The sequence below is a fragment of the Rutidosis leptorrhynchoides genome, chromosome 6 (genome assembly GCF_046630445.1).
Source record: "Rutidosis leptorrhynchoides isolate AG116_Rl617_1_P2 chromosome 6, CSIRO_AGI_Rlap_v1, whole genome shotgun sequence".
Taxonomy (NCBI): domain Eukaryota; kingdom Viridiplantae; phylum Streptophyta; class Magnoliopsida; order Asterales; family Asteraceae; genus Rutidosis; species Rutidosis leptorrhynchoides.
This window is the reverse complement of record NC_092338.1, coordinates 380,621,171-380,765,349: the sequence shown is the minus strand read 5'-3', so window position 1 is coordinate 380,765,349 and position 144,179 is coordinate 380,621,171.

The window sequence follows — 144,179 nt, the reverse complement described above, 5'->3', positions numbered from 1 at the left end:
AACTCAAACGATGTCTACTTGAGGGGGAGTCAACTAAATGCTGCACTCTTTTTCCCTTAGCTAAAGTTTTTTTTCCCACTAGGTTTTCTTTAGTAAGGTTTTTAACGAGGCAGTACTAGTTACTCTCTAATAAAATGTCATCCAAGAGGGAGTGTTATGATATCAAAGTGAATAATGGATGACGAATATTTCAATATTATTACTATTTGTACAGTATATTATTATAGTATAAATATGGAACGATGTAAACTAGTAAACTTGCACTTCTGATATATATATATTTCATATACTCTCTCTCTCTCTCTCTCTCTCTTTATATCTTCTAATAATTATAACACGTCACTAAAGGTAGTTATAAGCCTACTGAATTATAACACGTCACTAAAGGTAGTTATAAGCCTACTGAATTATAACACGTCATTAAGGGTAGTTATAAGCCTACTGAATTATAACATATGTTATTTATTATAACTTAGAATATGAGTTGTTATTACCCCTTTAATACTTCATATACTAAAACAAGTGGACATGAGTGTCGTTCCAATAAAAAAATTTGTCGTTTCAATCCTTGCATTCACACCACATAATTACACCAAGCCCCCTCAAAGAATTCAACATATACAACTTTTCCTAGGGTATAAAATGTAAATTCATTTTTTTATTTAATTCAAAAACCAAAACCCACCATACAACTTTAACGGGCTTATCTTCCTACTCGACGCGAGTTAATTTTCACTGCCACCACCATAAAACTTGAAATAATTTTTCGAACAAAACGAGACTAACTACGTTTGAAACGGACAATTTTTCAAAAACGGTACGCGCAACTATATCTAAAACGAGTCTTATCTTCCTACTCGACGCGAGTTAATTTTCACTGCCACCACCATTAAACTTGAAATAATTTTTCGAATAAAACGAGACTAACTACGTTCGAAACGAACAATTTTCATAAAATGGTACGCGCACCTACATCTAAAATGAGTCTGAACACATTGGTTATTTCCCCTTCTGTACATACACAACCCTACGTTAAATATGAATATGAAGGCCGAAGCCCCTGCCGCATCGCGCGGGCTGAACCGGGCTAGTTAAACCCTTTTACATACTAAATGTCGTGCCGATTTACGTCGTTTTAATCCCTTCACCCCTTATTCCTCCTCCAAAATGACATTTAACTATCCTTTATAAAGTTAGCTCCTACCTCATTTGTCTGGTACCTTCTGGCTTCTTCAACGACTTCTCCCAAAACAAAACCCTAAACCACCCGCCATCTGCACCACTTCCGTTTGGGAAAGACGATTGAAGGCTACAAGTCGTTGCACCTTCATCTAAAACATCATCGTCGTATTCTGACCGAAGGGTACATCTGGGTCGGATTCGGAATTCTGACAGAAGGGTATACATGTTACCACCGCCATCTACAGATGTAGCAATTTCGGTTTTGGAGTGATTGTATCTCTTTACGTCGACGATTGGTACTGATGGTTTTATTGGTCAACGATTATTGGTCTCTGAAGCAATTGAGGTTCATCTACAGATGTAGCTGTCGATTAACGTTTATCTGTTCGTATCTACGATTTAAATTTAAGTTTTGGAGTGACTGTATCTCTTTGTGTCGATGATTGGTAGTTGGTACTGATGGTTTTATTGGTCAACGATTGTTGGTCTCTGAAGCAATTTACAAGAATGCCCGATCTATGTTTCCACATGCTCCACCTATGTTGCCATGCGCTCCTGATGTTCGCTTATAATTCAAAGGTATGGATTTGTAGATGAGCTATTTGCCTTCTAAATTTTTATTTACACGCTTCTCTATTTGAAGTCTGTATTGTAGCCTCCCTCTATATAGTAATCAGCGAGAGGCTGAAACTGATTTACAACCTGCTGCTATTTTGGTTTAATTATTTTTCTTTCAATTTTGTTGGCTGTTCGATGTTATTGATCACTTCATGTTGTTAATTGTTTTCAGATTCATGTGCAATGATATTACCGTCAAGCTGTTATATCTATTCTTATTTTGAGGGCATTGTTGTTATATCAATGGTATTAGGATATGCTAAACAAAGGCTATGATGATTGTATTATTTGGGTAGATGTCTAACGGATATTGGATATCGAATTCGTATGTTAGCGCGGCAACACCTGGAAGGCATATAGTTTATGCAACTGTGTGTTTGCAACCATGGTGGATTTCATACCTTTTTCTGTTCTGAAACCCAATATTAAATCTGAGCCTACTAAATTTATAGTCAATATGTACTGGTTGCTATGAATTCCGTTGCTTCAAATTCAGGTATGCAGTTACTTTTTCTCTGATGTTTGTTGCGATTGGAGTTTTATTTTCAGGTCACTTTCATTGTTGATGGACAATAATCGGCGAGACATATAGTATATAAAGGTTAATTTATGTTAAACAAAGTCTGCGATGACGGTTTTATCGTCAGACTACATGTCTAACGGATATTAGATAATTTGATATATGTGTTGGCCAGGAAACACCCGGACGTGTAAAACAAAATAACACATACTTGACAACGTTGTTTGCAGCTCCCAACTTTTAAAAAATAAAGTCCGTGATGATTAATTCGCGTGAGCTTAGCTGAGCAAGAATGCGGTCGCATCTTGGCAGGGCAACCTAGAGGTTGCAACCATGATGATTCGTGTCCTCTTGCCTGGCTTTATACATATCTGAGCCTCACTTCACTTCTGTTTTTTAACAGACTTTTATTGTAGCATGGTACAAAGAGGTACGTTAACGTTCTCTACAATGGTTTAATAGTTCGGTAATTACAATAGATTGCATATTGAAATATGTTAAAAGTATGTAACTAGAGCAGGTGGACGGATTTTGGCTTCATTATTTGCTACTCCGTATTATATAATTATTTTCCTAATATATGTATCAAGTGGTTATGATTATTTTGATGGACTGTCTGTAGGATGAAAGTGCATGAAAGTTTCACCCCTCTAAATATAACAGGTTTATTCGCACCATGGTAAGTTATAATATTTCTGTCAGACACGATTAAATAACCTTTGCTATTCATGTTTATTGTTAATGATGGTCTTACAATTTGATTACGATGTTGTTTACGCTTCTTCAGGTATATTCGGGTAACCGATTCATCCACCATGTGGACCATTTAGATATTTCATAGTCCTAATAGACGCATCTAGTAGATGGTCTCATGTTTGTCTATTATCAAGTCGAAATGTGCCATTTGCAAAATTTCTTGCTCTAATTATTAAATTGAGAGCACATTTCCTTGATTATACTATTAAAAGGGTGAGATTGGATAATGCTGGTGAGTTTATATCTCAAGCATTTAATGATTTTTGCATGTCTGTTGGGATTGTTGTTGAACATCCTGTTGCCCATGTGCATACACAAAATGGTTTAACCGAATCACTAATCAAACGATTGCAATTAATAGCTAGACCATTGATAATGAGAACAAAACTCCCAGTATTTGTATGGGGTCATGCAACTTTACATGCTGCATCATTAATTCGTATTAGACCAAGTGCAAGTCAAAATAAGTGACTTTCTAAACATAGAAAGTTATAAGCATGTGGGAGAGTGCTTAGATATAAGCAAATCCCCAAAATACATAAGTCTTTATTTTACAGGTTGACATCACAGTCAAATTATTTATTACACAACGTAGTTTTGTTTCGAATGCAATAAACTTTATACAAAGCATGAGAGACTCCATGCAGGCAACAAGCACATCACAGCGGAAGCAGTCTAAGGACCTGAGAATAAAACATGCTAAAAAGTCAACACGAATGTTGGTGAGTTATAGGTTTAATTGCTCGAGTCATAAATATATATAAAGATAGACCACAAGATTTCATCAAAAGTTTATCAATAGATTCTATGTAACAGAGCACCCTGGTAACTAAACTTAACGCTATAATGATAATTACCCTATTCGTTTTAATACACGTAAATCAATGTGTCATAAACTCAAATAACATACGTCCGTTAAAAGGCTAGCGCTCTAGCTCGGACGGGGATGTCAAGCCCTATGGATCCATATACAATTATTCGCGCCCACCAATCCATATCCTATGTACTGGTGGCTACTAGTTACCAAAGCTAAGGGATTTTCGGTTTAACTCAGTGTAAAATTTAGTATGTACTTGTGTCTTATTGCATTTAAAATAAATTGCATGTATTCTCAGCCCAAAAATATTTAAAGTATTTAAAAAGGGAGACTATAAACTCACGGTTCAATATTGAGATTCAATATTGTAGGCAAATTGCGTAGACGTAATGATGGTAGACGACTGTATGGTTGGCCTTGGATTCAAGAATAATACCCCGAACAATACCCAATATTTTCTTAGTTTAAAACGGTTTGAAACCCGAATTAAAAATACCCTCGTATATACTTTATTATTATTAAACTTAAATTATAATTAAAATTATAATTATAAATATAAATATTTATTATAGAGAAAATTTTTGTGTATACTTCGTCGAGCAAACTGGCGTATTTATAGTATTTTTCCATTTCCTGTGCCCCATGCGATCGCATGGGTTTTCAGTGCTTTTGCCATGCGATCGCATGGCCAGGCTGGACAGCTCAACATGTTTTTGGTTGCTAGTTCGTCGACATAATATTTTACTGTAGCAAATAGTGTTTTTGGTCCCCATGCGATCGCATGGGCTTTTGGTGTATCTGCCATGCGATCGCATGGCTAGTCTGGCCTTTTGTTTGCTAGTTTGTCAACATACTATTCACTGTAGCAAATAGTGTTTTACTGTAGCAAATAGTGTTTTACTGTAGCAAAGTCGTTTTCACTGTAGCAAATAGTGTTTTACTGCAGCAAAGTCGTTTTTACTTTAGCAAATAGTGTTTTACTTGTACATCTTTGATTTATTTGCGTTTCTTCTTATAAATTTTAAAAAAAACTTACATTATAAAAATAACGTTTTAAGATTCAACATAATAGGTTCATTTATCGTGTCGGAAACATTTTATCCTGTAATTAATTTATTAATATGAAATTTTCTGGGTCTTACAGTACCTCCCTGTTAAAGAAAATTTCGTCCCGAAATTTTGAGTAGTACCTGTTTTATAAGCGATATCAGTGAACAAATGTGGATACTTTTGCTTCATTTGATCTTCACGTTCCCAAGTAAACTCGGGTCCTCGTCTAGCGTTCCAACGAACCCTAACTATCAGTATTTTGCTTTGTTTTAATTGTTTGACTTCACGGTCCATGATTTCAACAGGTTCTTCGATAAAATGGAGTTTATCATTGATTCGTATTTCGTCAAGAGGAATTACGACATCCTCTTCAGCTAAAGATTTCTTTAAATTTGACACGTGAAATGTGTCATGAACACTACTAAGTTCTTGCGGTAGCTTTAATCGATAAGCAACTGCTCCAATTCTTTCGGTGATTTCAAAGGGTCCTACGTACCTAGGACTTAACTTTCCTCGTTTACTGAATCGTACAACGCCTTTCCAGGGTGACACTTTCAACATGACTTTGGGGCCCACTTAAAATTCTAGCGGTTTTCTTCTTACATCAGCATAACTCTTTTGGCGACTCATGGCCGTTTTCAATCGCTGTTGTATTTGAATGATCTTTTCGGTGGTTTCGTGAATAATTTCTGGTCCGGTAAGTTGTCTTTCTAGTACTTCACTCCAACAAATAGGAGATCTGTACTTTCTATCATAAAGTGCTTCAAATGGCGCTGCGTTGATGCTCGTAAGATAGCTGTTATTGTATGAAAATTATGCCAATGGTAAGTGTCGATCCCAACTGGTTTCAAAGTCAATCACGCATGCCCGTAACATGTTTTCCAATGTTTGTATTGTTCTTTCACTTTGACCATCTGTCTGTGGGTGATAAGCGGTGCTCATATCTAATCGAGTTCCCAATACTTTTTTTAATGACTGCCAAAAACGTGATGTGAATCGGGTGTCGCGATCAGATATGATGGAGATAGGTACACCATGCCTGGAAACTACATTCTTCAAATATAGGCATGCTAATTTCTCCATATTGTCTGTCTCCTTTATTGGTAGAAAGTGAGCTGATTTAGTTAGACGATCAACTATCACTCAAATAGTATCATGACTACTTGCAGTCCTTGGCAATTTTGTAATGAAATCCATGGTTATTCTTTCCCATTTCCACTGCGAAATTTCTGGCTGTTGCAGTAATCCTGACGGCTTTTGGTGCTCATCTTTGACCTTTGCACATGTCAAATATTTGCTTACATAAGTAGCAATTTCTGTCTTCATATTAGGCCACCAATAGAACTTCTTGAGATCGTGGTACATTTTCCCTTTTCCTGGGTGAATTGAGTACCTCATTTTGTGTACTTCATCCAGTACTAGTTGCCTTAGGTTACCATGTTTGGGTACCCATATCCTACCAGCAAAATATAGGGTTCCATCGGCTTTTACTTCAAGCTGTTTTTCTAATCCTTTGCTCATTTCGCCTTTTTCATTTTCTTCTTTTAAACCTTCTAACTGTGCTGATTGAATTTACTTTGTGAGATCAGTACGAATTGTAATGTTCAAAGCTCGGACCCTAAGAGGTTTTACTATTTCTTTCCGACTTAGGGCATCAGCTACAACATTAGCCTTTCTGGGGTGGTAACGGATTTCACAATCGTAATCGTTTAACAACTCTACCCAGCGACGTTGCCTCATATTGAGTTGTTTTTGATCAAAAATATGCTGAAGACTCTTATGGTCGGTGTACACTGTACACTTGGTGCCATATAGATAGTGTCTCCATATTTTGAGTGCAAAAACTACTGCTTCAAATTCCAAATCATGCGTCGTATAGTTCTTTTCATGAATTTTTAGTTGTCGTGAGGCATATGCGATAACTTTTGTGCGTTGCATTAAAACGCATCCTAAACCTTGGCGTGAAGCATCACAATAGATCACGAAATCATCATTTCCTTCTGGTAATGACAAAATGAGTGCAGACGTTAACTTCTTCTTTAATAACTGGAATGAGGATTCCTGTTCCGTTGACCAATCATACTTCTTTCCCTTTTGAGTCAATGCAGTTAAGGGTTTGGCGATTCTAGAGAAATCTTGAATGAATCTTCGATAGTAACCAGCAAGACCTAAGAATTGGCGGATTTGTGTTGGAGTCTTCGGTGTTTCCCATTTACTAATGGCTTCGATCTTGGTGGGGTCAACTTTAATTCCATGTTTTCTGACAACATGGCCCAAAACCTGTACTTCTTGTAACCAGAAATCACACTTTGAAAATTTTGCATACAATTTTTCTTTCTTGAGTATCTCTAGTACCAGTCTTAAGTGTTGCTCATGTTCTTCCTTGTTCTTCGAGTAAATCAATATGTTGTCGATAAAACCAATGACAAATTTGTCTAAATACGGTCTACAGATGCGATTCATTAGATCCATGAATACTGCTGGAGCATTAGTCAATCCAAAAGGCAGGACAAAAACTCATAGTGACCGTAACGGGTTCTGAACGCGGTTTTAGGAGCATCTTCTTCCTTCACTCTCAGCTGATGATATCCGGAGCGTAGATCAATCTTAGAATAAACACTTGATCCTTGTAATTGATCAAACAAATCATCAATCCTCGGTAATGGGTACCGATTCTTGATCGTTAATTTGTTCAATTCTCGATAATCTATGCACATTCTCATAGATCCATCCTTCTTCTTGACGAACAGAATAGGAGCACCCCAAGGTGAAAATTTGGGACGAATAAATCAACGGTTCGATAATTCTTGCAACTGATTTTGTAATTCTTGCATTTCTGAAGGTGCAAGTCTATATGAGATCGGGCTACAGGTGCAGCTCCTGGTATGAGATCAATCTGGAATTCTACACATCTGTGTGGAGGTAGCCCTGGTAATTCTTCTGGAAATACTTCGGGATATTTTCTTACAACCGGCAGGTCATCAATGCTTCTTTCTTCGGTATTGATCTTCTTCACGTGTGCCAGAATAGCATAACAACCTTTTCTTATAAGTTTCCGAGCCTTCATACAGCTGATAAGGTTCAGCTTCGAGTTGCTCTTCTCCCCATAAATCATTAATGACGTTTCATCCTTTCGAGGGATTCGGATTGCTTTCTCAGCGCAAACAACTTCCGCTCTTATTTTGGACATCCAGTCCATGCCAACGATTACGTCAAAACTTCCTAATTCTACGGGTATCAAATCGATTTTGAAGGTTTCACCAGCGAGATTTATTTTGCAACCATGGCAGATTTTATCAGCTTTTATCAGTTTACCATTAGCTAATTCAATAGTATATTTATCGTCTAGAGGCAATGATGCACATTTTAGTTTAGAACTAAAGTCTTTACACATATAACTTCTATCAGCACCCGTATCAAACATAATAGAAGCTATTTGATTATTAATGGTAACGTACCCGTGACAAGATCAGGATCCTCACGTGCTTCACTAGCACTAACATTAAATGCCCTCCCACGTGCGGGTTCTTTGTTCTTCTCCTTATCAGGGCATTGATTTATAAAGTGACCAGGCTTCCCGCATCCAAAACATTTCTTGACATCGATCGGTTTTGTCTTTACTTCAGAAACGGTGGCATAACAATCTTTTGCCACATGTCCTTTCTTGTTGCACTTATCACAGACCACTTGGCAATAACCTGCATGAAGTGTGTAACATCTTTTGCAGAACGGATGGGGTCCCTTATAGTTTGGACTAGTAGTTGCCCCATCTTGTTTACCTTTAAAAGTTTCTCATTTCTTCAGGTGAGTACTTTTGCCCTTATAGTCTTCCCATTTCCTTTTTCCTTCAGTTGTCTTGACTTCGGTAATTGGTGCCTTAATCGAACTCTCCGTGATCTGGTCCATGAGTTGGTGTGCCATTGTCATGGCTTCCTGCATCGTATTCGGTTTGGACGATGTAACATTTCCTTTGATATTGATCGATAAACCGTCAATATACATTTCTATCTTTCGTTTCTCGTTTGGCACCAATTCGGGACACAACAAGGCTAGTTCCATGAAACGCTTTTCATAGTTATTGAGATTCGCACCGAAAACCTTCAGATTACGTAACTCAGATTCCATTTTTCTGATCTCGTTTTGAGGACATTACTCCTCGATTAGCATCTTTTTCAGTTCTTCCCAAGAGATATCATATGCCGTATCTACTCCATCTGCTTTAGCATAATTGTTCCACCAAGTAAGTGCACCATCTTGCAATGTGCACGAAGCATACTTTGATTTTTCTCCGTCCGCACAATTACTGATTTTGAAAATGGACTCCATCTTTTCGAACCATCGGGTTAGACCGACTGGTCCCTCAGTTCCACTAAACGTTTGTGGTTTTCAGCCTTGAAAATTTTTGTATGAGCATCCGTTTCGTGAGTTTGTGTTCACGGCTGCTGCTTCGGCTACTGCTTTAGCTGCTGCTTCAGTTGCTGCTTTTGCTGCCTCGGCTGCAGCAATTCTTTCATTCACACGTTTCTCGACTAGTTCCTCAAACTCAGCATCTGACATTTGAGACATGTTTCTTTAATAAACACAACAGGGATAAATTAATCATATATAATTTTATAGGTAAAATGAGTTGTCAATAGTTAATCGTAGCATATTAATAATATGAACCAATTATTATAAAAGCCTTTTCTTCTTATTAGCATTTTATAATTATTTCTAGGGTATTACCTACCCGTTAAAGTTCATACTTAATAGCTTAGTACCACAATTAACTACTACCATTCAAATGATATTCTATTATGAAAAACTAATACATTTTCATTTCACGCTTTATTCTTCAATGCGTTATGGTACAACGATACAATACCACTTATTCACATAAGTTTATTTTACATAAAACATACGTAGAATAAAGTAAAGCACACTAATTAATATTATACAATGTGTGAAGTGATGTCGTAGCGGAAATGGTATTAAAAAGCGAAGAGGCTTCTTGTTATCAGGTACTGGAATATCGCTTATTCGAGCGGTTGGTTTATATTTTTGTCAGGGTTCTGAGGTACTTGATACCTCAATAGAGTTGGTAAGAGAAGGGTGACTAGGGGTAGCAATATTAGGAGCAACAATTGCTTTATTAATTTTTAGATTTGGCAATTCTGGGTTGGTGGCTACAGGTTCCTTTCCTTTGTTAACTTCTTTTTCAGTAATCTCCTTTACTTCCTCCTCCTCCTCCTCCTCACTGATCTCACCTAATGAACTGTCTGAGTCTTGTGTAGGAGAATATGTTTTACCGGTGGTCATTAGCCGATATCTGAAAGGTGTAATCGGCACAACCCACCCGTCGGCGGTGTATCTGGCCCAATGTCCATGTTCGTTTAGAAATGGACGATCCTCGTTTATTCCAGGGATCACGGAACCATCGAAACGATACTGTGGCTCCGAAAAACCAAGGATGGGTGGAGTTGGGACCTCGTCTGGGTTTACCTGGAGTTGAGATTCCCCGGCTAACACAATTTCTTCTTTAATAGGTATTGGAACGTCCTTTTTAGTTGTGGAGAGAATAGATTCAGTGTCCGATTCCGAGTCATACAAAATGATAGGATTAGAATAAGTCATCTATCACATAATTGAAACAACAATTACATTAGCATATAAATATATCATATATAATGTTTTTGACAAAATGATAAGCAAAATCGGTAAAAACAAATATGGTCATAGTCCAGACTCACTAATGCATCCTAACAATTACCAGTTAAACACATTAATGCAAATTCTGGTTCCCTATAACCTCAAGCTCGGATACCAACTGTAACAGCTCGTCAAAATCGCTATTGACGCGTCACGTTAATCATTGATTCCACAGTGAGGTTTTGACCTCTATATGATACGATTTAATAAAATATTGCATTCATTAAAATAAGTGACTTTCTAAACATAGAAAGTTATAAGCATGTGGGCGAGTGCTTAGGTATAAGCAAATCCTCAAAATACATAAGTCTTTATTTTACAGGTTGACATCACAGTCAAATTATTTATTACACAACGTAGTTTTATTTCGAATGCAATAAACTTTATACAAAGCATGAGAGACTTCATGCAGGCAACAAGCACATCACAGCGGAAGCAGTCTAAGGACCTGAGAATAAAACATGCTAAAAAGTCAACACGAATGTTGGTGAGTTATAGGTTTAATTGCTCGAGTCATAAATATATATAAAGATAGACCACAAGATTTCATCAAAAGTTTATCAATAGATTCTACGTAACAGAGCACCCTGGTAACTAAACTTAACGCTATAATGATAATTACCCTATTCATTTTAATACACGCAAACCAACGTGTCATAAACTCAAATAACATACGTCCATTAAAAGGCTAGCGCTCTAGCTCGGACGTGGATGTCAAGCCCTATGGATCCATATACAATTATTCGCGCCCACCAGTCCATATCCTATGTACTGGCGGCTACTAGTTACCAAAGCTAAGAGATTTTCGGTTTAACTCAGTGTAGAATTTAGTATGTACTTGTGTCTTATTGTGTTTAAAATAAATTGCATGTACTCTCAGTCCAAAAATATTTAAAGTATTTAAAAGGGGAGACTATAAACTCACGGTTCAATATTGAGATTCAATATTGTAGGCAAATTGCGTAGACGTAATGATGGTAGATGACTGTATGGTTGGCCTTGGATTCAAGAATAATACCCCGAACAATACCCAATATTTCCTTAGTTTAAAACGGTTTGAAACCCGAATTAAAAATACCCTCGTATATACTTTATTATTATTAAACTTAAATTATAATTAAAATTATAATTGTAAATATAAATATTTATTACAGAGAATATATTTGTGTATACTTCGTCGAGCAAACTGGCGTATTTATAGTACTTTTCCATTTCCTGTACCCCATGCGATCGCATGGATTTTCAGTGCTTTTGCCATGCGATCGCATGGCCAGGCTGGACAGCTCAACATGTTTTTGTTTGCTAGTTCGTCGACATAATATTTTACTGTAGTAAATAGTGTTTTTGGTCCCCATGCGATCGTATGGGCTTTTGGTGTATCTGCCATGCGACCTTTTGTTTGCTAGTTTGTTGACATATTATTCACTGTAGTAAATAGTGTTTTACTGTAGCAAATAGTGTTCACTGTAGCAAATAGTGTTTTACTGTAGCAAAGGCGTCGTCACTATAGCAAATAGTGTTTTACTGTAGCAAGTCGTTTTCACTGTAGCAAATAGTGTTTTACTGTAGCAAAGTCGTTTTTACTTTAGCAAATAGTGTTTTACTTGTACATCTTTGATTTATTTACGTTTCTTCTTATAAATTTAAAAAAAAAAAAAACTTACATTATAAAAGTAACGTTTTAAGATTCAGCATAATAGTTTCACTTATCGTGTCGGAAACATTTTATCCTGTAATTAATTTATTAATATGAAATTTTCTGGGTCTTTACAATATGTACTGGTTGCTATGAATTCCGTTGCTTCAAATTCAGGTATGCAGTTACTTTTTCTCTGATGTTTGTTGCGATTGGAGTTTTATTTTCAGGTCACTTTCATTGTTGATGGACAATAATCGGCGAGACATATAGTATATAAAGGTTAATTTATGTTAAAGAAAGGCTGCGGTGACGGTTTTATCGTCAGACTACATGTCTAACGGATATTGGATAATTCGATATATGTGTTGGCCAGGAAACACCCGGACGTGTAAAACAAAATAACACATACTTGACAACGTTGTTTACAGCTCCCAACTATAAAAAAATAAAGGTCGTGATGATTAATTCGCGTGAGCTTAGCTGAGCAAGAATGCGGTCGCATCTTGGCAGGGCAACCTAGAGGTTGCAGCCATGATGATTCGTGTCCTCTTGCCTGGCTTTGTACATATCTGAGCCTCACTTCACTTCTGTTTTTTTTTTAACAGACTTTTATTGTAGCATGGTACAAAGAGGTACGTTAACGTTCTCTACAATGGTTTAATAGTTCGGTAATTACAATGGTTTAATAGTTTTGATTACTTGTGTCTATTTCATAAAACAGTTATAAAAATTTCGCATGTATTCTCAGCCCAAAAATATATATTGCAAAAGCATTTAAAAAGGGAGTAATGAAACTCACTATACGATATTTTGTAGTAAAAATATGCATACGACGGAACTGAACAATGCAGGATTGGCCTAGGATTCACGAACCTATATCGATTATATATGTTAAGACATATAATGAACATGTAATAGTAATCAAACTATTTTCTATATTATATATCATATTACTTATAATAATGTATTTATTATTTCAAATTTTATACATATATCTACATATATCTACGTTATATTAATTTTATACACATAAGTGTTTATTTCTTTTATATGATGTTACAAATAATATTTTTATATATTTATTTCTCATATGTATCTTAATTGATATTATATAATAATAAATAATAACATTTTACTTTTAAAAACAAATTAGTATGTAATATTTATATATAGTTGTTATATATGTATTAGATATATTTTTATATAGATAACTTTTGATTTGTTAAAATAATAATTTTAATCATACTAAAATAGTGTTCATAATAATAATAATGATGATATTAATTTTGATAATAATAATAGCCATTTATTTGTAGTAATAATAATAATAATATTTATAATAATAAATAATTTTACTTAATAATGATAATAATAATAATAATAATAATAATAATAATAATAATACTAATAATAATAATAATAATAATTACAATAATAATAATGAGACTACCTTAGAGAATAAGCTTCCAAAAAAAAAAAAAAAATTATGTCGCAGCCTGGGCTCGAACCCGCGACCTCTCGTCCCTCGACCACACGCCTAATCCTCTAATCCATTTCATGTTTCTGAAATTAACACTAGTTTAATTCCTTTTAACCTTTAAATCCCTATCATCTTTATGTTACTCCTTTTCAGGTCTCGGTTCAACAAACAACTCATCCTCTCGACCCAAAGTAAATCAATCACGGCCCAACTAGAAAGTAAAGTAAGCAGTCCAATAACTATCACACTGTGTCACGGCCCAATATAAAATCGCTTGATATTTTACGGCTCAAATTCAAACCAAGGTTTATTTTATGAATCGTGGAATTAAAAAAATATAGCACTCCGTAATTTGTGACATTATTTGAGTGTGGAGCCAGTATGGTGATCATGTGCGTAATCCATGATATAGTATAGAGATTTTTTTTTTTTTTTTTTTTTTTGCTGTATGAAATCAAATTGCCTTTTCTTTTTGGTTTTCTTTTCTTTTTCGGTTCAATCATACCAACGTCCACTAGCATAAAGGAGTTAATTTAATATAAACAAGTTCCATTCATTTCTATTTTGTCGGCCAACAAATTTAGGTAGTATTATTTGAGTATAAAGGTGGTTTATGGGATATGGGTTCTTGGATAGAACAAGTAAACGAATCACAAAAAAATAATAATGATGGTAGTGGTTGTGGTGATTTGTTATAGTTGTTTATATATCTCTATGCGTATACGTTATATATGTAGAGAGACTAATATGTTTTGATAACAGGTAGTTTGAAAGTAATAGTTGCAGCGAGCAGTGATGGGTGGCGTGTGGTTGCAGCAAACCAGAACTAATAAGGTGAATTGGTGGTTTGAAGAGTGATTAGAAATAGAATTTTAGCAGCTGCAGTAGCAGTTCACGAGTAGTGATGATTATGGTGGTTTGCGAGTTAAAACAGAAGTAGAAATGCAAGCATAGCAGCAGTAACAAGGCTGCATCTTGTTGTCGTTTGGTGGTGGTTGTGCAGCAGGATATCAATGGGTTTAGTTTGAACATTGTTTGTGGTTAGAACCGATGGTGGTGAAAGGTGGTGTAAGGAGAAGGTGGTGGCGTTGGAGGTTGATAATGATGATGGCTATCAACGAATGCAAGAATTTTTCTGTTTGAATGTATAAGTCTTTCATATGTATATCATGTATATAAGAGATTAGGTAGATTGATAGGAGAGATGAGATTAATTGATGCAATATAATTTGTTATCTTGTGATAATGGTCGACAGGATTTTTTCAACGGGTACGAAGTATCTAATAAAAAAAATTAAAATTCTATTGATTTTCAACAACTCTGTAGTTTGATTGGAATGGGTAACGAATTCTGAAGACTCAAACAAAAAAATCAGATGCAATGGTTGATATAGATGTGCAATTGAATCTGATTACCTTTTATGTATATATACGTATATTTATATTATTAATTTTTAATATAATAATAATACAGATTTATTATGTATATATATCAGTACTTATGTCTGTGTTTAGATATATCTGAATACACATATACATGTATCAATATTTATATCGTATGTATGTATAATATGTATCATTTAATATTAGTAATAATACTAATAATAATAATTAGTAATTATAATTATAATAATAATTAAAATTCTACTAACATTCATAATAGAATTAGTAATAATAATATTAATGTTTTCTAATAATACAAAAAAATAATATTATTAATATTATTAATGATAATAATAAATTGTATCATTTTCTAATAATTAAAATGATAATGATTGTAATAATTTATGATAATAATTATTATTAATAATAATGATATCCAATAATAATACTAATATTTATCATATTGACTAAAATTATAATTATTAGTTATACTAATAATGATATTAACAATGATAACTGTAGTGACCCGAACTTTTCCATGTTTATATATATTAATTGAGATTGATATTTACATGATTAAATGTTTCCAACATGTTAAGCAATCAAACTTGTTAAGACTTGATTAATTGAAATATGTTTCATATAGACAATTGACCACCCAAGTTGACCGGTGATTCACGAACGTTAAAACTTGTAAAAACTATATGATGACATATATATGGATATATATATAGTTAACATGATACTATGATAAGTAAACATATCATTAAGTATATTAACAATGAACTACATATGTAAAAACAAGACTACTAACTTAATGATTTTTAAACGAGACATATATGTAACGATTATCGTTGTAAAGACATTTAATGTATATATATAATATTAAGAGATATTCATACATGATAATATCATGATAATATAATAATTTAAAATCTCATTTGATATTATAAACATTGTGTTAACAACATTTAACAAGATCGTTAACCTAAAAGTTTCAAAACAACACTTACATGTAACGACTAACGATGACTTAACGACTCAGTTAAAATGTATATACATGTAGTGTTTTAATATGTATTTATACACTTTTGAAAGACTTCAATACACTTATCAAAATACTTCTACTTAACAAAAATGCTTACAATTACATCCTCGTTCAGTTTCATCAACAATTCTACTCGTATGCACCCGTATTCGTACTCGTACAATACACAGCTTTTAGATGTATGTACTATTGGTATATACACTCCAATGATCAGCTCTTAGCAGCCCATGTGAGTCACCTAACACATGTGGGAACCATCATTTGACAACTAGCATGAAATATCTCATAAAATTACAAAAATATGAGTAATCATTCATGACTTATTTACATGAAAACAAAATAACATATCCTTTATATCTAATCCATACACCAACGACCAAAAACACCTACAAACACTTTCATTCTTCAATTTTCTTCATATAATTGATCTCTCTCAAGTTCTATCTTCAAGTTCTAAGTGTTCTTCATAAATTCCAAAAGTTCTAGTTTCATAAAATCAAGAATACTTTCAAGTTTGCTAGCTCACTTCCAATCTTGTAAGGTGATCATCCAACCTCAAGAAATCTTTGTTTCTTACAGTAGGTTATCATTCTAATACAAGGTAATAATCATATTCAAACTTTGGTTCAATTTCTATAACTATAACAATCTTATTTTAAGTGATGATCTTACTTGAACTTGTTTTCGTGTCATGATTCTGCTTCAAGAACTTCGAGCCATCCAAGGATCCATTGAAGCTAGATCCATTTTTCTCTTTTCCAGTAGGTTTATCCAAGGAACTTAAGGTAGTAATGATGTTCATAACATCATTCGATTCATACATATAAAGCTATCTTATTCGAAGGTTTAAACTTGTAATCACTAGAACATAGTTTAGTTAATTCTAAACTTGTTCACAAACAAAAGTTAATCCTTCTAAATTGACTTTTAAAATAAACTAAACACATGTTCTATATCTATATGATATGCCAACTTAATGATTTAAAACCTGGAAACACGAAAAACACCGTAAAACCGGATTTACGCCGTCGTAGTAACACCGCGGGCTGTTTTGGGTTAGTTAATTAAAAACTATGATAAACTTTGATTTAAAAGTTGTTATTCTGAGAAAATGATTTTTATTATGAACATGAAACTATATCCAAAAATTATGGTTAAACTCAAAGTGGAAGTATGTTTTCTAAAATGGTCATCTAGACGTCGTTCTTTCGACTGAAATGACTACCTTTACAAAAACGACTTGTAACTTATTTTTCCGACTATAAACCTATACTTTTTCTGTTTAGATTCATAAAATAGAGTTCAATATGAAACCATAGCAATTTGATTCACTCAAAACGGATTTAAAATGAAGAAGTTATGGGTAAAACAAGATTGGATAATTTTTCTCATTTTAGCTACGTGAAAATTGGTAACAAATATATTCCAACCATAACTTAATCAACTTGTATTGTATATTATGTAATCTTGAGATACCATAGACACGTATACAATGTTTCGACCTATCATGTCGACACATCTATATATATTTCGGAACAACCATAGACACTCTATATGTGAATGTTGGAGTTAGCTATACAGGGTTGAGGTTGATTCCAAAATATGTATAGTTTGAGTTGTGATCAATACTGAGATACGTATACACTGGGTCGTGGATTGATTCAAGATAATATTTATCGATTTATTTCTGTATATCTAACTGTGGACAACTAGTTATAGGTTACTAACGAGGACAGCTGACTTAATAAACTTAAAACATCAAAATATATTAAAAGTGTTGTAAATATATTTTGAACATACTTTGATATATATGTATATATTGTTATAGGTTCGTGAATCAACCAGTGGCCAAGTCTTACTTCCCGACGAAGTAAAAATCTGTGAAAGTGAGTTATAGTCCCACTTTTAAAATCTAATATTTTTGGGATGAGAATACATGCAGGTTTTATAAATGATTTACAAAATAGACACAAGTACGTGAAACTACATTCTATGGTTGAATTATCGAAATCGAATATGCCCCTTTTTATTAAGTCTGGTAATCTAAGAATTAGGGAACAGACACCCTAATTGACGCGAATCCTAAAGATAGATCTATTGGGCCTAACAAACCCCATCCAAAGTACCGGATGCTTTAGTACTTCAAAATTTATATCATATCCGAAGGGTGTCCCGGAATGATGGGGATATTCTTATATATGCATCTTGTTAATGTCGGTTACCAGGTGTTCACCATATGAATGATTTTTATCTCTATGTATGGGATGTGTATTGAAATATGAAATCTTGTGGTCTATTGTTACGATTTGATATATATAGGTTAAACCTATAACTCACCAACATTTTTGTTGACGTTTTAAGCATGTTTATTCTCAGGTGATTATTAAGAGCTTCCGCTGTCGCATACTTAAATAAGGACAAGATTTGGAGTCCATGCTTGTATGATATTGTGTAAAAACTGCATTCAAGAAACTTATTTTGTTGTAACATATTTGTATTGTAAACCATTATGTAATGGTCGTGTGTAAACAGGATATTTTAGATTATCATTATTTGATAATCTACGTAAAGCTTTTTAAACCTTTATTGATGAAATAAAGGTTATGGTTTGTTTAAAAATGAATGCAGTCTTTGAAAAACGTCTCATATAGAGGTCAAAACCTCGCAACGAAATCAATTAATATGGAACGTTTTTAATCAATAAGAACGGGACATTTCAGTTGGTATCCGAGCGTTGGTCTTAGAGAACCAGAATTTTGCATTAGTGTGTCTTATCGAGTTTGTTAGGATGCATTAGTGAGTCTGGACTTCGACCGTGTTTACTTGAAAAATGATTGCTTAACAAATTTTGTTGGAAACTATATATTTTTAACATGTGAATATTATGTGATATATTAATCTCTTAACGCGTTTGATATTATGTGATAGATGTCTACCTCTAGAACAAGTCCCATTGACTCACCTAATAATAATGAAGAGTCAAATGTAAATTGGAATGATTCGTGGACTGATTCACAAGTTCCCGAAGAGGAACCGGAAGAAGAGTCGGAACCGGAAGAAGAATCGAAACCGGAAGAAGAATCGGAACCGGATGAAGAAATAGAACCGGTGGGGGAAATAATAAAACGGTTAAGTAAAAGAAAATCCTCAACCAACCGACCAAGGTTAATTATGGTCAATGGTGTTTCCGCCAAGGAAGCAAAATATTGGGAGGATTACCAATTCTCCGATGAATCGGATTCCGACGAGAATTCCGATGATGTTATAGAAATTACCCCAACTGAATTTAAAAAGGTAAAAGAAAATAATAAGGGAAAGGGCATAAAAATAGAGAAATCTAATTCCAACCCCGATGAACTTTATATGTATCGTCAACCCCCGAAGTCCTTAAGTTGTAACAATGACCCGGGAACCTCTAAACCACCAGGTTTTTCTAAACCAATGTGGATAACGACGGCTCGTATTAGGGGAAAATCATATATCCCTAGAAACTTGGCAAAACGAACCAAAACCGAAGAAGAAGAAACAAGCAAGTCAGAATAAGATAGTTGTATTCATGTGGTGTAATATATGTAATATAGTGTGCTTATGCTTTATGATATATGTAAAAATTGCTTGTATTAATAAGTATTTTTTTTATGAATCTAACTCTTGTCTATTTTACAGTATAAAAACACAAAATGGATAGACAACCCAATATTTTAAGAGACCTACCCGGAGACATGATTGATGAAATCTTGTCTAGAGTCGGTCAGAATTCCTCGGCACAACTATTTAAGGCGAGATCAGTTTGTAAGACATTCGAAGAACGTTCCAAGAATGTCTTGGTTTATAAGAGACTTTCGTTTGAAAGATGGGGGATATCACATTGGGAAACCCATAAGTTACGATGTGTTTACTTTGATGCATATATTGCGGGGAACTCAAATGCTATTTTACGCAACGGGTTAAGAAATTATTTTGACTCAATGTATCCGAATATAGGACTTCATGATTTAGAAAAAGCGGCTAACATGCAACATAAAGAAGCATGCTATGCTTATGGGTTAGTAATGTTCGCTTCTCACCAAAGTGAGAAAAAGAACATCGGGCTACAGCTATTAAACAAAACGTTCCCACAAGTGACGGAGTCGGTAATTGGGGTAAGAAATGAGGTTTTTAGATTGTTACGGGACTGTTGGACATTACGTAACCCTCGTCCCTTTGACGACGTTACAACACGCTGTCTTATCAACGGCCATAAAGGTTATGTTGCACAAGACCAAGGATGGGAAGTAGTCCTAGTAAAACCAGAATGCATGACTTGTTTCTGGACGTATGAATTACGTGTCTTTATTGCCTTTGCTGAACGACTTGTGTACTAGCTAGAATTATCTTCACAACTATCTTGTATCAAAGTTATTGTGTGCTATATTTCATGCTTTATGTAAAATAAGCGGTATTGTAAGTTTGTAAAATATTGTATAAAAGTTTGAACGCGAAATATTATTATAATCAGTTTTTCATATAGAATTGTAGTAGTTGAATTGTATATTAGCTACTAAGTATGAACTTAACGGGTAGGTACTACCCGAATTTAAACTTATAAAACGCTAATATGAAGAAAAAGCTTTTATAAATGAGTTCATATTATGCTACGAAATACTATTAACTACTCTTAATATTCTGTATGATTAACTTGTTCCATTTGACTATTTTGAAGGAAATGGCACCGACTACTCGACACACAGTGAATATGAATGAAGAGGAATTCCGTACTTTTCTAGCTTCAAACATAGCCGCAGTACAGGCTGCGCTACATACCAACAATAACCTTGGATCTAGCAGTACAGGAAATCGTGTAGGATGCACCTACAAAGAATTCACTGCCTGCAAACCTTTGGAATTTGATGGAACCGAAGGACCGATCGGATTGAAACGGTGGACCGAGAAGGTCGAATCGGTGTTTGCCATAAGTAAGTGTACTGAAGAGGACAAAGTGAAGTACGCTACGCATACCTTCACAGGTTCTGCGTTAACATGGTGGAATACCTATCTAGAGCAAGTGGGACAAGACGATGCGTACGCACTACCGTGGTCAGCATTCAAGCACTTGATGAACGAGAAGTACCGTCCCAGAACCGAGGTCAATAAGCTCAAGACAGAACTAAGAGGGTTACGAACCCAAGGATTTGATATTACCACGTATGAAAGACGATTCACAGAATTGTGCCTATTGTGTTCGGGAGCATTCGAAGATGAGGAAGAGAAGATCGACGCGTTTGTGAAAGGATTACCGGAAAGAATCCAAGAAGATATAAGTTCACACGAGCCCGCCTCCATACAACAGGCATGTAGAATGGCTCACAAACTAGTGAACCAGATTGAAGAAAGAATTAAAGAACAGACTGCTGAAGAGGCCAATGTGAAGCAAGTCAAAAGAAAGTGGGAGGAAAATGGTGATAAGAATCACCAATACAACAACAACAGCAATCGCAACAATTATCCCAACAATCGCAACATCAATCGCAACTACAACAAACGGCCCAACAACAACAACAACAACAACAACAGCAACTACAACAATCATCCCAACAATAATAATAACCGCAACAACAACAACAATCAGAAGCAGCTATGCCAAAGGTGTGAAAAGTATCACTCGGGGTTCTGCACCAAATTTTGCAACAAGTGTAAAAGAAATGGTCATAGCGCGGCGAAGTGTGAGGTCTACGGACCAGGGGTTAATAGAACGAAAGGAACAAATGGTGTCGGAACGAGTAATGGCGGAGCAAGTAGTGTCGGAGCAAGCTATGCCAATGTAGTTTGTTATAAATGTGGAAAACCGGGCCACATTATTAGAAATTGCCCGAACCAGGAGAACACGAATGGACAAGGCCGCGGAAGAGTTTTCAATATTAATGCGGCAGAGGCACAGGAAGACCCGGAGCTTGTTACGGGTACGTTTCTTATTGACAATAAATCTGCTTACGTTTTATTTGATTCGGGTGCGGATAGAAGCTATATGAGTAGAGATTTTTGTGCTAAATTAAGTTGCCCATTGACGCCTTTGGATAGTAAATTTTTACTCGAATTAGCAAATGGTAAATTAATTTCAGCAGATAATATATGTCGGAATCGAGAAATTAAACTGGTTAGCGAAACATTTAAGATTGATTTAATACCAGTAGAGTTAGGGAGTTTTGATGTGATAATCGGTATGGACTGGTTGAAAGAAGTGAAAGCAGAGATCGTTTGTTACAAAAATGCAATTCGCATTATACGAGAAAAAGGAAAACCCTTAATGGTGTACGGAGAAAAGGGCAACACGAAGCTACATCTTATTAGTAATTTGAAAGCACAAAAACTAATAAGAAAAGGTTGCTATGCTGTTCTAGCACACGTCGAGAAAGTAAAAACTGAAGAAAAGAGCATCAATGATGTTCCCATTGCAAAAGAATTTCCCGATGTATTTCCGAAAGAATTACCGGGATTACCCCCACATCGATCCGTTGAATTTCAAATAGATCTTGTACCAGGAGCTGCACCAATAGCTCGTGCTCCTTACAGACTCGCACCCAGCGAGATGAAAGAACTGCAAAGCCAATTACAAGAACTTTTAGAGCGTGGTTTCATTCGACCAAGCACATCACCGTGGAGAGCTCCTGTTTTGTTTGTCAAGAAGAAAGATGGTACATTCAGGTTGTGTATCGACTACCGAGAGTTGAACAAACTTACCATCAAGAACCGCTACCCACTACCGAGAATTGACGACTTATTTGATCAACTACAAGGCTCGTCTGTTTATTCAAAGATTGACTTACGTTCCGGGTATCATCAAATGCGGGTGAAAGAAGATGATATTCCAAAGACTGCTTTCAGAACACGTTATGGTCATTACGAGTTTATGGTCATGCCGTTTGGTTTAACTAATGCACCAGCTGTGTTCATGGACCTTATGAACCGAGTGTGTGGACCATACCTTGACAAGTTTGTCATTGTTTTCATTGATGACATACTTATTTACTCAAAGAATGACCAAGAACACGGTGAACATTTGAGAAAGGTGTTAGAAGTATTGAGAAAGGAAGAATTGTACGCTAAGTTTTCAAAGTGTGCATTTTGGTTGGAAGAAGTTCAATTCCTCGGTCACATAGTGAACAAAGAAGGTATTAAGGTGGATCCGGCAAAGATAGAAACTGTTGAAAAGTGGGAAACCCCGAAAACTCCGAAACACATACGCCAGTTTTTAGGACTAGCTGGTTACTACAGAAGGTTCATCCAAGACTATTCCAGAATAGCAAAACCCTTGACTGCATTAACGCATAAAGGGAAGAAATTTGAATGGAATGATGAACAAGAGAAAGCGTTTCAGTTATTGAAGAAAAAGCTAACTACGGCACCTATATTGTCATTGCCTGAAGGGAATGATGATTTTGTGATTTATTGTGATGCATCAAAGCAAGGTCTCGGTTGTGTATTAATGCAACGAACGAAGGTGATTGCTTATGCGTCTAGACAATTGAAGATTCACGAACAAAATTATACGATGCATGATTTGGAATTAGGCGCGGTTGTTTTTGCATTAAAGACTTGGAGGCACTACTTATATGGGGTCAAAAGTATTATATATACCGACCACAAAAGTCTTCAACACATATTTAATCAGAAACAACTAAATATGAGGCAGCGTAGGTGGATTGAATTATTGAATGATTACGACTTTGAGATTCGTTACCACCCGGGGAAGGCAAATGTGGTAGCCGATGCCTTGAGCAGGAAGGACAGAGAACCCTTTCGAGTAAAATCTATGAATATAATGATTCATAATAACCTTACTACTCAAATAAAGGAGGCGCAACAAGGAGTTTTAAAAGAAGGAAATTTAAAGGATGAAATACCCAAAGGATCGGAGAAGCATCTTAATATTCGGGAAGACGGAACCCGGTATAGGGCTGAAAGGATTTGGGTACCAAAATTTGGAGATATGAGAGAAATGGTACTTAGAGAAGCTCATAAAACCAGATACTCAATACATCCTGGAACGGGGAAGATATACAAGGATCTCAAGAAACATTTTTGGTGGCCGGGTATAAAAGCCGATGTTGCTAAATACGTAGGAGAATGTTTGACGTGTTCTAAGGTCAAAGCTGAGCATCAGAAACCATCAGGTCTACTTCAACAACCCAAAATCCCGGAATGGAAATGGGAAAACATTACCATGGATTTCATCACTAAATTGCCAAGGACTGCAAGTGGTTTTGATACTATTTGGGTAATAGTTGATCGTCTCACCAAATCCGCACACTTCCTACCAATAAGAGAAGATGACAAGATGGAGAAGTTAGCACGACTGTATTTGAAGGAAGTCATCTCCAGACATGGAATACCAATCTCTATTATCTCTGATAGGGATGGCAGATTTATTTCAAGATTCTGGCAGACATTACAGCAAGCATTAGGAACTCGTCTAGACATGAGTACTGCCTATCATCCACAAACTGATGGGCAGAGTGAAAGGACGATACAAACGCTTGAAGACATGCTACGAGCATGTGTTATTGATTTCGGAAACAGTTGGGATCGACATCTACCGTTAGCAGAATTTTCCTACAACAACAGCTACCATTCAAGCATTGAGATGGCGCCGTTTGAAGCACTTTATGGTAGAAAGTGCAGGTCTCCGATTTGTTGGAGTGAGGTGGGGGATAGACAGATTACGGGTCCGGAGATTATACAAGAAACTACCGAGAAGATCATCCAAATTCAACAACGGTTGAAAACTGCCCAAAGTCGACAAAAGAGCTACGCTGACATTAAAAGAAAAGATATAGAATTTGAAATTGGAGAGATGGTCATGCTTAAAGTTGCACCTTGGAAAGGCGTTGTTCGATTTGGTAAACGAGGGAAATTAAATCCAAGGTATATTGGACCATTCAAGATTATTGATCGTGTCGGACCAGTAGCTTACCGACTTGAGTTACCTCAACAACTCGCGGCTGTACATAACACTTTCCACGTCTCGAATTTGAAGAAATGTTTTGCTAAAGAAGATCTCACTATTCCGTTAGATGAAATCCAAATCAACGAAAAACTTCAATTCATCGAAGAACCCGTCGAAATAATGGATCGTGAGGTTAAAAGACTTAAGCAAAACAAGATACCAATTGTTAAGGTTCAATGGAATGCTCGTAGAGGACCCGAGTTCACCTGGGAGCGTGAAGATCAGATGAAGAAGAAATACCCGCATCTATTTCCAGAAGATTCATCAACACCTTCAACAGCTTAAAATTTCGGGACGAAATTTATTTAACGGGTAGGTACTGTAGTGACCCGAACTTTTCCATGTTTATATATATTAATTGAGATTGATATTTACATGATTAAATGTTTCCAACATGTTAAGCAATCAAACTTGTTAAGACTTGATTAATTGAAATATGTTTCATATAGACAATTGACCACCCAAGTTGACCGGTGATTCACGAACGTTAAAACTTGTAAAAACTATATGATGACATATATATGGATATATATATAGTTAACATGATACTATGATAAGTAAACATATCATTAAGTATATTAACAATGAACTACATATGTAAAAACAAGACTACTAACTTAATGATTTTTAAACGAGACATATATGTAACGATTATCGTTGTAAAGACATTTAATGTATATATATAATATTAAGAGATATTCATACATGATAATATCATGATAATATAATAATTTAAAATCTCATTTGATATTATAAACATTGGGTTAACAACATTTAACAAGATCGTTAACCTAAAAGTTTCAAAACAACACTTACATGTAACGACTAACGATGACTTAACGACTCAGTTAAAATGTATATACATGTAGTGTTTTAATATGTATTTATACACTTTTGAAAGACTTCAATACACTTATCAAAATACTTCTACTTAACAAAAATGCTTACAATTACATCCTCGTTCAGTTTCATCAACAATTCTACTCGTATGCACCCGTATTCGTACTCGTACAATACACAGCTTTTAGATGTATGTACTATTGGTATATACACTCCAATGATCAGCTCTTAGCAGCCCATGTGAGTCACCTAACACATGTGGGAACCATCATTTGGCAACTAGCATGAAATATCTCATAAAATTACAAAAATATGAGTAATCATTCATGACTTATTTACATGAAAACAAAATAACATATCCTTTATATCTAATCCATACACCAACGACCAAAAACACCTACAAATACTTTCATTCTTCAATTTTCTTCATCTAATTGATCTCTCTCAAGTTCTATCTTCAAGTTCTAAGTGTTCTTCATAAATTCCAAAAGTTCTAGTTTCATAAAATCAAGAATACTTTCAAGTTTGCTAGCTCACTTCCAATCTTGTAAGGTGATCATCCAACCTCAAGAAATCTTTGTTTCTTACAGTAGGTTATCATTCTAATACAAGGTAATAATCATATTCAAACTTTGGTTCAATTTCTATAACTATAACAATCTTATTTTAAGTGATGATCTTACTTGAACTTGTTTTCGTGTCATGATTCTGCTTCAAGAACTTCGAGCCATCCAAGGATCCATTGAAGCTAGATCCATTTTTATCTTTTCCAGTAGGTTTATCCAAGGAACTTAAGGTAGTAATGATGTTCATAACATCATTCGATTCATACATATAAAGCTATCTTATTCGAAGGTTTAAACTTGTAATCACTAGAACATAGTTTAGTTAATTCTAAACTTGTTCGCAAACAAAAGTTAATCCTTCTAACTTGACTTTTAAAATAAACTAAACACATGTTCTATATCTATATGATATGCTAACTTAATAATTTAAAACCTGGAAACACGAAAAACACCGTAAAACCGGATTTACGCCGTCGTAGTAACACCGCGGGCTGTTTTGGGTTAGTTAATTAAAAACTATGATAAACTTTGATTTAAAAGTTGTTATTCTGAGAAAATGATTTTTATTATGAACATGAAACTATATCCAAAAATTATGGTTAAACTCAAAGTGGAAGTATGTCTTCTAAAATGGTCATCTAGACGTCGTTCTTTCGACTGAAATGACTACCTTTACAAAAACGACTTGTAACTTATTTTTTCGACTATAAACCTATACTTTTTCTGTTTAGATTCATAAAATAGAGTTCAATATGAAACCATAGCAATTTGATTCACTTAAAACGGATTTAAAATGAAGAAGTTATGGGTAAAACAAGATTGGATAATTTTTCTCATTTTAGCTACGTGAAAATTGGTAACAAATATATTCCAACCATAACTTAATCAACTTGTATTGTATATTATGTAATCTTGAGATACCATAGACACGTATACAATGTTTCGACCTATCATGTCGACACATCTATATATATTTCGGAACAACCATAGACACTCTATATGTGAATGTTGGAGTTAGCTATACAGGGTTGAGGTTGATTCCAAAATATGTATAGTTTGAGTTGTGATCAATACTGAGATACGTATACACTGGGTCGTGGATTGATTCAAGATAATATTTATCGATTTATTTCTGTATATCTAACTGTGGACAACTAGTTATAGGTTACTAACGAGGACAGCTGACTTAATAAACTTAAAACATCAAAATATATTAAAAGTGTTGTAAATATATTTTGAACATACTTTGATATATATGTATATATTGTTATAGGTTCGTGAATCAACCAGTGGCCAAGTCTTACTTCCCGACGAAGTAAAAATCTGTGAAAGTGAGTTATAGTCCCACTTTTAAAATCTAATATTTTTGGGATGAGAATACATGCAGGTTTTATAAATGATTTACAAAATAGACACAAGTACGTGAAACTACATTCTATGGTTGAATTATCGAAATCGAATATGCCCCTTTTTATAAAGTCTGGTAATCTAAGAATTAGGGAACAGACACCCTAATTGACGCGAATCCTAAAGATAGATCTATTGGGCCTAACAAACCCCATCCAAAGTACCGGATGCTTTAGTACTTCGAAATTTATATCATATCCGAAGGGTGTCCCGGAATGATGGGGGATATTCTTATATATGCATCTTGTTAATGTCGGTTACCAGGTGTTCACCATATGAATGATTTTTATCTCTATGTATGGGATGTGTATTGAAATATGAAATCTTGTGGTCTATTGTTACGATTTGATATATATAGGTTAAACCTATAACTCACCAACATTTTTGTTGACGTTTTAAGCATGTTTATTCTCAGGTGATTATTAAGAGCTTCCGCTGTCGCATACTTAAATAAGGACAAGATTTGGAGTCCATGCTTGTATGATATTGTGTAAAAACTGCATTCAAGAAACTTATTTTGTTGTAACATATTTGTATTGTAAACCATTATGTAATGGTCGTGTGTAAACAGGATATTTTAGATTATCATTATTTGATAATCTACGTAAAGCTTTTTAAACCTTTATTGATGAAATAAAGGTTATGGTTTGTTTAAAAATGAATGCAGTCTTTGAAAAACGTCTCATATAGAGGTCAAAACCTCGCAACGAAATCAATTAATATGGAACGTTTTTAATCAATAAGAACGGGACATTTCAATAACCATCTTAAAACAAATAACATAACAATTCTTATGTATCAAATTTCATATAATAACTTTTAAGTATAAATATTGTAATAATAATATATCAACTAGACTAAACTTGTAATTACATTTAATACATTAATATTTCAAAATATACTTTCAATTATTATTTATATATATACACACATATCTATTTACAAATAGTTATTCGCGAATCGTCGAGAATAGTCGAATGTTAAATGAATATATGAAACAGTTCAATATTTTTGAGACTCAATATTACAGACTTTGCTTATCGTGTCAAAATATATAAAGATCAAAGTTTAAATTTGGTCGGAAATTTTCGGGTCGTCACAGTACCTACCCGTTAAAGAAATTTTGTCCCGAAATTTGATTGGTATGGTCATGGTTGACAATAAGAATGTTGTCATGACGTATATGAGTTGATAAAATAGAATTTTATCATCATTGAGTAATATGGATAAAAAATTCGATTATTCGAAGAGTACGAGTGAAGCTATCACTAATTAGTGAAATGAGAAAATAAAGATTCGCCTTAGCTTCTGACGTAGTCACGTTTGAATTTCCAGAATTCAAGGGATTTAAAAGAAAATCTTAGAAATCTATAAGATCTGATTCCTCGGGATTTATGGAAATTAAGATCTCTATAACTAAATGCGATGATCTGACTCGATTGCTCGGTCCGGTATTTCCACTATAAATGAACTTCTTTCGTTCCATTACTTCCTACCACTCCCATTTTCTATATTTTAATTCATACTTTTAAATCATCAGTCAATATGCTTCGTTCAGTTTTAATTCTGGATATATTCCTGACTTTCATATCAATCATTCTCCTTTTTCATCTACCATCGGAGGAATCTGTTTACTTCTACTTCGCTCTTGGGGTTATTGTGTTTATCATACTCCCGTGTCTTTATATTGCTTTTCGTATTAATGTACACGGTTTGTGATTTCAGTGTTGTTGTCGAGCTTTATATTTTCCCTTATATTTTGGAGCTCTTTGCCTTTTTATTCTCTTCTCGACCTCTAGTAAAGCGAGTAACGGTCCATAATTCGTAAGTATGAAGTTTCGAATGAACTTAATGTTCTAAACAAGAAAGAACGTAATAGCACGATTTGATTTGTCAAGTTACCAGAATCACTGAGAATAGAACTATCAAGAATATATTTTCTTGATATGTTCAGAGGTTAATTAGAATGAAAGAGTTATGTAACATGGCACATGATGATAGTATGATCTACTGTGAACCATCATCACGTTTCATTAGAAACTCAACATGACTTACTGTAATATAACCACGTTGGCCGGGTGTCATTATATTATACTAACCCATGCTTCAATTCCCAACACTTCTCCATAATTCATTCATAATTTATACTTAGATTTTACAGAAGTTTCCAATATAATGGAATACAGAATACACGAAGAGGTAGATAATTTCGGACAAGAATATTTATGAAAATATCCTCAGAAATATCGAAGATATTTATGATGATATTTTGGAATTTCTAAGTTCGAAGGTTGATGAAGAAAGATTTTTCCGCAAGATTTTAACATGACTTCGGAGCAAGGTATTCTCTAAAGTTTTCATTGGATCCAGAATTATATGGATTCTTTGATCCTTGTATTTGTCCTTGGTCTCCTTCATGGTTAGCTCAATCCGTTTTTCAGTACCAAATTTTCTATCGAGCGTTCCCAACACTACATTCTTTATCATCAAACTCTTGGCCATTTAGGCCATCTACAATTTTGCTGTTTCCTCTGCATTTAATGCTACTATATCTGAATCGTCGGTTATCAATCCGAGTCGGTTTCAAGTGAATTGTGTTTTTAAATGATTAAACGCTGATGGTAATATGGTGGAATATATAAGGTCCTCTGGTAACAAAAAGAGCACGCATATATATCAAGGTTATAATAAGGCTAATCCGAATGAAAGTCGAAGTTGACTTGCTGGAGCTGTGACAAAATTTGCTAATTTGGAAAGAGATTGCAAAGTTATTTTTGATAATAACAACGTTAAAGGAATTAGCACAGCTACGTGTTAAACATTTACTCAGTTTTCGAGAGTTTTTCAGGTGCATAACTATATGCATCAATCTTTTCTTCCGTAGGTAAAGTGCGGTTGGTTCATCCTTTCGATTGAGGTGTTTTCAAGAATCATGAACGGTTTGAACGCAGATTGTAATCGTCAAGATACAAATGAGGTTTAGGATGATATCAACTGGCAAACTTGAAGAATTGTTTAGTTTCATAGGTTATAATTAATATTTTTAATTCATTTTAATTGTCCAATGTTGATAGTCCTCAGTTGATAGTCCACAGTTAGCAATTCAATAATTCACATATAGTTTAATATATAATATTCGAATTAATACGTATCGTGACCCGTGTACACAAGGTTGAAAAAGACGCGAGACGGGGCCAAAACTGTAACGACCTCAAAACTTCGCAACGGAGAAAACGGGGCCGAGACGGGGTCGAAACGGATGTTGACTAATGTTGACTTTATATATATAAATATATATTTATACATATTTTAGAGCTAAAAAATCTTCGTTAACAAGTTTATATGTATAATTGCTATTAGCGTTAATATAATACAAAATGGATCAATAAACTAAGTCAATTTTGTTTGATTTGACCGACTTATGACCAATTTTAACAGAATTTCTGACTTTTGACCAGCGTTGACCCAATTTTTCCTGCATTTGACCTAACTTTTGACCGTTGACCGGCTTATAAGAAAACAGGACGGGGTCGAAACGGTTTAGTCACCAAAACGTCGCAACGGGCGTCGCAACGGACGCAACGGACGCCGTTTACAACAGTGCGTGTACATGTCCCAGACTCGATCACAACTCAAAGTATATATATTATTGTGGAATCAACCTCAACCCTGTATAGCTAACTCCATCATTACTGCATATAGAGTGTCTATGGTTATTCCAAATAATATATATAGATGTGTCGATATGATATGTCATAACCTTGTATACGTGTCCCGATATTTAAATTGCGTAAAATAAATAACAGAAATTAAATGACGATAAATAAAATTGCGAGAATATAAATTGCGATAATTAAATTTCGATAAATAAAATGTAATCAGTTAGCTATGAACAGTTAGCTAGGAACAGTTAGCGTGGATTCTTAATAGAATTTTTCATAGTTAATTTGTTTGTTTCTAACAAATTTTATTTTGTCCAATGTTTTCTTCATTATGTCACTTGTTGGATTCTGGTAAATCAAAATCTAAATATGAAATTGGATGAAAATGGTTATTCTGCGGTGAACGGATACGTATATTTGTGGTTGTAAGTAAGATAGTAAATGACTGTTGAATCAGCTTCGACGAATGTACATTGTAACTTATTAAGGTGAAATCTAAATATTCCTCAGGTATTACCTACCCGTTAAAATATTTTTACCATTAACAATTTGTACAAAAGAATTTTTAATTACAATCTTTATGAAAACATATATACATATATATTTTCTTCAGATGTAATCATGGATTTAATGAGTTAATATGATATTAAACTCATTTGGTTTACGGTTAGAACTAGAGTACATAATCTCTAAAACATTAGAGGTTACATAACCACCATGTCGAACGAAGATAAATGATGTAGAACGTCATGTAGAACGATGATTATTCTCGAGGTACAGAATGAGATGTTGAGGCATGTGATGTTGAAACTTGGGTTGTTGGTGGTACTGTTGGTGCCGGTGATGTTGCTGAAGCTGGTAAATTTTACACCATATTCTCCAAATTTATTCTCTAGCGTGAAGTTCGTTGACTTCTTCTATTATCCCGGGATGATTGTCGGTTGGAACAAGCGAATGAATAAGGTTTAGAATTTTAGATAGAATATAATCGTGACAAGATACTCTGGAAATGAAAGAGAAAATAGTATTACGAACAGATTCGCCGGTAAGTGCTTCAGGTTCATTGTCAAGAGGACAATGTGGTGGATGGAAATGATCGCCTTCCTCTTATCTCCAATGATTAAGAAGGCTACGAACCCATCAGATGAATGTGTTGATTCATTCTGGTGACACTGCTTTCGGAGCTTAGGTGAAACTCCATATCAGAATAGCTGTCGGAATCTGAGGAATTCAAACTGGTTGAGGGATTTATCTCGTACGATCAGATGAAGGATTTTCGATAAGAAATAGATTATAGGTTTTAGATTAGTACCCTGCAATACATAATTTACATATGCATATATAATACTAAAATCCCATATGTTACGGAGGAATCTACGGAAGCTGTCAGGCAAAGGTAACAATAACAGATACGCTAAGATATGAATTTATCTATACACTGTCTATGTAATAGAGGTAGTAAGACGTGTCTAGACTTTAAGGATGATAAGCAAATAATTTTCGACACTAAATGATAAGCAAAACTTTTGACATGCAGACACGGTCGAAGTCCAGACCCACTAATGCATCTAAACAACTATCAGTTAGACACACTAATGCAAGACCTGGTTCGCTAAGACCACCGCTCTGATACCAACTGAAATGACCCGTCCTAATCCATCTGGACGAATACATTACAATTGATTACATCGCGAGGTACTTGACCTCTATATGATACATTTACAAACATTGCATTCGTTTTTAAAAGACAAACTTTCTTTACGTTGAAGGTTGACGGCATGCATACCATTTCATAATATATCCAACTATAATTGACTTAATAATAATCTTGATGAACTCAATGACTCGAATGCAACGTCTTTTGAAATATGTCATGAATGACTCCAAGTAATATCTCTAAATTGAACAAATGCACAGCGGAAGATTTCTTTCATACCTGAGAATAAACATGCTTTAAAGTGTCAACCAAAAGGTTGGTGAGTTCATTAGTTTATCATAAATATTCATTTTCATCATTTTAATAGACCACAAGATTTTCATTTCTCATAAATATACGTCCCATGCATAGAGACAAAAATCATTCATATGGATTGAACACCTGGTAATCGACATTAACAAGATGCATATAAAAATATCCCCTATCATTCCGGAAAATCCTTCGGACATGATAAAAACAACATCGAAGTACTAAAGCATCCGGTACTTTGGATGAGGTTCGTTAGGCCCAATAGATCTATCTTTAGGATTCGCGTCAATTAGTAGACTGGTTTACTAATTCTTAGGTTACCAAGCAAAAAGGGGCATATTCGGCTTCGATCATTCAACCATATAATGTAGTTTTGATTACTTGTGTCTATTTCGTAAAACAGTTATAAAAATTGCGCATGTATTCTCAGCCCAAAAATATATATTGCAAAAGTATTTAAAAAGGGAGTAATAAAACTCACTATACGATATTTTGTAGTAAAAATATGCCTACGACGGAATTGAACAATGCAGGATTGGCCTCGGATTCACGAACCTATATCGATTATATATGTTAAGACATATAATGAGCATGTAATAGTAATCAAACTATTTTCTATATTATATATCATATTACTTATAATAATGTATTTATTATTTCAAATTTTATACATATATCTACATATATCTATGTTATATTAATTTTATACACATAAGTGTTTATTTCTTTTATATGATGTTACAAATAATATTTTTATATATTTATTTCTCATATGTAGCTTAATTGATATTATATAATAATAAATAATAACATTTTATTTTTAAAAACAAATTAGTATGTAATATTTATATATAGTTGTTATATATGTATTAGATATATTTTTATATAGATAACTTTTGATTTGTTAAAATAATAATTTTAATCATACTAAAATAGTGTCCATAATAATAATAATGATGATATTAATTTTGATAATAATAATAGCCATTTATTTGTAGTAATAATAATAATAATATTTATAATAATAAATAATTTTACTTAACAATGATAATAATAATATTAATAATAATAATAATAATAATTACAATAATAATAATGAGACTACCTTAGAGAATAAGCTTCCAAAAAAAAAATATGTCGCAACCCGGGCTCGAACCCACGACCTCTCGTCCCTCGACCACACGCCTAATCCTCTAATCCATTTCATGTTTCTGAAATTAACACTAGTTTAATTCCTTTTAACCTTTAAATCCCTATCATCTTTGTGTTACTCGTTTTCAGGTCTTGGCTCAACAAACAACTCATCCTCTCGGCCCAAAGTAAATCAATCACGGCCCAACTAGAAAGTAAAGTAAGCAGTCCAATAACTATCACACTGTGTCACGGCCCAATATAAAATCTCTTGATATTTTACCGCTCAAATTCAAACCAAGGTTTATTTTATGAATCGTGGAATTAAAAAAATATAGCACTCCGTAATTTGTGGCATTATTTGAGTGTGGAGCCGGTATGGTGATCATGTGCGTAATCCATGATATAGTATAGAGTTTTTTTTTTTTTTTTTTTGCTGTATGAAATCAAATTGCCTTTTCTTTTTGGTTTTCTTTTCTTTTTCGGTTCAATCATACCAATGTCCACTAGCATAAAGGAGTTAATTTAATATAAACAAGTTCCATTCATTTCCATTTTGTCGGCGAACAAATTTAGGTAGTATTATTTGAGTATAAAGGTGGTTTATGGGATATGGGTTCTTGGATAGAACAAGTAAACGAATCACAAAAAAATAAAAATGATGGTAGTGGTTGTGGTGGTTTGATATAGTTGTTTATATATATATCTATGCGTATACGTTATATATGTAGAGAGACTAATATTTTTTGATAACAGGTAGTTCGAAAGTAATAGTTGCAGCGAGCAGTGATGGGTGGCGTGTGGTTGCAGCAAACCAGAACTAATAAGGTGAATTGGTGGTTTGAAGAGTGATTAGAAATAGAATTTTAGCAGCTGCAGTAGCAGTTCACGAGTAGTGATGATTATGGTGGTTTGCGAGTTAAAACAGAAGTAGAAATGCAAGCATAGCAGCAGTAACAAGGCTGCATCTTGTTGCCGTTTGGTGGTGGTTGTGCAGCAGGATATCAATGTGTTTAGTTTGAACATTGTTTGTGGTTAGAACCGATGTTGGTGAAAGGTGGTGTAAGGAGAAGGTGGTGGCGTTGGAGGTTGATAATGATGATGGTTATCAACGAATGCAAGAATATTTCTGTTTGAATGTATAAGTCTTTCATATGTATATCAGGTATGGGTGGGCATAATATCCGAATCCGAATCCGCAATCCAAATTATCCAAAAATCCGATCCAAAAATATCCGAAATTTCGGATATCCGGATTTTCGGATATCCGAAATTTCGGATATCTGGATTTTCGGATATCCGAAAATTGGATATCCGGATTTTCGGATTCGGATATCGGATCAATTTTCCAAAATTTTCGGATATTCGGATAATCCGATATCCAAATAAAGTACACTTATTATTAATATATTTATTGTATTTATAGTTTAGAAGCCCAATGTTATCGCTTATGGACCTTATAGCTTTCAAGGTAACTAAACTTTTTAACTTTTAAGAGTAAAAAGAACAAAGATAACACATAGAAATAATCAATCGTTACAAAGAGTAAAGTTAGTATCCTTTGAACTTTTATTAATACTCTTTCTTGTTGAAACTAACTGGCATTCATATTTGGATACACTTTTTGTTTGGCTCATCCTTAAAAGATGGATGATGTTATGCGAGGTGTATATAAAATAGTTATTATTTTACTAGGAAAATACTATTAAATACGATACAATTTTACACAAGATATTTATTTATTTATAGAATGGATATACTTAAACCTTGCTACAACACTTATAGGCAGTGTACCTAATCGTACAGTAGTGTAGTTTTTAGTAAGTCCGGTTCGTTCCACAGGGAAATCTTTAAACAAAGCTCAACGCTATATTAGTTTACTTTTATAAAAATACAAATATATATATAAGTAATATTATTATTATAAAGGGGGGTTTTTACCGTTTAATGACCGGTTTGTCGATTTTAAGACTTTAGTCGCAGTTAAAACCTAATGTAAAATATTAAATAAATAAAAGACTTAATTTAAAGCGTAAAGTAAATAACGATAATGAAATTGCGAATAATAAAAGTGCGATAAAATAAATTAACAATAAATAAAAAGTACGATAAATAAAAGTACGATTAAATAACAATAAATAAAAGTGCGATAATTAGAAGTGCAATTAAATATAAAATAAAGGAAATTAAATATGAAATAAAAGAATTATGCTTATTTAAACTTCCGTAATCATGATGTTTGACGTGTTGATTTTAGTTTTATGCCCATGGGTTAATTGTCCTTTGTCCTGGATTATTCAATATGTCCGTCTGGTTTTTGTCCATAACAGTCCATCAGTCATAAATATAAAGTGCGAGTGTCCTCGTCAAATTATTATTATACCCGAAGTTAAATATTCCAACTAATTGGGGATTCGAATTGTAACAAGGTTTTAATACTTTGTTTAATGAATACACCAGGTTATCGACTGCGTGTAAACCAAGGTTTTACTACTTTGTTAACGATTACACCAATTACCCTTGAATGTAATTTCACCCCTGTTTTAATTATTCTAGTGGCTATTAATCCATTCCCGTGTCCGGTTAAATGAACGATTATTCGTACATATAAATACCCCGCCCATCGTGTCCGATCGAGTGTATATGGTAATTTATAGGGACGCCCAATTGTAAATCTTTATATTAACATTAACAAACTTTCATTTAGTTAAACAAATATAAAGCCCATTAATAGCCCATAGTCTAATTTTCCACAAGTGTCGTTCTTTTGTCCAAACCCCAATTATGGTACAAAGCCCAATTACCCAATTTTAGTAATTAGCCCAACATCATGATTACTTCGTTTTAAACAAGCATAATAATAACTTAGCTACGAGACATTAATATAAAAAGGTTGAACATAACTTACAATGATTAAAAATAGCGTAGCGTTACACGGACAGAATTTCGACTTACACCCTTACAACATTCGCTAACATACCCTTATTATTAGGATTTAAAATTAAAATTAAAATTAAAATATAAATTATATATATATATTTCGTATATATTGAGAGAGATATATTATGTGTTAAAAACTCGGCAGAAAACTGGCTTTATATAGGACCTGACCAACATTTTCACTCCATGCGACTCGCATGGATTTTGTGCTTCTGGCCATGCGAGTCGCATGGCCACCCTGGATCCAGCCAAATTGGTTTGTTTTCTTCTTGCCGACGTAATATAATAATAATATATAATATAATATATAATTATATATAATTATATATATATTATATTATATTCTTGTGCATAGTAGATTAGATATTTTTGGTCCGTTGCGTCGGGCGTTTCTTCTTGGCTTAGGTCCCGGTTCCGGATTTTCGGACGTCCTTGCGTACAATTTTATATTTTGTACTTTGCGTTTTGTAACTTGTACTCTTGTCATTTTTAGACGTTCCTCATCAATAATTTGAACCTTTTTGATTGTATCTTGTACTTTTGAGCTTTTTGGACCTTTGTGTCTTCAATTCGTCGTTTTCGCCTTTTGTCTTCGCACTTATTTAAAATAAACGAATATTACTTGAAAATGGAACAATTGCAACTAAAATCTTGTATTTCTTGGGGGATTTTGCTATGAAATATATGTTCCTTTTTAGCCTTATCAATATCCCCACACTTGAGCGTTGCTTGTCCTCAAGCAATATAGTCTTGAAATACTAGAATCACTTCTTTATTCTTCACACTTTGTACATCAGTGATTTTGATATGACGGTATAAACAATGGTAGTAACGATATGGTTTACAGTCCCACATGACTATAAAAATTTAGATCCATTAAGGAAATTGGATCTTTATGAAAACATTTGATCTTTTGAAAATTCATTCTAGCTTTTACCCTAGATAAGTTTTCTGATTTGATCCATCATCGGTGTTGCAAAATATATTTGTGGATCAATATTTTGGCTAAAACTTTTAGGTTCGTGTAATCCACTGCTATCCCGGTATCGGAAAGTACACATCCAGTTTACTTGTTCCGTATATTATCTTTCGGTAAACTACCGTCCGGTTGTAAAGGAAAGCGATGAACAAGAAACTGTTAAGGCAATGTCCCGTGACATGCAGATGATTATGGTCTTTTAACGTGTCGGATGCTAGAACTATCCTTGGTAGGAGCGATAGTAAAGATCATCCTATGATTTTTCGGTCTGGCACAAGGTCCTGTCTCCGACCATGCTATGCAACCACCGTTCTTACGGTTGACACCCGATTTGGTTCAGGTGACCTAATGAATTCCAGGTGAATTCCTAGGATTTTACGTTCAATTGTAATGAACGCATTGAAAATGGGTTTTCAGAAAACAAATCGGTTTGTATTTTTGATCAAAATATTTTCTCGTTCAAGCTCGAGTTTAGATATCATTGAATTCCATGAGTTTGAATTCTCTATCTTTAAGGTCAATCTCAAGGATTGAGTAATATCAGTCTTAAAAGCTGATTTTTAATCTTTAAGGAGATTATCCTTTCTGGGGATCTGATTCATTAGTCTTATCAAGCTAATTTGCACGGTGCCTCCCCATTGTACGAGATAAATCCTTCTCATGGTTAGGATAAATCTGACCACATGGCGACCCTGTTTGATGCTGAGGTCCGTGGATTTCCTGCTGATTTTAGAGATAACTTTTCTAGATTTTTTGTCAACCTACAGCTGGTCTGGACGACAACTTCTTGACCTAAATCAAGAAGCGCGTGTCTTTTTCGGAAGACTTTACTTCCTTTTAATGATGGAATTGATTCATCGTGTAGATCCATCTTTCTTTCAAATATATTACAGTAAACCGGGTAAAACTGATTAGTATCATCCAAAACAAAAGTACCTGCAATAATCTTGTACAAAGATATGTGATAGATAATTTTTAATTGAATAACTTGGTACATTCTCCCCACACTTAGTTTCTTTCTTTGCCTTTTTATTCTCCTTTATTCCATTTTAAATGAATTCAAGCATTTTAGGTTGTTTCTCAATTTATGTCCTTTCCGAGGTAACGATAATTTCGGTATTAACACCTAGTTTTCATCGTTCATAAATATGTATAAACATGATTTTGAGTTCATTTAGTTGAAAATTTTTCAAATTTTCACAAAATTTGGCAAATAAACCAAGTATAAACCTGAGAGAATTTATAACCCTTCCCCACACTTAAGATCATGCAATGCCCTCATTTGCATGAAATCAGACTATAATTTAAATTCATGAGGGTGATTAGCATAGAAAAGTGATTAAAAATACCGAGTTTGCAAACATATTGTTATTTCACATTTGATTTTTTGCGTCTTGTCAAAATCAGTAGCTTTTGCTGAACGTCATGACAGTCTTTGAAAGTGCGCTGTTTTACCCTGTGAAATAGATTTCTTAGTTATATGATCTATTCCATTCATAAGATAGTCGGTTTAATTGGTTTTCCATGGCTCCAAAGGCGTAACCTCGAGCATTCAGTGTCTTTTCTTCTAAACATATGAACGGTCCGTCTCTGCATAAAGTAACAAATTCGGTATTTGAATAGGTTTGATTATTTGAACATTTACCTCCATGTGACCATTTTCCGCATTTGTGACATCTTTCTAGGTGTCGTGCTCTTCTTTTCGCTGCGGATTTTGATTTTCCTTTACCAAATTGTAACTTATTATCTTCACATCTGGATCCTTTTCTAACTCCGTCCATTCTTTCTCTGATTACTGATACCAATTCACTCGGTAGTATGTCATTATTACGTTTAGTGATCAAAGCGTGCAGCATTTGACCATGGTTTAGTTCACAGGCAGTCTTCATTTCGTAAAAACCTAAAAAAATAAAAATTCAGAATGGGGGGAGAAGACTAGTTCTTTAGGGTCTGCTAGGGAAAGACCATACGTGTTCCATTTTCAAGAACTACACGAAAACAGACAATCTAACTCTAACAGAAATACATATTATCCTTTAAAGACTTGATTCTCCCCACACTTAGTTAGCTGTGGTGTCGAAATTGTGATTAACTTCGTTGTCGACTTCCATCGGACCATGTATGTAATGTTTAACTCTGTGACCATTAACTTTAAATTCAATCCCATTTGAATTTATTAATTCTATCGTTCCGTATGGGAAAACTCTTTTGACTATGAATGGTCCAGACCATCTTGATTTCAATTTTCCAGGAAATAGCTTGAATCGTGAATTGAAAAGAAGAACTCTGTCTCCTTCTTTAAATTCTTTTGAACTTCTGATTCTTTTATCATGCCATTTCTTCGTTCTTTCTTTATAGATTAATGAATTTTCGTATGCTTCATGTCTTAATTCTTCTAATTCGTTTAGTTGACTTAATCGTAGACGTCCGGCTTCATGTAAATCAAGATTACATGTCTTCAAAGCCCAAAATGCTTTGTGTTCAATTTCTACTGGAAGATGACATGCTTTTCCATAAACAAGTCTAAAAGGTGTGGTTCCAATTGGAGTTTTGTAGGCTGTTCTAAAAGCCCAGAGTGCATCCTCCAATTTAATGGACCATTCCTTCGGATTTGATCCTACGGTTTTCTCTAGAATACGTTTTAAGGCTCGGTTGGTATTTTCAACTTGTCCACTTGTTTGTGGATGATATGCGGTGGAGATTTTATGAGTTACTCCATATCTTTTAAGAACTTTCTCAAGTTGATTATTACAGAAATGAGTACCCCGATCACTTATTAAAGCTTTCGGTGTTCCAAACCTTGCAAAAAGACGTTTTAAAAAGTTGACTACAACTCGTGCATCATTAGTTGGGAGAGCTTGTGCTTCCGCCCATTTAGATACATAATCAATGGCTACGAGTATATATAGATTATTATGAGATTTTGGAAATGGACCCATAAAGTCAATACCCCAAATGTCAAATACTTCACATACTTGGATGACATTTTGTGGCATTTCATCACGTTGACTTATTTTTCCGGCCCTTTGACATGCATCACAAGATTTGCAAAGAAGGTGTGCGTCTTTGTAAATTGTTGGCCAATAGAATCCAGCTTCATAAACTTTTCTTGCTGTTAGTTGAGGTCCATAATGCCCTCCTGTTGGTCCTGTGTGACAATGGTTTAAAATTTTACTAGCTTCATCTCCAAATACACATCGGCGTATTATTCCATCGGGACAACTTTTAAACAGATGTGGATCTTCCCAGAAATAGTGTTTTATATCACTGAAGAATTTCTTTCGTCTTTGGTACGATAATCCTTTTTCAAGGAATCCACAAACTAAGTAGTTTGCATAGTCTGCAAACCATGGGATTTCTTTATAATCTATCTTCAATAGATATTCATCAGGAAAGTTGTCTTGTATGGCCGATTCATTTAGAACTTCTAATTCGGGATTTTCAAGACGAGAAAGATGATCAGCGGCGAGATTTTCTGCTCCTCTTTTATCTCGGATTTCAATATCAAACTCTTGTAAGAGTAAGATCCAACGGATTAATCTTGGTTTAGCATCTTGTTTCGAAAATAGGTATCTAAGAGCAGAATGGTCGGTATAGACCACCGTTTTTGCTAGAACGAGATATGATCGAAATTTGTCAAAAGCAAAGACAATAGCAAGGATTTCTTTTTCAGTAGTTGTATAGTTCGTTTGTGCTCCTTGTAATGTCTTACTAGCATAATATATAGGTTGAAATCGTTTTTCAATCCTTTGTCCTAAAACGGCTCCCATTGCAAAATCACTTGCATCGCACATTAATTCAAATGGTAGATTCCAATTTGGTGTTATCATGATCGGCGCATTAGTGAGTTTTTCTTTAAGAATATTAAAAGATTTGATACACTCATCTGAAAAGATGAATGGAGCATCCTTTTCTAGGAGTTTATTCATAGGAGTGGCAATTTTAGAAAAATCTTTTATGAAACGTCGGTAAAAACCGGCATGCCCTAGAAAACTCCTAACTCCTCTAACATTGGTGGGATGTGGAAGTTTAGCAATTACATCTACTTTAGCTCTATCCACTTCAATTCCTTCTTTTGAAATTTTATGTCCAAGAACGATGCCTTCTTTAACCATGAAATGGTATTTCTCCCAATTAAGTACTAGATTTGATTTTTCGCATCTAATTAGCATTCGTTCTAGATTAACTAGACATGATTTAAATGTATCACCGAAGACTGAAAAGTCATCCATGAAAACTTCCATGCATTCTTCTATCATGTCGTGAAAAATCGCCATCATACACCTTTGAAAGGTTGCAGGGGCGTTACAAAGTCCAAATGGCATGCGTTTGTAAGCAAAAGTACCATAAGGGCACGTGAATGTGGTTTTCTCTTGATCTTCGGGTGCTATTGGAATTTGAAAATATCCGGAAAATCCATCTAGAAAACAATAGTAACTATTTCCGGCTAATCTTTCCAACATTTGATCTATGAAAGGTAAGGGAAAGTGATCTTTTCTGGTGGCGTCATTTAATTTTCTATAATCAATACATACACGCCATCCTGTTACAGTCCTAGTAGGAATAAGCTCATTTTTCTCATTTGTAATGACAGTCATGCCACCCTTCTTAGGCACGCATTGAACTGGGCTTACCCATGGACTATCAGAAATTGGATATATCAAACCTGCATCTAGCAGTTTAATAATCTCTTTCTTAACTACATCTTGCATATTAGGATTTAGTCTTCGTTGGCGTTGCACATACGTTTTATGACCTTCTTCCATAAGGATTTTATGTGTGCAATACGAAGGACTTATTCCTTTAATATCATGAATCTTCCATGCAATGGCTGGTTTATGAGCTTTCAACATAGAAATGAGTTGTGATTTCTCATTTTCAGTAAGAGAAGACGATATTATTACAGGTAATTCAGATTCACCATGTAAATAAGCGTATTCCAAATGGTTTGGAAGTGGCTTTAACTCTAATTTCGGAGGTTCTTCTATCGATGATTTATATCGATATCTGTCTTCTTTTTTTAGCATTTGAATTTCTTCTGTTGTTGGTTCATATCCATTAGCTATAAGTGTAGCTAACATTTCAGCTTCATCAATTGGTTCATTACCTTCTCCTAAAGAACATTCTCCTGTTCCTTGTAATTCTGGAAATTCTTCTAATAATTCTGCATGTGCATCTATAGTTTGAATATAATAACATGTATCATCTGCAGATTGTGGTTGTTGCATTGCTCTATCAACTGAAAAGGTAACACTCTCATCCTCTATACTTAGGGTCAGTTTCTTACCGAACACGTCTATCATTGCTTTAGCCGTGTTTAAGAATGGTCTTCCTAATATGAGAGGAACTTGAGAATCTTCTTCCATGTCCAAAACAACAAAATCTATTGGAAATACTAAAGTACCAACTTTAACTAGCATGTTCTCCATTATCCCTCTAGGATATTTTATTGATCTATCGGCTAGTTGTATGCTTATTCTGGTTGGTTTCAATTCTCCAAGGTCTAGTTTAGCGTATAGTGAATACGGCATTAGATTTATACTAGCACCTAAGTCTGCCAATGCTTCTATTGAACTAAGACTACCCAGAAAACATGGAATTGTGAAACTTCCTGGATCAGATAATTTTTCTGGTATCTTATTCAACAGCACTGCTGAACAATTAGCATTCATAGTAACAGCCGAGAGTTCTTCCATTTTCTTTCTATTTGAGATTAGATCTTTCAAGAATTTAGCATATCTTGGCATTCCTGAAATCACATCAATGAAAGGAAGATTTACATTTATCTGTTTAAACATATCCAAGAATTTGGATTGCTCGGTTTCAAGTTTTTCTTTCTTCATTTTACTCGGGTAAGGAAGTGGTGGTTGGTATGGTTTAACATAAGGTTTATCCTTAAATGTGTTATCTTCATTAACCTTTTCAACTACCGGTTCTTTTTCCTTATCTTGATCAGGTTGTGGTTCTTGTGGAGTAGGAATGGTTTCATCAGAAGTTACAGGTATTTCAGGTGGTTTAAGTGTTGTACCACTTCTTGTGGTAATAGCTTTAGCTGTTTCATTCCGGGGGTTAGCATTTGTATCGCTAGGTAGACTTCCCGGTTTTCTTTCACCTATTAACCTTGCTAGGTTACTCACTTCTTGTTCCAGATTTTGAATAGAAGCTTGTTGATTTCTAAATGCTTGAGCATTTTGTTCATTGGTTTGTTTTTGAGATGTGAAAAACTGCGTTTGAGTTTCAACTAGCTTCGTCATCATATCTTCTAAATTTGGCTTTTTATCATCGGTTTGTTGTGGTGGTTTGTTTTGAAAATTAGGTCTTTGCTGATTGTAAGTATTATTGGATACTTGTTGATTGCTAGGACCTTGTTGGTTGTTGTATGGAATATTTCGGTTATAATTCTGGTTTTGATTGTAAATCGGTCTTGGCGGTTGATAATTATTCTGATAATTATTTCCAGGCCTTTGGTTTATGTATGAAATATTCTCTCTTTGTTCCATTGTTAATTCAATACTGAGACAATCTTTTGTCAAATGTGGTCCTCCACACTGCTCACAACTAATTCGTATAGCATGAATATCTTTAGTCATCTTTTCCATTCGTCTCTCGAAAGCATCTATCTTTGCCGAAATGGAATCTAAGTCATGGCTAGAATCGGCTCTAGCTGCTTTAGATGATCTAATGATATCTTTTTCTTGGTGCCACTCATGTGAGTGGGAAGCAGTGTTATCAATAATTTTGTAAGCATCAGTTTCGGTTTTCTTCATAATAGAACCACCAGCTGCTATATCTATGTCTTTTCTTGTAGTGATGTCGCATCCTCGGTAGAATATTTGTACTATTTGACAGGTGTCTAAACCATGTTGCGGACATCCTCTTAATAACTTTCCATATCTTGTCCACGCCTCATATAGAGTTTCATTTGGCTTCTGTGTGAACGTAACAATTTCTGCTTGAAGTCTTACGGCTTTAGATGCAGGAAAGAATTGTTTAAGAAATTTGTCAATTAAAACGTCCCATGTATCGATCGCCCCTTCAGGTAACGATTCCAACCAATCTTTGGCTTCTCCCTTTAAAGTCCAGGGAAATAACATGAGATATATCTGTTCATCCTCCACTTCTCGGATTTTAAATAGTGTGCAGATCCTATTAAAGGTACGTAGATGTTCATTTGGATCTTCCTTCGGCGCACCACTAAATTGGCATTGATTAGTCACCATGTGTAGAATTTTTCCTTTGATTTCATAATCTGGCGCATTAATGTCTGGATGAGTAATTGCGTGACCTTGGCCAGTGCGTTTAGCTCTCATTCGGTCTTCCATACTTAAAGGTTCCAAATTCTCCATAATTGAATTTGTTGAATCGGTATCACTAGATGATTCTGTTTTAATGGTTCGTTCCTCAACAATCTCTGTTTGAATGATTGGTGGTTCCGGAGGAAAGTTTAGTGGTTCAGGATCTACGAACCGTTCCTGAATATTCCCCGGATTCTCAATTGTGAGGTTGGGTTCAAAAAATGGATTATCGGAAATTTGAACTGAATTACTTGGTCGACTGGATGACGATTCTAAAGAAAAATCAACGGCGGTTATATTTGTTAAACGATGTCTTGATCGAGTTACAGGTGGTGAACGTACAAAAGGTGATGAACGTCTTGCTCGGTGCATTCACTGAATATCCTATTAGTTTTTAAAAGGAAAGAAAGATTATAATAAGTTATCCAATCAATAGACTTTTCTGATTTTGCCCACGTTTCGAATAGCCAAAAGATGCAGTAGAGGGGCAGGATTCGTTTGGTCTCAATATAATTGAGGACTGTTTGGCTCCAATAACCCGGTCCACGTACAAATCCAACTATTACTACGAACCAGAAAATTTTGATGTCTATTAATTTAACTACTTAAAATAAATTTTCGTTATTTTAAGAAATTTAGATAAGAAGTAGAAAAAAATTCTAAGTCCTAAAAACTACAATGGCTAGAAATAAGAGAGAAAAAGAGTTCGTCGAAAAAGGTCGAAAAAGAAAAAAATGGTTGAAAAATAAAAGGTGACGGAAAAATAAAAGAAACTTATAAAAACTTAAAAATACTTGACTAACCTAACCTTATTACTACAACTAACTTAAAATTATAATCGCAAATTGAAATTACTAATTGGAATGATAATTGATACATAGTAAAAGGTCTAAAAATATTAAAGCTTACAGGAAAAACTAAATCCCAAATGGAAATAACTTAAAAAGAAACTAAAACTTAAAAAGGCATCGCAAAATTCTAAAGCACCTAAATCTTAGTCTAAAGAAAAAGCACTTAAGGAATTTTACGGCAAAGCCTAAAAATCTAGGAGTAAAAATGACTATAGCAAAAACTAAGTTTAAAATTAAATATGAGTTAAAAATACAAAAGTTATGCTACAACGATTAAAAAAAAGACAAAATATAAAAATATACAAAAAGTTGTAAAAGTATAATTTTTATAAAAATATTATTTTTATATTTTATAATAAAAGTATTAAGTTTATAATAAATAAAACTAGTTTAAAAGTAATATAAATAAAATAAACTAAAAACTTAATTTAAATAATAATAATAAGATTAGGGTTTAATTAATAATAATTAAATAATAACCGTAATAAATGCGGAATTAGGGTTTGGATGTGGCCTGGTCAACCCCTTCATGCGAGTCGCATGGAATAAGGGGGTGGGTCATGCGAGTCGCATGACCTGCCTTGCAGGTCCAAACCAGGAGGTTCAATGACAGGTTCAAACGTAATATTTATTATTTATTTATATTTTTCTGTTTTATATTTAAAAGATAAATATATATATAATTAAAATAAAACTTAATTTTAAAAACTAAAAATAAACTTAAAATACTTTATAATTTTGTAAAAATAAAAGAAAAACTTAAAAATATATTTAAAATACTTTTTTTTTTTTCGGTTTTAAAAGATTTTTTTAATTTTTTATATCTTTTTAAATTTTTATAATTTTTAAACAAAAATATATATATAACAAAAACTAATTAAAACTTAAAAATATTTTTTTTTTATATTGACGTTTCGCTTCGGTGTTCCCCGGCAGCGGCGCCAAAAATACTTGATGTTATGCGAGGTGTATATAAAATAGTTATTATTTTACTAGGAAAATACTATTAAATACGATACAATTTTACACAAGATATTTATTTATTTATAGAATGGATATACTTAAACCTTGCTACAACACTTATAGGCAGTGTACCTAATCGTACAGTAGTGTAGTTTTTAGTAAGTCCGGTTCGTTCCACAGGGAAATCTTTAAACAAAGCTCAACGCTATATTAGTTTACTTTTATAAAAATACAAATATATATATAAGTAATATTATTATTATAAAGGGGGGTTTTTACCGTTTAATGACCGGTTTGTCGATTTTAAGACTTTAATCGCAGTTAAAACCTAATGTAAAATATTAAATAAATAAAAGACTTAATTTAAAGCGTAAAGTAAATAACGATAATGAAATTGCGAATAATAAAAGTGCGATAAAATAAATTAACAATAAATAAAAAGTACGATAAATAAAAGTACGATTAAATAACAATAAATAAAAGTGCGATAATTAGAAGTGCAATTAAATATAAAATAAAGGAAATTAAATATGAAATAAAAGAATTATGCTTATTTAAACTTCCGTAATCATGATGTTTGACGTGTTGATTTTAGTTTTATGCCCATGGGTTAATTGTCCTTTGTCCTGGATTATTCAATATGTCCGTCTGGTTTTTGTCCATAACAGTCCATCAGTCATAAATATAAAGTGCGAGTGTCCTCGTCAAATTATTATTATACCCGAAGTTAAATATTCCAACTAATTGGGGATTCGAATTGTAACAAGGTTTTAATACTTTGTTTAATGAATACACCAGGTTATCGACTGCGTGTAAACCAAGGTTTTACTACTTTGTTAACGATTACACCAATTACCCTTGAATGTAATTTCACCCCTGTTTTAATTATTCTAGTGGCTATTAATCCATTCCCGTGTCCGGTTAAATGAACGATTATTCGTACATATAAATACCCCGCCCATCGTGTCCGATCGAGTGTATATGGTAATTTATAGGGACGCCCAATTGTAAATCTTTATATTAACATTAACAAACTTTCATTTAGTTAAACAAATATAAAGCCCATTAATAGCCCATAGTCTAATTTTCCACAAGTGTCGTTCTTTTGTCCAAACCCCAATTATGGTACAAAGCCCAATTACCCAATTTTAGTAATTAGCCCAACATCATGATTACTTCGTTTTAAACAAGCATAATAATAACTTAGCTACGAGACATTAATATAAAAAGGTTGAACATAACTTACAATGATTAAAAATAGCGTAGCGTTACACGGACAGAATTTCGACTTACACCCTTACAACATTCGCTAACATACCCTTATTATTAGGATTTAAAATTAAAATTAAAATTAAAATATAAATTATATATATATATTTCGTATATATTGAGAGAGATATATTATGTGTTAAAAACTCGGCAGAAAACTGGCTTTATATAGGACCTGACCAACATTTTCACTCCATGCGACTCGCATGGATTTTGTGCTTCTGGCCATGCGAGTCGCATGGCCACCCTGGATCCAGCCAAATTGGTTTGTTTTCTTCTTGCCGACGTAATATAATAATAATATATAATATAATATATAATTATATATAATTATATATATATTATATTATATTCTTGTGCATAGTAGATTAGATATTTTTGGTCCGTTGCGTCGGGCGTTTCTTCTTGGCTTAGGTCCCGGTTCCGGATTTTCGGACGTCCTTGCGTACAATTTTATATTTTGTACTTTGCGTTTTGTAACTTGTACTCTTGTCATTTTTAGACGTTCCTCATCAATAATTTAAACCTTTTTGATTGTATCTTGTACTTTTGAGCTTTTTGGACCTTTGTGTCTTCAATTCGTCGTTTTCGCCTTTTGTCTTCGCACTTATTTAAAATAAATGAATATTACTTGAAAATGGAACAATTGCAACTAAAATCTTGTCTTTCTTGGGGGATTTTGCTATGAAATATATGTTCCTTTTTAGCCTTATCAATGGATTTGTATCATTTTTATTGTAACAATTATGACATACTAATTATAACTTGATTCGCGTTCTAGAAAACATAAAGTTATTATTTGATATAGAATAAATCACTATATAAGAAATAAATCACAGTACATCAAAAGTTATAAGAAATATAGCAGTATATGTTAAGCAGATAATTTGTATGAATATCTCTATATAAACAGTTAACCAGATATAACTGTCATGTTTGTGTTACGATGATGTGTTAATCATGTTTTGAACTTTGTTATGTTTTTACAATGATGTATTAATCGTGTTTTGAACTTTTGTAATACGAACTATAGAATGTTGAACTTAGGCGTATGTGACTTGTTATCTAATATATGTATTGCAATTTGTATTTTTTTTTTTTTTTTTTTTTGCATTTATTAGATATAGTTCGGATATTCGGATAACCCGGTATCTGAATCCGAAATTTTGGATATCCGATTTTCGGATATCCGAAATTTCGGATTCGGATTTCGGATGGCCGTATTCACTATCCGAATTTTCGGATATCCGAAATTTCGGATATCCGGTTTTGCCCACCCCTAATATCAGGTATATAAGAGATTAGGTAGATTGGTAGGAGAGATGAGATTAATTGATGCAATATAATTTGTTATCTTGTGATAATGGTCGACAGGATTTTTTCAACAGGTATGAAGTATCTAATAAAAAAAATTAAAATTCTATTGATTTTCAACAACTCTGTAGTTTGATTGGAATGGGTAACGAATTCTAAAGACTCAAACAAAAAAAATCAGATGCAGTGGTTGATATAGATGTGCAATTGAATCTCATTACCTTTTATGTATATATACGTATATTTATATTATTAATTTTTAATATAATAATAATACAGATTTATTATGTATATATATCAGTACTTATGTCTGTGTTTAGATGTATCTGAATACACATATACATGTATCAATATTTATATCGTATGTATGTATAATATGTATCATTTAATATTAGTAATATTACTAATAATAATAATTAATAATTATAATTATAATAATAATTAAAATTCTACTAACATTCATAATAGAATTAGTAATAATAATATTAATGTTTTCTAATAATACAAAAAAATAATATTATTAATATTATTAATGATAATAATAAATTGTATCATTTTCTAATAATTAAAATGATAATGATTGTAATAATTTATGATAATAATTATTATTAATAATAATGATATCCAATAATAATACTAATATTTATCATATTGACTAAAATTATAATTATTAGTTATACTAATAATGATATTAACAATGATAGCTATCTTAAAACAAATAACATAACAATTCATATATATCAAATTTCATATAATAACTTTTAAGTATAAATATTGTAATAATAATAATAAATGTAATAATAATATATCAACTAGACTAAACTTGTAATTACATTTAATACATTAATATTTCAAAATATACTTCCAATTATTATTTATATATATATACACACATATCTATTTACAAATAGTTGTTCGCGAATCGTCGAGAATAGTCGAATGTTAAATGAATATATGAAACAGTTCAATATTTTTGAGACTCAATATTACAGACTTTGCTTATCGTGTCAAAATATATAAAGATCAAAGTTTAAATTTGGTCGGAAATTTTCGGGTCGTCACATGTGCTACACCCCCACCTCCTCCTTCCAGATAAAAATTAGCTCCACGGTTTTTATTCACCTAAATCAAAAATTGGAACTTCTTCTAACCATTATCTCCGTCCACAGAACAATTACCAAAAAGGCGTCATTATCCTGGAACATCAAACCTTAATTCGATTTCAGCTATCTGGCGGCCTACTCAAAGAGATTTTCTTCTCCTTTTTGAACAATTTTTGTTCTAATGGTGTTCGGAGCTCTGCATCTGAGTTTGAAATTGATTTCTTTGTTACTTATTAATTTCTAATGTATGTTTCAAATTGATTCCTCTGTTTAGTGTGGAGGGCGTTGATTTCAAGGTTTCTTATCGTTTTTAGCTTCATTTAGAATTCAAATTATTAAATTGATTGAGATGAAGATGACAATATGGATTCAATTAGGGTTTCATCACCTTGATATTTTATACGCATACTTTTACTTTCTACTTTTTCAGAGCTTGATTAAAGATTTAACTATTTATGCTTGCAATTTTTATGCTCATTGTTACGATATTACTGTTGTACATGTAGTCAGGAACTATTAAGGTCTTGAAAAATACAGTAACTGGTAGTATAAAAGTGCTAATTCGTGTATGCTACTAACAACTTTCGAATGTTTGGATACAGAAAACAGAAAGGGGCTTATATAAGCAGCTATTGTTATAAGCAATAACTTTTTGATATATGCCAAAATTGTTACTATATACGGTTCTGTTAACATAGTGTAGCTACCCAAAGTAACGTCGATTGAATGTTCGTTCAGTTTTGTTACAGGCATTTAAGGGACGTATTTCTATTGCAACAGCTCCTTGACCTGCAGAAATTTGTGTATGCCCATGATCAGAACCAACACCCATCTCAGAATTTTTGTGAAGATCTAAACAGAAATCAAACATCGCAAAGGACGATAGAAATCATAAACTTGAAGTAAGTATTTTGTATTTTGACTTCCATAATACATTCACACACAACAACAGCAACTCGGCTGCCACAATACACTAACCATCTGAGTTCATGTTATATGAAATGAAAATCGAAATCGAATTACAGCAACCCATCATGTAAAACAGCCACTTACATTCATTCACTATCTATCTATAACCAATATATCAACATTCTATTCTCATCGCAGGACCAATACCTCAATACGACTCATAAAGGAGTAGCATTCAGACTATTTTGTTCCAATTTATATTATTATCAAATTCGATAATTTTTTATGTGGGACTACTGTCTTTATTACTTCATCACCTTAAATAGTCTGCTTTATGACTTTCATGCTTATATTTTTTGATTGTTGGTGATTATTTTTTCAGTTAAGGTATTCCACTTTTTCGTTTTTTTATATTGTTTCTTCCATATTATTTTATTTTTTCAAAATATCTGTACTCCAGTTTCTTCACTTATTTACATGTTTCAAATCCTACGATTTTCATCTTTTTTTGTCTGTTCTCTTTTCAAGATTCCGATCGTTTTCAGGCCGATTGTTCGTCGAAACTTTTCGATTCTGCAATCTTGAAATTTATTTTAGGTATATCTCTATTTAAATCAGTATGACTCTCTTTTTGCATATTATTGATGTATTTGTTAATTATGTAGTTATTAGCTAATTTTCTACATGTTGTGACTTAGTTTTATTTTGAATTTTGTGTCGGCATTTTTGATTGTCTTTGTTTATTATTATTGTGTATCTAATCTAATATCTATTGCTTGCTTTTGTGTTGCTCTATTTCTGATAGAGGTGTTTGTGTGTGTATTTGGGTTTGGGTGTTAAAGTGTGTAACACTACATAAAAAAGGATATAATAAGTATGTAGGGGCTGATTTGCCACACCAGGTAACAAAAATCTACCACATCTAGCACACAAATAACCCAAAAAAGGGTTAAACAACATTGGTTTCCTAAGGCCGGGACAACAACATCAACACAATTCCAACACCCATACCGGCAACCCAAGACAAGACCAAGAACAAGAAACCTATCCTCCTCAAAACGAGCACTATTCCCTGGTCACGAAGAGAAAGGCTCGAAGAAAAAAAGGAGTAACCACAGACATTAAGTAATCATGCGTTTAATATTAAGTAGTTGATAGTCATGTGTAATATTTTGTGTAACATTAGGTAGTTATCAAGTTTGTAATATTAGGTAGTTATGTGTGTAAGTAGTTATATGTATGACAATATGGATTTCCCAATCATGATTGATTCACTAAACGAGTAGGTGCAGCAACTTTTTATTTATTTTTTTGGCAATGGATGTTTTTGTAAAGTCAAGATAATTATGCTAGAGTGTTTTGGGATTGTATGCCCTTTGGGCTTCACCAAGTGGGCAAAGCAGTTTGTAGTCCAGCTTGCTCCAATTTTGTATCGTTCAATTCTTCACTTTTTGTGAAATATTGCCATCTATTTAATTCAGGTTTTTTGCAAAAAAAAGAAAGAAAAAAAAAAAGAAAGAAAGAAAATGTGTATTACAACATCATATGATAAATACTAGGTAGTAAGTAATCTAATATTAGGCCGTTTTGTTCATGACAACATCAGATAATATGTATATGACAATATATTAGGTAGTTATGTAGATAACAAATATAAATTGTTAATATTAACACTCGAAAATAAACCTATAGGAAACCGCGGCAACGCGCGATCCGATCATATACTAGTTCTTATAAAATCACGCCCTCCGTTTAAAAGCATCTCATCTCGTTTTATGATATTTCTTAGGATTCATTTCACATTATATATCTTGGAGTTTCACATTAGAAGCCACTACATGATCTTTCTCATGTTTCATTTCGCATTATACATCTTGAAGTTTTACAATATAAGCCACTATATACAATACATCTTTAAATTTAATTGTTCACTATTTACAAGTCCCAATTGTTCACTATTTACAAGTCCCATTTCTCTCTTTTAATTTTCTTCTTCCGCCAACTCACTCTCAGCATAACAAACTTAATTCTTTATGTTATATATATACACTCCTACTTCACACTAGAGTTAGTGACGGGTCCAGAAATCGTAACCACGAGTATCACTAGTTAAAAGTTTAAAAAAATACACTATTCAATTCAATGGTGGTGTGGGTGAGTTTGTGGTGCGAGTTTTGTTTGATGATGTGGCGGTATGATTTGAAAATGTGAAGTAATGGTCATGTGGGTAGGTGGGTTGGAAGTGTGGGTGAGGAGTGTTGTGGTGATTTGATAAAATATTATTGGTAGAATGGATAAAAATGAATTAAAATAATATATTAAAAATAATATAAAAATCAACCAATCATAGACATTGGCTTTCTAACTCACGCTCATGAATTTTCCCATGGAAAATCAACCCACGCTCATTACGCCATTTTTTGGAGGATTACTTATTCCCATATGTGTCCCGTCGATTTTAATTTTTCATATGGGCCATGTTCAATTAATAAAAAATAGGTGTATCCCATGTTGTGTGAAAGGACCCGTCCTAATCCATCTGGACGAAGTCACCAACATCTGGTTTCATTGCGATGATCGACTCCAAATAATGTCTTTAAAATGAATAAATGCACAGCGGAAGGTTTCTTTAATACCTGAGAATAAACATGATTTAAAGTGTCAACCAAAAGGTTGGTGAGTTCATTAGTTTAATATAAATAATCATTTCCATCATTTTAATAGACCACAAGATTTGCATTTCTCATAAATATACGTCCCATGCATAGAGACAAAAATATCATTCATATGGATTGAACACCTGGTAACCGACATTCACAATATGCATTTAAGAATATCCCCATCATTCCGGGATCCTCCTTCGGACATGATATAAATTTCGAAGTACTAAAGCATCCGGTACTTTGGATGGGGCTTGTTGGGCCCGATAGATCTATCTTTAGAGTTCGCGTCAATTAGGGTGTCTGTTCCCTAATTCTTAGATTACCAAACTTAATAAAAAGGGCATATTCGATTAGATAATCCAACCATAGAATGTAGTTTCATTTACTTGTGTCTATTTCGTAAAACAGTTATAAAAACAGCGCATGTATTCTCAGTCCCAAAAATATATATTGCAAAAGCATTTAAAAAGGGAGTAATGGAACTCACGCATATAAATATTGTAAAACAGTTATTAAAAGTTGCGCATGTATTCTCAGCCCAAAAATATAAAGGGTAAAAAGATAAATGAAACTCACCTAATGTATTTTGTAGTAAAAATACATATGACTATATTGAACAACTGAACAAAGCAGGGTTGGCCTCGGACTCACGAACCTAAATCATTTGTATATTCATTAATACATATAATCGTATTCGAATGAATATATATATATATATATATATATATATATATATATATATATATATATATATAAATTTATTAATTACATCATTTTTATATTAATAATATATATTTTTAATTTGTATGTTCATTCAAATGGTTAATATTTTTATAGTTATATTAATATATTGATATACGTACTTGTTTGATATTATATTTAAAAATCGATAATTTGTTGTTTGTAAGTGTTTATATAAATAATTTTAGTAGGTTTTATATATATATATATATAGTTATGTGAAGTTTTAATATAAGTGTAGTATATATAATAATTATATTTTATGTACAAAATATTTATTTGCTTAAAAGTGATAGTTTTTGAGATTAATAAAGATAATATTAATAATCATATTATTTAATATTAATACTTATATTGATAATAATATTATTAGTAATAACAATAATAATAGTAATTATAATTGTAACTAGGGTTATGTTAACGATAATAATAGTTCTAATAATAAAATGATACATTACTTAAATAATATAATGATAATAATAACAATGTTAATACTAATACTAATAGTTTTAATACTTAATGATAATAATAATCATAACAATAATGATAATATTAATAGTAGTAATAATAGTTATATTAGTAATCGTTATTTACATGATAACGATTTTAATTACTAATACTAGTATTAACAATAACAATAACAATAATAATAACAATAATGGCAATAATAATAATAATAAAAAAATAAATACAACCTTTGAAGTCACGTTTTAAAAAGATATGCCACTGCCGAGTTTCGAACTCGAGACCTCTCGCTCGCATATCAACACCCTTAACCAGTCCTCTGCTTATTCATTTATGTTTTAATTCATGAACGAATTATATTTAACCCGATTATTTCGGTCTCCATTTTCTAAAACCCATTTACTCTTCATCATTATCATAGTATGCTGTAAATCCTAACATCGTTAATACGCTTGTATCATCATTATTTTATCTCCTCTCCATGATCATTAACATCATAATCTCATCCTTATAATCCTAATTATAATCATAACCTTACTCATTTCCTAATTATCATTCAAATCCTACGATCATTATCATTACCATCATCTAGCTTCATAATCATCCTCATCGTTCCAGTCACAGTTCAACATCTATCTTCGATTCATTCGTTCTTCATTAATATGGAATCTTATCAACTTCAATCAATACCTTGTGACCCATATAATTATTACCTTGTTCTCTAAAAATGAAAAAGGTAACGTCCCATTTTCTTTCTCTATATCGGTCGGCCCTCAATCCCACCATGTCCTCTGCACTCATTGACAATGAAACTACAAGACCCTACCATTTGTTAATCAACTATTTCTTCCCTTGCCCACTCAAGTAGTCGACAAACCCACTCAAGTAGTTGGTATTACTTATTTCTTCATCTATCTATTATATATATTCAATAAACGCATCCTTTATATTTGTTTCTACGCGACGTTCAACCCAAATCATTTATAAGAGTAGTTGCAATAGCAGTTGTACATAAGTAGCAAAACAGTAACAGTTAATTTAAGGAAGATAGTGACGGGTTGAGTTTGTAATCGAGCTTGAAGACAGAATTGGAAGCACACCAATAATTCATGATAGTTTTTGGTTGAGTTTGATGAACACTAGAGTGCAGTTGAAGGAGGTTCAAAACACAAAAAAAAATATAACAACAAGGTGGCGGTTATTTTTTTTGAACAGAAGTAAGAAAACTTACGCATCAATGGCTTGTAGACGATCGAAGAGGATGGTGATGTGATTCGAACAAAGCAAGGAATGAAATGTTGATCAATGAGCCGAACAATAGGATGCTGAAGTGGTTTTCGGTTATGGTTTTTCAAAGGAAAAATAAAAGAAAGATATAAGTATTAATGTGGGATCTTTTGTGATTTAAAAGAATGAAAGTAGTGTAGGAATGGTGACTCTCGGTTAGCGAACAAAGGAAAACAGAGATAAAGTGTGATGATTTCATGGTTGAAAATGTTGCTTTTCTAACGAAAATAGTGAGAGAGACGAGGGTGGTGCGATGGTTGTTTTGGTGTTTGGCTAATAGCAGAAAGTAGAAGCAAGCAATTGCAGTGAGATGATGGTCTTGGTGTTGAAGGGTGATGATCAAATATCATGGGTGACGGTTTGATGGTGCTTACAACAGAAAATAGATTAAATCGAACAAGGTGGTGGTTTTCGACTATTAAAAAAAAGAGACTTTGAGTAATTGATTTCGATGGTTTAGTTAGAGGATGAAGAGAAAAGCAAGAGGATGATTGTATGTGGTATGCCGAGATAAATGATGAAGATTACATGTGATGAAATGAAACTGGTTGTTTGATGTTTATTATTCGGAATATAAACTGAATCTTTTATCAATGATTTGATAAAACCGCATAATGATATATAAACTCATATAATAATCACATCGTTGTCTAAGTTATATAAAGTTAAATGCTGTAGAAATCAATCCAAATTTCAAGAATTTAACTCCCAAATGTCCAATTAATAATGCAGTGACATCTCAATCAAATAAAGTAATACAGCTCATACTTTAACAGCTTATAATCTCGTGATTTTAATTTGTTTTTGAGTGACCATACTTCCATCATGGATGGTATAGTATAGTGAGACAAAAGCACAAGTCAGATAATGGAGACGGGAAAAACAACTCAGAGAGTGACATCTAACTGATTGAAAACGTAATTCATTGATTTTATATATATTAATTTTTATTATTTTGATTAATGAATATATGTATATTATTAATAATACTATTATTAATAATGACAATAATAATTATTATAATAATATTGATAATAATATTAATAATGATAATAAACATTATTGATAATAATGTTAATAATGATATTAATAATAATATTAATAAAACAAACTAATATTAATACATAACTATTTTTATTAAAAATTATAAATTTCTATATATACTATTTATAAATTAATTATATTACAATATTCATATAAATAATTATGTACTGAAATTATATATACATTACCTATATTAACCTACAAGTGTTATTATATGTATATTTATTATTAACTTTGAAAAAAATAAAAAGAGTATTTCTAATTAATGTATTCAAAGTTTTATAATATATATATATATATATATATATATATATATATATATATATATATATATATATATATATATATATGTATATATATATATATATATATATGTATATATATATATATGTATATGTATGTATATATATATATGTATATATATATATATATATATATATATATATATATATATATATATATATATATGTATATATACGTTTTTATTTACAAGTATTTGTTCGTGAATCTTTGAAAATAGTCGAAGGTTAACTGAATGTATGATAACAGTTCAAAAATTTTGAGACTCAACATTACAGACTTTGCTTATCGTGTCGAAATCATATAAAGATTAAGTTTAAATTTGGTCGGAAATTTCTGGGTCGTCACAGTACCTACCCGTTAAAGAAATTTCGTCCCGAAATTTGAGTGAGGTCGTCATGGCTAACAATAAAAATATTTTCATGACGAATACGAGTTGAAATTTAGAGTTTTATCATTATTGAGTAATATGGATAAAACAATTCGATTATACGAATGAAGCTATCATAAAAGAGTGAAATGAATAAATAAAGTTTCGTCTTAACTTTTGACGTTGTCTTGGTTGAATTTCGAAATTCAAGGGATTTGAAGAAAATCTTTGAAATATGCATAAGATCTGATTTCCTCGGGATTAAGGAAATTAGGATCTCTCTAATTAAATGCGGAAATCTGTCTTGATTTTCTTTATCGGTTATTTCACTATAAATTAACTTCTTCCGTTCCATCAGTTTTCACCACTCCTACACCTTCCTTCTCAGTTCATATACCCAAAAGATTATAGTAATGCTTAATTCGGTTCTAATCCTTGTTTCTATTCTGACTATCATAATGATCGTTCTTCTTTTCTAACTTCCACCAGAAGAATCTGTTTACTTCTACTATTACCTTGGGGTGATACTATTCTTAATTATGCAGTGTGTTTATATTATTATTCGTATTAATATCCACGGTTTGTAACTTCTGAGTGGTTGTTGGGTTTTATATCCTCCTTTATATTTCGATGTCTTGGCTTCTGTCCTTCTGTAATTATTGACATTCACAGTTAATACTCTCTCCAATTTACTGTTATTTATACTCTCATTTATTTCAGAACTTCATTCTTTTGTTTTCTCTTCCCGATTTTAAATCAAGCGAATAAAGGTCCAGAATTCGTAATCATGGAGTTTCGAAAGAACTTAATGTTCTAAACAAGAAAGAACGAAATCACACGATTTAATTTGTCAAATTACCCGAATCGCTGAGAATAGAACTATCAAGAATATATTTTCTTGATATGTTTAGAAGTTAAGCAGAATGAAAGAGTTATGTAACATGGCACATGATGACGTTATGATATGTGAATCATTACGTTTCATTAGAAACTCAGCATGACTTACTGTAATATAATCACGTTGATCAAGTGTCATTATATTATACTAACTCATGCATCAGTTCCTAACATTACTTCAATAACATTCATATTTTAAACTCGAAAGTTTACAAAATATAGAAACTAACAGTTTCTATATGATGTAACACTGATAACATGAAGAGATTAATGATTTTAGATAAGAATAGTTATGAAAAAATCTTCAGAAATATGGAGGATATTTATAATGAAAGATACGATAATATCTTTGAATATCTAAGATCAGAGGATGATGGAGACTATTGTTCGCAAGGGTTTAGAGTAAGGAGCAAGATATTCGCTAAAGACTTTAGCAGACATTGAATCATTTGGATTCTTTGAAGTCAAACTTATTCTTTGTGATTTGTCCACGGCTTTCTTCCTAGTTTCGCATAATCTGCTTTTCGGTACTAAATTTTCTATTGAATGTTTCCAACATAATGATACACAGGAAGCACGAGGAGGTATATAATTTCGGACAAGAATATTTATGAAAATATCCTCAGAAATATTGAAGATATTGATGATGATATTTTGGAATTTCTAAGTTCGATGGTTGATGGAGAAAGATTTTCCGCAAGATTTTAACATGACTTCGGAGCAAGATATTCTCTAAAGATTTCAACGGATCCAGAATTACCTGAATTCTTTGAATATAGGGTTTGGTCCTTGTATTTGTCCTTGGTTTCCTTCATGGTTAACTCTATCTGTTTTCCAGTTCCAACGTTTCTGAGCTTTTCCAACATATTATTCTTTATCATCAAACTTCCGATGATTAAGATTGTTTACGATTGTCTACGATTTCTGCTGCTTCATTCAGCTTTTTCAACATTCAGAGTATTGATTTGTGACTGAGTGCTTTTCAGAATTTAGAATGAAAGATTATAATTCTAACAGATAAGTGTCATACATATAACTGTTGATGTAGATATGCTGTGAGTATTCATAGTACTGATTGCTGATTCCCGGTAATTGGTATGGCAGTTCTCGTTACCAGATGCGGATGAGTATATGATAGGGTTTCAATGAATAAATATAATGATTTATCAGAGAGATTTAAGCCAAGAAGCATCGAGGTTGTTGGTACGTCTGCTGGTAATATGGTGGAATATAAAAGAATTCTTCGGTATAAAAAAAGGTAATCATATATATCAGGATTATAGTAAGACTACTTCGAATGAGAAGTCGAAGTTGACTTGCTGGAGCTGTGACAAAATTGGCTACTTTGAAAAGGGATCGCAAAGTTATTTTTGCTAATAAATGCCAAAGCATCTGACGCGGCTACATGTTAAACTTTTACTCAGTTGCCGAGAGTTTCTCAGGTGCAATACTATATACATAAATCTTTCCTTCCGTAGATGAAGTGCGGTTGGTTCATCCTCTCGATTGAGGTGTTTTCAAGAATCATGAAAGGTTAGAACGCAGATTGTAATTGTCAAGATACAAATGAGGTTTATGATGAAATCAAGTGGCAAACTTGAAAAATTGTTTAGTTTCATATGTTATAATTAATATTTTAATTCATTTTAATTGTCCAATGTCGGCGGTCCACAGTTGATAGTCCACCGTTGACAGTCCAATATTTCATATGTAGCTTAATATATAATATTCGAATTAATTAATACGTATCGTGACCCGTGTACATGTCTCAGACTCGATCATAACTCAAAGTATATATATTATTTGAGAATCAACCTCAACCCTGTATAGAGAACTCGATCAGTACTGCATATAGAGTGTCTATGGTAATTCCAAATAATATATATAGATGCGTCGATATGATATGTCAAAACCTTGTATACGTGTCCCGATATTTAAAGTGCGTAAAATAAATAACAGAAATTAAATGATGATAAATTAAATTGCGATAATTAAATTGCAATAAATAAACTGCGATTAATAAAATGTAATCAGTTAGCTTGGAACAGTTAGCGTGGATTCTTAACAAAATTCCTCATAGTTAATTTGTTTGTTTCTAACAATTTTATTTTGTCAAATGTTTTCTTCATTATGCCACTTGTTGGATTCTGATAAATCAAAATCCAAATATGAAATTGGATGAATATGGTTATTCTGTGGTGAACGGATTTGTATATCGGTGGATGTAAGTAGGATAGTAAACGACTGTTGAATCAGCTTCGAAGAATGTACATTATAACTTATTAATGTGAAATCTGAATATTCCTTGGGTATTACCTACCCGTTAAAATATTTTCACAATTAAGACTTTGTACGAAAGAATTTTTAATTACAATCTTTATGAAAACATATATACATATATATTTTCTTCAGATGTAATCATGGATTCATTGAGTTAATATGATATTAAACTCATTTGGTTTACCGTTAGAATTAGAATACATAATCTCTAAAACATTTAGAGATTACTTAATCGCCATGAAGAACGAAGATAATCGATGTAGAACGATACGTAGAACGATGATTATGTTCGGGGTACCGATTGTGATATTGAGGTGTGAGATGTTGAAATTAGGTTGTTGGTGGTACTGGTATTGATGTTGGTGGTACTGTTGGTGCCGTTGATATTGCTGAAGCTGGTACGTTTGCACCATATTTTTTTTTTCAAGGCTACAACTCGGGCGCGTAGTTTGTTGACTTATTACTCCGAGATGATTGTCGATAAGAACGGGCGAATGAATAAGGTTTAGAATCTGAGTTATGATATAGTCGTGGTGAGATATGCGGGAAATGAGAGTGAAAATGGTGTTACGAACATGTTCGCCGGTATGTGCTTCAGGTTCTTCATCAAGAGGTGAATTCGATTAGTGGAAGGAATCGCCTTCTGCGCGTCTCCATTGATTAAGTCGACTATGAACCCATCAGATGAATTGGGGATGGATGATTGGTTGACTCATTCTGGTGACACTACTTTCGGAGCTTAGGTGAAACTCCATATCGGCATAGCTGTCGGAATCCGAGGAATTCGAACTGGTTGAGGGATTCATCTCGTACGATCAGATGAAGGATTTTCGATAAGAAATAGATTATAGGATGTAGATTAGTACCCTGCAATACATAATTTACATATGCATATATAATACTAAAATCCCATAAGTTACGGAGGAATCTACGGAAGCTGTCAGGCAAAGATAACAATAACAGATACGCTAAGATATGAATTAGCAGATACGCTAAGATATGAATTTTGTCTATACACTATTCATGCAGTCAATGCAATAAGATGTGTCTAGACTAAGAATAATAAGCATATATTTTCTTAAGGATGATAAACAGATGATTTCCGACTAGAAATGATAAGAAAAACTTTTGACATGCAGACACGGTCAAAGTCCAGACTCATTAATGCATCCTAACAGCTACTAGTTAGACACACTAATGCAAGACCCGGTTCACTAAGACCACCGCTCTGATACCAATTGAAAGGACCCGTCCTAATCCATCTGGACGAAGTCACCAACATCTGGTTTCATTGCGATGATCGACTCCAAATAATGTCTTTAAAATGAACAAATGCACAGCGGAAGGTTTCTTTAATACCTGAGAATAAACATGATTTAAAGTGTCAACCAAAAGGTTGGTGAGTTCATAAATATAAATAATCATTTCCATCATTTTAATAGACCACAAGATTTTCATTTCTCATAAATATACGTCCCAGGCATAGAGACAAAAATATCATTCATATGGATTGAACACCTGGTAACCGACATTCACAATATGCATTTAAGAATATCCCCATCATTCCGGGATCCTCCTTCGGACATGATATAAATTTTGAAGTACTAAAGCATCCAGTACTTTGGATGGGGCTTGTTGGGCCCGATAGATCTATCTTTAGAGTTCGCGTCAATTAGGGTGTCTGTTCCCTAATTCTTAGATTACCAGACTTAATAAAAAGGGCATATTCGATTAGATAATCCAACCATAGAATGTAGTTTCATTTACTTGTGTCTATTTCGTAAAACAGTTATAAAAACAGCGCATGTATTCTCAGTCCCAAAAATATATATTGCAAAAGCATTTAAAAGGGAGTAATGGAACTCACGCATATAAATATTGTAAAACAGTTATTAAAAGTTGCGCATGTATTCTCAGCCCAAAAATATAAAGGGTAAAAAGATAAATGAAACTCACCTAATGTATTTTGTAGTAAAAATACATATGACTATATTGAACAACTGAACAAAGCAGGGTTGGCCTCGGATTCACGAACCTAAATCATTTGTATATTCATTAATACATATAATCGTATTCGAATGAATATATATATATATATATATATATATATATATATATATATATATATATAAATTTATTAATTACATCATTTTTATATTAAAAATATATATTTTTAATTTGCATGTTCATTCAAATGGTTAATATTTTTATAGTTATATTAATATATTGATATACGTACTTGTTTGATATTATATTTAAAAATTGATAATTTGTTGTTTGTAAGTGTTTATATAAATAATTTTAGTAGGTTTTATATATATATATATATATATATATATATATATATATATATATATATATATATATATGTGAAGTTTTAATATAAGTGTAGTATATATAATAATTATATTTTATGTACAAAATATTTATTTGCTTAAAAGTGATAGTTTTTGAGATTAATAAAGATAATATTAATAATCATATTATTTAATATTAATACTTATATTGATAATAATATTATTAGTAATAACAATAATAATAGTAATCATAATTGTAACTAGGGTTATGTTAACGATAATAATAGTTCTAATAATAAAATTATACATTACTTAAATAATATAATGATAATAATAACAATGTTAATACTAATACTAATAGTTTTAATACTTAATGATAATAATAATCATAACAATAATGATAATATTAATAATAGTAATAATAGTTATATTAGTAATCTTTATGTACATGATAACAATTTTAATTACTAATACTAGTATTAACAATAACAATAACAATAATAATAACAATAATGGCAATAATAATAATAATAAAAAAATAAATACAACCTTTGAAGTCACGTTTTAAAAAGATATGCCACTGCCGAGTTTCGAACCCGAGACCTCTCGCTCGCATATCAACACCCTTAACCAGTCCTCTGCTTATTCATTTATGTTTTAATTCATGAACGAATTATATTTAACCCGATTATTTCGGTCTCCATTTTCTAAAACCCATTTACTCTTCATCATTATCATAGTATGCTGTAAATCCTAACATCGTTAATACGCTTGTATCATCATTATTTTATCTCCTCTCCATGATCATTAACATCATAATCTCATCCTTATAATCGTAATTATAATCATAACCTTACTCATTTCCCAATTATCATTCAAATCCTACGATCATTATCATTACCATCATCTAGCTTCATAATCATCCTCATCGTTCCAGTCACAGTTCAACATCTATCTTCGATTCATCCGTTCATCATTAATATGGAATCTTATCAACTTCAATCAATACCTTGTGACCCATATAATTATTACCTTGTTCTCTAAAAATGAAAAAGGTAACGTCCCATTTTCTTTCTCTATATCGGTCGGCCCTCAATCCTACCATGTCCTCTGCACTCATTGACAATGAAACTACAAGACCCTACCATTTGTTAATCAACTATTTCTTCCCTTGCCCACTCAAGTAGTCGACAAACCCACTCAAGTAGTTGGTATTACTTATTTCTTCATCTATCTATTATATATATTCAATAAACGCATCCTTTATATTTGTTTCTACGCGACGTTCAACCCAAATCATTTATAAGAGTAGTTGCAATAGCAGTTGTACATAAGTAGCAAAACAGTAACAGTTAATTTAAGGAAGATAGTGACGGGTTGAGTTTGTAATCGAGCTTGAAGACAGAATTGGAAGCACACCAATAATTCATGATAGTTTTTGGTTGAGTTTGATGAACACTAGAGTGCAGTTGAAGGAGGTTCAAAACACAAAAAAAATATAACAACAAGGTGGCGGTTATTTTTTTGAACAGAAGTAAGAAAACTTACGCATCAATGGCTTGTAGACGATCGAAGGGGATGGTGATGTGATTTGAACAAAGCAAGGAATGAAATGTTGATCAATGAGCCGAACAATAGGATGCTGAAGTGGTTTTCGGTTATGGTTTTTCAAAGGAAAAATAAAAGAAAGATATAAGTATTAATGTGGGATCTTTTGTGATTTAAAAGAATGAAAGTAGTGTAGGAATGGTGACTCTCGGTTAGAGAACAAAGGAAAACAGAGATAAAGTGTGATGATTTCATGGTTGAAAATGTTGCTTTTCTAACGAAAATAGTGAGAGAGACGAGGGTGGTGCGATGGTTGTTTTGGTGTTTGGCTAATAGCAGAAAGTAGAAGCAAGCAATTGCAGTGAGATGATGGTCTTGGTGTTGAAGGGTGATGATCAAATATCATGGGTGACGGTTTGATGGTGCTTACAACAGAAAATAGATTAAATCGAACAAGGTGGTGGTTTTCGGCTATTAAAAAAAAAGAGACTTTGAGTAATTGATTTCGATGGTTTAGTTAGAGGATGAAGAGAAAAGCAAGAGGATGATTGTATGTGGTATGCCGAGATAAATGATGAAGAATACATGTGATGAAATGAAACTGGTTGTTTGATGTTTATTATTCGGAATATAAACTGAATCTTTTATCAATGATTTGATAAAACCGCATAATGATATATAAACTCATATAATAATCACATCGTTGTCTAAGTTATATAAAGTTAAATGCTGTAGAAATCAATCCAAATTTCAAGAATTTAACTCCCAAATGTCCAATTAATAATGCAATGACATCTCAATCATATAAAGTAATACAACTCATACTTTAACAGCTTATAATCTCGTGATTTTAATTTGTTTTTGAGTGACCATACTTCCATCATGGATAGTATAGTATAGTGAGACAAAAGCACAAGTCAGATAATGGAGACGGGAAAAACAACTCAGAGAGTGACATCTAACTGATTGAAAACGTAATTCATTGATTTTATATATATTAATTTTTATTATTTTGATTAATGAATATATGTATATTATTAATAATACTATTATTAATAATAACAATAATAATTATTATAATAATATTGATAATAATATTAATAATGATAATAAACATTATTGATAATAATGTTAATAATGATATTAATAATAATATTAATAAAACAAACTAATATTAATACATAACTATTTTTATTAAAAATTATAAATTTCTATATATACTATTTATAAATTAATTATATTACAATATTCATATAAATAATTATGTACTGAAATTATATATACATTACCTATATTAACCTACAAGTGTTATTATATGTATATTTATTATTAACTTTGAAAAAAATAAAAAGAGTATCTCTAATTAATGTATTCAAAGTTTTATAATATATATATATATATATATATATATATATATATATATATATATATATATATATATATATACGTTTTTATTTACAAGTATTTGTTCGTGAATCATTGAAAATAGTCGAAGGTTAACTGAATGTATGATAACAGTTCAAAAATTTTGAGACTCAACATTACAGACTTTGCTTATCGTGTCGAAATCATATAAAGATTAAGTTTAAATTTGGTTGGAAATTTCCGGGTCGTCACATTGTGATGCTCACTCGTAATATCTGTGCTGACCAGTGTGCTGAACCGCACGAGTCACCGCACGGTTGACCCTCACTCGCTTGAGATATAACAAGTTGCATACCATTGACTAAAGTTTTGCAATATAGTTCAGCTTCCCTTCCCTTGCAGTAACTCCTACTTCACACTAGAGTTAGTGACGGGTCCAGAAATCGTAATCACGAGTATCACTAGTTAAACGTTTAAAAAAATACACTATTCAATGGTGGTGTGGGTGAGTTTGTGGTGCGAGTTTTGTTTGATGATGTAGCGGTGTGGTTTGAAAATGCAAAGTAATGGTCATGTGGGTAAGTGGGTTGGAAGTGTGGGTGAGGAGTGTTGTGGTGATTTGGTAAAATATTATTGGTAGAATGGATAAAAATGAATTAAAATAATATATTAAAAATAATAAAAAAATCAACCAATCATAAACATTGGCTTTCCAACTCACGCTCGCGAGTTTTCTCGTGGAAAATCAACCCACGCTGATCCCCATTTTTGGAGGGTTACTTATTCCCATATGCGTTCCGTCGATTTCAATTTTTCATATGGGCCATGTTCAATTAATAAAAAATAGGTCTTTTGTATATAGAAAAGTTTTAAATATATGTAAGAAAGTTCAGTAAATATTAAAAATTTAGGTTAAATACCATCATAAATTATAACAATATTTTTGATAAGTACTCCATATTGTTGAGTTGTAAGCCCCTTTAATTTATGAGTCATGTGGAAGCGCACGTGTTACACACCCTAAAATCCGCCCTTGCTTATGCCAACAGGGCAACCCACGCTGTGAGTTTACCATTGTTGCAAATGGTTTATGGAGTGAATTGAGGGGTAATTACTACACTATTTAGGTGAGATGAAAACAGCATGTGTGGCAATATAATATACGTAACTATGACATCATTATTTCAAAGTTTTTTTTTAACTCAACTAGTTTAATGATGATACGTATAATGATGCGTATCAAAAAGACACATTATTGACAATATTCCGTCTAGAATATAATCGGCGTGAAGAGTCTCGGGCAAAGATCTTCTTCCCGGCCCCAATTTAGTAATCCGACCAGAAGGTTATTTATGTACACATCCGGGAAGAAGCATCCTGGACAAACACTGGCCGGGACGCTACATAAAGCCCATCCTACCTGGACAAGTGTGCAGGCTACCGACACCACTTAGTCGGGTACGAAATATTGGGAGGTTACGAGCCGTATTATCACATAAAGGCATACTGAACCAAGTATGCTGGACACCCGACAATCTTTACAAGATCGTTTATGAACCGGTTGCAAAACTACTCGGTGCAAAGAATACCCTGAAGAAGTGCTTGAAATAAACATCGGGTAAATCCTTTTGCTTAAACAAGAGCAAGACATTCGTCCGTCACACTATAGACGGATCCACCACACTCTCTCAGAACAACCGTACCTTTCTAAGGTAGGTGTCTAATCCAGGTACAAACACTTAGTTCCGGAATAAGCAAATAGTTCCGGAACAAGCACATGATCCCGGAACGAATGCACAAATGGGCTGCACGCCACGTCAGCCCATGAATCTAGAAAAGTTTGTTAGGATCTGTTTGTTATTCCAATGAAAGGGAAAAATGCAACGTCAGCCCTCGGATCTGGTGAAGTTTGTTATAACCATGAAAGGGACATGTGCCACGTCATCATTCCCGCATAACACTTATAAATACATACACAAGATCATTCATTACACAACACTGGATGCATTAATGTTACTCTGCCCAAATTTTCTACTGTAGCATTCTCCAGCTGACAATACAACTCCGATAGAGATTCCGTTCGATATCGGAGTTAATCTTTTCTCTAAGATATTAACTTATTCGATCCCAATCGAGTAAGGGTAATCTCATCGATTATTTACGCACTTGAAATCAAGATTTAAAATCGGGGTTTGCATAGTTATTGGAGATAAAACATTCGATCCTCTCTTTTCCACAATTTAAGCACTCAATCCTAAAATCAATTTCTTCTTTCACAATTTTGGTTTGATCAAATGGCGCTATCTAAAGGTACGAAATTAATCGCTCCTTACATTAAAGAGCTAGATGATGTAGAAGCAAACCCAAACAACACGATGACAGCCGATTTATACATGATTCATTCATGAACTGCTGGGCAAAGGCGAAAAGCAGGGGCATTAGATGAATGAAAGCACGATCCCATCATCTTCCCATCATTATTTGATGTCAACCATTCCTGTGAGCCAGTCATTATTAGGGCACACATCTCCAACTGCCAAATCGGCCAAATATACACCGACACCGGCGCAGGAGCTGATGTCATGTTCGAGCACTGCTTTTTGCAGCTACCGGAGAGCACCCGCCGGCAAAAGAAAGTTGTGACCTCACCATTGGGGGGTTCAACAGTGCTGCAACTTGGCCAGTAGGCTCCATCAAGCTTTAAGTTGTACTAGGAAAATTGCCTTTCCAAAGCACCGCAGACATATAATTTTCTATTGTCAAAACCGACTCAAGGTACAACGTTATACTTGGGCGTAATGCCATACAAAAATTTGAAGCAATTACATCAACAGTACATGGCATGTTGAAGTTTCCAACCCCAGCCGACATAGCAACAATCCGGGCACAAGCGCTGGAACCGATTGAGTGCTTGCAGATATTTAATGTAACGACCCGACTTCGTTATACCAAAAATACGCCATAAAAAAAAAATTCCTGGACCTGTACATCTGGACGGCGTCCAGGTTCTTGGACGGCGTCCAGTACTGAAGGCCTGGATGGCGTCCAGCATTTTTGGACGGCGTCCAGCCTTTTTGGACGGCGTCCCATTTCACTATCAGGGACTGATCCCCGTGCTCACTTACGTGAGCGAAAAATCCCGCTTCCTGGCACTATTAAATGAAAACCTCTTTACAACAAATCACAATAAGTTAAAATAAGAGATTTTCATCGCCAAAATGAGTTTTACATCGCCGATCCCACATCGGCTGGATTTACACATTTCGCCCAAAATATACAAGTTTCGACCATACAAGTTTAAGTTCCAAACGACACTAGAGCATGGTGTTTGGGGTTAAACTACCCAAATCTTGGCCGAACTTCAAAAGCTAACAACCCAAAAGCATCCGCTAATAAAGCGAGCGTGAAACCACTAATCCAACTGTATACCTTTGCCCTTGTCCACGCCAGAGCCTAAAAAGGTAAACAACGAGAGGGTAAGCTAAATCTTAGTGAATGCAATAATTATATACATACATATATAATATACCTACTCGCAACCACTTACACACATACCGCATACATTCTAGCAACACAATTAGCTTATAATCTCAAATACAAAGCTAGTAACCTCCAATACCGCAAGCTAGCAACAACAAAGGTATATATATATATATATATATATATATATATATATATATATATATATATATATATATATAACCCGAATAATATAGTATGCTACACTACAACACAATAACCATGGTTAACCAACAGCACAAAGAATGGTACCCGAATTTCCCATCGGTGTTCATAACAACTGTTAGAGTACTTAACACATCGTACACTAATCCCACGGGTGGCATCTTAACACGTCGACACTTCACCCCGGGTGGTGTCTTAACACGTCGACACTTCACCCTGAGTGGTGTCTTAACACTTCGACACTTCACTCTTCATTTTACTTGAGGTGGCATCTTAACACGTCGATACATTACCTCGAGTGGCGCCTTAACACATCAGAACTTCACCCTTCATCTTACTTGGAGTGGCATCTTAGCACATCGATACTTCACTCCAGGTGGTGTCTTAACACATCGACACTTCACCACGGGTGGCATCTTAACACATCGACACTTCACCCGTCATATTACTTTGAGTGATGTCTTAGCACATCGACACTTCACTCATCACGTGAAATGTGGTGTCTTAGCACATCGACACTTCACATCTCACGCTACAACAAATAAATACATTATATACCTACACATATAATTATTCCACTCACCTTAAAGTCTTTTGTGAAGGATAACCGAGCTTGCAAACTTCAATGTAACGTACCTATTACATTATGGATATAATCAATCATAAGATCAAGTTGGTCAACCAACTCACTCACCATTCTAGTGTCACTTTGACCCAAGGTGCAATTTCGACCCATTTGCACACTTGACCCTAATATTGGGTCAACTTCGCCAAAAACCCTAACTCTAGCCATTTATGGTCTTAATACACATATAATCACAATGTTATCGCATTTTCACCCTAACGAGACAACTTAGGTCATCAAAGACCCGTTTTACCCTTTCGAGGTTTCCACACCCATTCGGGTCACCACATACCCAAATAACACCCACTTACATAACATTTAGGTGTGATAGTAGTTAACTAACCAACTTAAGACTCATAAACACATTTAGCATTTCAAAACCCTAGGTTAGTCATCCTTTGAGTCTTCATGACCCAAACTTACCCAAAAATCCCCAAATCACTAACAAATGGGTTTTATACACATCACTAACCTAAACTCTAACCCTTAAACAATTAATAGTAAGAAAATCAAGGTTAAGACTTACCACTACAATCAAAATGTAGCTAGTGAGGAGATGAATAACTTTAATGCTCGAGTCTAACCCGAAACAAGCTTCTTCTACTTTGATTTGAGCTTTTTCACACTTGAATCACTCTCTCTCTCTCTCTAGAATTTAAGTGGAAGAGGTTTGGTGGTTGTAAATGGAGTAAATGAGGCTCCACAAACTGATCTAGGGCCTTAAAGTCATCCACAATGTGAAATTACCAAGTTACCCCTTTTAAATATCAAAAACACAAAAGCTGGCTCGTCAGGTCATCTGGACGGCGTCCAGAATGCTGGACGGCGTCCAGCCCTTCATACTGGGACGGCGTCCCACCCTGTTGGACGGCGTCAACATAACTTGGAAAAACAGGATCTTACAACTCTCCCCCACTTGAACCGGATTGCGACCTCACAATCCAAGCCGCATGACAAGCAGGAAGATACACAAGAACAAACTCTTCGGGCTCCCAAGTAAACTCAGAACCTATACTATGACGCCATTGAACTTTAAAAGTTCTCACCTCTTTATTTCTCAATCTTTTCACTTTTTCGTCAAGTATAGCAACCGGCTCCTCTATATACTCTAACTTGTTGTTTAGCTCAATTTCGTCTAATGACACCCACGAAGAATCATCCGTAAGACACTTACGGAGATGAGAAACATGAAAAGTATTATGGATCCCCACGATTTCTTCGGGTAATTCCAAATGATATGCAACTTCGGCAACACGAGCTAAAACTTTAAATGGGCCAATAAACCGAGGAGCTAACTTTTCCCATTTTCCAAACCGAATAATACCTTTCCATGGCGAAACCTTAAGCATCACCATGTCACCTTCTTGGAATTCAATCATTCGCCTACATTTGTCGGCATACGACTTTTGTCTATCTTGAGCCTTTTTCAAATGAGCCCGTATCATATCAATCTTGCTATTCATTTCTAAAACCAAATCGGTACTCCTGATTTCTCTTTGACCCACTTCACCCCAACAAATCGGGGTTCGACACCTACGCTCATAAAGCATCTCATATGGTGGCATCCCGATACTAGTATGGTAACTATTATTGTACTAGAATTCCACCAAAGGCAAGTGCTCATCCCAACTACAGCCGAAATCAATAATACACGCCCGTAACATATCCTCCAAAGTTTGATTTGTACGTTCGGTTTGACCGTCCGTTTGAGGATGGTACGCCATGCTCAATTTTAATTGTGTACCCATATCTTCATGAAACTTTTCCCAAAATCGAGATGTGAAACGGGTATCTCAATCCGAAATAATAGATATAGGAACCCCATGTCAAGAGATTACTTCCTTGATAAACAACTTAGCCAAGGTCTCCGATGATATCGCTTCCCGAATGGGAAGAAACAAAGCACTTTTCATCAATCAGTCAACTATCACCCAAATCGTATCAAATTGGGTTCTCGCCGTCTTTGGTAACTTTGTGATGAAATCCATGGTAATGTGCTCCCATTTTCATTTCGGAATTTCCAACAGTTGTAACATACCATACGGCTTTTGGTGTTCGGCTTTAACTTGCAAACACGTGACACATTGTTCAACATACTTTACAACATCACGTTTCATGCCCGGCCACCAATACTCTTTCTTCAAATCAAGATACATTTTCGTTGTGCCCGGGTGAATGGAATATTTGGACTTATAGGCTTCGTCAAGTAGCACTCGTCGATGATCACCCATTTTAGGCACCCACACTCTTCCTTGAAAAGATAACAAACCATGCGGACCTAAGGTAATAAACTCTGTTTGTCCCACAATTCGTTCCTCATGCTTATTATTAACAAAAGCTTCGATTTGAGTCTCGCCAAGCTTTACAAGAAAGTCGTTAGTAATAATCATGCGTAACGATCCTACTCGTATCGCCGGATGTTGACTCTTTCGACTTAACGCATCCGCGACCACATTCGCCTTACCCGGATGATAAAGTATTTCACAATCATAGTCTTTCACCACATCCATCCATCTACATTAACGATAATTCAAATCTCTTTGATCAAAAAGGTGTTTCAAACTCTTGTGATCCGAATAAATCGTACACTTGACACCATACAAGTAATGACGCCAAATTTTCAACGCATGAACAACCGCCGCCAACTCGAGATCATGAGTCGGATATCTTGTTTCATGTTCCTTTAATTTCCGAGAGGCATAAGCGATGACCTTACCTCTTTGTATTAGAACACAACCGATCCCATTAAAAGACGCATCACAATAAACCGTCATGTCTTCTACACCTTCTGGTAACACTAACACCGGAGCTTGACATAACTTCTCTTTTAACCATTGAAAAGCAATTTCTTGCTCGTTCTTCCAATTAAATCTCGCGTTCTTTCTTGTTAACTTCGTCAAAGGAGAAGCAATCTTAGAAAAGTCTTGGATAAACCGACGATAATAACCGGCCAATCCGAGAAAACTTCAGATTTCCGTAGGCGTAGTCGGTCGTCCCCAACTCTTTACCTTCTCAATCTTCCCTGGATCTACTTGAATACCATTTTCGTTCACAATATGGCCAAGGAATTGAAGTTCCCTTAGCCAAAATTCACATTTGGAGAATTTAGCATACAACTTCTCCTTCCGCAACGTCTTTAACATACACCGCAAATGATGTTCATGTTCCTTCATACTCTTCGAATAGACAAGTATGTGGTCAATGAACACAATTACCGACTTGTCCAACATAGGTTGGCACACTCGGTTCATAAGATCCATGAATGCCGCCGGTGCATTCGTAAGACCAAAAGGCATAACTACGAATTCAAAATGCCCATAACGCGTTCAAAAAGCCGTTTTCTCAATATCTTCCTCGCGGACCCGCATTTGGTGATAGCCGGACCGTAGGTCGATTTTAGAGAAATACGTTGCACCTTGAAGCTGGTCAAACAAATCGTCAATCATAGGCAATGGATAATGATTCTTGATCGTCACTTTGTTCAACTCCCGATAATCGATGCACATCCGCATACTACCATCCTTTTTCTTCACGAATAAAACCGGAGCGCCCCATGGCGAAGCACTCGATCGAATGAAACCCTTCTCAAGCAACTCTTGGGTTTGATTTAACAACTCTTGCATTTTAGTTGGCGTTAAACGGTAAGGAGTTTTAGAAATGAGGGTAGCCCCCGGAACCAACTCAATGCGAAATTCTACTTGTCTTCCCGCCGGAACACCGGTAACTCATCCGAAAAAACATCTTCAAATTCATTCACTACCGGAATTTCACTAATGGGTAATGGCTCATCACGAGTATCAACAACATGGGCAAGAAAAGCCATGCCACCACTAACAAGAAAACGACGTGCTCGTGCAAAAGTGCATATCGGCACAAGTCTTCTTCATTCATCACCGTGAATAATTAACTCTCCCCTACTAGTGGTCTTCACTCGAATAGATTTTTCATGGCATGCAATATTGGCTCTATTATGATCGAGCCAATCCATACCAACAACGATATCAAAATCACCCAAGGTCATCGGGATGAGATCAATTTTAAAGTTTTTGACTCCAAACACAACATTACAATTTTTACACACATCAACCACTAGCACCGTCTTGCCATCTGCTATTTCAACTTCTATCGGATGACTTAAATTAGCTAACGGTCTATCAAGTTTAGGTACAAATTTTGGTGACACAAACGACAAGTTTGCACCACTATCAAAGAGTATCCTTGCCGGATTAGAATTAACCATGAAAGTACCTGAGACAACTTCGTTAGATTGCTTGGCTTCCTCATTGGTCATCAAATAATTGCGACCCCTAGCCGTACCCGCCGCCTTCTCTAGCCGTTTAACGTTATCGTTGCGCAAATCGGGACATTCCGGCATCTTGTGCCCTTCTTTACCACAATTAAAACAAGTGATTTTGTTTGTGGAGGATAGACTCGGACATTCACGAGCCATGTGACCCTTTTATCCACAATTGTTGTAGCGACCCCGACAAATCGTCAAGTGACGGCGTCGTCTACATGGGTCCCATCACTAGGTCATAAGTCATTATGACAACGTTTGACCAAAATATGTCGCCTTCATTTCAAAATAAAGATTGTTTCCAAAGTTTACAAGAATTGTTCAACCAAAAGTTAAGTTACAACGTTATAATACGAATGAAATCTAGGCGACACGGTTTAAAGTAAAGTCAAAAGACGCTCCATGAAATGCACGTATACTCGACATCCAATGCAAGTATCAAATAGTAAGCGGAAGCATGTTTCACATATCGTGCAAGACCTGAGAAAAACATAGAAATCTGTCAACGAAAACGTTGGTGAAATCATAGGTTTAAGTAAGTAAGTACAAGTGAACCACAAGATTTGCATCAAAGAAATAATAGTAATACATTCCAAAAGTTTGTTTCACGAGCACCCAATTATCAAGCTTAACATTCCATCCATTGTATACCCCATCCATAGTGCTAGAACAAACACTGATTCTCGAAAATATATTTCATCCGTAGACGGTAGCGAACCGTCAGAGATGAGGGTTGTCAACCCATATGGCCATATAACATAAGTTCTCGCTTACACCCGGCAAGTGTAACTAATGATAATCGAATTGAGGATTTTTGTTCTAAACTCGTATGTAGAATGTTTGTTTTCCCGTTCTTGTGTTCACTTAGTTCAAAAGAATCGTTTATGTTTTCTCATCCCAAATATAAGTTCAAAAAGAGTAAAAGTGGGACTATGATCTCACCTTGTATGCACGAACCAAAAAGTACTTCGACAAGTAACGTGTGTAAAGAACAATGCTAGTCTTGACCTAAACAAATAGGTTGTATCAATAACGATAGTCACGAAGGGTCAAAGATGTTCAATTAGTCCTATGGCTCGTTACGACTCGATTATATTAACATGTGAATCAACTAGTCAAGTTTCATGCAAGTTACAAGTAAATAATCATGTTAGAAAGGTTGCATAAGTATTTGGTTAAGTTTGACAAAAAGTCAAACTTGGTCGGGTCAAAGTCAACGGAAAAGTCAACATGGTCGGGTCGGGTCTCGGACAAATTTTCTATGCTAGTTATTCATATATAAGCATGTTAAAACAAGTTGCACGTGAATTTGAGGTCTAGAACATGCCAAACATTTTTCGTCAAAAGACTAAGCGAACAGCCAGTTTTAGGCCATTAGGACGGCGTCCCAGATGGCTGGACGGCGTCCTATATTGAAGATTGGGACGGCGTCCTGAGTACCTAGACGGCGTCCAGGTATTAGAAGTGGGACGGCGTCCTGAGTTTCTGGACGGCGTCCTGGTTGGTTTCCAGGCCCTGTTTGCTGCAACTCTAAGTGCACGAACCAACAATCAAACCAACCCAAATTACAAACCGCAAACAATTAGAACATGTATTTTATATCACCGGAAAGGTAATTTGATGAGGAAAACACCTAGACACATTTCATCAAGCAATTCAACACTTACATACCCCAAAACCGCATTTAAACGTCCATAGTCAAAGTTCAAGTTCCAAATATGCATTTCATGATTCGGGCAACCGTTTTACATGTATGATATGCCGTTTCGAAGGTGATCAAACACACATTGCAACGAAACACTTAACAACAATATCTCATAGCATTTGACGCATCAAAAGTTCATGTAAAGCTTATCAAACCCTAATCCAAGTTCACAAAATCACTAATCATGTTCTTGGAGTTTCCTTAATCAACCTATACATCAAAACGAAGCTAATGATACTAGTAACACTTTTAAAACATGCACTTTAACAATCTAACAACATTTGATCATCCAAAATTAAGGATTTAGCAAGAAATTTTCATATTGAACTAATTACACCAAAAACAACGAATCGAGCATACAAATTACATACACGACATTACAATGAGCCATAGACGCTAATTAACAACCTTATAAGTCAAGAACACGAATTTAAAGAAATCTAGTGTTTTAGAAATGTTACCCAAATGAGATGAAGTTGGTACCAAAACGAAGAGGAAGTTGTAAGGAGCTCAAATATGTAATTTGTTTTGCAAAATACCCGCTAGATCATAAATGGATGATGAATCTTTGTGTTTGGAGTTAGAGAGAAAATGGAGGAAGTAATAAAATGGAGGAGGTGATAATGAAAGGGTGGAAAGGGTTTGACCCTTTGACCTAGTCAAAGGTTTGAACCCTTGGCAAGTTTGGTCCCTCAACTATGAATCGGATGCGGGAATTGACCGAACGAATTATTTTAAATTTCACGGGAGTACGGGAGATATTAAATTCCGATAACGAGAATATTTAAAATGTTACTTAACAAAGGATACGAATCTAGATACGAAGGGTATTATTTAAAAAGAAAAAGACGGGCGTTAAAATAATTTAACGGAAAAATGCGGGATGTTACATTATCCACACCTCAAAAGAAATTTCGTCCCGAAATTTAGTTGGAAGTAGTAGTCGATATCTCTTACTCGAGACTTTACGTTGTCAATGCTATGAATAAGTGAAAGTACGTTCTTGAGGGTTCTCATGAATTTGGATAGTCAGGGTTTTACGTTGCATTAAGGTTCGGTTTTTACGATCCCCGGTTTCAACTGGTTTTCCTATGAAGAGAAGTTTGTCATCGATAGTTTATGTATCCAGCAGGATTGCACGTTCCTGTTCCGCAGGACACGTTTCTAAGTTTGTTACACGAAATGTAGGGTAAACGGAAACTTAATTGAGTCGGAAGTTCTAAACGGTAGGGAGCGGTTCCAATACGCCCCAAGGTTTCAAAAGGGTTAACATGTCGCGGGTTTAACTTTCCCTGATTCCCGAAACGGATTACACCCTTCCAAGGTGCGGGTTCTCAATATTACACTGTTACTAACTTGGGATTCGAGAGGTTTACGTCGAATATCGGTATAGCCCCTTTGGCGACTACGGGTCATCTTGAGTGAACGATCTTAAATGTTGTTTCTTGATGGAGTTCAGATTCGGTGATTTGCTTTGGTTAAATGAACAGGGGTATGACATTAGCGGTCATATAGGGTTTCGGAAAGTGCGTGTGAACACACGAGTGGTAACTACTGTTGTAAGAGGGATCTACTAAAAGCGACCATGCAAGTTTGAAACATGTCTTTCGAAGACGTAAATCGTTCGTTTGTTCGGTTCGTCTGTTTGTGGGTGGTACGCGGTACTCATGTCTAAGCGGGTCTCCAAGGTTTCTTGTAAAACTAGAAGTGAAACGAGTATTTCGATACGGAATAATTGACAAAGATACACCGTGTTGGAATAGAATCTATTAAGATACGTTTGAACAAGTCAGTTAGGGTTCGAAAAATGTTCGTTAGGACTATTCACCCTCGTGGCGAATACTAATGTAATATGATGAATTTCTCTATCCATGGAGAAATGTTACAAGGAGTTCCCTTAAACGGAAGTGCGAGCGATAAAGATAGGAGTGAAACGAGGACTTAGAATAGGATGAGCTTACATCTCGAGGTTGCCATAACGTGCCTCTAGTTGTCAAAAAAAAAAAAAAAAAAAATGAAGTCTGAAAGAGAAACGAGATAGTACACGTAATTGTATAGTTCGGGGTTGAATAATGGTTGGACGATTATCAGTGACGCAAGGGCGTTAAGTCAAAGAAGAGTGAAGTATCGTTGGATTGTGTGTTATCTTAAATTCCAGTAATATTAGACGGTGACGGTGAAATAACAGAGGTAGGTAGTGTGGTACGGAATGACGAGAAAATTGATCGGATCCACAATTTAGTATTCGAATTCTTCGTGCAAAATAACGAATTTTAGTTATGTTGATTTTTGAGACGAGAGAGTATGCCTTTCGGCGTTCAAGTAGAAATATTTCCATGTTTGAGTTCCATCTGTTGCTATACGATTTTAACTAGAATTGTTGGTGTGAAGAATCACGCTCAAGGTTCGAACACGGAGAGGTTTAAAGTTTTCCTTAGTGAGTTAACGAGTTTAAAAGTCGTGTAACACGAGAAAAGTCAGAAATGAATCTTCGGTAAAAATAGACGAGATCTAAGATTTTACGAATACAAGTCTGAGTTGGGAGAGTTTCCTGATTACATGTGGCTTGATTTCGAGATTGATTGTAATGCCTTGACCATTAACATCATGGTCTAGAAAATTGGACTTCGTTCAACAGAAATTCTCACTCGGAGAATTTGGTATAAAGTTGCTCTTTTCTCAAAAGTTCGAGCGTAAGATGGTGATGTTGTTCGTTTTCCTTCTTTACTTAAATAAGTTAAGATGTCATCCATAAATACGATAACAGCTTTGTCTAGATAAGTTGCATACGTGGTTTAGGAGGTTCATGAATACGGACGGAGTCCTAAATAAATCAAACGGTACTAAGAGAGATTTACAACTAACGTTGCGAATTCGGAAAAATGGCTTAGGAGACATCGTCTCCCTTAACCCCCAATTGATGATAACCGGAACGGAGGTCGTTTTGGAATGCACACGGGGTTCATGCAAGTAATCAGGTGGTCATGGATACGAGGAAGAGGGTATCGGTTTTCAACCGAAAATTATTTAGTTCACAATAATCTATACCTAGTTGTAGGGAAACAATTTCTCCTTAACGAATAGGTTCTGAGCTCCCTAGTTCTATAGGTGTCAAGTCAATATTCTTAACGTATATCCTCCGATAGAATTTATAGACACACAATATCTTTCCGTTGGTCGCTTAAATTGCCTAAGTAGTATCTAAGGGAAAAAGGTGGAATGTAATGAGTACAAGTCAAAGTCTTGGTTGTAAAACGTCTAGCGGTAATTGAATCGAATAAGTATGAAACATACGGTTTGTTGTGAAGAAACGTACCCGTGACTAGTCCATCGTCGTCTAGGGCATCCTAGGCGTTGATGTTGAAAGTTCAACGGCGTGCGTTGGGGTTGATTTTCTTATTTGGGCATTCATTCCTAAAATGACCCGTTTGACCACATTCGAAGCAAGCACCCGTCCTGTGTGCGTTGGGCATCATTCGAGCGACGGGGGTGGTACTTCCACAACGTTTGGCGACGTGACCACTTCCTTGGCGCCGGTGGCGAAACCTGCCACATCCTTCAAAGTGATGCTTGTGGCATTTGTTACAAAAAGGTAGTTTTCCGGCATAGCCTTTCTTGTCGTTGGAGGTGAAAGGCTTCTTGGCGGGGTTGTTGTTATTGTTGTGGTTGCTTGATTGAGAGGCTTCCCATGTTCTTTTGTTGTTACTCGGGTGGTTCTCGACCATTGGTGCCGGTGCTTCCATTTCATTCACCGTTTCTAAGGCTTGGCGGGCCATTGTTAAAGCCTCTTGTAGGTTAGTGGGTTGAGATGTCATTACCTTGTGTTGAATGCTCTTAGGGAGGCCATCCATGTAAAGTTCGACTCTTAGGGATTCGGGAGTCATGAGATTTGGACACATCGAGACTAGTTCGGTAAACCGTTGATTATAAGCTTCGAGGTCATTTCCGACCGTTTTTAAATTCCTTAGACCCTGTTCGAGCCTTCGAGTCTCGTCGCGCGGGAAGTATTCGGTGATCATTCTTTCTCTTAATTCGGTCCAAGAGAGTGTGTGGGCTTCATTGCTTCCCACCAATTGTACATACGTGTTCCACCACGAGAGAGCAATGCCGGTGAAGGTGAGGGTGGAAAACTTGACCCTATCTTGGTCTCGACAACCGCTTGTGTTAAAAACGGTCTCCATTTGTTCAAACCATCGGGTGAGAGTAACCGGTCCTCCGGTTCCATCGAAAGTGGGAGGATTGTACTTCATGAAGTTCTTATAGGAGCAACCTTCGATTGAATTACCGGCTCCATGATTGTTGTTGTTAGAAAAGTGATCGGCCACGGCCGTACCCACGGCGGTGGTTATCATTCGTTGAAGAGCTTGTTCTAGAGTTTCGAGAGGAGTATTGTGTTGACCTTGGTGAGCCATTGTTCCTTCATGAGACAAGAATATCGTTGGTTAGTATTTTCAACAATACTAACCGGAGTATGGAAATAGGATAGAGAGGAAATTTTTCCTTGACTCGCCTTAAATTCTTTACGTCATAATGTCGGAACGTCCATGTGAATCACCGTAATATAATCCCGGAAATTATATTACCCTGATTCTCATGTGCATTTAACATTACTTCATAAAGTCAAGGTGGCGCATCAACAAAATTTATCAACGTAAGATCAAGATCGAATACGAGTTAGATATGATAGAAGAGTTCGAGTATAAATGCACAATTAGTCAAATAATTCCTACTTCAGTCTATATGCCGGTTGTAGTCTAGATTCACCTATGTACCCTATGACTCGGGGTGGACACAAATGAACTCTAAATCCCTACAACCAAGGCTCTGATACCACTTGTAGCGACCCCGACAAATCGTCAAGTGACGGCGTCGTCTACATGGGTCCCATCACCAGGTCATAAGTCATTATGACAACGTTTGACCAAAATATGTCGCCTTCATTTCAAAATAAAGATTGTTTCCAAAGTTTACAAGAATTGTTCAACCAAAAGTTAAGTTACAACGTTATAATACGAATGAAATCTAGGCGACACGGTTTAAAGTAAAGTCAAAAGACGCTCCATGAAATGCACGTATACTCGACATCCAATGCAAGTATCAAATAGTAAGCGGAAGCATGTTTCACATATCGTGCAAGACCTGAGAAAAACATAGAAATCTGTCAACGAAAACGTTGGTGAAATCATAGGTTTAAGTAAGTAAGTACAAGTGAACCACAAGATTTGCATCAAAGAAATAATAGTAATACATTCCAAAAGTTTGTTTCACGAGCACCCAATTATCAAGCTTAACATTCCATCCATTGTATACCCCATCCATAGTGCTAGAACAAACACTGATTCTCGAAAATATATTTCATCCGTAGACGGTAGCGAACCGTCAGAGATGAGGGTTGTCAACCCATATGGCCATATAACATAAGTTCTCGCTTACACCCGGCAAGTGTAACTAATGATAATCGAATTGAGGATTTTTGTTCTAAACTCGTATGTAGAATGTTTGTTTTCCTGTTCTTGTGTTCACTTAGTTCAAAAGAATCGTTTATGTTTTCTCATCCCAAATATAAGTTCAAAAAGAGTAAAAGTGGGACTATGATCTCACCTTGTATGCACGAACCAAAAAGTACTTCGACAAGTAACGTGTGCAAAGAACAATGCTAGTCTTGACCTAAACAAATAGGTTGTATCAATAACGATAGTCACGAAGGGTCAAAGATGTTCAATTAGTCCTATGGCTCGTTACGACTCGATTATATTAACATGTGAATCAACTAGTCAAGTTTCATGCAAGTTACAAGTAAATAATCATGTTAGAAAGGTTGCATAAGTATTTGGTTAAGTTTGACAAAAAGTCAAACTTGGTCGGGTCAAAGTCAACGGAAAAGTCAACATGGTCGGGTCGGGTCTCGGACAAATTTTCTATGCTAGTTATTCATATATAAGCATGTTAAAACAAGTTGCACGTGAATTTGAGGTCTAGAACATGTCAAACATTTTTCGTCAAAAGACTAAGCGAACAGCCAGTTTTAGGCCATTAGGACGGCGTCCCAGATGGCTGGACGGCGTCCTATATTGAAGATTGGGACGGAGTCCTGAGTACCTAGACGGCGTCCAGGTATTAGAAGTGGGACGGCGTCCTGAGTTTCTGGACGGCGTCCTGGTTGGTTTCCAGGCCCTGTTTGCTGCAACTCTAAGTGCACGAACCAACAATCAAACCAACCCAAATTACAAACCGCAAACAATTAGAACATGTATTTTATATCACCGGAAAGGTAATTTGATGAGGAAAACACCTAGACACATTTCATTAAGCAATTCAACACTTACACACCCCAAAACCGCATTTAAACGTCCATAGTCAAAGTTCAAGTTCCAAATATGCATTTCATGATTCGGGCAACCGTTTTACATGTATGATATGCCGTTTCGAAGGTGATCAAACACACATTGCAACGAAACACTTAACAACAATATCTCATAGCATTTGACGCATCAAAAGTTCATGTAAAGCTTATCAAACCCTAATCCAAGTTCACAAAATCACTAATCATGTTCTTGGAGTTTCCTTAATCAACCTATACATCAAAACGAAGCTAATGATACTAGTAACACTTTTAAAACATGCACTTTAACAATCTAACAACATTTGATCATCCAAAATCAAGGATTTAGCAAGAAATTTTCATATTGAACTAATTACACCAAAAACAACGAATCGAGCATACAAATTACATACACGACATCACAATGAGCCATAGACGCTAATTAACAACCTTATAAGTCAAGAACACGAATTTAAAGAAATCTAGTGTTTTAGAAATGTTACCCAAATGAGATGAAGTTGGTACCAAAACGAAGAGGAAGTTGTAAGGAGCTCAAATATGTAATTTGTTTTGCAAAATACCCGCTAGATCATAAATGGATGATGAATCTTTGTGTTTGGAGTTAGAGAGAAAATGGAGGAAGTAATAAAATGGAGGAGGTGATAATGAAAGGGTGGAAAGGGTTTGACCCTTTGACCTAGTCAAAGGTTTGAACCCTTGGCAAGTTTGGTCCCTCAACTATGAATCGGATGCGGGAATTGACCGAACGAATTATTTTAAATTTCACGGGAGTACGGGAGATATTAAATTCCGATAACGAGAATATTTAAAATGTTACTTAACAAAGGATACGAATCTAGATACGAAGGGTTTTATTTAAAAAGAAAAAGACGGGCGTTAAAATAATTTAACGGAAAAATGCGGGATGTTACAATTGTAGCACGAATAAGAAAAATCCCTGGAAGCACCCTTCTTCCCACTACTAACATTACCGGAACCCTTATTGTTCTTTTTGTTTGAAAAGTTCGAATGGCTCGAACCTTCATTCTTTCTCTTGCCAAAAGTAAAGCCACTCTTCCTTAACACGAGCGCCTCAAAGCCTTTGGCCATATCAAACAACTCATCAAAAATCTTTACCACCGTTACGCTAATCTTCTCTTGATAGTTGTCATTTAAAATTTGATAGAAGTCTTCCTTCAACATTTTATCATTGCCGACGTACTCCGGGAAAAATTGGGTCTTGGACAAAAACACGGATTTGAGAGTGTTCAAATCTATCGACCCTTGCCTCAAGGAACGTAACTCGTCCTTAAGCCTAGTAAGATCGCCCGAAGTTCGGTATTCTTTGAAAAATTCGGACTTGAATTCATCCCACGTGAATTCCATGCATTGCTCTTCACCATAAACTTGGAGCTTTGCGTCCCACCACAACTTAGCATCGCCCCTCAACATACCACACCCGTACCTTGTCTTCTTATCGGGAGGACATTCACAAGTACGGAAGGGCCCCTCCATATCGGAGATCCAACGGGCACTCTTTAGAGGGTCTCGTTCACCTTCAAAGGTGGGAGGTTGAGAATCCTCGAAGTTCTTATAGAGAAAGTCCCATCTTCCCACATTATCTTCGTGAAGCACGGCCTTAACTTGCTCCTTTACTACATTGACTAGTTGCTCGTCAATCGTATCTAGAAATATTTTCTTAACATCCTCGAGGAACTCCGCCTTTTGACGTTTAAAGATGGCCTCAACTTTGGTCGTGAACTCAACGTCCTCACTCGTACTTCCGTCATTGGTATCGTGTCCATTTCTCATCTTCATTCTATAAAACGGAAAAGATTAAACAACGAAACGAAAGGACTTAACACATATGTATATACATATACACCACACTACCCCATCTTGCTTAACATTCGTCGTACATCGCTTGTTTGACACGATTTGAACCCGTAACAATGGTAGCTAATCATTGTTACGCGAGCACGTCGCATTAACTTGCTAGTACAACGTCTATCTCGCTTGATGATTGCTAACACAACACAAACAATTAGTGCAAGGTTAGTTCACATAAACCTAAACACTAATCAACACCCGGTCCGACCCGTCTCCTACAAGTCCCGCATTTAAACGCATACACATTAAAGTCTAAGTCTCGGCACCTATCTTAAGTCACCTAAATCCCTTAGACCATGTTCTGATACCACTTGTGACGACCCGACTTCATTATACCAAAAATACGCCATAAAAAAAAAATTTCTGGACCTGTACATCTGGACGGCGTCCAGGTTCTTGGACGGCGTCTAGTACTGAAGGCCTGGACGGCGTCCAGCCTTTTTGGACGGCGTCCCATTTCACTGTCAGGGACTGATCCCCGTGCTCACTTACGTGAGCGGAAAATCCCGCTTCCCGGCACTATTAAACAAAAACCTCTTTACAACAAATCACAATAAGTTAAAATAATAGATTTTCATCGCCAAAATGAGTTTTACATCACCGGTCCCACATCGGTCCGATTTACACGTTTCGCCCAAAATATACAAGTTTCGACCATACAAGTTTAAGTTCCAAACGACACTAGAACATGGTGTTTGGGGTTAAACTACCCAAATCTTGGCCGAACTTCAAAAGCTAACAACCCAAAAGCAACCCCTAACAAAGCGAGCGAGAAACCACTAATCCAACCGTATACCTTTGCCCTTGTCCACGTCGGAGCCTAAAAAGGTAAACAACGAGAGGGTAAGCTAAAGCTTAGTGAATGCAATAATTATACACATACATATATAATATACCTACTCGCAACCACTTACACACATACCGCATACATGCTAGCAACACAATTAGCTTATAATCTCAAATACAAAGCTAGTAACCTCCAATACCGCAAGCTAGCAACAACAAAGGCACATATATATATAACCCGAATAATATAGTATGCTGCACTACAACACAATAACCATGGTTAACCAATAGCATAAGGAATGGTACTCGAATTTCTCATCGGTGTTCATAACAACCGTTAGAGTACTTAACACGTCGTACACTAATCCCACGGGTGGCATCTTAACACGTCGATACTTCACCCTGGGTGGCGTCTTAACACGTTGACACTTCACCCCGAGTGGTGTCTTAACACTTCGACACTTCACTCTTCATTTTACTTGAGGTGGCATCTTAACACGTCGATACTTCACCTCGAGTGGTGTCTTAACACTTCGACACTTCACTCTTCATTTTACTTGAGGTGGCATCTTAACACGTCGATACTTCACCTCGAGTGGTGCCTTAACACATCGGCACTTCACCCTTCATCTTACTTGGAGTGGCATCTTAGCACATCGATACTTCACTCCGGGTGGTGTCTTAACACATCGACACTTCACCCCGGGTGGCGTCTTAACACATCGACACTTCACCCATCATATTACTTTGAGTGGCGTCTTAGCACATCGACACTTCACTCGTCACGTGAAATATGGTGTCTTAGAACATCGACACTTCACATCTCACACTACAACAAATAAATACATTATATACCTACGCATATAATTATTCCACTCACCTCAAAGTCTTTTGTGAAGGATAACCGAGCTTGCAAACTTCAATGTAACGTACCTATTACATTATGCACATAATCAATCATAAGATCAAGTTGGTCAACCAACTCACTCACCATTCTAGTGTCACATTGACCCAAGGTGCAATTTCGACCCATTTGCACACTTAATCCTAATATTGGGTCAACTTCGCCAAAAACCCTAACTCTAGTCATTTATGGTCTTAATACACATATAATCACAATGTTATTGCATTTTTGCCCTAATGAGACAACTTAGGTCATCAAAGACCCGTTTTACCCATTCGAGGTTTCCACACCCATTCGGGTCACCACATACCCAAATAACACCCACTTACATAACATTTATCTGTGCTAGTAGTTAACTAACCAAATTAAGACTCATAAACACATTTAGCATTTCAAAACCCTAGGTTAGTCATCCTTTGAGTCTTCATGACCCAAACTTACCCAAATATCCCCAAATCACTAACAAATGGGTTTTATACACATCACTAACCCAAACCCTAACCCTTAAACAATTAATAGTAAGGAAATCAAGGTTAAGACTTACCACTACAATCAAAATGTAGCTAGTGAGGAGATGAACAACTTTAATGCTCGAGCTCTAACCCGAAACAAGCTTCTTCTACTTCGATTTGAGCTTTCTCACACTTGAATCACTCTCTCTCTTTTTAGAATTTAAGTGGAAGAGGTTTGGTGGTTGTAAATGGAGTAAATGAGGCTCCACAAACTGATCTAGGGCCTTAAAGTTGTCTACAATGTGAAATTACCAAGTTACCCCTTTTAAATATCAAAAACACAAAAGCTGGCTCGTCAGGTCATCTGGACGACGTCCAGAATGCTGGATGGCGTCCAGCCCTTCATACTGGGACGGCGTCCCACCCTGTTGGACGACATCCAACATAACTTGGAAAAATAGGATCTTACATTTAAAGGTACCAACAACATCACAATGCATGATGATGGTTACGTATCACCAAATCCTAAATATCCGGAGCAACGGATCTAGATTGGTACCAACCTGAGCACTAACGCCAGAGACACACTCTGCAAAATTTTAGCAGCAAATATTGACGTCTTTTCTTGGGAGCCATCCGACATACCAGTGTTCTACGAAAGATAGCACAACACCAATTAAATGTGAACCCGAACGTTACACCCGTCGTCTATAAGGAGCGAGCAATGGCTTTCGAGCGAAGCAAATTTCTGAACGACGAAGTACAAAGGCTAGTCAATGCACGGATAATGACGGATGTGAAATATCAAACATGGGTCGCCAACCCAGTTATGGTAAAAAAGGCAGACGGCTCGTGGCGCATGTGTGTCGACTACAAAGATATCAATAAAGCTTGCCCAAAAGACAATACCCCTTACCGGAGATCGACTGGAGAGTTGAATCCCTCGCGAGTTTCAGGTTCAAAAGCTTCCTGGATACATATAGAGGTTACCAACAAATACCAGCGGCAGAAACTGATGAAGAAAAAACTACGTTCTTCACCAACAAATGCATCTTTTGTTATACCAAAATGACATTTGGTTTAAAGAACACATAAGCAACATACCAAAAAGTAATTGAAACGACTCCAAACCAGATTTAACAATTTACTTGTGATAATATGACACTTTTTTTTACATAACGTTAACAATATTTGCAATAACACAAGTCATAGACCATAATGCCTTGCACCATGTTAAACATAATTCAAAACACAACAAGTACAATTTTACAACATCGAAAAACCAAGTCCCTCAAATTTAACAATGTTTAACATGACCCGTTTGACCAAAATGACACACAATGAGCATGAACATCAGAACCATTACCAAAAGCGCATTTACAAGACCATAAATGATCAAGCTAAGCCAATCCTTTACCCTTTTCCTTCGAAGTACCACAATCTATAAAAATAGTAAAAATAACGAGGGTAAGCAAAGTGAGAATAATAAGTATACAAATATGCATACAACTTACTAACTTGATTTACCACACAACCAATATATATGCATAAACATAAGGCACCACAACCACCTAGCACAAAATAATCCGAAAATAGCATGCTAGACACAACATGTACAAAAGCCCAACATGTGACGACCTGAAATTTTTTGAACAAATATAAACTTAATCTTTATATGATTTCGACACGATAAGCAAAGTCTATAATGTTGAGTCTCAAAAATTTTGGAACTATATTCCTGTAATCAATTACCCTTTAACTGTGCTCAACGATTCACGAACAATTAATTGTAAATAGATATGTGCTCAACGATTCACGAATAATTAATTATAAATAGATATGTGTGTTTATATATACATGAAAATAAATATAAGTGTATAAAATTTTGAATAAACTATAATCAATTAGTATTAATAATGAGAAATACTAAATAGAATAATTAAGTACTATTAAAAATGAATATATATAAATATATACATGATATTATTATGAATCTATATGTATATATGATTTCTATTAATAATTATTGTTATATTGTAATATATATAAAATATATAAATATTAAATATTCAATAAATGTTATCATATAATATTATCATATAATATTATCTAATTAATAAATTGAAATAATTATATATTAAAAGAAATTACAAGTTTAATTGTAAATGTTACATTATTATTACATTCGTTATTATTATTAATATTAATATCAGTATTACTTGTATTATTAAAAATTATAATATGAAATTGTTTTATGTAATTTGTTATATTGTTATTACTATTGGTATTATTATAATTATTGTTATTAAAAATATTATCATATTATTATTACTATTATTATTATTATCTTTATCAGTATTATCATTGTTAATATGATTACTAAAAATTATCATTTTTAATTATTATCATTATTACTCTCATCATTATTAATGTTACTATTAGTATTATTAATTATTTTTATCATGAATAATATTAGTACTTCTATTTTTTATTATTATTATTATTATTATTATTATTATTATTATTATTATTATTATTATTATTATTATTATTATTATTATTTTTGATTATATTATTATTATTATTATTATTATGAAAATTATTATTAGTATTATCATTGTTAATATCATCATTATGATAACTAGTAGCAAAAACATAATTTTAATTATTATGATTAATGTTTGTATTATTATTAGATATTATTATTATTATTATCATAAAGACTTATTATTATTACCATTATCATTAAGAATTATTATTATTATTATTATTATTATTATAAATTATTATTACTATTATTACTATTATTATTATTATTATTATTATTATTATTATTATTATTATTATTATTATTATTATTATTATTATTATTATTATTATTATTATTATTATTATTATTATTATTATTCATATTATTATTCATATTATTATTATTATTATTATTATTATTATTATTATTATTATTATTATTATTATTATTATTATTATTATTATTATTATTATTATTATTATTATTCATATTATTATTATTATTATTATTTGTATTAATATTATTAATAATATAATTATAATTATTAATTTATAACAATTACATACGTTATTATACAATCACAGTATCAATCAATTTAACGTTTCAATCATACTGTATGAAGATTTGTCTTCTGTCTTTAAATTGGTACGAATCAGGAATCAATCACTTGAACAAATCCAAAACCGTTAGCAATCATTTTCATTTTATTAATTTTTTTTATTTTTTTTCTGTATCCTGATTATGAATGCTGTCGACCACTTTTTCTATATAAAACAACCCTTAATCAATTACAGATACTACATAAAACATTCACTTACTCACACAATCACATTATATAGGTTATACACTGCAATCTGGGTTTTAAAACAGAAAAAGAATTAAGAACACAGGTGGTTCCCCTGTTCGTATCTTATTTTTTTTTAAAATCACGAAATCGAATGAAATGTAAAAATCTATAAACGTAGTGTTGTTATGATTCTTGTAATCAAACTTCCTGCCAAATTTCATGATCCAATTCTTCAAATCGAATGAGAATTTTTGAGTCAAACTTTCAAATCTGAAAGTCAACCTTTTTGTTATTCGTGAAATTCGATTTCCAGTTGAGGTTTTAGGTTCAATTAAGGTTACAGATAGTTTCTAAAAGAGTGTTGAAACCTATTTCATGTTATAATTATTATCTAAAACGAACTAGAATTCAAAATTTGGATTTGAGTTCATGGTCGACTTTTATTTTACTGATACAGTTTTAATTTGATTTTTTTGTTGTTGTTTGGTTATGACAATCCAAATATCTCCCAGCCTTACTTCTGTTTCGTTTACAATTTCTATAAACCCAATCAAATTTAATACTACTGATATGATTATGATGTTGCCTCTGGTCGATTGGTAAAGTGAAGAAGATGAGTGAAACCGAAAACAGAATAAGTATGTTTAGATAATGAGTTAAATTAAAAAAGTGGGAATGGAGGGATGGTGGAGGTTGTTTGTGGGTAACCGAGAGGTTTTGGGTTCGAGCCCGGCCGGTGACAGATTTTTTTTACAAGCTTGTTTTGAGGTAGCCTTCGTTACTAAATTTTTATTATTATTACTTATTATTATTATTATTGTTACTTTAATTATTGTTATTATATTAATTATTATCAATATCAAAACAAGTATTAGAACAAGTATTATTATTATTATGATTAAGGTTATTGATATTAGGAATATTATTATCATTCTAAAATTTATAAGATCATTGTTATTATTAAAAGTAATATAGGTGTTATTATTATTACTATTAAGATTATTATCACTAGTATTAAAATGATTGATAAAAGTATTGTTATCATTATTACTAACATTAGCATTGGAATTAACATTATCATTTTCATTAATATTAGTATTAGAAGCATTGTTATAGTTATTAAGATTATTGATGTTATGCGAGGCGTATATGAAATAGTGTATATTTTACTAGGAAAAACTATTAAATACGATACAATTTTACACAAGATATTTATTTATTTTTAGAATGGATATACCTAAACCTTGCTACAACACTTATAGGCAGTGTACCTAATCGTACAGTAGTGTAGTTTTTAGTAAGTCCGGTTCGTTCCACAGGGAAATCTTTTAAACAAAGCTTAACGCTATATTAGTTTTAATTTATAAAAATACAAATATATATATAAGTAATATTATTATTATAAAAGGGGGGTTTTTACCGTTTAATGACCGGTTTGTCGATTTTTAAAACTTTTAGTCGCAGTTAAAACCTAATGTAAAATATTAGATAAATAAAAGACTTAATTTAAAGCATAAAATAAATAACGATAATGAAATTGCGAATAATAAAAGTGCGATAAAATAAACTTGCAATAATTAAAGAGTACGATAATTAAAAGTGCAATTAAATACAATGACAATAAATAAAAGTGCAATTAAATACAATAACTATAAATAAAAGTGCAATTAAATACAATAACAATAAATAAAAGTGAAATTAAATACAATAACAATAAACAAAAGTGCAATAATTAGAAGTGCAATTAAATATGAAAATAAAGGAATTATGCTTATTTAAACTTCCGTAATCATGATGTTTGACGTGTTGATTTTAGTTTATTCCCATGGGTTAATTGTTCTTTGTAACGACCCTAGAATTTCCAATGTTTATTTATTAATAATAATTATTATTAATACGTGTGATAAAACGAATGTATGTCATTACATTTACATGTTGCCATGATTGCCCGAACTTGACTTTAATTGCCCGAAACGTCTTTGTGACACCCGGAACTTTCACGAATAATATTTTTAGATATTATTTACATTCATGATTAGTTTATTAATCATTTTAATTAACTAAAGTTGTTAGTTAGTTACTTGGGCTTTTAATTGGTTTAACTTGTGAATTATTGAACTTGGGCTTATTTAAAGTAAATGGACTTATGTTATTGGGCTTCCAAGCCCACCCTACCTTTTAAATGGACTTGACTAGCCCACTTAGTCATGTAAGTAGTACTTGTAAATGTAACTAGTTAGTTTTGTCACATGAGAATCTAGTTATCATCTAATCCCCATGAACTAACACCAAGTATCCAACTTTTAAGACTTTTCATCCATGTAACCAACAAACAAACTCTTTCCCCCTCCCCCACCCCAACAGCCGTCGGCCTTGATGGCCATGTAGTGGTGTTTTGAATTTTTTTTACACTACATACTCACTTGTATTCATATTACTCTTTCATTTACACACACACACACACTCACTTTTCTCTCAAACTTTCTCTCATATTCTTCTACATTTTTGTAAGTAACAAGAACATTTTTCTCTTCTTCTTTCCTTTGTCTTAAAACTAAATACATACATGAATCATCATCATCATTTGTTGTTTGTTACTTATTCTTGATTTTGTTTAACTACTTGTCTTGTTAATTGTAGTTACTTACTAGCTTTCAAGAACCTAACTTTCTAGTTTTGGTTCTTCTATTATCTTGTAAGTTCAAGAACACAAGAACATAAACTCACTAGTTTATGATTCTACTTCAATTGTTTCAAAAGTTGCAAGTTCCATGTGTTGATTAAAGACATACTTGAAGCTCATGAAGTAAACTTTAAAGTTTACTTTCTAAAGATCAAACTTTGGTTTGAATCTTTAAAGTATGAACAACCATGAACCTTTTCTTGTTTACTTAGTTACTTCTTCATTTTATGCACTTTAATTTCATGTAGTTAGTTTATATGGTCAAGTACTACAAGTTAGTCTTGATCTCATATCTCTTGAACAAATTAAGTTAACCTTGGAAGTTCAAGAACACACAAATAAGTTTTCTTTAAATATAACTTTGGATCTAGACTTTTGAGTCTTGGATCTTCAAGATCAAACTAAGAACTATGTTCTACTACTTATGATCTTGATTAGTTAGTTAACTTTCAAGTTTATAGTTCAATATTTCTTTTAAAGTTCATGTATGTGTTAGATCTAAGACTTTGATGTAACTTTGGTTCATCAAACTTCATACAACTCTTAAGTGAGTTGTGCTTCATGTCTTAGACTTGCACTAGGGTTATGATGGTCAAGACTTGGTTAAGATGATGTAGATACATCAATGAGTTGTACACTTGAAGCTATATGCATCAAGGATGAGAACCATGATGAACATCAAGCACCAAGACCACCGGAACCCTTTTAAACTCACTGTTCTGTCCAAAAGCTACTGGTCTGGTGATTCTGTAACATACCAGTAGACCTGGGCTGTTCTAACCTTGATTTTTAGATAGATCTTTTCGAGTAGATAACTTTTCATATAGGACTCGTCTTAATCCGAGTTACGGTTTAGGATTTATGGCCCTCCGATCGTTACTATGTCCTTTAACGTTGTGCAGAAATTTCTGACCTACTCGCACTTAGACCGTCGTCACGGTCAAACAAAGACGAGTTTTCTTCTGTAAATTTTACCACACTTAAGGGACTCATAGATGGAGCCATGGCCACTGGTCTCACCTTAATTCAGTAAGGGTAGAGGCCGTGGTGACTGACTGAAGTCAGACTTTGTTTTAAACTACTTTCATAAACGAAACTTACTTTACGCCTTTTGTTTGATGATGAATGATGATGACCCTTAAGACCTTATTTACATACTTTTAAACCTATTAAGACGATTTACTGACTTAGTACTATTTGACTTAGGTTGAGGACTTCGGACCATTTACTTGCACACCTTTCCCGACTACTACTTTACCGCTACATATCATTGTGAGTTATAGCATTCCCTTTTTACTTTAACTTATTTTGGGAACTGAGAATACATGTGGATTTTATGTTTTACATACTAGGCATGAGTACTTAAACTTATATATGTGTGGGTTATACAACGGCATACACATTCCCTTTAGCTCGGTAACGTTTAATCATTGGTTTTTGAACCGTGAACGCGAATCTTAGATATGGATCCATAGGGTTTGACATCCCCATTCGGGCTAGTAGCGCTAGCATTTAACAAGTGTTTAATACTTCATAAACATATGCACTTGCCAAGTGTACTTTCAGGGGGTATAAACATTAAGTTAGTTACCAAGTGCCCACGGTTAACATATACTTTATCATACTGTTTTGAAACGCTCTTTGTAGTACTGAAATCTCGTGGCCTACCTTACATACTGTTATACTTAAACTATAGCTCACCAACCTTTGTGTTGAATTTTTTAAGCATGTATTTCTCAGGTGCTTGAGGTTGCTTCCGCTGTGTACTAGTCGTGCTGTAGAACCCGCTGCTTAGAGTTGTTATCGCATGACTACTTATCTTGCATTCAAACTTATTTACTTTTGAAACTATGTTATGTAACGACCTTTGGGGTCACGTACACTTATTTATTTGCTTCTACTTAGTGAAGCATGCTTTTGAAATGTAAAACATTTGATGTCGGTTATGAAATCACCTTTTTATCGTGAATGCAACTTCTTTAATTACAGCATATAGTACTTAACCTTGTAATGATCCTGTTGTTGATGATTCGTACACGATGGTTTTGTACGGGGCATCACATTTGGTATCAGAGCATTGGTTGTAGGGAATTAGGTTGCATTAGTGAGTCTAAGACCGACCCGAGTAGGATTCACTAATAGGACTAATCTACAACTTGCTAGTTTACTTGTTTCCGCTGAGCTTACTACATGCTAATGCTTACTTTTTCTGCTATATGCCGTATGCTACTACATGATTTCACTACTGCATGATATTACTTGCTTTCGATTGCATGCTACTTCTGTACGATTCGTTATTATTGCCATGCTACTTATTGTTATACATGATTTAAACTGTTGGCCTATTATTTGCTTGCTTTATGACATACTGACATGGAAAATTTATTTTTCCTTGTTCAGATGTCGGATGTTCCACCTGCTGGCATTTCGGGCAGTACAGACTCAGACCCCGTCGCCCTACCTACTGCTACACCTGCTGCTGCTACTGCCGATACACCGGGCCCGACACCCACTAGTGATCGCGGCGCTTCCACTTCCGGAGATGGTACTAGTGCACCTGCCTCAGTGTCTGCTCTCGGACCCTCGAGGTCACAGCCCCGCATTGGTGGTATTGAGATCCCCGCGGAGTTCGGGGAAGGGCCGTTTCGTAACCACATGCGCACGCCTTGCCGACGCACTCCCGACGGACGTTTAGTCGTGATTCCTCCAAGCAGACACAGACAGATGTTGGCCGCCTTCGGACGCTTCGGATTACCAGCTCAGCCACCAGTGTCACCACCACATGATTCGGATGACTCATCATCCGCCGATTCTTCATCATCAGATGACTCCAGCGATGATGAGGATCCTGCTGATAGACCTATTCAGGCACCCTCCACCCCGCCGAAGAAGCGGTACCGTTTCGACGGCACCGTCATTCCAGGGGTTAATGGAGGTCGTGCTTTTACTGACGCATTTGGCCATCGTCGTAGGGTTACTGCTCGTAAACGAGTTGTGCCATACCCTGCCGACCCACAGATACGTAAGGTTCCCCGTTACGTATTGACTATTCCTGGAACCGTACCACCTAGATTTAGATACGGACCACTTACATCTAGGGATGTACCGTCTACATCCGGAGCCGGACCATCTACATCAGCACCACCGGCACCACCCGCCCCACCTGCATCGCCTGCCCCACCAGCTCCCTCTAACGAGGAACTGATGAGGGAGATTGAGACTCTCCGAGCTCGAGTCACTGAGCTCGAGGAGCAGTTGGCTCGGGGAGCAGTTCACCCGCCTTCACAGTAGGACCTTGTATTTAGATTTCATGATGTAATCTAGATATAGTTTCATGTATTTCATATGTATTGTACGAACTTATTCAGATGTATGAAATTTATTATTATTAATAAATGGAACTTTGCGTTATTTAATTCTTGCACGATGTTCTATCTACATTGCTGTACGATGATTCTGTGGTATTTGTACGTAGATGCATTATTTAATAACATGTGATGTTTTGATTCCATGTTGGTCACTATATACTGTACTATTACTACTTGCATACTGGATTTTGACTTGAGTCAAAATTTTTGTTTAGAATATTATGGCTAACGGAAGATCCACACCTACCGCCGCCCAGATTGAGGACATGATCAACGAACGGGTCGCTGCAGCCCTAGCAGAAAGAAATCTCGAAGCTCCACCGCCACCACCACCGGTTATTCCACCCGTTTGAAATGGGTGTACATACAAGGAATTCCAGAGCTGCAAACCGCATAACTTCAGCGGCACCGAGGGACCAGTTGGTCTCACCAGATGGTTTGAAAAACTTGAATCAGTATTCCGAGTTAGCAACTGTTCGGAGGATAATAAGACCAAGTTTGCATCTTGCACGCTATCAAACGGCGCGCTAACGTGGTGGAACACGTTAGCTCAAGCGAAAGGTATCGATGAGGCGTATGCTACGCCATGGGAGGAATTCAAGGCGGCTATGATTGATGAGTATTGTCCGAGAATCGAAATTCCGAAGATGGAAATTGAATTCATGCAGTTGAAGGCCGTAGGGAACGACCTTAACAGTTACAATCGTAGGTTTTTGGAGTTAGCACTGATGTGTCCGACCATGGTCACCCCCGAATTCAAGCGCATGGAGAAATACTTCTCGGGACTCCCTAAGTCCATCAAAGGAAATGTCACCTCATCCAAACCACCGAATGTTCCCGAAGCAATGCGCATGGCGCATACTCTCATGAATCAGATTCTTATTGATGAGCAGGAGAAGGCTAAGTTTGAAGCCGGTAGTAGTGAAAAGAGGAAATGGGACAACAACCACAACAACCCCCACAACCACAACAACAACAACAACAACAACAACAACAACAACAACAACAACAACAGGGGGAGAAACTACGATCAAACCCCCGCCAAGAGGCACAACAACGGTGGAAAACCTAATCCCAACAACAACACCAACACCAACCCGAACTACAAAGGAACCTTACCACAATGCAAGCGGTGCTACAAGCACCATACTGGATATTGCAATGTTGTCTGTGAGAAGTGCCAACGGGCTGGGCATATCGGAAAGGACTGCAAGGTCACCACTTTGAATGGGAAACCGAACACCAATGGACCGAAGAAGTGCTACGAATGTGGGTAGACGGGCCATTTCAGAAATGCATGCCCCAACAAGCGAAAAGATGGCGGACCACCCCGTGGACGAGCTTTTAATGTTAATGCAAGGGATGCATGCGATAACCCCGACTTGGTGACAGGTATATTCACAATCAACAATCTTTTAGCTTCTGTCTTGTTTGATACTGGTGCAGATAGAAGTTATGTATGTAGACATTTTTGCGATAAGATTAATTGGTCATTAGTCCCGTTAAAAGAAAGTATGCTTGTCGAGGTCGCAAATGGAAAACTTGAAAAAGTTGACCACATTAGTTGAGGAGCTATTATCAACATAGCTGGTGCAGATTTCGAAATTGATTTGATACCTATCAAACTGGGAAGTTTTGACGTGATCGTTGGTATGGATTGGTTGAGCAAGATAAAGGCCGATATTATCTGTGGAGATAAAGCACTTCGCATACCACAAGGAGATGGCGAACCATTGGTTATCTATGGAGAGAGATGTACCTCGAAGTTGAACCTCATTAGTTGCGTGAAAGCGCAAAAGATTATGAAGAAGGGACGTTTTGCTGTCCTAGCACATGTGAAAGCGGTAGAAACTGAGGAGAAGAGCGTGAACGACGTTCGAATTGTGAACGAATTCTCCGATGTCTTTCCAGAAGAATTGCCTGGATTGCCGCCGCAGAGAGCCGTAGAGTTTCAGATTGATTTAGTGCCAGGAGCAGCACCTGTAGCTCGCGCACCTTATAGACTCGCACCTTCCGAGATGCAAGAATTACAGAGTCAACTACAAGAGCTATTAGATCGAGGGTTTATCCAACCAAGTTTCTCGCCTTGGGGCGCACCTGTGTTGTTTGTGAAGAAGAAGGATGGATCCTTCCGTATGTGTATCGACTACCGTGAACTCAACAAATTGACTATCAAGAATCGGTATCCTCTTCCACGAATTGACGATCTTTTTGATCAACTACAAGGATCGAGCGTTTATTCAAAGATTGTTTTGCGATCCGGATATCACCAGCTGAGGGTGAAGGAAAGTGACGTGATGAAAACTGCATTCAGGACCCGTTATGGTCATTATGAGTTTCTCTTGATGCCATTCGGTTTGACAAATGCACCTGCCGTGTTCATGGACCTCATGAATCGTGTCTGCAAGCCTTACTTGGACAAGTTTGTTATCGTCTTCATAGATGATATCCTCATCTACTCTAAGAGCGAAGAAGAACATGAGCAACACCTCCGATTAGTGCTTGAACTCTTAAGACAAGAGCAACTTTACGCCAAATTCTCCAAGTGTGAATTTTGGTAAAAGGAAGTACAATTTTTGGGTCATGTTGTAAGCGACCAGGGTATCAAAGTTGATCACGCCAAGATTGAAGCCATCAGCAAGTGGGAGACCCCCACTACTCCGACGCATATTCGCCAATTCCTAGGTCTCGCCGGTTATTATCGAAGATTCATCGAAGGATTTTCTCTGATTGCGCGTCCTTTGACCGCGCTGACTCACAAGGGCAAGAAGTTCATTTGGGAACCCGCACACGAATCAGCATTTCAAACTTTAAAGAAGAAGTTAACCTCCGCACCTATCCTATCACTTCCAAGTTAACCTCCGCACCTATCCTATCACTTCCCGAGGGCAGTGACGACTTTGTTGTTTATTGTGATGCATCGAAGTGTGGTTTTGGTTGTGTACTGATGCAACGATCAAAGGTTATTGCCTATGCCTCCCGCCAATTGAAGATTCACGAGCGGAACTACACTACACATGATCTTGAACTTGGAGCCGTTGTCTTTGCGCTCAAATTGTGGAGACACTATTTGTATGGAACTAAGAGCACTATCTTCACCGACCACAAGAGTCTCCAGCACATCTTTGATCAGAAGCAATTGAATATGAGACAGCGTCGATGGATCGAGACGCTCAACGACTACGATTGTGAACTCCGTTATCACCCTGGCAAGGCCAATGTTGTAGCTGACGCTTTAAGCCGAAAGGAGAGGACGGCACCTCTTCGTGTTAGGGCTCTGAACATCACCATCCATTCGAACCTCAACAGCCAGATCAGAGTAGCCCAAGTTGAGGCTCTCAAGGAGGAGAACATATCTCACGAACATTTGAACATACTTGTCTCTCGATTCGAGGTTAGGGAGTCTGGACTCCGATGTTATGCCGGAAGAATTTGGGTACCTTATTATGGAGATCTACGAAACCTGATACTTGATGAAGCACACAAATCGAGATATTCAATTCATCCTGGAGCGGGTAAAATGTACCACGACCTTAAAGAACAGTATTGGTGGCCGAATCTTAAGAAGGACGTTGCAACTTATGTTGGGAAGTGTTTGACTTGTTCGAAAGTTAAGGCCGAACATCAGAGACCTTCTGGGTTACTTCAACAGCCAGAAATCCCACAATGGAAGTGGGAAAGGATCACAATGGATTTCATTACTAAGCTGCCGAAGACGGTGGGCGGATGCGATACTATTTGGGTTATTGTTGACCACCTTACCAAATCTGCACACTTTCTAGCGATGAAGGAAACTGATACAATGGAAAGACTTTCTCAATTATACATTAAGGAGGTTGTATCACGACACGGTGTACCTTTATCGATCATCTCCGATCGCGATCCCCGTTTTGCTTCTAGATTTTGGCGTTCTTTGCAAGAAGCCATGGGAACTCGTCTCGACATGAGCACTGCTTATCATCCCCAGACTGACGGGCAAAGTGAACGAACGATTCAGACCTTGGAGGACATACTGCGTGCATGTGTCATTGATTTTGGAAAGGCCTGGGAAAGACATTTGCCACTCGCCGAATTCTCGTACAACAACAGTTATCACTCTAGCATTAATGCTGCACCTTTTGAAGCATTGTATGGCCGCAAGTGCCGATCTCCTATTTGTTGGGCCGAAGTAGGCGAAAAGCAAATCACCAGACCCGAGGTAGTCCACGAAACCACGGAGAAGATTGCTCAGATTCAAGCTAGACTTAAGACTGCCCGTGATCGCCAAAAGAGTTATGCCGATCTTAAACGTAAGGACTTTGAATCAATGTTGGAGACCGTGTTATGTTGAAGGTTGCACCTTGGAAAGGTGTGATTCGTTTTGGAAAACGTGGAAAGTTAAACCCACGATACATTGGTCCTTTTAAAATATTGGAACGTGTTGGACCCGTTGCATACCGTTTGGATCTACCAGCACAATTGAGCTCTGTTCATCGTACCTTCCACGTGTCAAACTTGAAGAAGTGTCTTGCTGCACCAGAACTTATCATACCACTGGAAGAACTTACAATTGATGACAAACTCCACTTTGTGGAAGAACCAGTTGAGATTATGGATCGTGAGATCAAAACTTTGAAATGCAACAAGATTCCGATTGTACGAGTAAGATGGAATGCCAAACGAGGACCTGAGTTTACTTGGGAGCGAGAGGATCAAATGATGCGAAAGTATCCTCACCTTTTCCCGACTCCTCCATCTACCTCAGCTTAAATTTCGGGACGAAATTTTCTTTAACAGGTGGGTAATGTAACGACCCTGGAATTTCCAACGTTTATTTATTAATAATAATTATTATTAATACGTGTGATAAAACGAATGTATGTCATTACATTTACATGTTGCCATGATTGCCCGAACTTGACTTTAATTGCCCGAAACGTCTTTGTGACACCCGGAACTTTCACGAATAATATTTTTAGATATTATTTACATTCATGATTAGTTTATTAATCATTTTAATTAACTAAAGTTGTTAGTTAGTTACTTGGGCTTTTAATTGGTTTAACTTGTGAATTATTGAACTTGGGCTTATTTAAAGTAAATGGACTTATGTTATTGGGCTTCCAAGCCCACCCTACCTTTTAAATGGACTTGACTAGCCCACTTAGTCATGTAAGTAGTACTTGTAAATGTAACTAGTTAGTTTTGTCACATGAGAATCTAGTTATCATCTAATCCCCATGAACTAACACCAAGTATCCAACTTTTAAGACTTTTCATCCATGTAACCAACAAACAAACTCTTTCCCCCTCCCCCACCCCAAAATCCGTCGGCCTTGATGGCCATGTAGTGGTGTTTTGAATTTTTTTTTTTACACTACATACTCACTTGTATTCATATTACTCTTTCATTTACACACACACACACACTCACTTTTCTCTCAAACTTTCTCTCATATTCTTCTACATTTTTGTAAGTAACAAGAACATTTTTCTCTTCTTCTTTCCTTTGTCTTAAAACTAAATACATACATGAATCATCATCATCATTTGTTGTTTGTTACTTGTTCTTGATTTTGTTTAACTACTTGTCTTGTTAATTGTAGTTACTTACTAGCTTTCAAGAACCTAACTTTCTAGTTTTGGTTCTTCTATTATCTTGTAAGTTCAAGAACACAAGAACATAAACTCACTAGTTTATGATTCTACTTCAATTGTTTCAAAAGTTGCAAGTTCCATGTGTTGATTAAAGACATACTTGAAGCTCATGAAGTAAACTTTAAAGTTTACTTTCTAAAGATCAAACTTTGGTTTGAATCTTTAAAGTATGAACAACCATGAACCTTTTCTTGTTTACTTAGTTACTTCTTCATTTTATGCACTTTAATTTCATGTAGTTAGTTTATATGGTCAAGTACTACAAGTTAGTCTTGATCTCATATCTCTTGAACAAATTAAGTTAACCTTGGAAGTTCAAGAACACACAAATAAGTTTTCTTTAAATATAACTTTGGATCTAGACTTTTGAGTCTTGGATCTTCAAGATCAAACTAAGAACTATGTTCTACTACTTATGATCTTGATTAGTTAGTTAACTTTCAAGTTTATAGTTCAATATTTCTTTTAAAGTTCATGTATGTGTTAGATCTAAGACTTTGATGTAACTTTGGTTCATCAAACTTCATACAACTCTTAAGTGAGTTGTGCTTCATGTCTTAGACTTGCACTAGGGTTATGATGGTCAAGACTTGGTTAATATGATGTAGATACATCAATGAGTTGTACACTTGAAGCTATATGCATCAAGGATGAGAACCATGATGAACATCAAGCACCAAGACCACCGGAACCCTTTTAAACTCACTGTTCTGTCCAAAAGCTACTGGTCTGGTGATTCTGTAACATACCAGTAGACCTGGGCTGTTCTAACCTTGATTTTTAGATAGATCTTTTCGAGTAGATAACTTTTCATATAGGACTCGTCTTAATCCGAGTTACGTTTTAGGATTTATGGCCCTCCGATCGTTACTATGTCCTTTAACGTTGTGCAGAAATTTCTGACCTACTCGCACTTAGACCGTCGTCACGGTCAAAAAAAGACGAGTTTGCTTCTGTAAATTTTACCACACTTAAGGGACTCATAGATGGAGCCATGGCCACTGGTCTCACCTTAATTCAGTAAGGGTAGAGGCCGTGGTGACTGACTGAAGTCAGACTTTGTTTTAAACTACTTTCATAAACGAAACTTACTTTACGCCTTTTGTTTGATGATGAATGATGATGACCCTTAAGACCTTATTTACATACTTTTAAACCTATTAAGACGATTTACTGACTTAGTACTATTTGACTTAGGTTGAGGACTTCGGACCATTTACTTGCACACCTTTCCCGACTACTACTTTACCGCTACATATCATTGTGAGTTATAGCATTCCCTTTTTACTTTAACTTATTTTGGGAACTGAGAATACATGTGGATTTTATGTTTTACATACTAGGCATGAGTACTTAAACTTATATATGTGTGGGTTATACAACGGCATAAACATTCCCTTTAGCTCGCTAACGTTTAATCATTGGTTTTTGAACCGTGAACGCGAATCTTAGATATGGATCCATAGGGTTTGACATCCCCACTCGGGCTAGTAGCGCTAGCATTTAACGAGTGTTTAATACTTCATAAACATATGCACTTGCCAAGTGTACTTTCAGGGGGTATAAACGTTAAGTTAGTTACCAAGTGCCCACGGTTAACATATACTTTATCATACTGTTTTGAAACGCTCTTTGTAGTATTGAAATCTCGTGGCCTACCTTACATACTGTTATACTTAAACTATAGCTCACCAACCTTTGTGTTGACGTTTTTAAGCATGTATTTCTCAGGTGCTTGAGGTTGCTTCCGCTGTGTACTAGTCGTGCTGTAGAACCCGCTGCTTAGAGTTGTTATCGCATGACTACTTATCTTGCATTCAAACTTATTTACTTTTGAAACTATGTTATGTAACGACCTTTGGGGTCACGTACACTTATTTATTTGCTTCTACTTAGTGAAGCATGCTTTTGAAAAGTAAAACATTTGATGTCGGTTATGACATCCCCTTTTTATCGTGAATGCAACTTCTTTAATTACAGCATATAGTACTTAACCTTGTAATGATCCTGTTGTTGATGATTCGTACACGATGGTTTTGTACGGGGCATCACATTCTTTGTCCTGGATTATTTAATATGTCCGTCTGGTTTTTGTCCATAACAGTCCATCAGTTATAAATATAAAGTGCGAGTGTCCTCGTCAAATTATCCTTATACCCGAAGTTAAATATTCCAACTAATTGGGGACTTAAACTGTAACAAGGTCTTAATACTTTGTTTAATAATTACACCAGGATATCGCCTGCGTGTAATCCAAGGTTTTAATACTTTGTTATCAATTATGCCAAGTGTCCTTGTACATAATTTCACCCCTGTTTTAATAGTTCCATAGACTATTAATCCATTCCAGTGTCCGGTTAAATGAACGATTATTCATACATATAAATATTCCGCCCATCGTGTCCGATCGAGTGTATATGGTTATTTATAGGTACGTCCAATTGTAAATCTTTATATTAAAATTAATAAACTATCATTTAGTTAAATAAATATAAAGCCCATTAATAGCCCATAGTCTAATTTCCACAAGTGTCGTTCTTTTGTCCAAACCCCAATTATGGTACAAAGCCCAATTACCCAATTTTAGTATTTAGCCCAACATCATGATTACTTTGTTTTAAATAAGCATAATAATAATTTAGCTACGAGACATTAATTTAAAAAGGAGAACATAACTTACATTGATTATTTATCGCGTAGTGTTACACAGACAGAATTTCGACTTCAAAACCCGTAAAATAACCTTAACATAACTCAAACTAACTAATATAAAACTAACCTATACTAATATATATATATATATATATATATATATATATATATATATATATATATATATATATATATATATATATATATATATATATATATATATATATTATATATATTATTATTACAGAGGGAGTATTATTTTTTTTTGTGTATAAAACTCGGCAGAAGCTCGTTGCATTTATAGGACATTTCTGATTTTGACTGCTCCGCGAGTGCGGAGTTTTAAGCCTTCACAGCTCCGCGAGTGCGGAGTTCCCTGGGCCAGCTCACCAATTTTTGGCCATTTGCTTGTCGATGTTTTATTTAAATATATATAATATATAAATAATTTATATAATTATTTAAATATTATATTATATTCTTGTGCATAGTTGACTCATAATTTTTAGTCCGTTGCGTCGGGCGTTGATAGTTGGCTCAGGTCCCGGTTCCGGATTTTCGAACGTCCTTTCGTATAATTTAATATCTTGTACTTTGCATTCCGCAACTTGTACTCTTGTCATTTTTAGACGTTTCTTATCAATAAATTGAACCACTTGGATTGTATCTTGTACATTTGAGCTTTTTGGACGGTTTTGTCTTTGAATCTTCGTTTTCGCCTTTTGTCTTCGCACTTATTTAATTAAACGAATATTACTTGAAAATAGAACAATTGTAACTGAAAACTTTATATATTGGAAGGATATTGCTATTAAATATATGTTCATTTAGAGCACTATCAAATATCCCCACACTTGAACGTCGTTTATCCTCAAGCAATACAGAACTTGAAATTAAATCACACGAATCACTTCTTTATTCTTCACACTTTATACATCAGTGATTTTGATACGGCGGTATAAACAATGATATTAACGGTGTGGTTTACAGTCCCACATGACTATTAAAAATTTAGATCCTTTAAGGAAATTGGATCTTTATGAAAACATTTGTTCTTTTTGAAAATTCAATCTAGCTTTTACCCTAGATAAGTTTTCCGGAATAACCCTTCACCGGTGTTTGCAAATTCTTTTTGTGGGTTTGGTGGGTTTCAGATTTGAAATTTTTAGCTCAAAACTTGCAGTTTTGTGTCACCTACTTGCTAACCTTGTATTGGGAAAGCAACACGTCCAGTATACTTTCTCCGTATATTACCTTTCGGCAAACTACCGTCCGGTTGTAAAGGAAAGCGTTGAACAAGCAACTGTTAAGGCAATGTCCCCTGACATGCTTTTAATTATGGTCCAAAAATGTGTCGGATGCTATTACTATCCTTTGTAAGAGCAATAGTAAAGATCATCCTATGATTTTTTGGTCTGGCACAAGGTCCTGTCTTCGACCATGCTATGCAACCACCGTTCTTACGGTTGACACCCGATTTGGTTCAGATGACCTAATGAATTCCAGGTGAATTCCTAGGATTTTACGTTCAATGGTAATGAACGCATTGAAAATGGGTTTTCAGAAAACAAATCGGTTTTAATTTTGATCAAAATATTTTCTCGTTCAATCTCGAGTTTAGATATCATCGAATTCCATGAGTTTGTAATTCTCAATCTTTAAGGTCAATCTCAAGGATTGAGTAATATCAGGCTTAAAAGCTGATTTTTAATCTTTAAGGAGATTATCCTTTCTGGAGGTCTGATTCATTAGTCTTATCAAGCTAATTTGCACGGCGCCCTCCCCATTTTACGAGACAGATCCTCTCATGGTTAGGATAAGTCTGACCACATGGCGACCCTGTTTGATGCTGAGGTCCGTGGATTTCCTGCTGATTTTAGAGATGACTTTTCTAGATTTTTCGTCAACCTACAGCTGGTCTGGATGACAACTTCCTGACCTAAATCAAGAAGCGCATGTCTTTTTCGAAAGACTTTACTTCCTCTTAATGATGGAATTTATTCATCGTGTAGATCCATCTATTCTTTCAAAAGTATTACAATAAATCGGGTAAAACAGTTAATTTAGTCCAAATAAAAGCACCTGCAATAACTTTACAGAAACATGTGATAGATAGTTTTTAAATTGAATAACTTGATACATTCTCCCCACACTTGGCTTTTTTCATGCGTCTTTTTATATCTTAATAAATAAATTCAAGCGTTTTAGTTGTTTCTCAATTTATGTCCTTTCCGAGGTAACAATAATTTCGGCATTAACACCTAGTTTTATCGTTCATAAATATGTATAAACATGATTTTGAATTCATTTAGTTGAAAAATTTTAAAATTTTCACAATATTTAGAAAATAAGCCAAGTATAAACCCGAGAGAATTTATAACCCTTCCCCACACTTGAGATCATGCAATGCCCTCATTTGCATGAAATCAGACTCTAATTATAAATTCATGAGGGTGATTAGTGTAGAAAAGTGATTGAAAATACCTAGTTTGTAATTACAAAGCTCGTCGAATGATAGATGGCGCGCCTCATCGTTCATTCCTTCTTGTTTTATCACACATGTTTTTCTTCAAAAACGGTTGCTTTTCTGAACTGTTATCTAATATTTGAAAATACGCCTTTACCCTAACTCATCATGCACTAACGAGTTATGCACTAATCTGAACCGCTAATTTAACGTTAAGTGGGGTTAGACTTCCCCACACTTAGCTGACGACATTTGAAGTCGGTAGAATAAGTTCCACGAATTAAAATAGTGAGTCAGTTATTTACATCTCGGGTGGTGTATAATATATCAATGGGTTTAAAGTTTAGAATCACCCGATTGTCACTACTTAATTCTTTTTTAAGTGTAGCTTTTAGTAAATGGATATGTCTCTTTTCTGGTTCTTGGTCAAATGGAACATTATACACCAACATACATATTATAGGGTGTACAATTCCTAACATTTTCTTCCTTTTATTCTCGGGATTAAAGGTTTCACCTCTATTACCCAATTGGGTGAAATCCGAGGTGTCATTATCTATTACAGCTTGTAGTTCATCTTCGATAGATGACTCATCTATTGAGAATATTGGGTTGGAAGGTTGTGGAATGGTGAATTTCGGGATCGAAATAGATTCTTCTTCATTAACGGTACTTATCGGTCCCACCACTTTGGTCTTGGGGGTAAAATTTTCAACGTTATCGTTTTCCTAAGAGTACAAATTTGTCTCCCTTACTTCTTCTTCATCCATAGATGTATCGATGATTTTGTCGTTTGAGGCTAATGTGTCGATATGTTGTGAAATTGGTAAAACTGAATAAAAAGTATCATCGGGATAGTTGGTGATTTCGGAGCTCTCGAATTCTTCAAAATTCGATGATATGAGATTTTCTTGCATACGACTCCTCAGATCAACAGGTGTGTAATCTGATAGAGTTTCAGCTTGCCGATTTACAAACTCTCTCATTTGTTCATTTTGAGAATCAAGTTCTTCGAGTTTGATTTTCATATAATCTAAAGAATTTTCAGGCACATAATTTTCCTCGTCTTTTGGTTGTTGAGTTTGGATATATTCTTGGAAATAATCCCAATTAGAATTGTATTCCTTATAATCATTCCATTCAGGTTCCATGGGTGCATAATTTTCCATAGGAATGTAATAATAACATTCCCATGTTGAGTGATAATCTCCACAGATTTCACAACCAGTTGTTGTTTCGTCATTCGTGATCCAAGATTGACCGAACGAATTGTCATCAACACCCGTTTGAGAGTATTGATTAAATTGATTTCGGATATCATAAAGAGTTTCCAAAATATTCTCGAGATTTTCCATAATGCGCTTATTACCAAATTTTAGCTACAATGTGGTGCATTTACTTAATTATCCTATTAGTTATAAAAATAAAAATTATATAAGTTATCAAATTAATAGACTTTTCTGCTTTTGCCCACGTTTCGAATAGCCAATAGATGCAGCAGGGAGCCAGAACCCTTTAAATCAGAAGCTCACAACTCAGCCACTAACAAATCCAGCTATTACTACGAAGCAGAAAATTTGGATGTCTATCAATTTAACCATTTAAAATAATTTTTCGTTGAAATTTAAAGAAATTTTAGAGAAGAAATAGAAAAATTCTATGTCCTAAAAACTAGAATGGCGAGAAATAAGAAAGAAAAAGAGCGCGTTGAAAAATGTCGAAAAATAAAAAGGCGAAAAATAATAGGCGTCGAAAAATAAAAATAAAAAAGTAGCGCGTCGAAACTTAAAAAGGAACTAAAAACTAAGAATTAAAAGCTGCGTCTAAAAATATTAAAGCTTACAAGAAATACTATATCCCAAATGGCAATAACTTAAAAAGGAACTAAAAACTAAAAACGGTGTCGCAAAATTCTAAAGCACCTAGATCTTAGTCTAAAGAAAAAGCACTTAAGGGATTTTACGGCAAAGCCTAAAAATCTAGAAATAAAAATAACTATGGCAAATGCTATATTTAAAACTATGTACGAACGATAAAAAAAAATACAAATTATGCTAAAACAAATAAAAAGATACAAAATATAAAAATAAACTTAAAGTTTATAAAATTATAATTTTTATAAAAATATTATTTTTATATTATTTATTTTATAAAAGTATTAATTTATATATTTATTTAAACTAATTAAACTTAAAAATACAAATTAATTAATAAAACTAAACTAAATAATAAAATACTAAAAACGTAATTAGGGTTTAATTATAATAAATAATAATACACCGTAATAAATGCGAAACTAGGGTTGATTAGGCGTGTCAGGGTACCTCCGCGAGTGCGGATGAACCAAGTTCAAATACTCCGCGAGTCGCGGAGGGTTCAGTTTCATAATTTTTTTTTTTTACCTTTTCTGTCTTTTCTGTTTTATAAAATATAAAATATATAAATATAACTTAAATAAAAATTTAATTTTAAAACTAAAATAAAAATACTTATTTACTTTATAAATATTATAAACTCTTTAAAATATAAATATATTTTTTTTTCTTTTTGTATTTTTATATTTTTATTATTTTTAAAACTTATATTTTTATAAAAAGAACTTAACAAAAACTTTTATAAAAACTTTTTTTTCTTCTTATTTTTAGCGTTGCGCTTTCGGCGTTTAAGTTTCCTGGCAGCGGCGCCAAAAATACTTGATGTTATGCGAGGCGTATATGAAATAGTGTATATTTTACTAGGAAAAACTTTTAAATACGATACAATTTTATACAAGATATTTATTTATTTATAGAATGGATATACCTAAACCTTGCTACAACACTTATAGGCAGTGTACCTAATCGTACAGTAGTGTAGTTTTTAGTAAGTCCGGTTCGTTCCACAGGGAAATCTTTTAAACAAAGCTTAACGCTATATTAGTTTTAATTTATAAAAATACAAATATATATATAAGTAATATTATTATTATAAAAGGGGGTTTTTTACCGTTTAATGATCGGTTTGTCGATTTTTAAAACTTTTAGTCGCAGTTAAAACCTAATGTAAAATATTAGATAAATAAAAGACTTAATTTAAAGCGTAAAGTAAATAACTATAATGAAATTGCGAATAATAAAAGTGCGATAAAATAAACTTGAGATAATTAAAGAGTACGATAATTAAAAGTGCAATTAAATACAATGACAATAAATAAAAGTGCAATTAAATACAATAACAATAAATAAAAGTGCAATTAAATACAATAACAATAAATAAAAGTGCAATTAAATACAATAACAATAAATAAAAGTGCAATAATTAGAAGTGCAATTAAATATGAAAATAAAGGAATTATGCTTATTAAACTTCCGTAATCATGATGTTTGACGTGTTGATTTTAGTTTATTCCCATGGGTTAATTGTTCTTTGTCCTGGATTATTTAATATGTCCGTCTGGTTTTTGTCCATAACAGTCCATCAGTCATAAATATAAAGTGCGAGTGTCCTCGTCAAATTATCCTTATACCCGAAGTTAAATATTCCAACTAATTGGGGACTTAAACTGTAACAAGGTCTTAATACTTTGTTTAATAATTACACCAGGATATCGACTGCGTGTAATCTAAGGTTTTAATACTTTGTTATCAATTATGCCAAGTGTCCTTGTACATAATTTCACCCCTATTTTAATAATTCCATAGACTATTAATCCATTCCCGTGTCCGGTTAAATGAACGATTATTCGTACATATAAATATCCCGCCCATCGTGTCCGATCGAGTGTATATGGTTATTTATAGGTACGTCCAATTGTAAATCTTTATATTAAAATTACCAAACTATTATTTAGTTAAACAAATATAAAGCCCATTAATAGCCCATAGTCTAATTTCCACAAGTGTCGTTCTTTTGTCCAAACCCCAATTATGGTACAAAGCCCAATTATCCAATTTTAGTATTTAGCCCAACATCATGATTACTTTGTTTTAAATAAGCATAATAATAATTTAGCTACGAGACATTAATTTAAAAAGGAGAACATAACTTAATTTGATTATTTATCGCGTAGTGTTACACGGACAGAATTTCGACTTCAAAACCCATAAAATAACCTTAACATAACCCAAACTAACTAATATAAAACTAACCTATACTAATATATATATATATATATATATATATATATATATATATATATATATATATATATATATATATATTATATATATATATTATTATTACAGAGGGAGTATTATTTATTTTTTTGTGTATAAAACTCGGCAGAAGCTCGTTGCATTTATAGGACATTTCTGATTTTGGCTGCTCTGCGAGTGCGGAGTTTTAAGCCTTTACAGCTCTGTGAGTGCGGAGTTCCCTGGGCCAGCTCACCAATTTTTGGCCATTTGCTTGTCGACGTTTTATTTAAATATATATAATATATAAATAATTTATATAATTATTTAAATATTATATTATATTCTTGTGCATAGTTGACTCATAATTTTTAGTCCGTTGCGTCGGGCGTTGATAGTTGGCTCAGGTCCCGGTTTAGGATTTTCGAACGTCCTTTCGTATAATTTAATATCTTGTACTTTGCGTTCCACAACTTGTACTCTTGTCATTTTAGACGTTTCTTATCAATAAATTGAACCACTTGGATTGTATCTTGTACATTTGAGCTTTTTGGACGGTTTTGTCTTCGAATCTTCGTTTTCGCCTTTTGTCTTCGTACTAATTTAATTAAACGAATATTACTTGAAAATAGAACAATTGCAACTGAAAACTTTACATATTGGAAGGATATTGCTACTAAATATATGTTCATTTGGAGCACTATCAATTATTATTATTATTATTATTAACACAAGTATCATTATTAACAATGTCATTATTATTATTAATACTATCATTATTAATAACGTTATTATTAATATCATTAATAAATCATTAATATCAAAACTATCATTTTTTTAACAAATAAATATTTTGTACATAAAAACAAACTTATTATATATATATATACTATAATTATATTGATACTCCATATAACTATATATAAAACATATTAACATTACTTACAAAAATATTTGCATATAACAAATCAGGTATTTTAATATAATACTAAATATATATAGATATTAATATAACTATATTAATCACTTTAGATATATATACAAAATAAACATATAATTTAGGATATAATATATGTATATGATTTTTAAATGGAAAATAGTATGAATTCTATATAACTACAATTACATAAATAACATGTATTAATAAATGAAATTATGTGATTTGCATTATATGTTTTAATAGATGTATAAATGATATAGGTTCGTGAATCCGAGGCCAACCCTGCATTGTTCAGTATCGTCATATGTATTTTTAATACAAAATACAGTATTGTGAGTTTCATTTGTTCCCTTTTTAAATGCTTTTGCAATATATATTTTTGGGACTGAGAATACATGCGCTGCTTTTATAACTGTTTTACGAAATAGACACACATAATCGAAACTACATTCTATGGTTGAATTATCGAATCGAATATGCCCCTTTTTAGTCTGGTAATCTAAGAATTAGGGAACAGACACCCTAATTGACGCGAATCCTAAAGATAGATCTATGGGCACTAACAAGTCCAGTGGGAGAATTTGAACTGCTTTAGTACTTCGATTTTATCATGTCCGAAGGGAGTCCCGGATGATGGGGATATTCTATATGCATCTTGTTAAGGTCGATTACCAGGTGTTCACCATATGAATGATTTTTATCTCTATGTATGGGATGTATATTTATGAGAAATGAAAATGAAAATCGTGTGGTCTATTAAAATAGAAATGATTGTTTATGATAAACTAATGAACTCACTAACCTTTTGGTTGACACTTAAAAGCATGTTTATTCTCGGGTATGAAAGAAATCTTTCGCTATGCATTCGCTCATTTTAAAGATATTACTTGGAGTCATTCATGGCATATTTCAAAAGACGTTGCATTCGAGTCATTGAGTTCATCAAGATTATTATTAAGTCAATTATAGTTGGATATATTATGAAATGGTATGCATGCCGTCAACTTTTGATGAAATGAAAGTTTGTATTTTAAAAACGAATGCAATGTTTGTAAAATGTATCATATAGAGGTCAAGTACCTCGCGATGTAACCAAATGTAATGTATTCGTCCAGATGGATTAGGACGGATCATTAAAGTTGGTATCAGAGCTGGTATAACTGCGTCCATGTGTGGCGGGTTAGTCGTAAAGGAGGTTCTCACAGTGTGACCTGTGGCGAAGCATTGGCTCTTACTCCTTGCGATCCCTTACGAGGATTGGCAGTAGCCGAGAGGCAGGCCCTAAAATCAGTATCTGAGGTACACTCAGTGGTCGCCGGATAGTTAAGGCACTGGGTGGGACGGTGGTTGTCCCCACTGTAATTAAATTTGGTATCAGAGCGGTGGTCTTAGCGAACCAGGTCTTGCCTTAGTGTGTCTAACTGATAGTTGCTTAGATGCATTAGTGAGTCTGGACTTTGACCTTAGCTGCATGTCAAAAAGTTTTGCTTATCATTTCTTGTCGAAAATTATCTGCTTATCATTCTTAGTCTAGAAACATCATACTGCATTGATTGCATGAATAGTGTACAGACAAAAATTCATATCTTAGCGTATCTGTTACTGTAAACTTTACCTAGTATATTCCGTAAATTCCTCCGCAATCTATGAAATCTTTTGTTCTATATATATAGATATTCTATGTAATTAGAATACCATCCGATAGCCGAAAATCATTTCATGTCGAAAAATCCTTTACTCAATCGTACGAAATGGAACTCGTCACTAGTTCAATTTCTTCGAAACCCGACAGCTATTCCGACATGGATGTTTACCTAAGCTCCGAAAGCGGCGTCACCAGAATGAATCAACCAATCGGCCATCCCCAATTCATCTGATGGGTTCATAGTAGACTTAATCAATGGAGACGCGAAGAAGGCGATCCCTTCCACTAACCGAATTTACCTCTTGGTGATGAACCTGAAGCACTTACCGGCGAACCTCTCCGAAACACCATTTTCAACCTCATTTACTGGGTATCTCGACACGATTATATTCTATCCATAAATCTAAACCTTATTCATCCGTTCATTTCTTCCAACAATCATCCCGGAAGTGATAGAAGAAGTCAACGAGCTTCACACCCGAGTTGTAGCATTGGAAAATATGGTGCAAAAAGTACCAGCTTCAGCAACATCACCAGCACCAACAGTACCACCAACAACCCAAGTTTCAACATCACACGCCTCAACATCTCATTATGTACCTCGATCATAATCATCGTTCTACGAATCGATCTACATCATTTATCTCCGTTCGACATGATGATTATGTAATTTCTAATGTTTTAGAGATTATGTACTCTAGATTTAACCGTAAATCAAATGAGTTTAATATCATATTGACTCATTAAATCCACGATTACATCTGAAGAAAATATATATATGTAAGTATATTTTCATAAAGATTGTAATTAAAAATTCTTTTGTACAAACTGTTAATGGTGAAAATATTTTAACGGGTAGGTAATACCCGAGGAATATTTAGATTTCACATTAATAAGTTACACTATACATTCTTCCAATCTGATTCAACAATCATTTACTATCCTACTTACATCCATAGATATACGTATCCGTTCACCGTAGAATAACCAGTTTCATTCAATTTCATATTTGGATTTTGACCTATCAGAATCTAACAAGTGGCATAATGAAGAAAACATTGGACAAAATAAAATTTGTTAGAAACAAACAAATTAACTATGAGAAATTTTGTTAAGAATCCACGCTACAAAATTCTAGCTAACTGTTCCTAGCTAACTGTTAATTCCTTATTACATTTATTTATCGCAATTTATTTATCACAATTTTAATTCTCGCAATTTTATTTATCGTCATTTAATTTCTGTTATTTATTTTACGCACTTTATTTATCGTCATTTAAATACCGTTATTTACGCATTATAAATATCGGGATACGTATACAAGGTTTTGACATATCATATCGACGCATCTATATATATTATTTGGAATAACCATAGACACTCTATATGCAGTAGTGCTCGAGTTAGCTATACATGGTTGAGGTTGATTCTTAAATAATATATATACTTTGAGTTGTGATCGAGTCTGAGATATGTATACAATGGGTCATGACATGTATTCGAATATTATATATTAAACTATATATGAATTGTTGAACTACTAATTGTGGACTAGCAACTGTGGACTACTAACATTGGACAATTAAAATAAATTAAAATATTGATTATAACATATCAAACTAAACATTTCTTCAAGTTTGCCACTTGATTTCATCTTAAACCTCATTTGTATCTTGATGATTAAAAGATTGATACACATAGTTATGCACCTGAAAACTCTTAGAACCTGAGTAAACGTTTAACACGTATCTGTGCTAGCTCCTTTGGCATTGTTATTACCGAAAATAACATTGCAATTCTTTTTCAAATTAGCCAACTTTGTTACACTTCCAGCAAAAAAATCAATTTCGACTTTTCATTCGGATTTGCCTTATTATAACCTTGATATAAGTTTGTTTTTCGTCATCGTTACCGGGGAACCGTATATATCCCATCACATTAGCAGTAAACTTACCAACAACTTCATTGATACTTGACTTTCCGAAAAATTATTATATTCATTAAAACCCTATCAAATACTCATCCACATCTTATAACGAGAATTACCATACCAATTACCGGGAAGTAGCAATCAGTATTTTGAATCTCGCAACGTTTCTACATCAACAGTTATATGTATACATATAACATTTATCTCTTAGAATTATGATCTCCCATTCTAATATTCTGAAAAGCACTCTAGTTGTAACACCCGCGTTTTGGGCCTAGTTGAAATGACCATTGTACCATTGGGTATGGCGTAATTAGTGATTTTAATAATTGTATATTTTTGATTATTTGATGATTTAGTTGAGACCAGTTTGTGACAAGGGTCACAGAACAGGTTCGTTTGTTGAATTTGGATTCCGTTAGGGCAGTCAAATTAAGTACGAAAGATATCAGATAACTGGTAAATACCCGTGTGTTATGGGGTATGGTTTTATAACCCAATATAAATAGCTTGAATCTGGATTATTCCATCATTTTCCCCAAATTAGAAATATTACTCCCGTACCTAACTCCTTCACTCTTGAAATCCTAATTGATCTAATCTTGAAATTGGATTAAGAGATTTTAGAGACTGATTTCTAGCATCATTGTGAGCATCATCTCAGGTTTGTCTTGTTGAATCCATGCTTTGATTGTTAGAAATTGGGTTTTTGTCTTCTTGAATAAAAGTGTGCTTTTTTTAGCTTTAATCTAGTTGTTTGATGTATAAAAATATCAATTGATGTTAGAAATAGGTTGTATATATGTTTAGTAACTTTCTTGTGCTTAAAATTTGGTCAAAAATACTTAGAAATCGAGTTTTTGGGGAAAAAATCACAAAATCATCGAATTGGTTCGAAACCCAGTTTGCTATAGTACCCGAGTTGCTACAGTACCCGAGTTGCTACAGTACCCGAATTGCTACATTGTCACTATTTGCTACAGTGTCACTATTTGCTACAGCATTTGCTACAGTATCACTATTTGCTACAGTATCACTATTTGCTACAGTGTCACTGTTTGCTACAGTGTCACTATTTGCTACATTGTCACTATTTGCTACAGTGTTTGTTACAGTGTCACTATTTGCTACAGTGTTCGAAAACCACTATTGCTACAGTACCTTTTATGAAATTGAAACGGGCGTAACTTTCAAAACGTAACTCCGTTTTTGATGAATAAACTATCGTTAGAATCGTAATAAAGAATAATTTTCAATGGTGAACTTTTAAGAAACTAGATCAAACTGTTTTTGGGTCAGAAAAGGTGTTTTAGTGTGTATGTCGTGTTTTGCACGCACATGTATGCCATTATTGAATGGAGTCATGATGTAGACTCATAAAATTATGAATATATGGTGTTATGACCTAGTTTATAGTATGATTTGATTATACTATTGATTGAGATATGTATATTGACTTCGTTGTGTTGTTCTCAGGTGATAAGGACGAAGAGAAGGCTCAGTAAGATTAGAATTCTGAGTGCCTTCTGTTGCTGGTAATCGGTGAGTAGGATTATCTCCGGGTGTAGTATAGAGTAGCAAGTTGTGCTACCATGTTATACTGTTTTAGTTGCTATGCTTAGTAGATATGTTGTAATAATGATCATTGTAGAGTTGCCATGCTAGTCGTAGGGACAGTTGTTCGTAGTGGTAGTTGCTTAACAGTTGTGTGCACAAGTTGTAGTTACCTGTTGGAACCTATTGTTGTTAGGTTCAGCTCAGAGAGGTCAACCTTGTTGTGGTTGGGTCCAGTTAGCTACTGTTTATTGAGTATAGTACTGAATGACGCATCACCTGCGTGTGGATTTACTATACTGGAGATTCAGTAGTAAGGACTTTCGGTAGACGCTAAACTAATCAGCTAGTGGTCGTGTGCTCGTACAAGCCGCCGAGTCTCTAGTTGGAGCATAGTCGCTAGTTGATAGTTGCCAGATGATTAGTTGTTAGTTGACGGTTTCCTGTTATGGATTGTTGTAGTTGCTGTAGTTGTACAAGTTGGTACTGTATGCTAGATCTGTTAGATGATTCCATTCACTTAGCCTAGTGCTAACCCCCCTCACCTCCTCCCTTGCAGGTTTTGGATCTTAGTGCTGGTAGGGACGGGAGTTAGGTTGACGATATGTTTGACAAGACGAACTCTGATGTCTTCACCTTTATAAATATGCAACTAGTTGTTTAACGTAACACCGGTGGTTTGTAATAAGTAACTAGCTAATGATTTTTGATAATCATGTTTGTAATTAACTAAGGGTATTTATGTGAATTAAGACTTCCCCTGTGATTTAAAAAAAAAAAATCTAGGGTGTTACAACTTGGTATCAGAGCATAGGTTTGGCCGCATGTACATTGGGTTGAATGTCATGTTCCCAAACCTTGTGTTGTGTCAAACATATCTGAGGAGACGGGTTAAGTGAATGTAGGGATTACATGTGTTAGTTGATAGGTACTAACCTGTTTTCCACTAAGAGTTTGTGTGAGTTGTTGTGGTAGTGCAGATATGACAGATAATACAGGAAACGCAACTGGTCCGTCAGCCCCCGGAACATTCAGAGGTCTAGATGAAGAAGGATATGTGTCAGAAGAGGATCCGCAGGAACATATTCTAGATTTGGAAAGTCAGTTAAAGGAAGCACATGATCGAATAAGGGAATTAGAACAAAGTCATGTAATAGTGAATCCAAGTGGAAGTGAACCGAATCAGATGTTTAGTAGGTATCCGGTGCAGTCAAATATGTATCAGCAAACTGGAAGTGCTTTCCAACAACAGCAATGGTTACCACCTCAATATCAGTTTCCTCAACAGTATCAGATGCCACCTCAGTTTAATCAATAGTTCCCAAATCAGATGTGGGTTCCGTATCAGACGCCGATGTTTCAACAACCAAAGAAATGTACGTTCAAACAGTTTCTGAATTGTAATCTACCAGAGTACTCAGGAAGTTCTAACCCAACGGTAACCCTTAATTGGTTAAGAGAGATAGAAAAGGTTTTTGAGGCCTGTCAGTGCGAACCAGAATTACAGGTTATTTATGCTAGTCGTATGTTGAAAAATAGGGCAATGGTTTGGTGGGATACGGTTATTTCTAGTATACCGAAAGAGCAAGTGAACATGATTACTTGGGAACAATTTTATAGTAAAGTTTGTGAGCAGTATTGTTCGTCTTATGACCTTAATAGAATTAAGAAGGAATTTCTGGCAATGAAAATGACACCTCAGATGACGATAGATGAGGTGATTGAGCAGTATATGGATAAATTAAGGTTTGTGCAACAGTGGGTTCCAGATGAGCAGTCCAGAATTCAGCACTTTGTTAACATAATTTTACCAAAGTACAGAACAATGGTTAGGATGGCGACGACGTTATCGCAAGTGTTTGTTATGGCCAAGATGGTAGAGGATGATGTCAGAGCATCAAGGAATAGAATAGTAGGTTATGAGATGTCACAACAAGATCAGGCGATGAGTCATTCGGACTCTAGGTCAAAGAAGTCTGTTAAGTTGAAACATAAGAGTGGGTCAGAACAGAGTGGGTCAGCATCAAGTCAGAATTCTTGGTGTTATAGTTGCAGATCATCTCATAGTGGTCCTTGTTCAGATTCAACCAAAAGATGTTTGAGATGTGTTATTGTGGGACACGAGATTCGGATGTGTTCGATCCAAGAGGATGTATGTTGGAGATGTCATCAAGTGGGGCATAGGTCAGCTCAGTGTCCGTATGTAAGAGGATCAAGTTCTAGGGCGGGGCCAGGAGCACAATCGGGATCAGTAGGTGGATCTTCTGGTTCTCCAGTTGGGCAGAAAAGAAAGAATCCACCTACGAAAATAGCAAGAGCTTATCAGATGGTTGCAGATGCAGATGTTGAATATGATGTGAATACAGGTATGCTTCAAAATCCTCGTATTGTTTAGTTATATACATGTATATGATTGGGTGTATATATATGTGTGGTAGATTAGTAGATCTTGATAGTAGTGTAAGATTTATTTTGTTGCATTATGTTGTTAATGTTTTAGTTGTGACCCTTCTGTGCCATGTGGGGTAAGGGTGACCCTTAGGTTGACTTTTTGGGATTGAGAACCGTGACTTGGATAGAGATACGTTGAGTATGTTTGTGTAGTGGACTTTTGGACGACATGAAGTTGTTGGATAGTGGCATGAGTATGATTTTTATGACGGTATTTCCTAAGCTTGTTGGATGTATGATCTGGTTGATAGATTATATTTGGATGATTGATAGACAAGGTTTGAGTAACTATGATTGGACAGATGTTGTGATTGATTAGTCATAAAGTAGTTAAATTAATTATCGATGCTTATTGAGGAAATTGATTGAACATAAGTTAGTGAATGAGACAAGTAGAATTTTTCCATTACGAGCAACTCAGAATGAAGGTATGATTTAGGATAAAATGCTTGTGTCTGGCCAACATAAGTATATTGTGATAAATCATACGGAATTTCTGGGAAGCTGAAGGAAAATTAGGCGGCCTGTGTTATATTGGATTGTGATGTGACTGGATATGAGACTAATAACCTGTGAAGTTCTTTTGACTTACGTGACAATTTCGTGGACATAGATATAGATTTTAGCATGATGACTAATTCTATTGCCTAAGCTTTTGATAATTGGAAAAGTGGAATGTACAAAGAGTTGAATTGGATGACAGATCGTGAAAATTATGATACGGGATGGCGAAGAAACATGAATTTGACTCTGATTATTTGACTTGATCGTGTAATTTATGGGCTTAAGTGGATTAATGGACGTTGATCGAAGAAGATCATGACAAGTTATTTTGTATCGGGAGCCAATTGACATCAAGAATATCATTTCCCTATGCAATTGTGGTGGATATTGTCGGTATCGGGGATAAAATCGATAAAGTTAACCGTGTGTTCTGGCGATTCGAGTAACAATTTTTGGGTTTGTTGACCATAGTTGACCGGATTCCGAGGACGGAATCTCTTTTAAGGAGGGTAGATTTGTAACACCCGCATTTTGGGCCTAGTTAAAATGACCATTGTACCCTTGGGTATGGCGTAATTAGTGATTTTAATAATTGTATATTTTTGATTATTTGATGATTTAGTTGAGACCAGTTTGTGACAAGGGTCACAGAACATGTTCGTTTGTTGAATTTGGATTCCGTTAGGGCAGTCAAATTAAGTACGAAATATATCAGATAACTGGTAAATACCCGTGTGTTATAGGGTATGGTTTTATAAACCAATATAAATAGCTTGAATCTGGATTATTCCATCATTTTCCCCAAATTAGAAATATTACTCCCGTACCTAACTCCTTCACTCTTGAAATCCTAATTGATCTAAACTTGAAATTGGATTAAGAGATTTTAGAGACTGATTTCTAGCATCATTGTGAGCATCATCTCAGGTTTGTCTTGTTGAATCCATGCTTTGATTGTTAGAAATTGGGTTTTTGTCTTCTTGAATAAAAGTGTGCTTTTTTTTTTAGCTTTAATCTAGTTGTTTGATGTATAAAAACATCAATTGATGTTAGAAATAGGTTGTATATATGTTTAGTAACTTTCTTGTGCTTAAAATTCGGTCAAAAATACTTAGAAATCGAGTTTTTGGGGAAAAAAATCACAAAATCATCGAATTGGTTCGAAACCCATTTTGCTACAGTACCCGAGTTGCTACAGTACCCGAGTTGCTACAGTACCGAATTGCTACAGTGTCACTATTTGTTACAGTGTCGCTATTTGCTACAGTATTTGCTACAGTGTCACTATTTGCTACAGTATCACTATTGCTACAGTATTTGCTACAATGTCACTATTTGCTACAGTGTTTGCTACAGTGTCACTATTTGCTACAGTGTTCGGAAACCACTATTTGCTACAGTCCTTTTATGAAATTGAAACGGGCGTAACTTTCAAAACGTAACTCCGTTTTTGATGAATAAACTATCGTTAGAATCGTAATAAAGAATACTTTTCAATGGTGAACTTTTAAGAAACTAGATCAAACTGTTTTTGGGTCAGAAAAGGAGTTTTAGTGTGTATGTCGTGTTTTGCACGCACATGTATGCCATTATTGAATGGAGTCATGATGTAGACTCATAAAATAATGAATATCTGGTGTTATGACCTAGTTTATAGTATGATTTGATTATACTATTGATTGAGATATGTATATTGACTTCGTTGTGTTGTTCTCAGGTGATAAGGACGAAGAGAAGGCTCAGTAAGATTAGAATTCTGAGTGCCTTCTGTTGCTGGTAATCGGTGAGTGGGATTATCTCCGGGTGTAGTATAGAGTAGCAAGTTGTGCTACCATGTTATACTGTTTTAGTTGCTATGCTTAGTAGATATGTTGTAATAATGATCATTGTAGAGTTGCCATGCTAGTCGTAGGGACAGTTGTTCATAGTGGTAGTTGCTTAACAGTTGTGTGCACAAGTTGTAGTTGCCTGTTGGAACCTATTGTTGTTAGGTTCAGCTCAGAGAGGTCAACCTTGTTGTGGTTGGGTCCAGTTGGCTACTGTTTGTTGAGTATAGTACTGAATGACGCATCACCTGCGTGTGGATTTACTATACTGGAGATTCAGTAGTAAGGACTTTCGGTAGACGCTAGACTGATCAGCTAGTGGTCGTGTGCTCGTACAAGTCGCCGAGTCTCTAGTTGGAGCATAGTCGCTAGTTGATAGTTTCCAGATGATTAGTTGTTAGTTGACGGTTTCCTGTTATGGATTGTTGTAGTTGCTGTAGTTGTACAAGTTGGTACTGTATGCTAGATCTGTTAGATGATTCCATTCACTTAGCCTAGTGCTAACCCCCCTCACCTCCTCCCTTGCAGGTTTTGGATCTTAGTGCTGGTAGGGACGGGAGTTAGGTTGACGATATGTTTGACAAGACGAACTCTGATGTCTTCACCTTTATAAATATGTAACTAGTTGTTTAACGTAACACCGGTGGTTTGTAATAAGTAACTAGCTAATGATTTGTGATAATCATGTTTGTAATTAACTAAGGGTATTTATGTGAATTAAGACTTCCGCTGTGATTTAAAAAAAAAAAAATCTAGGGTGTTACACTAGTCTACGAATCAGTTCTTTGAATTTTGAGAAAGCTGATAAAGCAGCGAAAACTGTTAATGACTTTAACAGTCAAAAGGATGATGATAAAGAATGGAGTGTTGGAAACACTCAATAGAAAATTTAGTACCGAAAAGCGAATTATGCGAAACTATGAAGGATGCTGTGGACAAAATCACAAAGACTAAATCTGTCTTCAAAGAATCCAAATGATTCAGTATCTGCTGAAGTCATTAACGAATACCTTGCTCCTAACTCTAAACCCTTACGTACAAATCTTCTTCATTATCATTTGATATTAGAAATTCTAAGATATCATCGTATCTTTCATTATAAATATCCTCGATATTTCTGAAGATATTTTCATAACTATTCTTATCTGAAATCACTTATCTCTTCGCGCTATCTGTATTACATCATAAAAGAAACTGTTTAGTTTTTATATTCTGTAAACCTTCGAGTTTAAATTATGAATGTTTTTGAAGAAGTGTTGGGAACTGAAGCATGAGTTAGTATAATATAATGACACTTGATCAACGTGATTATATTACAGTAAGTCACGCTGAGTTTCTAATAGAACGTGATGATTCACAGATTATAACGTCATCATGTGCCATGTTACACGACTCTTACATTCTATTTAATATATAAACATATCAAGAACATATTTTCTTGATAGTTCTATCTTTTCCCTTAAATTCTGGTAATTTAACAAATCAAATTGTGCTATTACCATTTCTTTCTCAGAACATTAGTCATGTTCATTCAGAAACTCAAAGATTTAATCTAAGAATTCGAGACGTCTTGATCGCTTTACTTTAAGTCGAGAAGAAAACAAAAGCATAAAGCTTCAAAATAGAAGGAATTATAGAAGGTGAAAATAATAGAACGGAAGAGATCAATTTATAGCGAAATATCTAACATAGCAGTCGAGGCAGATGACCACATTTAATTATAGAGAATCCTAATTTTCTTAATTATCGAAGAATTCAAATCTTATTACGAATATTTCCTCTAAATCCCTTGAATTCCGGAAATCAACCTTGACTATGTCAGAGGTTAAGACAAATCTTTATTTTCTCATTTCAGTCTTTTGTGATAGCTTCACTCGTACTCTTCACATAAACAAATTGTTTTATCCATATTACTCAATGATGATAAAATTTTATTTATCAACTCATATTCGTCATGAAAACATTCTTATTGTTAACCATGACCATCCCAATCAAATTTCGGGACGAAATTTCTTTAACGGGTAGGTACTGTGATGACCCAGAAATTTTCGAACAAATATAAACTTAATCTTTATATGATTTCGACAAGATAAGCAAAGTCTATAATGTTGAGTCTCAAAAATTTTGGAACTATATTCCTGTAATCAATTACCCTTTGACTGTACTCAACGATTCACGAACAATTAATTGTAAATAGATATGTGCTCAATGATTCACGAACAATTAATTGTAAATAGATATGTGTGTTTATATATACATGAAAATAAATATAAGTGTATAAAATTTTGAATAAACTATAATCAATTAGTATTAATAATGAGAAATACTAAATAGAATAATTAAGTACTATTAAAAATGAATATATATATATATATATATAAATATATACATGATATTATTATGAATCTATATGTATATATGATTTCTATTAATAATTATTGTTATATTGTAATATATATAAAATATATAAATATTCAATATTCAATAAATGTTATCATATAATATTATCTAATTAATAAATTGAAATAATTATATATTAAAAGAAATTACAAGTTTAATTGTAAATGTTACATTATTATTACATTCGTTATTATTATTAATATTAATATTAGTATTACTTGTATTATTAAAAATTATAATATGAAATTGTTATATGTAATTTGTTATATTGTTATTACTATTGGTATTATTATAATTATTGTTATTAACAATATTATCATATTATTATTATTATCTTTATCAGTATTATCATTATTAATATGATTACTAAAAATTATCATTTTTAATTATTATCATTATTACTCTCATCATTATTAATGTTACTATTAGTATTATTAATTATTTTTATCATGAATAATATTAGTACTTCTATTATTTTATTATTATTATTATTATTATTATTATTATTATTATTATTATTATTATTATTATTATTATTATTATTATTATTATTATTATTATTATTATTATTATTTGTGATTATATTATTATTATTATTATGAAAATTATTATTAGTATTATCATTGTTAATATCATCATTATGATAAGTAGTAGCAAAAACATAATTTTAATTATTATGATTAATGTTTGTATTATTATTAGATATTATTATTATCATAAAGACTTATTATTATTACCATTATCATTAAGAATTATTATTATTATTATTATTATTTTTATTATTATTATTATTATTATTCATATTATTATTATTATTATTATTATTATTATTATTATTATTATTATTATTATTATTATTATTATTTGTATTAATATTATTAATAATATAATTATTAATTTATAACAATTACATACGTTATTATACAATCACAGTATCAATTAATTTAATGTTTCAATCATACTGTATGAAGATTTGTCTTCTGTCTTTAAATTGGTACGAATTAGGAATCAATCACTTGAACAAATCCAAAACCGTTAGCAATCATTTTTATTTTATTTATTTTTTTATTTTTTTCTGTATCCTGATTATGAATGCTGTCGACCACCTTTTCTATATAAAACAACCCTTAATCAATTACAAATACTACATAAAACATTCACTTACTCACACAATCACATTATATAGGTTATACACTGCAATTCGGGTTTTAAAACAGAAAAAGAATTAAGAACACAGGTGGTTCCCCTGTTCGTATCTTATTTTTTTTAAATCACGAAATCGAATGAAATGTAAAAATCTATAAATGTAGTGTTGTTATGATTCTTGTAATCAAACTTCCTGCCAAATTTCATGATCCAATTCTTCAAATCGAATGAGAATTTTTGAGTCAAACTTTCAAATCCGAAAGTCAACCTTTTTGTTATTCGTGAAATTCGATTTCCAGTTGAGGTTTTAGGTTCAATTAAGGTTACAGATAGTTTCTAAAAGAGTGTTGAAACCTATTTCATGTTATAATTTTAACTAAAACGAACTAGAATTCAAAATTCGGATTTGAGTTCATGGTCGACTTTTATTTTACTGTTACAGTTTTAATTTGATTTTGTTGTTGTTGTTTGGTTATGACAATCCAAATATCTCCCAGCCTTACTTCTGTTTCATTTACAATTTCTATAAACCCAATCAAATTTAATACTACTGGTATGATTATGATGTTGCCTCTGGTCGATTGGTAAAGTGAAGAAGATGAGTGAAACCGAAAACAGAATAAGTATGTTTAGATAATGAGTTAAATTAGAAAAGCGGGAATGGAGGGATGGTGGAGGTTGTTTATGGGTAACCAAGAGGTCTCGGGTTCGAGCCCGGCCGGTGGCAGATTTTTTTTAAAAGCTTGTTTTGAGGTAGCCTTCATTACTAAATTTTTATTATTATTACTTATTATTATTATTGTTACTTTAATTATTGTTATTATATTAATTATTATCAATGTCAAAACAAGTATTAAAACAAGTATTATTATTATTATTATGATTAAGGTTATTGATATTAGGAATATTATTATCATTCTAAAATTTATAAGATCATTGTTATTATTAAAAGTAATATAGGTGTTATTATTATTACTATTAAGATTATTATCACTAGTATTAAAATGATTGATAAAAGTATTGTTATCATTATTACTAACATTAGCATTGGAATTAACATTATCATTTTCATTAATATTAGTATTAGAAGCATTGTTATAGTTATTAGGATTATTATTATTATTATTAACACAAGTATCATTATTAACAATGTCATTATTATTATTATTAATACTATCATTATTAATAAAGTTATTATTAATATCATTAGTAAATCATTAATATCAAAACTATCATTTTTTTTAACAAATAAATATTTTGTACATAAAAACACACTTATTATATATACTATAATTATATTGATACTCCATATAACTATATATAAAACATATTAACATTACTTACAAAAATATTTGCATATAACAAATCAGGTATTTTAATATAATACTAAATATATATAGATATTAATATAACTATATTAATCACTTTAGATATATTTACAAAATAAACATATAATTTAGGATATAATATATGTATATGATTTTTAAATGGAAAATAGTATGAATTCTATATAACTACAATTACATAAATAACATCTATTAATAAATGAAATTATGTGATTTGCATTATATGTTTTAATAGATATATAAATGATATAGGTTCGTGAATCCGAGGCCAACCCTACATTGTTCAGTATCGTCATATGTATTTTTACTACAAAATACAGTATTGTGAGTTTCATTTGCTCCCTTTTAAATGCTTTTGCAATATATATTTTTGGGACTGAGAATATATGCGCTGCTTTTATAACTGTTTTACAAAATAGACACAAGTAATCGAAACTACATTCTATGGTTGAATTATCGAATCGAATATGCCCCTTTTTAGTCTGGTAATCTAAGAATTAGGGAACAGACACCCTAATTGACGCGAATCCCAAAGATAGATCTATGGGCACTAACAAGCCCCAGTCAGAGAATTTGAACTGCTTTAGTACTTCGATTTTATCATGTCCGAAGGGAGTTCCGGAATGATGGGGATATTCTAGATGCATCTTGTTAAGGTCGATTACCAGGTGTTCACCATATGAATAATTTTTATCTCTATGTATGGGATGTATATTTATGAGAAATGGAAAAGAAAATCTTGTGGCCTATTAAAATAGAAATGATTGTTTATGATAAACTAATGAACTCACCAACCTTTTAGTTGACACTTTAAAGCATGTTTATTCTCAGGTATGAAAGAAATCTTCCGCTGTGCATTCGCTCATTTTAAAGATATTACTTGAAGTCATTCATGGCATATTTCAAAAGACGTTGCATTCCAGTCGTTGAGTTCATCAAGATTATTATTAAGTCAATTATAGTTGAATATATTATGAAATGGTATGTATGCCGTCAACTTTCGATGAAATGAAAGTTTGTCTTTTAAAAACGAATGCAATGTTTGTAAAATGTATCATATAGAGGTCAAGTACCTCGCGATGTAACCAAATGTAATGTATTCGTCCAGATGGATTAGGACGGGTCATTAAACAATACATCATGGTTAACCATTAGCACAAGGGAGTGGTTCATTAGAATAACCACCAATCTTTCATAACAACCATTAGTGACACGACACACATTTTGTACTAACCCCCACGGTGACACAACACACGTCTCACCATAAAACTTATATGGTGTCGACACACGACCTTGAGTAAAACCCCGAAACACGTGGTAGAGCTCTAGTGAACCCCAATGCACACGGTAACACTAACCACAACTAACTCAAGCAAGTAAATTATACACATAGATGTATAAATATTCCACTCACCTTTACCAACTTGAGCTAACGCCAACACTTGAGCTTCGTTATCAACAAGAGTTAAGTCACCTATCAATGCGCATATAACAAGCTAAAATCAATTATAGTTCTAGTGACCCAAAATGCCCCAAGTGTAATTTCAATCCAAATTGCACCTAACTCTCCTACTTGGTCAACCAATACCCCAACACCCCAAATCACCAATGGCTAGTGATTCGGTCTCAAACTTACCAAATTTCAACTTGTGGTCAAGTGCTAGAAGCACTTCATGACCCATTTCAACCAAAAGACTCATTTTGACCCAAATTGAGTTTACACCCAAATCATACTTCCAAACATACACAAATGGGTTCCAATCACCAACAAAATCACTAATACTAGTGATTTTACCCCAAATTTCAAGCACTAACATGACCAAAACATTTTACAACCCAAAACCCACCAACAAGAGTCAACAACACTCACAATAGCTTCAAACACCCATTTGTGAGCTAGATAGGTTTTCTCAAGAACATGCAAGTTCAAACCCAAACATCAAATTGAAAGAAAATCAGAGTTAGGACTTACCACCACTATCACAATGTAGCTAGGAACAATATGAACAAGGTTAACTCTTGCACTTTGGAGAGATTCAACCTCAGTCTTCCTCAAATCAAGCTTTCTCTCACTAAAAGTGGGTTTCTCACTCTAAAAGGTTTGAGAGGGTTTGTGTGTGTGGAAGATGAAATTAGAGTGGAACTAAAACTGATTCACCACCTATATGGTCGTTCATATGTGAAAAGACCAATTTGCCCCCAATTAAAACCCTTTTCAAACCAATTTTCAGCATCCTGCCCCACAGAGAGGCGCGTCACGGCTTCCAGGCCTGCAACATAGCTAATAGCATATTTCGGCACCAGAACATGCCACAAAACTAACCCATTAGCTCAAGTTAAGAGGCGCGACGTGACCTTATACCACCGCGGCGCAGCTCTAAGCATATTTTGAAAACAGAACTTCCGAATAAAAATTTACCATCAGATCACGCGTTGGGGGGCGGCGCTGCTCCTAGGCCCGCGACGTGGCCCCTAGTGCAAACTCGTGACAGAATCTTCCAACAAAACCCACCATCAGGTCTAGTATATACGCGCGACTCGACCAGAACCCCCGCGGCGCAGCTCATTGCTGATGGCGTAAACTGGGGTGTTACAGTAATCGATAAGGCATTCCAGGATCAAATTGGACGGAACATCAAAGCGTACGTGGACGATATCGTCATCAAAAGTGACTCAGAAGAGCAAATGATTTTAGACATCATTGAAACATTCGAGTCGCTACGTAAAATCAATATGAAACTAAATCCGTCAAAATGCTCCTTTGGGTTGAAGAAGGTCGATTCTTAGGGTTCACGATCACCTCGAGAGGAATAAAGCAAATCCGAAGAAAATTCAGGCAATTGAAAACATGCAATCGCCCAGGAGCAAAAAGGACGTGCAGAGTCTAAACAAAAAACTAGCAGCATTAATAAGATTCCTGTCACGGGTTGCCGACAGATCCTTACCCTTCTTCCAAACATTAAAGGGATGTTTAAATAAAAAAGACTTTGTTTAGACGGAGGATGTCGAGAAGGCCTTCCAGGATATGAAGGCATTCCTAAAGGAACTACCCACACTCACGACACCAATTCAGGCAGAAACCCTTACGGTGTACCTGGCCACTTCCTCCGAGGCAATCAGTTCGGTACTAATTGCCGACCGGGGTAAAATCCAAATGTCGGTGTACTTCGTCAGCAAGGTACTCCAAAACGGAGAAGTGAACTACCCGGCAATGGAAAAGCTAATTTATGCCCTGGTACACACGGCAAGGCGGTTACGACGATACTTCCAAGCACATCCGATACAAGTCCTCACGGACCAACCAATCAAGCACGTCCTGACGAGGCCAAAAATTTCTGGGAGGTTGGCTAAATGGGCAATTGAGCTCGGCGAGCATGAAATCAGTTTCCTCCCGAGAAATTCCTTCAAGGACCAGGTGATAGCCGACTTCCTGGTGGAGCTCCCTTCCGACATAATCAAACACGGTGAAACTCCCGTCACAAGGAGGGACGAAGACGAGTTTTGGGATTTATATACCAATGGAGCATCCAACGAAGAGGGAGCCGACATAGGTTTGCTTCTGGTATACCCGAATGGAGAGGAAATAACCTATTCCATCCGACTGAAATTCGCTGCCTCAAACAATGAGGCCAAGTATGAAGCCTTGTAAGCTAGTTTACGTCTAGCAAAAAGCATCGACGTACAGTAGCTCACGGCCTATGTTGACTCACAACTAGTAGCAAGTCGCCTAAATGGTAGTTTCGAAGCACGAGACGTATCGATGCAAAAATACCTAGAACTCGCAAAAGCGCTGGTCAAAAACTTTGCAACATTTGAAATCAAACAAATACATCGCAACCGTAACAAAAAAGCAGATGCCTTAAGCAAACTCGCCTCCCTACTATACGACCACTTCACCAAAAAGGTCATGGTTGAGGTATTGGAAAGAAAGTCAACCAACGAAGACACTCTTATGATAACAATAACAGAAGAAGAAGATTGTTGGATGACACCCTTTATACAATATCTTACCGAGGGTATCCTTCTGAAAGACCAGTTAAAATCTTGAAGGATTTGGAAGCGAGCACCGATGTACCATTTCCAGGATGGGACCCTATACAGAAAAGTGTTCACAGAGCCATATTTGAGGTGCATCAGACCAACACAGGCCAAAGAAATCATACAAGAGATGCACGAAGGAGCCTGCTCGACACACTCTGGCTACCAAATGATAGTTAACAGAATCAAAAGAATGGGTTACTTCTGGCCACACATGTATCGGAATACATATGACCTAATTGTGAACTGTGTGGCATGCCAAATACACGCTCCCGTCAACAGGTCTACTCGATGCAATATGATACCGATACAAGCCGCTTGGCCATTCTGCAAATGGAAAATTGACATCGTCGGTCCATTCCCAAAGGGTATCGGAAATGTTAAATTCTTAGTCGTTGCAATCGACTACTTCACCAAATAGATCTAGGCGAAACCATTAAGCACGATTATCTAAAGGAAAATCCTAACCTTCATATGGGAGGATATCGTTTGCCACTTCAGTTTGCCACGTGAAATAGTTAGTGTTAACGGAACATAATTTGCACATAATCCATTTAAGGATTGGTGCATAGACATGGAAATTCAACAATCATTCACCTCCGTGGTGTATCCACAGGCTAACGGACAGGTCGAGGTCACCAACGGGGACATTGTTTCCGAAATAAAAGCCATACTAGGTAAACATCAGCAGGGATGGGTAGACGAACTCCAACACGTACTATAGGTACACCGGACAACCCCGAAAGAAAGTACGAATGAAACCCCTTTCAGCCTGGTATATGGCACCGAGGCGATTATCTCGGCTGAGATACTTTTCCCGACTACGCGCATAATGGCGTTCGATGAACACCAAAATGACAAAGCATTACGAGAAAACCTAGACGCCCTTGAAGAATGACGAACAATAGCACACATCTGACAGGCCGAGAAGAAACAAAAATTTTCAAATCACTATAACAAGAAAGTTAAGCCACTGGACTTTCAGCTACACGACCTAGTGTTACAAAGCAATGAAGAAAGCCAACAACAAGATGTCAAAAAAACTCGGCCCATGCTGGGAGGGACCTTACAGAGTTTTCGGTATAACCGACTACGGCGCATACCACCTGGAAACCTCAGATGGAATTTCGTTACGATGCCCTTGGCACGCCTTCCACTTAATGAAATACCATGTGTAATTTACCTTTAACTGGGAGGACTGATCACCGACCCGGATAAAAGAAATATCACACAATCGTGTACCAAAATTGTTTCTAAGTATGAGTTCTCAATATAATTGCAATTTATATATTCTTGTACTACGTAATGACTCTGAATATGACACAAATACAATCATAAGTCTTTTGGCATATTTCAGACTTAACGCCAGAAGAAATGCCTTCTAGCTTTCATTGGTGGGAGGATTTCTCTCAAAGAACCATTTCGAATAATGAGAGCATCCGACCAATCATTGATGGTCCGGTTTTACCGTATAAACATCTCGACCATACTCACGCGTAGTCTAGATACTTACGTTACCGTCATGACACAATACACAACTCAAAAGCAAATAAACTAGTTACATACGAGATCCAACAAATGTACAGACGTTCCATTACTACAAAAAAACAAAAAAACAACCGAGTGAATAACTCTACGGTTGAAAGTTTACAATATCTTCCACGGATGAATTCTCATCCCTACAAACCCTATCTAAATCGTCACAATTAATCTAACCAAGCGCTGCATGCGCTCGCTGACACTCATCAACACAGGAAGGGCCTATCATGTTCATCATTCTTTTGGCAGTATTACCAGCCGACAGGAAACAATGTACCCACTTCAACACCTCAAAAGTGGTCAACTTCTTAATAGCTACAATGAATGCCTCAAACGGCTGATGTACAAGCGAAGACTTTAAATAAACGAGCAAAATGCACAGGTATACCAAACTGTAGGCGGGTAAGATTGATTAAAGTTGCTGACACCTACTCCGATGGTTTTTTATTGTCATCCGCAAGGTAGGAAACAACCTCCCTTTCCCGGACCAACGCCGTCTTAGAAGTCTCAAGCGCTGCCCAGGAATTCTCCAACTCTACCCCAGAAACCTTCAAGGCCTCTTTTGCCGACACAAGCTCCCTCTCCAGCCAGGGCATTATCACCCGACAACTCCGCAATACGCCAATTATCATTCTCAAATAGGACACGATGTTCATGAATGCGTTGCGCGTCGGCCTCACTCCGGTCTAACTCATCTACCGTAAGATGCTGGGCGAACACGGAAAATTGGGAGTGTACATGGCGATCCTGTGCCAGCGTGACAGAAGCTAACGCCGCCTTAAGTACGGGAAACACTATCACCTCCAAATATTCTTTAAAAACTGGATAGTCCGAAGTAGTACAATGAAGGAAATCACAAAAAGGCTCAACATCACAATGGGGCAAAACATAAACATTCTCCCCAGTTGATGTTGTTAGCCGGGGATGAGGTTCTGATGACTCTACGACAGGTTCCTTGCCGGGACGATGCCCCTGAACCGTCTCTCTCTACAGTTGACTCTTCTTCAACAACTGGCTCTTCCTCAACAATCGGATCCGGCTCCTCCCGAGTAACAGCTCCCTCTAGCAACCGTGTCACGAGAACAGGCACACATGTCTCCTCGGTAGCCAGACCAGCACGACCTACAAAGAAAGTATAATCAGTATGCAATATTTGAACCACAAGCCGCCAAAAATGTGTCAAAAACATACCTTCATTTACAGCAACATGCTCAATCCGACGCCTAGTGTGACGAATCAACCCACCATTCGAGGACTCCGAATCATCGAGAGAAAGAACCCGACGTCTTCTGTAAATACCATTCCATCTAGGCTAGTTGACCGAAGGACCTCCGACACGGTCAACTCTGCATAAATTCAAAATATGATTTCTAAATTAACAAAAAAGAAAAATACAGAGGAATTAGATAACGAAGTACCTCTTTCGCCTCGCCGAGCAACATGCATCCTATCAGATCGGCCCCAGTTATTGCTAATGTTGGCCATCACCAGCATATGCTCATTGTGTGTCCTTTGGGGAATCTTCAGCCCCTCAATTGATCATCGATCTCACTGGAAAGCTTCGGTAGCCGTTGAGGACGTTGCACAACAACAGTTCTAAAAACATAGGATTGAGCATCCCTTATTAGGAAATCAGAACGATTTGCAAAACAAACGTTCGCACCCAGTCATCTGCAATCACCGACGGTTTTCCAAGAAACTCGACCTCGTCTGTAAAAGTATACCATCCATTGCGATACGAAGTCAAGCGAAATATACTCCTAAAAATCTTCAAATCCAATGCCATCCCCAAGCTATTAAAATACATCTCGAATAGCACGATGGAACGAACGTCAAAATTAAGCACCTTCATAAAAAAACGTCGTGAAAGGATACCTAAGATTTGAAACCTCAAAAGGTCTCAAATAGATTGCACACATATTTAAAGGAGGACCACAAGCACGTTGTTGGGATCTGGGTATCACCGGTTGCAAATTTCGCAAACGAGGGCATAAGAAGTAGATTCGGTTAAGATATGCTTCATCTACGTTGCTAGACATGCGTAACATGTCATGAAGAGGATTAGCATGTCTGGGAGGCATGATGTATGAATAACAAAAATAACGAAAAAGATTATAGAAGATTCAATCGAACAAATTAAGAAATACACTTTCTCTCTTTTATAAAATGAAAAAGTATTGAAGCAAGAAAGATTTAAGTGAAGATCAATGGTCGTTTATAAAGAAAAATATCTCACGTGGGCTCCACATGACTCAAAAAATGCATTGAAATACGCGAAGGACTTTACTATGATTTAGACAGAATCCAACACGCATTAATTAAACGTCAAATCAGCCATGTGAGGCATATTCCTTTAAGTTTGGTAACACAGCTGTCCAAGCTGACCTCACCAAACTGGGGGGACTTGATGATACGCATAATGATCCGTACCAAAAAGACACATTATTGATAATATTCCGTCTAGAATTTAACTGGTGTGAAGAGTCTCAGGCAAAGATCGTCTTCCCGGACCCAATTTAGTAATCCGACCATAAGGTTATTTATGTACACATCCGGGAAAAAGCGTCCTGGACAAAGGCTGGCTGGGATGCTACATAAAGCCCATCTTATTCAGACAAAACATTGGGTACGAAACATTGGGAGGTTACGCGCCGTATTATCACATAAAGGCCTACTAGACCAAGTACGTCGGACACCCGACAATCTTTACTAGATCGTTTATGAACCGGTTGCAAAATTACTCGGTCAGAAGAATACCGTAAAGAAGCATTTGAAATAAACATCGGGTAAAATCCTTTTGCTTAAATAAGAGCAACACATTCATCCGTCACACTATAGACGGATCCACCACACTCTCTCGGAACAATCGTACCTTTCCAAGGTAGGTGTCTAATCCAGGGATAAACACTTGGTTCCGGAATAAGCAAATAGTCCCGGAACAAGCACATGATCCCTGAACTAATGCACAAATGGGCTGCACGCCACGTCATCCCACGAATCTAGGAAAGTTTGTTATGATTATGTTTGTTATTCCAATGAAAGGGACAGATGCCACGTCAGCCCTCAAATCTGGTGAAGTTTGTTATAACCATGAAAGAGACATGTATCACATCATCATTCCCTCATAACATTTATAAATACATACATAAGATCATTCATTACATAACATGTAACGACCCGACTTTTTCGACTTTTAATTATATTTATTACTTTCACGAAACTGCGTATTTGTGCGTACTGAGTTAGATTATATTCTGGGATCATTAATTATGTTAAATACTTTCATTAATATCTACAACGTGTTATTAAGTGCTTAATCACTTAACATGATCCGTGAATGCATTTACGACTGTTAGTGTCACTTATTGTTCAAAACGAGCTACGTACTTGGTACACGTTAAACTTTTGTCGTAATTGGAATATTATGACTGCGTAAACATAATTGTTATTTAATTATGACAATTACTTGGCTTGGTGGTTATTTAGTTACACTTAGTGTTTACTAATACTCACTAGTTACCTTAATGAACTTAACAACTTATTGGACTTCCATGGCCCAACCTACTCAACTTAGTGAACTAATTAGTGGATTAATTAGCCCATGTAATTAATAATTAGCCCATGTAATTAATGAGACAAGTAACTTGCATGCTTATGTACTAATGCTTGCATTTTGTCTCAAACCACCCAACATGTCAACATCACCTTGTACCGCTACCATGGACCACACCATGCCATCACCACATGAGGCCAAATGGTCCCCCCACCCCTCCCTTGGCCGATGGTTACATACACCACCACCACCATTCCAATTTTTTTGAAATTCACTATCATTTCTCTCAAAACAAACACACACACACACACACACATGCACACATTCTCTAGTTTTTCTCTCTAGCTTCTCTCTCTAAATTACTTGAAGAACTTGTAAGTTCTTGGCTTCTTTTTCTTTCTTTTCTTGCTTTAATTCATAAATCATCATCATCATGAATAAAGATTCAAGTTTTGTAACTTGAATCTTCATAACTTTTGTTGATTCAAACTTTGTTTTGAAAAGTCTTCAAGAACATGAAGGATTCAAGTTTTTTAGCTTTGAATCTTCATAATCTTGTTAGATCTAAGTTATTAACTTAAGATCTATTTAATTTTGTTAAAAGATCAAAACTCATGTTTATGATCTTCATGTAACTTGTAGATCCAACTAATTACTTTATGAATCTTCAAGAAAGTTTGAAATACAAGCTTACTAGCTTGAGATTTCTACAAAAATTTAGTCAAGATCAAAGTTTATTAACTTATGATCTTCTTTAGTTTGTTGTACTTTAGATTTGTGACTTGTGTTTTCATTAAACAAAAGATACAAGCTTACTAGTTCGAGATCTCATAAGTGTTGTTAGGAATCCAAGCTCTCTAGCTTACTGTTTCATTTTTGTGTTTGATCTAAGTTGTGTAACTTATGGTCTTCTACTTTGTTTAAACAAAAGCTCATGATAGGTCAGATCGTGTTGAGATTAAAAGAAAAGACAACTTAGAATGAGATTCGGTAAGTGTAAAGGAGACTCAGTATGAGAGAGAATTAATAAGATTTACATTCCACAGCTTCTAGAACTCAGTTACAATGCAATGGCTATCTAATTAGGACTACTTAGGTTCCTTATATAGCCCTCTTCTAAGGAACCATCATTTAAGCTTATTTCACATTAACACTATACAACTTCGGGGTCCTAACAATCTCCTCCTTAGTGTTAAATGTGAACTTTAAAATATAATCCTATTGAGTAATCTAAAGGAACTTTGTTCCTCTGAAGTGAACTTTGGTTTTGAATCCCTTGAGATTCTCATATCTTCGTATGTTCACTCTTATCTTTAGACGACTTTTCAATCTTGTGAGAATGTATTTAACAATCTCATTATCTTCAGTTGAATAGCAGTTATTGATCAATCTCCATCTCAAGTATTTGAAAGCATACATCAACGTTCCATCTGAGTATCTTCTGAAATCTGAGACTCTGATGAAGATCTTTGTATAGTGAGAATTGACAAACACAAACCCATAAGGATAGTCACTCACTTCAAGTAAGGACATATATCTTAGCTCTTCGATTACTTGATTTGGCGGTTTGATTCTGAGCTTTTTGTGTCCAGATTCTAACCCCATCTGAAAATCATGAACAGACATCCATCTCATCGAGTCAAGAATAAATCTGTAGACTGCCTTCATCGCAGTAGCATGATAAATTGTTGCAGATTCATCCAAGTCAATCAAGTAATTGTAGATGAAAATAATGTCGTCCATCTTTAGTTTATTAAAATCTGCTTCAGAGAACTGATAATCCTCATCATCCATTCTTGTTACTTGAAACACTGGCATCTTCACTCCATCCATATTAATCATCAAAACCTTATTTATGCTTTTGATCTCTGAATTCCGCTGCTATTGAAGTTTTTCTTCATTCTTCAATTTAAATTTGTTGCGAACACTCAGATAAGCTTTGAGATATTCCGGATTCTTATGATATTTCCATGCACCCATAACACTCATTGATGCAGAAAGGACGAGATCAGAATCATCATAGATTCTATACGCTTGTTGTTCAATGAATGGTGAACGAAGAATCATCTTCTCTTCATCCTCACTTAGTTGGAAATCAGCATCACGCTCAAGAACAATCTCTACAATTTGAAATGGAACATTCAGATCAGGAGGAGTCGTAGTATCTTCCTTGCCGTTAGAGAAAATCTCCTTTTTAAAGTGTATCCCAAATTCATCAGTTGGAGATGACAAGTTAACAAATTGATGATCATTGAATTCATTAGCGACACTCGACGACCCCTTCAAAATATCTTCAATATTATCAAAGTTTTGATTGTCCCCTTGAGCTGACTTATTCTCTACTTGATCAGCTGAATACATAATTATAAGCATCCCTGAGTCACCCTCTCTCTGACCTTCCGATTCATCTAGAAAACTTTCACACTGGATTTCCTCAATTTCATCACTTTCAGAATCAGATATATCAATAACATCTTGATCCTTATGTTGACTAGATGCACCAGTTTCATAAGTTTATCTTTGAAAACCACTGGACTGATAACCACTTTGTCTATTCTCCCCTCATGAAGATTGTCGGGATCGAAATCATCATGATCAGGCATGTGAATTGGTCCAGGTGACTTGCATAGAGATAAAGGATATACTATCCTTGCTTGCTCAAGATAAATCATCATAGTCTCGCGAACTTCATCAAGATCAGTTCGTTTAGCAAACTCAGCAAGATATAGTTCCTCCACCTCATTGTCAGAGAGATATCTTAATCCATATCTATTCAAAATTTAAGAAGGTGACCCAGTTGGTGAAACAACGGTGTAACCACGAACAACATCAGCAGCAACTGTTGAAGGCGATGTCGGTGGAAGTGTTTGATTTGCCGTGAGGGCAGGTAAGGATATACGTGTAGTATTATACTTATATGTAGGGCTGTACATACTACTAGTCAGATTCGTGATATCCCCTTCTGATGGAGGTTGGGCAACAACCGAAGTTGTCGTCGGTGAAGTTTCTTTCGAAGCATCCGCCTCCATGACTTTAGTTTCATGGGACTCTGACAAAGTAGTAGAACTACCCGTCAGTTTAGATATCGCAGAGATATTGCTATCTCCGACTCCTGAAATCATTGATATACCATGAGGTGGTACATCTCTTTCAGTTAACGACTCTTCTTCCAGACCCTGAGATTCAAAATCCAGAAGAGAAGAGGTTTGAACCAATGGATCACTTTCATGAACCAAGGGATCAGTCTGCTGGAAGTCTGATAAATATCCCGAAGGATTGTCATGTTGACTCGTTTCCATGGGACGCGGCAGATCTCCCTCATCAAGATAAGCCGGACCTCGAGGCCCTGTTGTACATTGAGGCACAGGAGGATTTCCAGTCGATACGCAAAGTACCTTTTCAAGACTTTTCGGCTCCCCTTCGGCCGTTCTGGACTTCAATGATTGAGTTTCCTCAATCGATTGAGTCAACGCAGACTTTATTGCAGAGGAAGACTTTACTTCCTTAGATGTTGAAGCATCTTGCTGTGTAGGATTTATTATTAAGTTCTGTTTAGATTGGATGTGCTTATTGGTCTTTTTACCATCCGTGCGTTTAGCTCTCTTTTCTACCGAAGCTTGCACTTCATTTAGCGTAGGGCTTACTGTTATTATTGGATGTGATATGGAGATGGGTGAGGGTGACCTAATCGGCTCTAGGTCTTGGTCCGTATCACCAATGATTGGAGTAACTGTTTGGCGGACGATTGGTGTCGAAGTTCTAGATCTAGTTACTTGTTGGGTTGGCGGAGCCTGAATCATCTCATCAGGCATAAATTGAGTTCTCTTAGGAGAATGTTCAGGTAATGATTCAGTTGCTGAAGAATCAGTGTCACTGCTCTCTTCGGGTGTTGTTGAAAGGGTTGGTTCAATCCTAGATGATCTAGGTTCCCTGATCCTCACGGGTTGATCATGGTGTGCTGCCCTAGAACATTTGAGGTTCACCCTAAGTGAAGGATTAGCTTGCCCAGGTGGTTGTACTACAGGTTCCTCTACAACCTTTGGGGCTGGAACCGCGGTGGGTTCAACTTGTGCTTGTTGTACCGAGTTCGGAAGAGGTATTCCTACAACCTCAAAGTATGAACACATTCGAGCGTCTTGGGATGTAGCTAGCCTCACAAGCCAATTTGGAATCGACGCAGTGAATTGATTGTCAGATACCATCGGTGTATTCATCTTTAGCTCCCCAAATCTTTTCTTCTGTAATCCATGTGTACCTGGTACAAATATATTTGCATTTCTGCAAGCATTTATAGCATCATGGATAAAGATACAGAAAAACCTTTCACAAGGGATGTATGAACCCCTTGGCTTATCAGCTTGGGCCTGAACCAAATCCCATAGAAGTTCTGCATAGTCAGGAGTCTCTACTCTTGTGAATGAGTAGAACAACCTCAGCATTGGTACCGTCAAGCTGTCTGATCCACTCCTTGTCATCAACAAGCATCTGTTGATGATTGAGAAGATCACATACCACCTTGAGTGCAAGTATTTCTTCTGAAACTTAGCCGGTGGAACATTGGTAGCTCCAACATAACCAAGATTAAAAATTGAAGACATCATCTGCTGAGTAGCAGGGAAAGCAGGAGCATTTTCAACAAGAGGAAACTGAAAGATCCTCCTGAAATCAGCCTTTGTAATACTCCTCATCCCTTGAACTCCTCTTAGCTCAAACTCAAATCGAGCTTGTGTACCCTCTGGATTTACAGCAATAGGTTGTGTAGCTTCCACAAACCTAATAGTTCTGTTCAGTATCTCCAGATCTGTAACAGGCACACTGGCAGTTGAGCTTAGAGTAGACCACAATGTATGCCTCTCTAGTATTGCAGTCCAGTAATTGCAGGGAATATTGGTTTCAGAGTTGATAAAGTGATTGTTCACCATTTAGCTGTATAAATAAGAAATAGAAGACCACAAGATGTTTAACATAAAGCATATATCTCTATTCTTATTTGCCTTTTAAAATCCTTTGTATTTTTCAAGTTTTATAATTTTTATGGTTTTTCTAAGTTATAAAATCATTTATTCCAAATATGAACAAGTGGTTGACAAACATGACATTCATATGATATTCATTACAGTACAAAATCATCATGCAAAGCCAATTATATAGCACAAAGAATCAGAACAACACTTCGTCATATTTAAGCACAAATCAAGCAGATTCGGTAGTCATGAAAACTTGAGATTCTGTAACCAAATAAGCTTGAGTTTTCATACCAAAGACTTAAATAAAGCATGCAAGATTTATCAAGTTAAAAAACACATTATTTTTAAAGTACCAAATTACAGACTCGGTAAAATGCCAAGAACAGATTCGGTATCTTCAAAAATCACACATAATCATTCAAACATGCATATTCAGTCTTATATCAAGCAAAAATATGATCATAATCAATTAACAACTCAATCAAAGTAGAAAAGCATGTTAATCATTTGAACAGACTCGGTACTGTAGCAAGAACACATTCGGTATGTACAGAATCCATCAAATACTCAATTAAACATGTAATCAGACTCGGTCAATTGATAGATCAAGTAATTCAACATAGATTTGACAAGAATTTATGTTAATTAACCAAATCAGATGAGTTTAATCTAAGAATTAAGAAACTCGACTCAGATTCGGTATAATCAACACTTTTTCAAAATTAAGTGTCACAATCATGTTATTTGCATTATTTTATAGTTTACAAATGTTCAATCATCTCAGATCTACAACATGTGATACTTAAATTTGATTAAAACAAGAATATACCAAAGATTTGAAGATACATAGAGACGGATTCTGTAGATAAGGTAGACTCGGTAGATTAGTTCAGATTCGGTATGCAATTAGAGTAAAGTGAGAGAAAGTTTGACTTTGACCCTGCTATTTATAGATACCGAATGTTTTGAAGAGATGAGCTTTACCGAATGGGCCTTAAATACAGAATACAGTCCAATTTCAGATTTAAACATATCGACTTCAAATTTTGACAAATCTTTATAAAAATCATTCAAGACTATCACATTTTTTATGAAAACATTTCTGAGGCAATTTATGAAAATTTTGATCTTACCGAATCTGTAATGTTGGTTGTCAGATTCAGTATAATGTTAAAATTAGCATTTATTCATTTAAAATTCACATCTTTTTGGATTTTATCTTTTCCAATTTTTATGAATTTTATAAAGCAAGATTTTCACTTAGAAAATTTTGAATTATGTACAAAGTACAAATCTTCAGTGATACCAATTGTTAAAACGGGTTGCATACTGAGATGTATACAAGCCTTAGTGAATTATTTTCAGATATAAACAAAGAATTTATGAAATTCACTTTTGAAAAACAATTTTCTTTTCATTTTCTCCGCCTCAAAATGTGATATACAAGAAAGTAAATCACCATTTTGATATTTTTCCAAGAAAACGAATTAACTCCCCCTTGAAATATGATATCAATGAGTTACCTCCCCCTTTTTGTAACCATTGAAACTTAATCCCAGGAAGTTAACATAGATCTAAAAGGCTCACCCTTAAAAGATGTTAACTAAAGCATAAGAAATCAGTTGCTCCCCCTATAAAGTATCTACTCCCCTTAAACACAAGATCCCAAGTATAAGTCCCAACAGATATAAGGAATGTCAAGCACTATACTCTACCATGCCAATCAATTTGATCAAAAACTTTAGCCTAAGTTCATCTAAAGGCTTAGTCAACATGTCAGCTAATTGCACTTTGGTAGGCACAAAGTATAACTCTACATCTCC